The sequence below is a fragment of the Dendrobates tinctorius genome, unplaced genomic scaffold (genome assembly GCF_039654945.1).
Source record: "Dendrobates tinctorius isolate UK_male_01 unplaced genomic scaffold, ASM3965494v1 ptg000195l, whole genome shotgun sequence".
Lineage (NCBI taxonomy): Eukaryota > Metazoa > Chordata > Amphibia > Anura > Dendrobatidae > Dendrobates > Dendrobates tinctorius.
Window position 1 is genome coordinate 1,531,104 of NW_027361862.1, and position 144,179 is coordinate 1,675,282.

The 144,179-nt window shown below is 46.0% G+C and overlaps 1 protein-coding gene across 1 annotated transcript; it reads right to left on the bottom strand.

The window, feature by feature from the left end:
* Window positions 1-14,751: 14,751 nt before the first annotated feature.
* CACUL1 (CDK2 associated cullin domain 1) lies at window positions 14,752-115,894 on the bottom strand. Its single transcript, XM_073552721.1, has 9 exons — window positions 115,658-115,894; window positions 50,849-50,975; window positions 50,682-50,784; window positions 50,227-50,322; window positions 49,194-49,296; window positions 49,004-49,093; window positions 48,390-48,528; window positions 44,458-44,501; window positions 14,752-15,248 (listed from the first exon to the last, which is right to left on the bottom strand). The coding sequence occupies exons 1-9, from the start codon at window positions 115,803-115,805 to the stop codon at window positions 15,211-15,213; spliced, it is 888 nt and encodes a 295-aa protein (XP_073408822.1). The 5' UTR covers window positions 115,806-115,894; the 3' UTR covers window positions 14,752-15,210.
* Window positions 115,895-144,179: the final 28,285 nt, after the last annotated feature.

Here is a 144,179-nt window from a genome sequence, read left to right on the forward strand (position 1 = left end):
GTGCGTGGCCTCCACGTGCCTCTCGGTAGTGCGTGGCCTCCACGTGCTTCTCAGTAGTGTGTGGCCTCCACGTGCCTCTCGGTAGTGTGTGGCCTCCACGTGCCTCTCGGTAGTGTGGCCTCCACGTGCCTCTCGGTAGTGTGTGTGTGGCCTCCACGTACCTCTCAGTAGTGTGTGTGTGGCCTCCACGTACCTCTCAGTAGTGTGGGTGGCCTCCTCGTGCCTCTCGGTAGTGTGGGTGGCCTCCACGTGCCTCTCGGTAGCGTGGGTGGCCTCCACGTGCTTATCGGTAGTGTGTGTGTGGCCTCCACTTGCCTCTCGGTAGTGTGTGGCCTCCACTTGCCACTCGGTAGTGTGTGTGTGGCCTCCACGTGCCTCTCGGTCGTGTGTGTGGCCTCCACGTGCCTCTCGGTCGTGTGTGTGGCCTCCACGTGCCTCTTGGTAGGGTGTGTGCGGCCTCCACGTGCCTCGGTAGGGTGTGTCCGGCCTCCACGTGCCTCTCGGTAGTGTGTGGGTGGCCTCCACGTGCCTCTAGGAAGTGTGTGTGGCATCCACTTGCCTCTCGGTAGTGTGTAGGTGGCCTCCACGTGCCTCTCGGTAGTGTGGGTGGCCTCCACGTGCCTCTCGGTAGTGTGTGTGGCCTCCACGTGCCTCTCGGTAGTGTGTGTGTGTGGCCTCCACGTGCCTCTCAGTAGTGTGGGTGGCATCCACGTGCCTCTCGGTAGTGTGGGTGGCATCCACGTGCCTCTCGGTAGTGTGTGGGTGGCCTCCACGTGCCTCTCGGTAGTGTGGGTGGCATCCACGTGCCTCTCGGTAGTGTTTGGCCTCCACGTGCCTCTCAGTAGTGTGTGTGGCTTCCACGTGCCTCTCAGTAGTCTGGGTGGCATCCACGTGCCTCTCGGTAGTGTGTGTGTGGCCTCCACGTGCCTCTCGGTAGTGTGTGTGTGGCCTCCTCGTGCCTCTCGGTAGAGTGTGTATGGCCTCAACGTGCCTCTCGATGGTGTGGGTGGCATCCACGTGCTTCTCGGTAGTGTGTGGCCTCCACGTGCCTCTCGGTAGTGTGTGACCTCCACGTGCCTCTCGGTAGTGTGTGTGTGGCCTCCACGTGCCTCTCGGTAGTGTGTGGCCGCCACGTGCCTCTCGGTAATGTGTGTGGCCTCCACGTGTCTCTCGGTAGTGTGTGTGGCCTCCTCGTGCCTCTCGGTAGTGTGTGTGTGGCCTCCACGTGCCTCTCGATAGTGTGGGTGGCATCCACGTGCCTCTCGGTAGTGTGTGTGGCCTCCACGCGTCTCTCGGTAGTATGGCCTCCACGTGCCTCTCGGTAGTGTGTGTGACCTCCACGTGCCTCTCGGTAGTGTGTGTGGCCTCCACGTGCCTCTCGGTAGTGTGGGTGGCATCCACGTGCCTCTCGATAGTGTGGGTGGCATCCACGTGCCTCTCAGTAGTGTGTGGCCTCCACGTGCCTCTCGGTCGTGTGTGTGGCCTCCACGTGCCTCTCGGTCGTGTGTGTGGCCTCCACGTGCCTCTCGGTCGTGTGTGTGGCCTCCACGTGCCTCTCGGTCGTGTGTGTGCGGCCTCCACGTGCCTCTCGGTAGGGTGTGTGCGGCCTCCACGTGCCTCGGTAGGGTGTGTCCGATCTCCACGTGCCTCTCGGTAGTGTGTGGGTGGCCTCCACGTGCCTCTCGGTAGTGTGTGTGGCATCCACGTGCCTCTCGGTAGTGTGTGGGTGGCCTCCACGTGCCTCTCGTTAGTGTGTGTGGCCTCCACGTGCCTCTCGGTAGTGTGTGTGGCCTCCACGTGCCTCTCGGTAGTGTGTGTGTGTGGCCTCCACGTGCCTCTCAGTAGTGTGGGTGGCATCCATGTGCCTCTCGGTAGTGTGGGTGGCATCCACGTGCCTCTCGGTAGTGTGTGGGTGGCCTCCACGTGCCTCTCCGTAGTGTGGGTGGCATCCATGTGCCTCTCGGTAGTGTGTGGCCTCCACGTGCCTCTCAGTAGTGTGTGTGTGGCCTCCACGTGCCTCTCAGTAGTCTGGGTGGCATCCACGTGCCTCTCGGTAGTGTGTGTGTGGCCTCCACGTGCCTCTCGGTAGTGTGTGTGTGGCCTCCTCGTGCCTCTCGGTAGTGTGTGTGTGGCCTCCACGTGCCTCTCGATAGTGTGGGTGGCATCCACGTGCCTCTCGGTAGTGTGTGTGACCTCCACGTGCCTCTCGGTAGTGTGTGTGGCCTCCTCGTGCCTCTCGGTAGTGTGTGGCCGCCATGTGCCTCTCGGTAATGTGTGTGGCCTCCACGTGCCTCTCTGTAGTGTGTTTCCTCCTCGTGCCTCTCGGTAGTGTGTGTGTGGCCTCCACGTGCCTCTCGATAGTGTGGGTGGCATCCACGTGCCTCTCGGTAGTGTGTGTGGCCTCCACGTGCCTCTCGGTAGTGTGGCCTCCACGTGCCTCTCGGTAGTGTGTGTGACCTCCACGTGCCTCTCAGTAGTGTGTGTGGCCTGCACGTGCCTCTCGGTAGTGTGTGGCCTCCTCGTTCCTCTCGGTAGTGTGTGTGGCCTCCTCGTGCCTCTCGGTAGTGTGAGTGGCCTCCACGTGCCTCTTGGTAGTGTGTGCGTGGCCTCCACGTGCCTCTCGGTAGTGTGTGGCCTCCACGTGCCTCTCGGTAGTATGTGTGTGGCCTCCACGTGCCTCTCGGTAGTGTGTGTGGCCTCCACGTGCCTCTCGGTAGTGTGGCCTCCACGTGCCTCTCGGTAGTGTGTGTGGCCTCCACGTGCCTATCGGTAGTGTGTGTGGCCTCCACGTGCCTCTCTGTAGTGTGTGTGGCCTCCACGTGCCTCTCGGTAGTGTGTGCGTGGCCTCCACGTGCCTCTCGGTAGTGTGTGTGGCCTCCACGTGCCTCTCGGTAGTGTGTGTGGCCGCCACGTGCCTCTCAGTAGTGTGTGGCCTCCACGTGCCTCTCGGTAGTATGTGTGTGGCCTCCACGTGCCTCTCGGTAGTGTGTGTGGCCTCCACGTGCCTCTCGGTAGTGTGGCCTCCACGTGCCTCTCGGTAGTGTGTGTGGCCTCCACGTGCCTCTCGGTAGTGTGTGTGGCCTCCACGTGCCTCTCGGTAGTGTGGCCTCCACGTGCCTCTCGGTAGTGTGTGTGGCCTCCACGTGCCTCTCGGTAGTGTGTGTGGCCTCCACGTGCCTCTCGGTAGTGTGTGTGGCCTCCACGTGCCTCTCGGTAGTGTGTGGCATGGAGCGTGTACAGACTGGCCCTGGCGTCTTTATCCCCGTCTTCTGTCTTCGGGGTGAGCAGTAGGGGCAATCGTCGCCTCTGTTCACACCGTCCGTGGACTTACTGGCCACCATTATCCTGATGGCTGCCACTTTTCGTGTCCCCCATAGATTGTCGCTTGTGATCGGGGCCCTCGATTCCCTCTGGCTCCAGTGACTCCGATAATAACACCTCCTGGATCGGAACCAGTGAAATGTTCTCACTGAATACTTTGTTCTGCACAAAGGTTAAAGTGCTGACAACAAAATCACACGAAAACAAAAGCCAATGGCTGCCCGGACGTGGAGTCACCCACCAAATTATAGTGGAATGTAAGGTCCTTAAAACAAATCAGAAAGATGCTCAGTAGTGTGTGTGTGGCCTCCACGTGCCTCTCGGTCATGTGTGTGGCCTCCAAGTGCCTCTCGGTAGTGTGTGTGCGGCCTCCACGTGCCTCTCGGTAGTGTGTGTGCGGCCTCCACGTGCCTCTCGGTAGGGTGTCCGGCCTCCACGTGCCTCTCGGTAGTGTGGCCTCCACGTGCCTCTCTGTAGAGTGTGTGGCCTCCACGTGCCTCTCTGTAGTGTGTGTGTGGCCTCCACGTGCCTCTCGGTAGTGTGTGGCCTCCACGTGCCTCTCGGTAGTGTGTGTGGCCTCCACATGCCTCTCGGTAGTGTGTGGCCTCCACGTACCTCTCGGTAGTGTGTGGCCTCCACTTACCTCTCGGTAGTGTGGCCTCCACTTACCTCTCCGTAGTGTGTGTGTGGCCTCCACGTGCCTCTCGGTAGTGTGTGTGTGGCCTCCTCGTGCCTCTCGGTAGTGTGTGTGTGGCCTCAACGTGCCTCTCGATAGTGTGGGTGGCATCCACGTGCCTCTCGGTAGTGTGTGTGGCCTCCACGTGCCTCTCAGTAGTGTGTGACCTCCACGTGCCTCTCGGTAGTGTGTGTGTGGCCTCCACGTGCCTCTCGGTAGTGTGTGGCCGCCACGTGCCTCTCGGTAATGTGTGTGGCCTCCACGTGCCTCTCGGTAGTGTGTGTGGCCTCCTCGTGCCTCTCGGTAGTGTGTGTGTGGCCTCCACGTGCCTCTCGGTAGTGTGTGTGTGGCCTCCACGTGCCTCTCGATAGTGTGGGTGGCATCCACGTGCCTCGCGGTAGTGTGTGTGGCCTCCACGTTCCTCTCGGTAGTGTGGCCTCCACGTGCCTCTCGGTAGTGTGTGTGACCTCCACGTGCCTCTCGGTAGTGTGTGTTGCCTCCACGTGCCTCTCGGTAGTGTGGGTGGCATCCACGTGCCTCTCGATAGTGTGGGTGGCATCCCCGTGCCTCTCGGTAGTGTGTGGCCTCCACGTGCCTCTCAGTAGTGTGTGTGGCCTCCACGTGCCTCTCGGTCATGTGTGTGGCCTCCACGTGCCTCTCGGTAGTGTGTGCGGCCTCCATGTGCCTCTCGGTAGTGTGTGTGCGGCCTCCACGTGCCTCTCGGTAGGGTGTCCGGCCTCCACGTGCCTCTCGGTAGTGTGGCCTCCACGTGCCTCTCGGTAGTGTGTGTGGCCTCCACGTGCCTCTCGGTAGTGTGTGTGTGGCCTCCACGTGCCTCTCGGTAGTGTGTGGCCTCCACGTGCCTCTCGGTAGTGTGTGTGGCCTCCACATGCCTCTCGGTAGTGTGTGTGGCCTCCACATGCCTCTCGGTAGTGTGTGGCCTCCACGTACCTCTCGGTAGTGTGTGGCCTCCACTTACCTCTCGGTAGTGTGGCCTCCACGTGCCTCTCGGTAGTGTGTTTGGCCTCCACGTGCCTCTCGGTAGTGTGTGTGTGGCCTCCTCGTGCCTCTCGGTAGTGTGTGTGTGGCCTCAACGTGCCTCTCGATAGTGTGGGTGGCATCCACGTGCCTCTCGGTAGTGTGTGTGGCCTCCACGTGCCTCTCGGTAGTGTGTGACCTCCACGTGCCTCTCGGTAGTGTGTGTGGCCTCCACGTGCCTCTCGGTAGTGTGTGGCCGCCACGTGCCTCTCGGTAATGTGTGTGGCCTCCACGTGCCTCTCGGTAGTGTGTGTGGCCTCCTCGTGCCTCTCGGTAGTGTGTGTGGCCTCCACGTGCCTCTCGGTAGTGTGTGTGTGGCCTCCACGTGCCTCTCGATAGTGTGGGTGGCATCCACGTGCCTCTCGGTAGTGTGTGTGGCCTCTACGTGCCTCTCGGTAGTGTGGCCTCCACGTGCCTCTCGGTAGTGTGTGACCTCCACGTGCCTCGCGGTAGTGTGTGTTGCCTCCACGTGCCTCTCGGTAGTGTGGGTGGCATCCACGTGCCTCTCGATAGTGTGGGTGGCATCCCCGTGCCTCTCGGTAGTGTGTGGCCTCCACGTGCCTCTCAGTAGTGTGTGTGGCCTCCACGTGCCTCTCGGTCGTGTGTGTGGCCTCCACGTGCCTCTCGGTCGTGTGTGTTTTGCGGCCTCCACGTGCCTCTCGGTAGGGTGTGTGCGGCCTCCACGTGCCTCGGTAGGGTGTGTCCGGCCTCCACGTGCCTCTCGGTAGTGTGTGGGTGGCCTCCACGTGCCTCTCGGTTTTGTGTGAGTGGCCTCCACGTGCCTCTCGGTAGTGTGTGTGGCATCCACGTGCCTCTCGGTAGTGTGTGGGTGGCCTCCACGTGCCTCTCGGTAGTGTGGGTGGCCTCCACGTGCCTCTTGGTAGTGTGTGTGGCCTCCACGTGCCTCTCGGTAGTGTGTGTGTGTGGCCTCCACGTGCCTCTCAGTAGTGTGGGTGGCATCCATGTGCCTCTCGGTAGTATGGGTGGCATCCACGTGCCTCGGTAGTGTGTGGGTGGCCTCCACATGCCTCTCGGTAGTGTGGGTGGCATCCATGTTCCTCTCGGTAGTGTGTGGCCTCCACGTGCCTCTCAGTAGTGTGTGTGTGGCCTCCACGTGCCTCTCAGTAGTCTGGGTGGCATCCACGTGCCTCTCGGTAGGGTGTGTGGCCTCCACGTGCCTCTCGGTAGTGTGTGGCCTCCTCGTGCCTCTCGGTAGTGTGTGTGTGGCCTCCACGTGCCTCTCGATAGTGTGGGTGGCATCCACGTGCCTCTCGGTAGTGTGTGTGACCTCCACGTGCCTCTCGGTAGTGTGTGTGGCCTCCACGTGCCTCTCGGTAGTGTGTGTGGCCTCCACGTGCCTCTCGGTAGTGTGTGGCCGCCACCTGCCTCTCGGTAATGTGTGTGGCCTCCACGTGCCTCTCGGTAGTGTGTGTGGCCTCCACGTGCCTCTCGGTAGTGTGTGTGGCCTCCACGTGCCTCTCGGTAGTGTGTGTGGTCTCCTCGTGCCTCTCGGTAGTGTGTGTGTGGCCTCCACGTGCCTCTCGATAGTGTGGGTGGCATCCACGTGCCTCTCGGTAGTGTGTGTGGCCTCCACGTGCCTCTCGGTAGTGTGTGTGACCTCCACGTGCCTCTCGGTAGTGTGTGTGGCCTGCACGTGCCTCTCAGTAGTGTGTGTTGCCTCCTCGTGCCTCTCGGTAGTGTGTGTGGCCTCCTCGTGCCTCTCGGTAGTGTGCGTGGCCTCCACGTGCCTCTCGGTAGTGTGTGCGTGGCCTCCACGTGCCTCTTGGTAGTGCGTGGCCTCCACGTGCCTCTCGGTAGTGTGTGGCCTCCACGTGTCTCTCGGTAGTGTGTGTGGCCTCCACGTGCCTATCGGTAGTGTGTGTGGCCTCCACGTGCCTCTCTGTAGTGTGTGTGGCCTCCACGTGCCTCTCGGTAGTGTGTGCGTGGCCTCCACGTGCCTCTCTGTAGTGTGTGGCCTCCATGTGCCTCTCGGTAGTGTGGCCTCCACGTGCCTCTCGATAGTATGTGTGGCCTCCACGTGCCTCTCAGTAGTGTGTGTGGCCTCCACGTGCCTCTTGGTAGTGTGGCCTCCACGTGCCTCTCGGTAGTGTGTGTGGCCTCCACGTGCCTCTCGGTAGTGTGTGTGGCCTCCACATGCCTCTCGGTAGTGTGTGGCATGGAGCGTGTACAGACTGGCACTGGCGTCTTCATCCCCGTCTTCTGTCTTCGGGGTGAGCAGTAGGGGCAATCGTCGCCTCTGTTCACACCGTCCGTGGACTTACTGGCCACCATTATCCTGACGGCTGCCACTTTTCGTGTCCCCCATAGATTGTCGCTTGTGATCGTGGCCCTCGATTCCCTCTGGCTCCAGTGACTCCGATAATAACACCTCCTGGATCGGAACCAGTGAAATGTTCTCACTGAATACTTTGTTCTGCACAAAGGTGAAAGTGCTGACAACAAAATCACACGAAAACAAAAGCCAATGGCTGCCCGGACGTGGAGTCACCCACCAAATTATAGTGGAATGTAAGGTCCTTAAAACAAATCAGAAAGATGCTCAGTAGTGTGTGGCCTCCATGTGCCTCTCGGTCATGTGTGTGGCCTCCACGTGCCTCTCGGTAGTGTGTGCGGCCTCCACGTGCCTCTCGGTAGTGTGTGCGGCCTCCACGTGCCTCTCGGTAGTGTGTGCGGCCTCCACGTGCCTCTCGGTAGGGTGTCCGGCCTCCACGTGCCTCTCGGTAGTGTGGCCTCCACGTGCCTCTCGGTAGTGTGTGGCCTCCACGTGCCTCTCGGTAGTGTGTGTGGCCTCCACGTGCCTCTCGGTAGTGTGGCCTCCACGTGCCTCTCGGTAGTGTGTGTGGCCTCCACATGCCTCTCGGTAGTGTGTGGCCTCCACGTACCTCTCGGTAGTGTGTGGCCTCCACTTACCTCTCGGTAGTGTGGCCTCCACTTACATATCGGTAGTGTGGGTGGCCTCCACTTACCTCTCGGTAGTGTGTGGCCTCCACTTACCTCTCGGTAGTGTGGGTGGCCTCCACGTGCCTCGGTAGTGTGGGTGACCTCCACGTGCCTCTCGGTATTGTGTGGCCTCCACGTGCCTCTCGGTAGTGTTTGGCCTCCACGTGCCTCTCGGTAGTGTGTGTGGCCTCCACGTGCCTCTCGGTAGTGTGTGTGGCCTCCACGTGCCTCTCGGTAGTGTGTGTGGCCTCCACGTGCCTCTCGGTAGTGTGTGTGGCCTCCACGTGCCTCTCGGTAGTGTGGGTGGCCTCCTCGTGCCTCTCGGTAGTGTGGGTGGCCTCCACGTGCCTCTCGGTAGCGTGGGTGGCCTCCACGTGCTTATCGGTAGTGTGTGTGTGGCCTCCACTTGCCTCTCGGTAGTGTGGCCTCCACTTGCCACTCGGTAGTGTGGGTGGCCTCCACGTGCCTCTCCGTAGTGTGTGTGGCCTCCACGTGCCTCGCGGTAGTGTGTGTGTGGCCTCCACTTGCCTTTCGGTAGTGTGTGGCCTCCACGTGCCTCTCGGTAGTGTGGGTGGCCTCCACGTGCCTCTCGGTAGGGTGGGTGGCCTCCACGTGCCTCTCGGTAGTGTGGGTGGCCTCCACGTGCCTCTCGGTAGTGTGGGTGGCCTCCACGTGCCTCTCGGTAGTGTGTGGCCTCCACGTGCCTCTCGGTAGTGTGGCCTCCACGTGCCTCTCGGTAGTGTGTGTGTGGCCTCCACGTACCTCAGTAGTGTGTGTGTGGCCTCCACGTACCTCTCAGTAGTGTGGGTGGCCTCCTCGTGCCTCTCGGTAGTGTGGGTGGCCTCCACGTGCCTCTCGGTAGCGTGGGTGGCCTCCACGTGCTTATCGGTAGTGTGTGTGTGGCCTCCACTTGCCTTTCGGTAGTGTGTGGCCTCCACGTGCCTCTCGGTAGTGTGGGTGGCCTCCACGTGCCTCTCGGTAGTGTGGGTGGCCTCCACGTGCCTCTCGGTAGTGTGGGTGGCCTCCACGTGCCTCTCAGTAGTGTGGGTGGCCTCCACGTGCCTCTCGGTAGTTTGTGGCCTCCACGTGCCTCTCGGTAGTGTGGCCTCCACGTGCCTCTCGGTAGTATGGGTGGCCTCCACGTGCCTCTCGGTAGTGTATGTGGCCTCCACGTGCCTCTCAGTAGTGTGTGGGTGGCCTCCACGTGGCTCTCGGTAGTGTGGGTGGCATCCACGTGCCTCTCAGTAGTGTGGGTGGCATCCACGTGCCTCTCGGTAGTGTGTGTGTGTGGCCTCCACGTGCCTCTCGGTAGTGTGGCCTCCACGTGCCTCTCGGTAATGTGGGTGGCCTCCTCGTGCCTCTCGGTAGTGTGTGTGTGGCCTCCACGTGCCTCTCAATAGTGTGGGTGGCATCCACGTGCCTCTCGGTAGTGTGTGGCCTCCACGTGCCTCTTGGTAGTGTGTGTGGCCTCCACGTGCCTCTCTGTAGTGTGTGCGTGGCCTCCACGTGCCTCTCGGTAGTGTGCGTGGCCTCCACGTGCCTCTCGGTAGTGTGTGCGTGGCCTCCACGAGCCTCTCGGTAGTGTGGGTGGCCTCCACGAGCCTCTCGGTAGTGTGGGTGGCCTCCACGAGCCTCTCGGTAGTGTGTGTGGCCTCCACATGCCTCTCGGTAGTGTGTGGCCTCCACGTACCTCTCGGTAGTGTGTGGCCTCCACTTACCTCTCGGTAGTGTGGCCTCCACTTACCTCTCGGTAGTGTGGGTGGCCTCCACTTACCTCTCGGTAGTGTGTGGCCTCCACTTACCTCTCGGTAGTGTGGGTGGCCTCCACGTGCCTCTCGGTAGTGTGGGTGACCTCCACGTGCCTCTCGGTATTGTGTGGCCTCCACGTGCCTCTCGGTAGTGTTTGGCCTCCACGTGCCTCTCGGTAGTGTGTGTGGCCTCCACGTGCCTCTCGGTAGTGTGTGTGGCCTCCACGTGCCTCTCGGTAGTGTGTGTGGCCTCCACGTGCCTCTCGGTAGTGTGTGTGGCCTCCACGTGCCTCTCGGTAGTGTGGGTGGCCTCCTCGTGCCTCTCGGTAGTGTGGGTGGCCTCCACGTGCCTCTCGGTAGCGTGGGTGGCCTCCACGTGCTTATCGGTAGTGTGTGTGTGGCCTCCACTTCCCTCTCGGTAGTGTGTGGCCTCCACTTGCCACTCGGTAGTGTGGGTGGCCTCCACGTGCCTCTCCGTAGTGTGTGTGGCCTCCACGTGCCTCGCGGTAGTGTGTGTGTGGCCTCCACTTGCCTCTCGGTAGTGTGTGGCCTCCACGTGCCTCTCGGTAGTGTGGGTGGCCTCCACGTGCCTCTCGGTAGGGTGGGTGGCCTCCACGTGCCTCTCGGTAGTGTGGGTGGCCTCCACGTGCCTCTCGGTAGTGTGGGTGGCCTCCACGTGCCTCTCAGTAGTGTGTGGCCTCCACGTGCCTCTCGGTAGTGTGGCCTCCACGTGCCTCTCGGTAGTGTGTGTGTGGCCTCCACGTACCTCAGTAGTGTGTGTGTGGCCTCCACGTACCTCTCAGTAGTGTGGGTGGCCTCCTCGTGCCTCTCGGTAGTGTGGGTGGCCTCCACGTGCCTCTCGGTAGCGTGGGTGGCCTCCACGTGCTTATCGGTAGTGTGTGTGTGGCCTCCACTTGCCTCTCGGTAGTGTGTGGCCTCCACGTGCCTCTTGGTAGTGTGTGGGTGGCCTCCACGTGCCTCTCAGTAGTGTGGGTGGCCTCCTCGTGCCTCTCGGTAGTGTGTGTGTGGCCTCCACGTGCCTCTCAATAGTGTGGGTGGCATCCACGTGCCTCTCGGTAGTGTGTGGCCTCCACGTGCCTCTTGGTAGTGTGTGTGGCCTCCACGTGCCTCTCTGTAGTGTGCGTGGCCTCCACGTGCCTCTCGGTAGTGTGCGTGGCCTCCACGTGCCTCTCGGTAGTGTGTGCGTGGCCTCCACGAGCCTCTCGGTAGTGTGGGTGGCCTCCACGAGCCTCTCGGTAGTGTGGGTGGCCTCCACGAGCCTCTCGGTAGTGTGTGTGGCCTCCACGTGCTTCTCGGTAGTGTGGCCTCCACGTGCCTCGGTAGTGTGTGGCCTCTACGTGCCTCTCGGTAGTGTGGCCTCCACGTGCCTCTCGGTAGCGTGGCCTCCACGTGCCTCTCGGTAGTGTGTGTGGCCTCCACGTACCTCTCGGTAGTGTGTGGCCTCCACGTACCTCTCCGTAGTGTGGCCTCCACGTACCTCTCGGTAGTGTGTGTGTGGCCTCCACCTACCTTTCGGTAGTGTGTGTGTGGCCTCCACGTACCTCTCGGTAGTGTGTTTGGCCTCCACTTGCCTCTCGGTAGTGTTTGTGGCCGCCACGTGCCTCTCGGTAGTGTGGCCTCCACGTACCTCTCGGTAGTGTGTGTGGCCTCCACGTACCTCTCGGTAGTGTGTCTGGCCTCCACGTACCTCGGTAGTGTGTGTGGCCGCCACGTGCCTCTCGGTAGTGTGTGTGTGGCCTCCATGTGCCTCTCGGTAGTATGTGTGTAGCCTCCACGTGCCTCTCGGTAGTGTGTGTGGCCTCCACGTGCCTCTCGGTAGTGTGTATGTGGCCTCCACGTGCCTCTCGGTAGTGTGTGGCCTCCACGTGCCTCTCGGTAGTGTGTGTGTGGCCTCCACGTGCCTCTCGGTAGTGTGTGGGTGGCCTCCACGTGGCTCTCGGTAGTGTGGGTGGCATCCACGTGCCTCTCGGTAGTGTGTGGCCTCCACGTGCCTCTCAGTAGTGTGTGTGTGGCCTCCACGTGCCTCTCAGTAGTGTGGGTGGCATCCACGTGCCTCTCGGTAGTGTGTGTGTGTGGCCTCCACGTGCCTCTCGGTAGTGTGTGTGGCCTCCACGTGCCTCTCGGTAATGTGGGTGGCCTCCTCGTGCCTCTCGGTAGTGTGTGTGTGGCCTCCACGTGCCTCTCAATAGTGTGGGTGGCATCCACGTGCCTCTCGGTAGTGTGTGTGGCCTCCACGTGCCTCTTGGTAGTGTGTGTGGCCTCCACGTGCCTCTCTGTAGTGTGTGCGTGGCCTCCACGTGCCTCTCGGTAGTGTGCGTGGCCTCCACGTGCCTCTCGGTAGTGTGCGTGGCCTCCACGTGCCTCTTGGTAGTGTGTGTGGCCTCCACGTGCCTCTTGGTAGTGTGTGTGGCCTCCACGTGCCTCTCTGTAGTGTGTGCGTGGCCTCCACATGCCTCTCGGTAGTGTGCGTGGCCTCCACGTGCCTCTCGGTAGTGTGGGTGGCCTCCACGAGCCTCTCGGTAGTGTGTGTGGCCTCCACGTGCTTCTCGGTAGTGTGGCCTCCACGTGCCTCGGTAGTGTGTGGCCTCTACGTGCCTCTCGGTAGTGTGGCCTCCACGTGCCTCTCGGTAGCGTGGCCTCCACGTGCCTCTCGGTAGTGTGGCCTCCACGTACCTCTCGGTAGTGTGTGTGGCCTCCACGTACCTCTCCGTAGTGTGGCCTCCACGTACCTCTCGGTAGTGTGTGTGTGGCCTCCACCTACCTTTCGGTAGTGTGTGTGTGGCCTCCACGTACCTCTCGGTAGTGTGTTTGGCCTCCACTTGCCTCTCGGTAGTGTGTGTGGCCGCCACGTGCCTCTCGGTAGTGTGTGTGGCCTCCACGTACCTCTCGGTAGTGTGTGTGGCCTCCACGTACCTCTCGGTAGTGTGTGTGGCCTCCACGTACCTCTCGGTAGTGTGTGTATGGCCTCCACGTACCTCGGTAGTGTGTGTGGCTGCCACGTGCCTCTCGGTAGTGTGTGTGTGGCCTCCATGTGCCTCTCGGTAGTATGTGTGTAGCCTCCACGTGCCTCTCGGTAGTGTGTGGCCTTCACGTGCCTCTCGGTAGTGTGTGTGTGGCCTCCACGTGCCTCTCGGTAGTGTGTGTGTGGCCTCCACGTGCCTCTCGGTAGTGTGTGTGTGGCCTCCACGTGCCTCTCGGTAGTGTGTGGGTGGCCTCCACGTGGCTCTCGGTAGTGTGGGTGGCATCCACGTGCCTCTCGGTAGTGTGTGGCCTCCACGTGCCTCTCAGTAGTGTGTGTGTGGCCTCCACGTGCCTCTCAGTAGTGTGGGTGGCATCCACGTGCCTCTCGGTAGTGTGTGTGTGTGTGGCCTCCACGTGCCTCTCGGTAGTGTGGCCTCCACGTGCCTCTCGGTAAACCGTAGCAAATGCGGAATCTGGAGGAATGCAATCAATCCTGGGCGGTGCAGGGAACTTGGATTCCGGAAAATCTTGTAGGCACAATACTCTATTCTGTTTTTTAATCATTTTTTTGGAATAAAGTCTTTTGATTTTAACCATCCTTTGGTCAAAGATGCTGGAACACCTGAGTATTGTTCACTCCTTTATTGAGTATGTCTTGATATTTGCCAATAATTTCCATCTGCTGTCTATTCCATTTGCTCAACAGCATATGAAATTGATTGTCAGTCAGTGTTGCTTCCTAAGTGGACAGTTTGATTTCACAGAAGTTTGATTTACTTGGAGTTATATTCTGTTGTTTGTGTTCTCTTTATTTTTTTGAGCAGTGTATGTGTTTATTGTCCATACAAGTGCTCTCTAAAATGTACAGTGCTGACGAATATTGGCGCTACAGAAATAAAAATTATATTACTAATTGACACACAGCCGCCTTCTTCCTTGGTGCGAGTGCCGGGAGCTCCTCAGTCCTCGGTGTGGTAGTACAGGACACACAGCCGCTTTCTTAATCGGTCAGAGTGACGGGAGCTCCTCAGTCCTCGGTGTGGCAGTACAGGACACACAGCGGCCTTCTTCCTCGCTGTGAGTGACGCAAGCTCCTCAATCCTCGGTGTGACAGTACAGGACACACAGCCACCTTCTTCCTCGGTGTGAGTGACGCGAGCTCCTCAGTCCTTGGTGTGACAGTACAGGACACACAGCCGCCTTCTTCCTCGCTGTGACGGGAGCCCCTCAGTGCTCGGTGTGGCAGTACAGGACACACAGCCGCCTTCTTCCTCGGTGTGGCAGTACAGGACACACAGCTGCCTTCTTCCTCGCTGTGAGTGACGGGAGCTCCTCAGTCCTCGGTGTGGCAGTACAGGACACACAGCCACCTTCTTCCTCGGTGTGAGTGACGCGAGCTCCTCAATCCTCGGTGTGACAGTACAGGACACACAGCCACCTTCTTCCTCGGTGCGAGTGACGGGAGCTCCTCAGTCCTCGGTGTGACAGTACAGGACACAAAGCCGCCTTCTTCCTCGCTGTGAATGACGGGAGCTCCTCAGTGCTCGGTGTGGCAGTACAGGACACACAGCCGCCTTCTTCCTCGGTGAGAGTGACACATGCTCCTCCTTCCTCGGTGTGGCAGTACAGAACACACAGCTGCCTTCTTCCTCAGTGAGAGTGACACATGCTCATCCTTCCTCGGTGTGGCAGTACAGAACACACAGCTGCCTTCTTCCTCAGTGAGAGTGACACATGCTCATCCTTCCTCGGTGTGGCAGTACAGGACACACAGCCTCGGTAAGAGTGATGGGAGCTCCTCAGTCCTCGGTGTGGTAATACAGGACACACAGCCACCTTCTTCCTCAGTGAATGGTGCAAGCTCTTCCATCCTCGCTGTGAGTGTTGCAGCCTTCTTCTTCCAAGGTGTGGCGGGGCTGGACATATGCATCGCTCTGTTCGCGCTGTACGAGGTGGGTCTTACTCCATCCTTGGTGTGGTGTTGCGGGACATGCAGTCATCTGTCCGCAAGAAGTTGTACCTCCCCACGCTGAATAAGTCAGTTTAATTTTGGTCCACATAGAGAACAATGGTATAAATACAGAACCTGAACAAACGCAGCAAGAAACACATGAGAAAAGGAGATGGGAGGAAGGGACTGCTGTAGCCACAGGACAACAGACAATGGCTTGGGGGGGGGGGGGGGGGGCATTTTCATTTTTACAACTTTTATACAAATGAAAAAGCAGCTGAAATGAGCCAGCAACTAGGAGTGTGGAGAGCTGTGTCAGGGGTTCGCAGCTCAGTCCCTCACCCTTATGATAGCATCAAGAGTTCAAATCTTCTTTAAAACAAAAAAATATATATGTTCCTATGTATATACAGCCAAGAGAGGAGGCGCTTAGTAACAGTCCACACGGCTCCACAGCAGCCTCGGCACTCAGTCCACGAGGTACCACCACTGCAGAACCCGTTCTCGAGGTACCACCACTGCACAACCCGTCCTCATCTGTAACTCTGAGAACTGCTGCATGATGAGCCATCTGCAAAAAAAATAGAGACACGAGTGAGGAAACACCATGGCATGTATGGAACCGAGAGCAAGCGAGTAAATCCCACCAGCGCGATCGTCCAGTATGTCGCGCTATGATCTAGATCCTGCCTGCAATAGTTCTAACAAATGTGTTCATGTGGAGCGGTGATGCTCCGTCCGCAAGCCTGACTGCCGACAACCCTCCCACCCCAGCGGCCACTCCTGCCCTAGTCCTTACATCACCATCTCCCCACTGATTGCTCCTGATGTACTTTTCTCCTATGTTTTCGCCTAACACTGCACCGATGGGCGAGAGTTAGGAGATAGGCATTTTCCTGCTTCCTTGAGCTGTTCCAAATGTTTAAGAGAATTGTGGCTAATCAGCTGCAATGTGCTGATATAAAACGTCTGGTAGAAAAGGGCAGTGTCCACAAGCTGATGGTGCGCTCGGCTACTTGGAGCATTCGGTGAGTAAAGCCAGTGTGTTTGGGATGTTGAGCGCTAAGCCCCACTCCGAGGAGCCAGGATTTCCGTGTGTTGTCAGCAGCCAATCGGCCTACGATTCTTTTCTATCATTTGTTTTTCTTTCACTGATTTACATACGAAACTAATAAAACAGATTGCGGCCCGTAACATCAAAACCGCCTGGTGTGAACTGTGCCTTGTGGTGCCCGATACACCTGTCTGACCCAGTAGACAGCAATCCCATGAGCTGATCATCTTACCGGTCACATATGGCAGAGACCGCTCCAACCCATTAATCTAACAAGTTGTATGTCGCAGGTTGCCAATCAACAAGAGTCAAACTATTTGCTCACAGTGTCTCGTAGATGGCTGCCGGGGCAGATAAACCTCTAGTCCTGTGGCAGGACCTGCCTCTGCTCATCGAAGAGCACGAGAATCAGCACAGAAGAAAACACCCGAAGATACGGGTTTGTGTCCCTCATGATTTTTGATAGAGGATCGTCCAGAGTGCAGATACCGTGGCTCTGTTTCTCAGTGAGGAGTCACAGAAAGTGACTGACTCAAGAGTAAGACAGCATACAACACCCTAAGCTAAGGAGTGACGTTCTTGCTCGCTTGGAAGTTGCACCTGCCGTCAGAGCCCAGCGAGTTTACACACAGACACGTCTGCCGGACAAACTGGTGATATCGCAAATGTATTAATCGGGTTGCTGCCACTTTTTAGCAAGATGGAACAAAGAGCTATACTAGAGCCCAGGACATGGAAAGTAATCCTGAACTGACTTGTTTGAGTTTTACCAGGTCAGACACAATGCTGTGTGGGACCAGCGGACCTGAAGGAATATGGACGAATTAGTTGGCTTGCTGGAGTGATATGTGAAAATGGAGGCCCATCTACAGAGTTCTCTCTCCTACTCAGCCAAACCCAAAAGAAGCTGAAGACTTCTCAAGTGGGAAAGACCATTCATAATATAAAGGGGGTAAATGGCTCCACATGATGCTCCATGCAGTATAATGGCCCCACCTGATGCTCCATGCAGTATAATGGCCCCACCTGATGCTCCATACAGTATAATGGCTCCACCTGATGCTCCATACAGTATAATGGCTCCACCTGATGCTCCATGCAGTATAATGGCCCCACCTGATGCTCCATGCAGTATAATGGCTCCTGTTGTGAGTTCATTTTCTGGTCGACCAGTTGTGAGTTCTCCTGCCAGGGTCCCTCTGGTGGTAACAGGAGGTAGTGAGGCTGATTTAATCAGTAGAGATATGCCACCTGATAAGGAGGATGACGATTTGACCTCAGGAATCTCAGACTGGATTTAAGACAGCCGACTCCCTATTCTGGTGCTGGTGATTCCTTTTGGCTTGTCAGGTCTTGGTTTTCAGCTCTGTTCCAGTCATCTAAAGCTAAGTTTTTCTGCTAATGTTCACACTTGATTTTGTTGGTCTAATCAGTTTTTTGTGTGGTCAGCCAGCCCCGGCTGGGGCTGTGCTGAATTTCCACTCTTATTTATCTTTATTTGCCAATTTGCTTTTTGTCCCTTATTAGATTGGCCTCTTTTTGCTCTGTCTCAGAATATTGCAGAGTGCTGATAAAGGTTTAGAAATCTAGTGACTTCAGGGTTAATTTTGCTATCGGAAGTGTTGGACATTATTTTTGTAGGGTTTTTGGCAGATTGCAGACAGTGGCTTTCCTTTCCTGTCCTTTCTAGTTAGTTTGAGCCCCATCGTTTGCTCAGCCTATTTTCCTGCCTGTGTTTGTGCTTTCATCTTGTTTCACCGTCAATACAGGTGTGGGGGCTGTCTTTCCTTTGGGGGTCTGCTCTGGGGCAGTTAGTTTTCCCCTTTTCTTGCTTCAGGCTTACGTAGTTCTCCGGCTGTGACGAAGCATCTAGGATCATCGTAGGTACGCTCCACGGCTGCTGCTAGTTGTGTGGTTAGGATCAGGGATCTGCATAGTTACCAACCTATCTGGTTTCCTGTGACTTAGCTTGTTTTGTTTTTTTCTCCTTGGTGACCCATTCATAACAGGCTTTAGGGTACTCAAAAGCAGGAAAAAGTGTCAGAATTTTTTTTTTTTTACATTTTTTCCTCTTTTTCTCTGGGGCCATAGGAGGATTTTTTTTTCCTAATGGAGATTAAGCAATTGTCTGATCGTGTGGAGCAACTTGCTGCTGAAGTGAAGGGAATTTCCACCTACCTCATTCAGTCACATGCTGCTGAACCTAAGATCCCTACTACTGATGTGTTTTCTGGGGATCAGTCTAAATTTCTGAATTTTAAGAATAATTGTAAATTATTTCTTGCCTTGAAGCCTAACTCATCGGTGAGCTCAGCGCAGCAGGTTAAAATTGTCATCTCCTTGCTGCGTGGCGATCCCCAGGATTGGGCTTTTTCTCTGACACCTGAAAATCCTATTCTGACTAATGTGGATGCATTTTTTCAAGCCTTGGGGTTGTTGTATGATGAACCTAATGCCGTTGATCAAGCTGAGAGAACCCTGTTGGCATTAAACCAGGGTCAGGATTCTGCAGAATCCGGAATCAAAAATTCCGAAAGTGGGCGGTCCTTACTACATGGAATGATGGTGCATTGGCAGCTCTCTTTCGGAAAGGTTTATCAGAGACCGTAAAAGATGTTATGGTGGGATTGCCTGTTCCCTCTGGTCTGGATGATTCTATGTTATTAGCCATTCAAGTTGATCGGCGTTTACGTGAACGTTAAACCACATGGGAGGTGCTGCCACCTGTTGAACAAATGTCTGAACCAATGTGATGGGGTTTTGTCTAGGACGCAACGTCAGGAGTTTAGAAGGCGTAATAAGCTGTGTTTATTCTAAGGAGACGCCTCTCATACTATTTCTGTCTGCCCTAAACAAGAGAAATGTTTTGCACACACATTTGCTGTGGGTAGTGTACAACCTAAGTTCCTTTTGGCAATTACTCTGATCTGCTCCTTATCCACGTTTTCCACGAAGGCTTTTGTGGTTTCAGGAGCAGCGTTGAATCTGATGGATTTGGACTTTGGTAAACGTTGTGGTTTTTCCTATGACACCTCTGCGGACGCCCATTCTTTTGAGGGGTATTGATGCCACTCCTTTGGCGGAGAATAAACCTCAGTTTTGGACCCAGGTGATAATGCGAGTTGCCCCAGACCACCAAGCAAATTGTAAGTTTTTGGTGCTGCATAATTTGCATGATACTATTGTTCTGGGTTTTCCCTGGTTGCAAACTCATAATCCAGTTTTGGATTGGAAATCTGGGTCTGTGGTGAGTTGGGGTTGTCAGTGTGTTCTTAGGGACGCTCCTGTTTTCTCCACCTCCCCTCAGTCTCATGATATTCCTGATTATCTAGCCGATTTTTCTGATGTATTTAGTGAGAGCAAGACTGTGTCTTTGCCTCCTCATAGGAGTTATGACTGCAATTGAGTTGATGCCTGGGTGTAAATTTCCCAAGGGTCGGCTTTTCAACTTATCAGTACCCGAACATGATGCTATGCGATCCTATATTAAGGAGTCGTTGGAGAAGGGTCATATTAGACCATCGTCGTCACCTTTAGGTGCTGGGTTTTTTTTGTGTGGCCAAGAAAGATGGTTCATCAAGACCGTGTATTGATTATTGTTCCCTTAACAAGATGACGGTTAAATATCAGTACCCGTTAACTCTGGAGAATAAATCAGACATCAGAGGTAAGAGTGCCTGCTGGTTTACTAAGCTTGACCTCAGGGGGGCATATAATCTTATTCGCATCAAGCACGGGGATGAATGGAAGACGGCGTTTAATACTCCGGAGGGACATTTTGAGTACCTGGTGATGCCTTTTGGGCTCACTAATGCCCCTTCTGTCTTCCAGTCCTTTATGAATGATATTTTCCGTGACTTTGTGGATAAGTTTTTGATCATCTATCTGGATGATATTTTGATCTTTTTTAGTGATTGGGATTCTCATGTGGAACACGTCCGGATTTTGAGGGAGAATTCCCTGTTTGTTAAGGGATCGAAATGCCTCTTTGGCGTACAGAGGATTTCATTTTTAGGATTTATCTTGTCTCCATCGACTATTGAAATGGACCCGGCCAAGGTACAGGCCATTTATGATTGGGTTCAGCCTACTTCTTTGAAGGCCCTCCAGAAGTTTTTGGGTTTTGCTAATTTCTATCGTAAATTTATTAGGTAATTTTTCTGGCATTGCCAAACCACTGACTGACCTAACCAAAAAGGGCGCTGATGTGCTGAATTGGTCTCCTGAGGCTGTCTCAGCATTTCAGGAGCATAAGCAGAGATTTACTTCAGCTCCAGTTTTACGGCAACCTGATGTCTCACTTCCATTTCAGGTGGAGGTAGATGCTTCTGAGATTGGTGCAGGAGCTGTTTTGTCCCAAAAAGACCCTGTGACTTTTAAGATGAATCCCTGTGCCTTCTTTTCTCGAAAGTTCTCCCCTTCTGAACGCAACTATGACGTGGGGAATCGGGAATTGTTGGCCATGAAATGGGCATTTGAGGAATGGAGACATTGGTTGGAGGGAGCTAGACATCAAGTTGTGGTCCTCACCGATCACAAGAATTTGATTTATCTGGAGTCGGCCAAACGCTTGAATCCTAGACAGGCTAGATGGGCCTTGTTTTTCACGTGTTTTAATTTTGTGGTCTCTTTTCTTCCGGGCACTAAGAATGTAAAGGCAGACGCCCTTTCTAGGAGTTTCTTTGACGATTCCCTTAGTGTGACCGAGCCTACTACCATCCTAGGTGAGGGGGTAGTTCTTTCTGCCATTTCGCCCGATTTGAGACGCGCCCTGGAGGAATTTCAGGAGGATAAACCTGAGTGTTGCCCTATGGGAAAATTGTATGTTCCTGACCAGTGGAGAAAGAGTGAAGTCTGAAATTCATTGCTCCGCATTGGCTTGTCATCCAGGTATTTTTGGTACTAGAGATTTGGCGAGTCGGTCTTTTTGGTGGCCAGCCTTATCTTGTGACGTCAGGAATTTTGTACAGTCCTGGGGGACTTGTTCTCGGTCTAAACCCTGTTCTCGTTCCAGTGGGTTGCTGATGCCCCTGCCGATGCCCAAGAGGCCATGGACCCATATCTCAATGGATTTTATTTCTGATCTTCCTGTCTCTCAGAGGATGACTGTTATCTGGGTGATCTGTGATAGATTTTCGAAGATGGTCCATCTTGTACCACTCCCAAAGTTGCCATCTTCCGCTGAGTTGGTGCCCTTGTTTTTACAAAAGGTGGTTCGGTTACATGGGATTCCTGAGAACATTGTGTCCGACAGAGGAGTCCAGTTTGTTTCTGGAAAGCCTTTTGTTCCAATCTGGGAATTCAGTTGTCCTTCTCCTCCGCGTTTCATCCCCAGACCAATGTACAGACAGAACAAACCAGACCTTGGAGTCTTATTTGAGATGTTTTATATCTGCTGATCAGGATGATTGGATCTCATTTTTGCCCTTGGCCGAATTCGCACTGAACAATAGAGCTAGTTCTGCCACTTTGATGTCACCTTTTTCTGTAATTTTGGGTTTCATCCTTGATTCTCTTCAGGGCAAGTGGAATCTTCGTCCTGCCCAGGTGTGGACACTGTGGTTGAGAGAATGCAGCAGATATGGGACCAAGTGATGGATAAGTTGTCACTCTCTCAGGAAAAGGCCCAGCGTTTTTCCAACTGGCATAGGACCATTGGTCCCCGGTTTAAAGTGGGTGATATGGTTTGGTTGTCGTCTAAGAATATTCCTATGAAGGTTGCATCTAAAAAATTAAAGCCAAGATTTATTGGAACTTATAAGATTTTGGAGATTCTTAATCCTGTTTCTTTTCGATTGGCTCTTCCAGTTACGTTCAAGATCCATAACGTATTTCACAAATCTCTGTTGATGAGGTTTGTTGAGCCAGTGGTGCCTATGGCAGCACCTCCTGACCCTGTGTTGGTTGAAGGCAATGTGGAATAAGAGGTAGAGAAAATATTGGATTCTCGTTTGGTTAGACGGAGACTCCAGTATTTGGTCAAATGGAAGGGTTATGGCCAGGAGGATAATTCTTGAGTCTCTGCCTCTGATATTCATGCCAATAGATTGGTTCGTGCTTTTCACCGGGCCCATCCTGATCAGCCTGGTGGCGTGGGAGAGGGTTCGGTGACCCCTCCTCAAGGGGGGGGGTACTGTTGTGAGTTCATTTTCTGGTCCACCAGTTGTGAGTTCTCCTGCCAGGCTCCCTCTGGTGGTAACAGGAGGTAGTGAGGCTGATTTAATGAGTAGAGATATGCCACCTGATAATGAGGATGACGATTGAACCTCAGGAATCTCAGACTGGATTTAGGACAGCCGACTCCCTATTCTGGTGCTGGTGATTCCTTCTGGCTTGTCAGGTCTTGGTTTTCAGCTCTGTTCCAGTCATCTAAAGCTAAGTTTCTCTTTTAATGTTCACACTTGATTTTGTTGGTCTATTCAGTTTTTTGTGTGGTCAGCCAGCCCCGGCTGGGGCTGTGCTGAATTTCCACTCTTATTTACCTGTATTTGCGAATTTGCTTTTTGTCCCTTATTAGATTGGCCTCTTTTTCCTCTGTCTCAGAATATTTCAGAGTGCTGATATAGTGGGAGAAGTCTAACTTCAGGGTTAATTTTGCTATCAGAAGTGTTGGACATTTTTGTAGGGTTCTTTGCAGATTGCAGACAGTGTCTTTCCTTTCCTTTCTAGTTAGTTTGGGCCCCATCGTTTGCTCAGCCGGTTTTCCTGCCTGTGTTTGTGCTTTCATCTTGTTTCACCGTCAATACAGGTGTGGGGGCTGTCTTTCCTTTGGGGTCTGCTCTGGGGCAGTTAGTTTTCACCTTTTCTTGCTTCAAGCTTATGTAGTTCTCCAGCTGTGACGAAGCATCTAGGATCATCGTAGGTATACTACACGGCTGCTGCTAGTTGTGTGGTTAGGATCAGGGATCTGCATAGTTACCAACCTATCTGGTTTCCTGTGACTTAGCTTGTTTTGTTTTTTTCTCCTTGGTGACCCATTCATAACAGGCTCCACATGATGCTCCATACAGTATAATGGCCCCACATGATGCTCCATTCTGCATAATGGCTCCACATGATGCTCCATACTGTATAATGGCTCCACATGATGCTCCATACTGTATAATGGCTCCACATGATGCTCCATACAGTATAATGGCTCCACATGAAGCTCCATTCTGTATAATTACCTCAAATGATGCGCCATATTGTATAATGGCCACACATGATGCTGAATACTGTATAATGGCCTCACATTTAAAAAAAACTCACCTCTGCCCATTCCAGCGCTGATCTGGTCTCTTCATATATCAGTCCTACCTGTGGACACAATAGCATCGCCACTCTCCTCAGCCCGTGCGAGATACCCAACCTGAGCACGCGCGTAGACTGATGGAACGGCGAGCAGCCTGATGGGAGAGTTAGGAGCAGAGGGGAGTGGATGCGGCACTAGTGATGGGGGAAATTACGAGCAAGCTGAGGAGAGTGGAGGCAGCGCTAGTTTTGAGGAGATGGCGCGTGTGCCCTCCGGGAGGGCCATAGGTCCACCACCACTGCCCTATCGGATTTCTGACGACGTGCAGAACATCATGAGCCAGGAGATCGATGAGATGTTGCAGCTGGGGGAGAATCAACGGTCCAAGAGCACGTGGGTCTCACCTGTAGTCCTGGTGCCAAAAAAGGATTGGAACACCTGATTCTGTGTGGACTACAAGGGGCTCAACACTATTACAGCCTCTGACGCTCAGCCAATGCCACACAGCGAGGAACTGCTTGAGCGGTTAGGCCTGTTTCACACATCCGTTTTTTGGCATCCGCCATCAGTTTTTTGCATCCGTTTTTGTGTGAAAAACGGATCAGTTTCACCGCAAACGGATCCGTTTTGACGGACCAGGAGTAACTACTAATGGAAGTCTATGGGACCAAAAAGTGGATCCTCCAAAAAAATGGCGGATCCGTTTAACGGAAAATTACGGATTTGGACGGATTTTAAAAAACCGAAGTGTGATCCAGGCCTTAGCTGGCGCGCACTATCAATTATGAATTTGAGTCGGGGATATTGGCAGATTCCCGAGCCCCGAGGTGCAGGAGAAGTCCGCCTTTATCACCCCTTTCGGACTGTACAAGTCCACAGTCATGAGTTTCAGCATCAAGAATGCCCCTGCCACATTCCAGCGGATGGTCAACCACCCGCTTCAGGGACTGGAGTGGTGCGCAGTGGCGTACCTGGATGACATTGCAGTCTTCAGTTCCTCCTGGGAGGAACACCTTCAGCATCTCCAGAAGGTGCTCAGACGCATCCACCAAGCAGGCTTGACCATCAAGCCGGGAAAGAGCCAGTTGGGCATGAGAGAGGGCTCCATTCCCCGGGGTAAGCAGGGGTTCTATGAGGTCAGAGCCTGGGAACGTGGACGCAATCACATCCTGGTCCACCCCCAGGACCAGGAAGCAGGTGATATCCTTCCTGGGCCCAGGAGGGTACTATAGGCGCTTCATACAAAACCATAGTAGCCTTGCGAAGCCCTTGACGGACCTCACCAGGAAAAAGCTACCCCAGTCAACTGGACAGATGACTGTGAGGTGGCTTTTAGGGCTTTGGGCAGTCAACAGCATTCGGCCGTTCTTAGTATAGACCAACGCCAGCGAGTTTGGTCTCGGTGCTGTGCTTAGCCAGGTTGACTGCAGTCCAAAAAGGGGAGGTGTCATGAAAATATGAACCATTTTCCAGGAGTTCGAGTACACTTCCAGAACTTTACGCTGCATCTACTGGGACATACACGCTGCCCTCCCCATTAGGTTTCTACCGTACACACAAGCTGCAGCGTCCAATCCCTTCCTTCTCTCCCTGCCAACACTGTGGAAAATATGAACCATTTTCCCTTGGGGAAGGCGCCCCTCGCCCTCTCCCACATGGCGTGCCATTGACAGATATACAAGTGCCTTCTTTTAAGCCAAGTTATTTTGTAATTGCGCCACCTTTTGCTGCGATTACAGCTGCAAGTCGCTTGGGGTATGTCTCTATCAGTTTTGTACATCAAGAGACTGAAATTCTCGCCCAATCTTCCTTGGCAAACAGCTCGAGCTCAGTGAGGTTGGATGGAGATCGTTTGTGAACAGCAGTTTTCAGCTCTTTCCACAGATTCTCGATTGGATTCAGGTCTGGACTGTGACTTGACCATTCTAACACCCGGCTATGTTTATTTGTGATCCATTCCATTGTGGATTTTGCTTTATGATTAGGATCATTGTCTTGTTGGAAGACAAATCTCCAGCCCAGTCTCAGGTCTTTTGCAGACTCCAACAGGTTTTCTTCAAGAATGGTCCTGTATTTGGCTCCATCCATCTTCCCACCAATTTTAACCATCTTCCCTGTCCCTGCTGAAGAAAAGCAGGTACAAACAATGATGCTGCCACCAACATGTTTGACAGTGGGGATGGTGTGTTCAGGGTGATGAGTTGTGTTGCCTTTACGCCAAACATATCGTTTGGCATTGTTGCCAAAAAGTTCGATTTTGGTTTCATCTGACCGGAGCACCTTCTTCCACATGTTTGGTGTGTCTCCCAGGTGGCTTGTTGCAAACTTTAAACACTTTTTATAGATATCTTTAAGAAATGGCTTTCTTCTTGCCACTCTTCCATAAAGGCCAGATTTGTGCAGTGTACGACTGATTGTTGTCCTATGAACAGACTGTCACACCTCAGCTGTAGATCTCTGCAGTTCATCCAGAGTGATCATGGGCCTCTTGGCTGCATCTCTGATCAGTCTTCTCCTTATTTTAGATGAAAGTTCAGAGGGACAGCCGGGTCTTGGTAGATTTGCAGTGGTATGATACTCTTTCCATTTCAATATGATCGCTTACACAGTGCTCCTTGGGATGTTTCAAGTTTTGGAAATCATTTTGTACCCAAATCCGGCTTTATACTTCTCCAGAACAGTATCACGGACCTGCCTGATGGGTTCCTTGGCCTTCATGATGCTCTCTGTGCTTCAAACAGAACCCTGAGACTATCACAGAGCAGGTGCATTTATACGGAGACTTGATTACACAGGTGGATTATGTTTATCATCATTAGTCATTTAGGACAACATGGGATCATTCAGAGATCCATAATGAACTTCTGGAGGGAGTTTGCTGCACTGAAAAGTAAAGGGGATGAATAATATTGCACACCCCACTTTTCAGTTTTTGAATTTCCACAAAAATTTAAAATAACCAGTAAATTTTGTTCAACTTCACAATTGTGTCCCACTTGTTGATTCTTCACCAAAAATTTACATTTGGTATCTTTATGTTTGAAGCATGATATGTGGGAAAAGGTTGAAAAGTTCCAGGGGGCCAATTACTTTTGCAAGGCACTGTATCAAAGGTGTAGTTACCTGGCTGACCTGAAGGTAAGGGGGGGTGCCAGAAAGCTGCAAGTTCCTAAACTGGAACTGGAAAGTGGCATGTAATAAATCCCTGACGAACTGGGGGCAACTACACCCCCCGGTTCACGACACCTGAAGCATATACCCATGTTTGGGTGGGAAGGGGTGCTTGGGAATAGGCCAGAAAAACAAACACTGAATTTCAGTTTATGTTCCGCTGCGGTCATCTGGTGGTGTACAGAATCAGACCCAATCCAATTCTTCTAAACCAGTTTGTTCCACCAGTAGTGCAAATTACCCAGAAACAGAAAACACACTATGCACATGAAAATTAAAACACATATTTTATTAAGACAATTTAAAATAAACTGATGAAAACCTCTGTTGTCAGACACAAAACGCTGAACTCATCCAAATACATAAATATTAGAGAGTCAAGATAATGCTTTGAGAATAATTAAATGAGTGATATCAAGAATAAGGTAACCATCAAATAAGCCAAAACTATTTTTTATATATAGCCTGAAAAAAATCATGGCAAAAAAACAAAAAGAAAGGCTTCTCTTTAAACTATTACATGAATAGCTCTCACTCACTCTACAATTATCAGTGACCGCTGGGTAGTGATCATTGCAACCAAATTTGCGGTGAATGCCCTGACTAAATCCACGCCCCCTGAGGAAGAGGACGAAACGCGCGTCGGGGAGTGAGACACGTAGCTGCACACATCCATTTGAGTCATTAAAGTGATTTTTTGTTTGATCGCTGGTTTTCATGCTTATGGCACATATATGCTTTAATTAAGCAGTGCTTATAGACTATGGATTTAGTCAGGGCATTCACCGCAAATTTGGTTGCATTGATCACTACCCAGCGGTCACTGATAATTGTAGTGTGAGGGAGAGATATTCATGCAATAGTTTAAAGAGAAGCCTTTCTTTTTGTTTTTTTTTTTTGCCACGATTTTTTCAGGCTATATATAAAAAATAGTTTGGCTTATTTGATGGTTACCTTATGCTTGATATCACTCATTTAATTATTCTCAAAGCATTATCTTGACTCTCTAATATTGTTTATGTATTTGGATGAGTTCAACGTTTTGTGTCTGACAACAGAGGTTTTCATCAGTTTGTTATTTTAAATTGTCTTAATAAAATGTGTGTTTTAATTTTCATGTGCACAGTGCGTTTTCTGTTTCTGGGTAATTTGCACTACTGGTGGAACAGACGGGTTTAGATATATATTGTGGCACTAGAAATTATTAGTTGGATTTCATGTTGATTTACCAATCCAATTCTTGTTCAAGTTGATAAGAGTCAGACAGTCAGCATTTTCAGTTTACAGGCAGTTGAGACTTAATACCCCCCGGCATCACTAAACATCTGTAGCGCAGGCAACCAGCTCCTTTTCCTCCTCATTATCACTCAATCCGCGTTGAGAAGAAGAGATGAGGCTGTGTAGCATCACCTGGTATAGTTTCTTGCTCCGCCTGCAAATCCTTCTCTTTAATTGTGAACAGCGAGCATTCCAGTAGACAGAGAAGCGGAATGGTCATACCGATTATGGTGTCATCACTGATCACCATCTTGGTAGAGTCCTCAAACTTTTGGAGAACCGCACAGGTGTCAAACAACCATGCCCACTCATCAAGTCTTACGTGCGGAGGCTGACCGGAATACGGACGCGCATGGTGTAGCTGGTATTCAACTACTGCCATCTCCTGCTCACAAAGCCTTGCCAATATATGTAATGTGGAGTTCTAACGTATGGTGATATCACAGAGGAGTCGGTGATCTGGAAGTTGCAAACGCTGCTGAAGCACTGCCAGGATAGGGGCAGCTATATCAGACTTGTGGAAATGGGCACACATGCAGTGTACTTTCACAAGTACCACAGACAGATTTAGGTAGGTTTTGAAAAACCACTGAACCACTAAGTTGAGCACGTGGGCCAGGTATGGTACGTGTGCGAGGTTGCCAAGCTGCAGAGCCGCCACCTGGTTACAGCCATTGTTACACATGACCATGCTAAGTCGAGAGTGACCAGCACACCGCCGCTGGAGCGCAAGAGAGTGACCAGCACACCCCCGCTGGAGCGCACGATAGTGACCAGCACACCTCCGCTGGAGAGCACGATAGTGACCAGCACACCCCCGCTGGAGAGCACGATAGTGACCAGCACACCCCCGCTGGAGCGCAAGAGTGACCAGCACACCGCCGCTGGAGCGCAAGAGAGTGACCAGCACACCGCCGCTGGAGCGCAAGAGAGAGTGACCAGCACACCGCCGCTGGAGCGCACGAGAGTGACCAGCACACCCCCGCTGGAGCGCACGAGAGTGACCAGCACACCCCCGCTGGAGCGCAAGAGTGACCAGCACACCACCGCTGGAGCGCAAGAGAGTGACCAGCACACCACCGCTGGAGCGCCAGGGCTGTGGAGTCGGAGCTCATTTTGGTGAAGTCGGAATAAAATGGACAGACTCAGACTCCAAAAATATATAATTGGGTACAGTAGTTCAGGGCAGAATGTGCTGAATATTTTTTCATAGGAGTTTGGGAAAGTTATGAAATGTCCTATAAATGGCTGTTCTATTCCTCATCTAAGGCTACATTCACACACAGTGTTTTTCCTGCGTTTTTTAGTTGCAGATGAGCTTTTTAAAAAAAACTGCATCACCTGAAAGGTTTTTGAGCTCATAGATAATGTTTTCAATAGCAAAAGCAGATTAGAAATCTGCTCTATCTATATATCCATATCTGTCTATCCATATCATATCTGTACCAAAAAGAATGAAAGCCAGGTAGCACACAGACTAACACTCCTTTTTGTTTTTTTTAGCACCAGTCAGGTACAGCTCATAGCTACCCAAAAGGACGCCCAGGACAGGCATTGCTCGTCTTCAGTAACACATCAACATCAATTGATAGTTGCAATAAATAGACTGCATTCACCACATCTTCTTAAGGTGCAGGCTTTATTTTCAAGTGTAGGGGTGTGCAGTATGAGGTTCTGCAGCAGCTGAGGTGTGCAGTATGAAATTCTGCAGAACAGTATGTGGTTCTATGGGATGGCGGATATGTGTGATGGGTATATATGGGCACTGGACTATGGGATGGCGGATATGTATGACGGGTATATGGGCACGGGACTATGGGATGGAGGACATGTATGACGGGTATATGGGCACGGGACTATGGGATGGAGCTAGTTAATCATAGAATCATAGAATGGTAGAGTTGGAAGGGACCTCCTGGGCCATCTGGTCCAACCCCCTGCTCAAAGCAGGATTCGCTAAATCATCCCAGTCAGATGAGCGCCAGGCTCTTCAGTGTATATATATATATATATATATATATATATATATATATATATATATATATATATATATATACACACACACACACACACACACACACACACACACGGCAAAAAAAATCTTTACAAGTTCAATGAAACCACAAAATCTTAATATTCAAGTGGATTCAAGTGTTTTATTGTGGATAGTTTATTATAATTAGTATTTTGTCATGTCACCCTTACATTTTATCACCATCTGCAGTCGTTTAGGCATGGATTCAGCAAGGCTGGCTAAGTGTGTGGAGTCCATGCTTACCCACAGTGTCTTCAGCACCTCCTTTAGATTGTTGATGTTGCTGGGTCGTGTCTTTTGAACCTTGTTTTTCGTTAAATTCCAGGCATTTTCTATGGGGTTAAGGTCAGGGGAATTACCTGGCCACTCTAAAATGTTAATGTTGTGGTCACTGAGAATCTTTCTCACGGCCTTGACTTTGTGGACAGGGGCTCCATCATGCATAAAGTAATCACACTGATGTATGACCCAAAAAGTAAGCATGTGTTCTTCCAAAACAGTAATATAATTGCTTGCTTTCATAGTTACATTCTTGGGAAGTACAAACCTGCCCTGCCCATGCTTCCACTGCATGCACCCTGCACCATCACACTGTCAGGATGTTTAACAGTCTTCACTGTATATTTTGGGTCATACCGTGACACGGTGCTCGGACGACGCACAACCTCTGAGCCTCCCCTGACCAGCCTGAAAGTGCTCTCATCACTAAACATCACTTTCCTCCACTCTTCAGATGTGGAATCTTGATATTTCTTACACAAGGCCAGCCTTTCCTTCTTCATTGCTGCTGTGAGCAGGGGCTTCTTTGCGGCACGGCAACGTGGTAGACCCAGGTCCTTCTGCAGGCGGTGACGAATTGTCCTAGCTGCAATGTTCTGGAAGAGCATAGGGTACTTGTTTTTTAGGTCACCAGCAGTTATAGAAGGATGTGACATCACTTCACGCCTCAGAAGCTTATCAGTCCTTGGTGAAATCTTCTTGGGTGCGCCAGAGCCTGACTTCCTCTGCGGTACCATCCCAGGAGGCAATGATGCCGCCGACCGCTTCAGCTGATAAATTGCTTCTCTTCACACTCCCAGATCTCTAGCTACAGCAATCACCGAATCCCCCTTCTCGAGCCGAGTCAAGGCACGGGATTTCTCTTCCATTTTAAGCTTATTTCGACCCATTGTGGGAGATAATAAAAAACTGAGGGAGATAATAAAAGACTGCCTAATAGCAAAACCGGCTGAGCTGCACATAACAACCAGAGTGCAGAGAAGTGAAAACTGAGCCTTGATTGGTTGATATTTGCACCAAAGCCAGCTTTAATATTAGACAGTTTTTTATTATCTCCCCCATTGTGTACACTTTTAAAAAGTGAAATTATGATGTGGATTTTATATGTAAAGTTTTTTTTTGCTGCGCAAGTGTAAGGAATTTTTTTGCCGGCACTGTGTATGTATGTATATACATACACACACCGTATATATACACACCCTATATACATCTATATACACACAAACACACCGTATATACAGATATATATATACACACACAGTACAGACCAAAAGTTTGGACACCTTCTCAATCTAAGCGTTTTATTTTCATGTGGAATTACCGTATTTTTTGCTTTATAAGACGCACCCCAAATTTTGAGGAGAAAAATAGGAAAAAAAAAAATTTTTTTAATAAAATGGTGGTGCTTCTTATAATCCAGGCATCTTATTGCTTACCACTCTGTCCCCGGGGTGCTGTCGCCCGCTCTGTCCCCGGGGTGCTGTCGCCCGATTCCACTGCCACGCTGTGTCCCTGGGTGCTGCAGCGCTGGGTCCCCTGGTGCTTGCCGCCGCGGGCTCTGACGTTCCTTCCATGCCTGTGCGGGATTGCTTCCTGGAAAATGGCCGCCGCGTAAGCGCAGATGGAGATCTCGGCAATCTCATCTCCCAAGATTTCAATGCCGAGATCTCCATCTGCTTACGCGGCGGCCATTTTCCAGGAAGCAATCCACCGCACAGGCATGGAAGGAAGGTCAGAGCCCCCGACGCAGCAAGGGACAGAGCCCGGAGGCAGCGGCAAGCACCAGGGGACCCAGCGCGGCGGTGGCAGCACCCGGGGGACCCAGCTCGGCGGAGGCAGCACACGGGGGACCCAGCTCGGCGGCGGCAATTAACAGACACCCGCAGCACCAAAAAAGGTATGTTTGCATTGTAAGACGCACCCCTATTTTCCCCCCAAATTTGGGGGAAAAAAAGTGCGTCTTACAAAGCGAAAAATACGGTATATAATTAACAAAAAAGTGTGAAACAACTGAAAATATGTCTTATATTCTAGGTTCTTCAAAGTAGCCACCTTTTGATTTGATTTCTGCTTTGCACACTCTTGGCATTCTCTTGATGAGCTTCATGAGATAGTCACCAGAAATGGTTTTCACTTCACAGGTGTGCCCTGTCAGGTTTAATAAGCGGGATTTTTTGCCTTATAAATGGGGCTGGGACCATCAGTTGTGTTGTGCAGAAGTCTGGTGGATACACAGCTGATAGTCCTACTGAATAGACTGTTAGAATTTGTATTATGGCAAGAAAAAAGCAGCTAAGTAAAGAAAAACGAGTGGCCATCATTACTTTATGAAATGAAGGTCAGTCCGAAAAATTGGGAAAACTTTGAAAGTGTCCCCAAGTGCAGTGGCAAAAACCATCAAGCGCTACAAAGAAACTGGCTCACATGAGGACCGGCCCAGGAAAGGAAGACCAAGAGTCACCTCTGCTGCGGAGGATAAGTTTATCCGAGTCACCAGCCTCAGAAATCGCAGGTTAACAGCAGCTCAGATTAGAGACCAGGTCAATGCCACACAGAGTTCTAGCAGCAGACACATCTCTACAACAACTGTTAAGAGGAGACTTTGTGCAGCAGGCCTTCATGGTAAAATAGCTGCTAGGAAACCACTGCTAAGGACAGGCCACAAGCAGAAGAGACTTGTTTGGGCTAAAGAACACAAGGAATGGACATTAGACCAGTGGAAATCTGTGCTTTGGTCTGATGAGTCCACATTTGAGATCTTTGGTGCCAACCACCGTGTCTTTGTGCGATGCAGAAAAGGTGAACAGATGGACTCTACATGCCTGGTCCCCACCGTGAAGCATGGAGGAGGAGGTGTGATGGTGTGGGGGGCTTTGCTGGTGACACTGTTGGGGATTTATTCAAAACTGAAGGCATACTGAACCAGCATGGCTACCACAGCATCTTGCAGCATCATGCTATTCCATCCGGTTTGTGTTTAGTTGGACCATCATTTATTTTTCAACAGGACAATGACCCCAAACACACCTCCAGGCTGTGTAAGGGCTATTTGACCAAGAAGGAGAGTGATGGGGTGCTACGCCAGATGACCTGACCTCCACAGTCACCAGACCTGAACCCAATCTAGATGGTTTGGGGGGTGAGCTGGACCGCAGAGTGAAGGCAAAAGGGCCAACAAGTGTTAAGCATCTCTGGGAACTGCTTCAGGACTGTTGGAAGACCATTTCCAGTGACTACCTCTTGAAGCTCATCAAGAGAATGCCAAGAGTGTGCAAAGCCATAATCAAAGCAAAAGGTGGCTACTTTGAAGAACCTAGAATATAAGAGATACAGTAATTTAAGTTGGTTCACACTTTTTTGTTAATTCATAGTTTTGATGCCTTCAGAGTGAATCTACAATTTTCATAGTCATGAAAATAAAGAAAACGCTTTGAATGAGAAGGTGTGTCCAAACTTTTGGTCTGTACTGTATACATGTATACAGTGTATTACATATTTACAATTTATTACAGTTTTTTGTGTTCTACAGTTGTATTCCAATAAATAGATATTCTGTTATCTAAATATCTTGATTATTGGATAATAGAAATGATTAAATGTCTGATGTTCACATTGTACTACAATAAATTTTTCACTTAAATATAAGCAATATGTGTGGGAGTCGGAGTCGTGGAGTCTGAGTAAGGGAAATTGAGGAGTCGGAGTCGCAGGTTTGGCTTACTGACTCCACAGCCCTGGCTGGAGCGCACGAGAGCGACCAGCACACCGACGCCGGAGCGCGAGAGAGCGACCAGCACACCGACGCCGGAGCGCGAGAGAGCGACCAGCACACCGACGCCGGAGCGCGAGAGAGCGACCAGCACACAGACGCCGGAGCGCGAGAGAGTGACCAGCACGCCGGAGAGCGAGAGAGTAATGAGGACGCTGACTTATCACTATCATTTCTATATGAATTAAAAAGGTAATTCCTTGGGAATGCAGAAACACTGACTTATAGGGGGAAAATAAACTTGCAGACAGGTTCCCTTTAAAGGGAAGGCATCATAAAAATAAAAAAGGAAAACTGGAAGCATTTAACGTATTAATGATTACAATTTTTAAAAAGTACACCTTTATGTTATGCTATAAAGTATAAAGCGTTGTGACACAGACGTGGACAGTGTCACTGGAAACCATGGCCGTGCCATTTCTAGGTTTTCCACTAAGGCTAGTTTCACACTAGCGTTTATGAGCGCAGCGACGGCCTGCGCACGGCCACCGCTAAGCCCCGCACCCTGCCGCGCCTCCGCCGGTAGCTCCGCCCACCGGCGCATGACGCTGCATGCGCCCCCTATCTTTATCACTGGGGGCGCAGGCCGTGCGCAGTATGCGTTTGGCGGCGCATGCGTCCTTTTGACGGTGCGCCGACCTGCTCCAAACGCAACCTGCTGCAGTTTGGTTGCGTCGGCGCACCGTCAAAAAGGCGCATGCGCCGCCAAACGCATACTGCGCACGGCCTGCGCCCCCAGTGATAAAGATAGGGGACGCAGAGCGCATGCAGCGTCATGCGCCGGTGGCGCGGCAGGGGGCGGGGCTTAGCGGCGGCCGTGCACAGGCCGTCGCTGCGCTCATAAACGCTAGTGTGAAACTAGCCTAACTGAAGCTATAAGTGAACGGGCCGTTCCCTGCACTTCAATATAAACATGCAAAGACGGGGCCCCAGAGGCGAGGCTCGGATCACAGCAATAACCGGAGAGCACAGATCCGGGCACCAGGACTGCCGCACTGACTTCTCCCAGTGACCTACAGTGGTAACAGACAGGATTGCTCTGCTCACAATAAGTAGCGGCCACAGAGGGAATCTGCAGCTCAGTGCTGGGCTACAACAAAATGGCGCCCAACTACACCGACAGCAGTGACCAGCTCACAGCACAGGCGATAGGCCAGACACCGACCGCACACTCCTGTGCCCTGAAGCTGCCGGATTTGCAACCCTCAGAGGCAGAAAAAAAAAAAAAAGAAAATAGGCCAATTTTAATAGTTCTAAACCTGATTACAAAAAATGTCTACAAGCCCCTGGTAAAGTCCCAGGTTTTCGTCCTGTAGATTAATCATTTCAGACACTTTCAATTTTGATGCTGCCATAATGTGTACAAATCATTGAGGAAGAAACAGATCTTTTTAGGTGGAAAAAGAAAAGATGAAATAATAATGCAGTTGATAATCTGCACACCCTCACACTAATACTTCCCTGCAGTCCCCTGTGAATTTCTGGAAGCGTCCAGTCTTTTTGGGTCGGGGTCTATCTAGAACTGTTGATCTTTGCCAGCTCCTCATCTGTCAGATTGCGGGGCATCACCTGTGCACAGCGCCCTCTTCAGGTCACCACAGATTACCCCATGGGTTCTTGGCTTGGACTGGGCCGTTTCCTGGAGAAACCGTTCTTTTAGTGATTTGGAGGTCGCTCATGGTCGTCTGCCGACAAGTGAAATTCCTCCTTAGCTTTAGCTTTTAGCAGTGGCCAGAAGGTTCTGATGTAGAATTGTCTGATACTTGTTCTGTTCTTTAATCCCTGCCCCTTGGCTAAAGCCCCAGTGCACAATGCTGCCCCCACCATACCTCACTGTGGGGATGATGATCTTCTGATGATGACTGGTGACTAGGGATGAGCTTTCCGATATTGAAATATCGGAAATCGGCCCGATATTTGCGATATCGAAATTCCGATATTTTTTTCACATCGGAAATCCCATAATCCTTCAGCCTCTGAGCGCTCTGTGGAGCCAATCAGGAGCTGAAGAATTGCTTACAACATACAACAGGAAGCATTTAAGGAAACCAGGATGGATGAACACAGAACTTAAGCACATGCTAAAAAGGAAGAAAAAAATGTTTATAAAATGGAAAGAGGGAGGCGTATCTAAAGAAGAATATAATGCTGACTGCAGAACCTGCAGGGCACAAATCAGATTATCTAAAGCTGAAAATGAACTGAGGCTTGCAAGAGATGTCAAAAGCAATAATAAAGGATTTTGGGGATATGTCAAAAGTAAAAGTCAAAGATGCTATAGGATTTTTACAGGATGAAAATGATGAAATGGTAAGACAGGATGTTGAGAAGGCTGAACTTTTAAATTCCTATTTTGCATCTGTTTTCTCTCAGAAAGGAAATGCAACATCAACTGTTATTCACTGTCCTATTAAGGGAATAGAAGAATCCAGGATATCTATAAACAGAAAGATAGTGAGGAAACACTTAGCTAACCTAAATGAATTCAAGTCTCCAGGTCCAGATGAATTACACCCCAGAGTACTGAAGGAGATAGCAGAAGAAATTTTTGAACCCCTCTCCATAATCTTTGAAAATTCTTGGAGAACAGGAGAAGTGCCAGAAGACTGGAGAAGAGCAAATGTTGTTCCTATCTTCAAAAAGGGGAAGAAGGTGGACCCAGGCAACTATAGGCCGGTGAGTCTGACTTCTATACCAGGAAAGATCTTTGAACAAATTATTAAACAACATGTATGTCAATACCTGGATAAGAATGAAGTGATTAAACAGAGTCAGCATGGGTTTGTAACTAATAAGTCATGTCAGACTAACTTAATTTCCTTCTATGACGGTATCACTGATTGGGTGGATCAAGGAAATGCTGTAGATATAGTATATCTTGACTTCAGCAAAGCATTTGACAAAGTCTCTCATACAATCCTTATTGAAAAAATGACTAAGTATGGAATGGACAAGGCAACTGTTAGGTGGATTCATAACTGGCTTAGTGATCGGACCCAAAGAGTGGTCGTAAATGGCTGCACATCCAGTTGGAAGAATGTCTCAAGTGGGGTACCACAGGGCTCTGTCCTGGGCCCTGTATTGTTCAACATCTTTATCAACGATTTAGATGAAGGAATTGAGGGTAAACTGATTAAATTTGCTGATGACACAAAGCTAGGAGGGATAGCTAATACTAGAGAAGAGAGAGAGAGGATTCAAAAAGATTTAAATAAACTGGAGAAGTGGGCAGCAACTAACAGAATGGTTTTTAACAGGGAGAAATGCAAAGTACTACATCTGGGCAATAAAAATGAAAAAAGCATATATAGAATGGGAGGAATAGGGCTAAGTGACAGCACATGTGAAAAAGACTTGGGTATACTAATAGATCACAGACTGAATATGAGTCAACAGTGTGATGCAGCAGCAAAAAAGGCAAATGCAATTCTAGGATGTATTAACAGAAGCATACAGTCTAGATCACGTGAAGTCATTATTTCCCTCTACTCCTCTTTGGTCAGACCTCATCTGGAATATTGTGTCCAGTTTTGGGCACCACATTTTAAAAAAGACATCAACAAACTGGAGCAAGTTCAGAAAAGAGCGACCAGAATGGTGACCGGTCTGCAAACCCTGTCTTATGAGGAAAGGTTGCAGGATTTGGGAATGTTTAGTTTGCAAAAGAGAAGACTGAGAGGAGACTTAATAGCTGTCTACAAATATCTAAAGGGCTGTCACATTGTAGAAGGATCAACTTTATTCTCATTTGCACAAGGAAAGACTAGAAGCAATGGGATGAAACTGAATGGGAGGAGACACAGATTAGATATTAGAAAAAACTTTTTGACAGTTAGAGTGATCAATGAGTGGAACAGGCTGCCACGAGAAGTGGTGAGTTCTCATTCAATGGAAGTCTTCAAACAGAGGCTGGACAGACATCTGACTGGGATGATTTAGCGAATCCTGCTTTGAGCAGGGGGTTGGACCAGATGGCCCAGGAGGTCCCTTCCAACTCTACGATTCTATGATTCTAGGATTCCCCTAAGCTTGGTAGGAGGCGTCCAAACTTGCTAGCTAGGGGCTGCGCTGCGATTGGCTGGCTGGATGGTGTGATCAGGCAGTATAAAAGGCTGCACCTGCCATTTTAGCCTCACTCTACTGTGAAAGCAGATAGGGATAGGTTGCTGTTGGAGATCTAATAGCGATAGAAGTTGTTTTTCAGCGACTGTAGCAGCCCCCGTGTGTTACAGAAGCAGGGAGGGAGGGACCCAAACAACCTCTGTGGCTGGTGCCACACAGCACCTGGCCCAGTCCCGGAGAATCATTTTTTTTTGGTATCACAGCAGTGTCATTTACTGCGCTGTGACATCCGACCGTAACGTGCACACCAACACCACAAACACACGTCACTCATTGTGTAGGCCACACTAGATTCATATAAAGTGCAGCAGACACACCATCATCATACAGTGCCATTAGTGTTTCTTATACCTGTTTGTAGTCCTACAGCAATAAGCACACTAATCCCTAATAATTACTTTCTTGCCGTTCTGAATCCATCGATAGAGATGAAGAAGGCAGGGAGTAAGGGACGTCCCCGCGGCGGCCACGGAAGAGGTGCATCAGCAGCTAGACATGGTGCACATCCAGAGCAAGCAGCAGGCCCAAGTCACTCCGCACCTACTTTCACCCGGCAGCAGTCATTTATTCGCAGCTTGTTAGGAGCGCAGGGCCATAGGCTGATAAGAGAGGATCAAGTAGAAACCGTTGTTGGTTGGATGGCAGCTGAGGCATCCACCTCAATGAGCGCAGCATCCACCTCAATGAGCGCAGCATCCTCCCAGGACCTCTCCACCACATTGGATCAGGCCACTGAAGAGCAGCACCCCATCTGCTTCTTCACCGCCCACTAAATTGCCCAGACATTCAGAGGGCCAGGAGCCAACCTTAATCCTCTTCTCAGAATCTGTTGGCTTGGAATCTGTGTGCCAGCCAGACAGCATTCCTGCAGCTGAAGAAGAGGTAGTGTGCACAGATGCGGAACCACTGTGTCCGTCTGAGGAAGAAGTGGAGGGTGGGGCAGTGCCCAGACCCCAGGCAGCAGATGATGATGAAACTCAGCTGCCAGTTTCTGCTGATGAAAGTGTATTGGATGACGAGGTCCTTGACCCATCATGGCATGCTGAGGGGCAGCAAACAAGTGGGGATAGCTCAGAGGAAGTGCTTGCAGGTGTGGCGCAGCGTGGCTGTCCACGTGGGAGAGGAAGAGGGAAAAATTGGTTGTCAGCTCCCTCAACTTCAGCACCCGTTAGGAGCAGCGCTCCTTTTAAACAACACAAGGGGTGCGCCCAAGAGTTGTGGTGCATGGGCCTTTTTCGACCAAGTTGCAGATGACGTTACAGTAGTCAGATGCAAGCTTTGTCGACAAACTGTGCGGAGAGGGAAGAACGTCAGCAACCTTAATACCACCAATATGTTGATGCATGTCAGGAAGAGGCACCCTGTGGAGTGGCAGCATCACACCCAAGATGATTCGCCACCTGCAGCTGGTTACCCACCTTCCACCTCTTCAGCCACAGCGGCCACCTCTTACTCCAGCTCACAAACAGCTGCTCCCGCTTCCTCGCCAGAATGCCAGGGTGCATCTGCAGGCAGTGTTGTGCGGCGGCACACTGTCTGTACTTCGTCAGCATCCCAATCGCTGGCATCCTCACACTCCCAATCCAGTGTGCAGCCTTCTTTCATACAGGTGTGGGAGAAAAGGCGCCCGTACTCTGCAAGCCACCCACGAGCACAGGGCATGAATTCTCGCATTGCCAAACTGCTTGCAGTGGAAATGCTACCATTCTGGCTGGTGAGCAAGCCAGCCTTTATCGATATGTTAGGGTTTGCAATCCCACAATACAGTGTTCCCAGCCGCTTCTACTTCAGCAGGCAAGCCGTCCCCGCCCTGCAACAGCATGTGGAGTGTAAAATTAAGCATGCGCTACAAAATGCAGTTAGTAGCAAGGTCCACCTGACCACCGACGCGTGGACCAGTCAGCATGCCCAGGGACGCTACATTTCCATCACCGCCCATTGGGTAAATGTAGTTGAGCCTGGAACTGAAGACAGTGCAAGTGCGCGGGTCCTGCCAACTCCACGAATTGCAGGCCTCTCCTCCGTACAAACTGACTCCTCCTCATACTCCTCGTCAGACTCACCTGCACCCAGACGTACCACAACAACCGATTTCAGCACTGCATCGGCCAAACATCAACAGGCCGTGTTGAAATTGGTTTATCTGGGTGATGTTAGCCACACCGCAACCGAGCTGTGGAACACTCTCAAGGAGCAGAGCGACATGTGGCTTGCGCCGCTCAACCTCCAGCCAGGTATGGTGGTGTGTGACAACGGCCGAAACCTGGTCGCGGCTCTGGGCCTAGGTGGTCTGACTCACATTCCATGCCTTGCCCATGTCCTAAACTTGGTGGTGCAGATTTTCCTTAGGAACTATCCTGACCTTGAGGAGCTGCTGCACAAAGTCAGATACGAGTGCTCTCATTTGCGGCGTTCAAGCATGGCTGCATCGCGCCTTTCAGCCATGCAGCGCAGATTGGGCCTGCCCGAGCACCGCATCATTGTTGACCTCCCCACCAGGTGGAATTCGACTTTGCATATGCTGCGGAGGTTGTTTGAGCAGCAACCTGCAATTATGGAGTTGCAGCTGCAGCAGGCGCAAAGTAGACGACACACATCTCAGCCCTCCCACTTTACAACCACAGAGTGGGCATCCATGAAGGACATATGCACCATTTTGAAGTGCTTCGAGGACTCCACTCTGATGGTGAGCACGGATGCTGCCCTACTCAGCCTGATTATTCCCCTTATATGCCTTATAGAATCATCACTTAAAGGACTAAGGGATGAGGTTTCTCTGGAGGAGGAGTAGTATGATGAGACACTTGCACCAACCAGGCAATCTTCATCGGCCCGGTTGGTACAAAGCTCTGTGGGTGCCTCACAAAGGTCCAGGCAGGACACAGCAAGCGAGGAGGATGAGGAGGACTATGAGGATGAGCCAGAGGAGGAAAGTACACAGCGCTCTACTAGTAGTCACCAGATAGAGCGTGGATGGGGTGATGAAGAGCAGCCAGAGCACATTCCTCCAGCTGGTGACAGCGATGCATGGACAGTTGGCAGCCTTCAGCACGAGTGACTCCATGCTGCAGTGTCTGAGAAACGACCCATGCGTGGCTCGTATTCGCCACACAAATGACTACTGGGTGGCCACCCTCTTAGATCCACGTTACCGGGACAGCCTTCAAAGCCTAATTACACCGTTGAACCGGCGCGTAAAATGCAGGAGTACCAATATGCACTGGTTAATTCACTCATGTACTCTTTTCCACCGCATAACAGTGATGCGCATGCACTAGCAGGCACCTCAGTGCGTCCTGGGCCCAGCGGAATCCGTTCAGAAGCAGTACATCTGCTACTGACAGGTTCAGTATACCCAACCTGTTCCAACGGTTTCTGAACCCATAAACAGTTCGGGCACCATCAGCAGACAGTGCAACGCACTAGGAGGCAACGCAAGGCTAGTTTCACACTAGCGCTTTTGAGCGCAACGACGGCCTGCGCACGGCCGCCGCTAAGCCCCGCCCCCTGCCGCGCCTCCGCCGGTAGCTCCGCCTACCGGCACATGACGCTGCATGCGTCCCCTATCTTTATCACTGGGGGCGCAGGCCGTGCGCAATGCGTTTGGCGGCGCATGCGTCCTTTTGACGGTGCGCCGACCTGCGCCAAACGCAACCTGCTGCAGTTTGGTTGCGCTCGGCGCACCGTCAAAAAGGCACATGCGCCGCCAAACGCATATTGCGCACGGCCTGCGCCCCCAGTGATAAAGATAGGGGACGCAGGACGCATGCAGCGTCATGCGCCGGTAGGCGGAGCTACCGGCGGAGGCGCGGCAGGGGGCAGGGCTTAGCGGCGGCCGTGCGCAGGCCGTCGCTGCGCTGAAAAGCGCTAGTGTGAAACTAGCCTTACCGTGACATGGTGGCACAATACCTCTCCACCCGTCAGTGTGCTTCAGGCTGGATCTGCCCCCTTCAAGTTTTGGGTCTCCAAGTTGGATACATGGCCCGAGCTTAGCCAGTATGCCTTGGAGGTCCTGGCTTGTCCTGGTGCCAGTGTGACTTCTGAACGTGTCTTTAGTGCAGCTGGCAATGTACTAACAGACCAACGTACCAGACTATCCGCTGCAAATGTGGACCGGCTTACATTCCTAAAAATGAACCAGGCCTGGATTTCTGGTGACTTTTGCTGCCCTGGGCCAGAGTAGACAGGTTACATGCATGGTTGGTAGCAGTATGCATGCTCTGTCATGTGCCTATGTTGCACACAGCGTCATCTGTTATGCCAGTGCTCTGGCCTCTACTACCAACATCTAGCTCCTGGTTCTGTGACTGACTCTTTCACCTCATACTGTTTTCCCTGGGCTCTAGTACCGCCAGCTAGTGCCCATTTCCGTGACTGCTGATTTCACAGCATGCAGTGTTTCTGGGCTCTAGTGCCGCCAGCTAGTGCCCATTTCCGTGACTGCTGATTTCACAGCATGCAGTGTTTCTGGGCTCTAGTGCCGCCAGCTAGTGCCCATTTACGTGACTGCTGATTTCACAGCATGCTGTGTTTCTGGGCTCTAGTACCGCCAGCAAGTGCCCATTTCTGTGACTGCCACTTTCACAGCATGCCATGTTTTAGGGCAACAGTAACACCAACTGTACCTCGTTAGACCAAAGTGGGAAAAAAAAGGACGACAGATGCCAAACACCTATAGGCAGAAGCACAAGAGGCGGGATCCAGCCACGCCGGCTGTTTCCTGGCAGTGAAGTGCGGACACAGGTGCCTCCCCCGAGGGGTAAACCGAGTTCCAGCATCGCCAGCTGGTTCTCGGGAGTGCCCAAGGGCACGGGTACCTCCTGCTCCAAACCGTGTTTCGACAACGCTCGCCGTTACACGGTTGTGTCTGCCGCACTGTTCCACGCCCCCGCCGTACATCATTCCGGCTCAGTTTGCTGTTATCCGTGGTGTCGGCAGTGTAGGAGCCCCCTACGTGGACTCCGGGACCTGGCGCTCAAGGCTGGTCTCGACAGTGCCAGTAGGCCCTCCTCCTCCCCTGCTGCGACTGCGGAGTAGAGAAGACTGTGTCCGGGTTGCGGGGGCAAATGTGGCTCTTGCACCTTCTGCCGAGAAGCCATTACTCCGGTAGAAGACCCAAGACAGGAAGACAGATGCAGAAGACCCAAGACAGGAAGACAGATGCAGAAGACCAAAGACAAGAAGACAGATGGAGATGTCCCCGGACTCCTGTCTTTTTGCTCTTGAACTTGCATCTTTGTGGGGGTTTTTTGGGCTTCTCGGCAGTGCTTTTGGCTTATGTCACTACTACATTGTGGTATCCGGGCTACAGTAATGTCAGCTGTTGCCCAGTACAGCCACTGGCACTTTTACCTTCTGCTGCTCATCTGGGTTCCAGTAACGTCAGCTGGTTCTCAGTAGAGTCAATGGCTTAGGTCCCTCCTTTGTGGTATCCGAGTTCCAGTAACATCTGCTGGTCCTTGGTAGTGCATTCTGGCACAGGTTACCTCCTGCTTAGTTATCAGCCTCCGGTAACGTCAGCTGGTGCCCGTTAGTTCCATTGGCTCTTATGCTGATTTCTGCTGCCTATACGGGTTCCAGACTCACCAGCTGGTTCTCTCAAGTTCCTGTGCCTACTGTTACTTCTGCGTATTTCCTCTGGGTTTGGGACATTCTGCGACCAGCCAATAGCAGGATAGCCATAGACAGAGGTTTAGGAAGCAGTAGGAGCAGATGTACATGAACCAAAAGCAGAATATCAATATGCAGAATTACTGAATAACCGTAATATAAATCAGCAGAAGACTAAGCATGGTTTAAAGGGAGTGTATCCGTTCCTCCAAGTGGTGCTCCTGGAAACTCCCTGCAAAGCAAGGTGAGCTGAACGCGGACACATGTCAGTCAAAGGGCATATTGACACCACCACCGGCAGTTTTAATTTAATAATGTAAAATCACTAACCCTAACCCCACTAACCATAAACCCTAACCCTTACCCCAACTAATCCTAACCCAAAGAAAAAAACGCCGCTGTTAAGATGGCGACCAGTTTTCCTGCTGCAGCTGTCGCTCTGTGCATTTTTCTAGCGATTTTTTTGCTCCTTTGCCTCAGCAAACTCCTTCCCCAATATCCCGAGGTGTTTCCCCTCCATTTTATAGCACTGTAGTGGTCATTTTGTAATTCCGATTTTTTTCTCGCATTGACATCGGAATTCCGATACGATATCGGGCAATATCGCTCATCCTTACTGGTGACGACTTTGCACCTTCTGGCATTACGGCCACAAAGTTCTTCCTCAGTCTCATCAGACAGGATACATTACTGCTTCTGACCAATGTGGGGGAATTTCTGGCAGAACGTTGCCGGGTCCAGATGATTAGCTATGTAAGAAAAGACTCCATCTTCCCCCGACCCCACAGGCCAGAGATATGATGAATATGGGAGATTGTTGTCACATGCAGGTCACAAGCAGGACTGGTCAGAAGCTCCTCTAATGGTGGTGTCGGCCACTTGGAGCCTTAAGCGACATGTTCTTCTTACCAATATTATAGGGACAACTAGTTCCCGGTAATGTCACTGAGCAGAACCAAAGCCCCGATTATAGGAGGGTGCTCACACTTATGCAACCACATTATGCTGTTTTTTCACCTCAAAATTATTTCACTATATTTCTCAATAAATCTGCATCGATTATGACAACATTAAAGGGGATTAAAGATTTGAAATGAGTCTTCGCGTTAGGATTATTTACATGATAAAATCCTGAGACTTTCCTCCATTGTTTATACACACACTGTGAATACTTCCCTGTGTATATGCACACAGCCACACGCACTGCAGTGTAGACGGCCATACGTACTGTAGGACAGCTCCTCGCCTGCTCTCTTACGGGACTGGTCACCTCTGAAAAGAGAAAAAAGGGTTGATAAGTGGACAGAGCAGCATCTCCACACAGCGCCCCCCATCAGAGCACACCACGGCGCTGCCAGCGGCCCCCCATCAGAGCACACCACGGCGCTGCCAGCGGCCCCCCATCAGAGCACACCACGGCGCTGCCAGAGGCCCCCCATCAGAGCACACCACGGCGCTGCCAGAGACCCCAAACAGAACAGACCGCGGCGCTGCCAGAGACCCCCATAAGAGCACACCACGGCACTGCCAGAGACCCCAAACAGAACAGACCGCGGCGCTGCCAGAGACCCCCATAAGAGCACACCACGGCGCTGCCAGAGACCCCAAACAGAACAGACCGCGGCGCTGCCAGAGACCCCCATAAGAGCACACCACGGCACTGCCATCAGCCCCCCATCAGAGCACACCACGGCGCTGCCAGCGGCCCCCCATCAGAGCACACCACGGCGCTGCCAGCGGCCCCCCATCAGAGCACACCACGGCGCTGCCAGCGGCCCCAAACAGAACAGACCGCGGCGCTGCCAGAGACCCCCATAAGAGCAGACCACGGCACTGCCATCAGCCCCCATCAGAGCAAACCACGGCGCTGCCAGCGGACCCCCATCAGAGCAGACTACGGCGCTGCCAGAGACCCCAGATCAGAACAGACCACGGTGCTGCTAGCCAGGGCTGTGGAGTCGGAGTCGGAGCTCATTTTGGTGGAGTCGGTATAAAATGGACCGACTCCTAAAATATATAATTGGGTACAGTAGTTCAGGGCAGAATGTGCTGAATATTTTTTCATAGGAGTTTGGGAAAGTTATGAAATGTCCTATAAATGGCTGTTCTATTCCTGATCTAAGGCTACATTCACACACAGCGTTTTTCCTGCGTTTTTTGAGGATACGTTTTTCAGTTGCAAAAGCTGATCATCTTTTTAAAAAACCGCATCACCTGAAAGGTTTTTGCGCTCATAGATAATGTTTTCAATATCAAAAGCAGATTAGAAATCTGCTCTATCTATCCATATATCCATATCTGTCTATCCATATCATATCTGTACCAAAAAGAATGAAAGTCGGATAGCACACAGAGTAACACTCCTTTTTTTTATTTTTAGCACCAGTCAGGGACACCTCATAGCTGCCCAAAAGGACGCCCAGGACAGGCATTGCTCGTCTTCAGTAACATCAACATCAATTGATAGTTGGAATAAATAGACTGCATTCATCACCACCACATCTTAAGGTGCAGACTTTATTTTCAAGAGTAGGGGTGTACAGTATGAGGTTCTGCAGCAGCTGAGGTGTGCAGTATGAAATTCTGCAGAACAGTATGAGGTTCTCCCCCCCCACAGGTTTGATCCAGGCTACGCCCATAGTGTGAATGTAGCCTGAGGATCTAGGCTTTATCTTAGCCGAGATAAGGTGTGTGTGTGTGTGTGTGTATATATATGCGTATGTATGTATGTATGTATGTGTATATAATTATACACACACAGACATATATATACATATACAGTACAGACCAAAAGTTTGGACACGCCTCACGCTTTCTTTATTTTCATGACTATGAAAACTGTAGATTCACTCTGAAGGCATCAAAACAATGAATTAACACATGTGGAATTATATAATTAACAAAAAAGTGTGAAACAACTGAAAATACTGTATGTCTTATATTCTAGGTTCTTCAAAGTAGCCGCCTTTTGCTTTGATTTCTGCTTTGCACACTCTTGGCATTCTCTTGATGAGCTTCAAGAGGTAGTCACCAGAAATGGTTTTCACTTCACAGGTGTGCCCTGTCAGGTTTAATAAGTGGGATTTCGTGCCTTCTAAATGGGGTTGGGACCATCAGTTGTGTTGTGCAGAAGTCTGGTGGATACACAGCTGATAGTCCTACTGAATAGACTGTTAGAATTTGTATTATGGCAAGAAAAAAGCAGCTGAGTAAAGAAAAACGAGTGGCCATCATTACTTTATGAAATGAAGGTCAGTCCGAAAAATTGGGAAAACTTTGAAAGTGTCCAAGTGCATTGGCAAAAAACATCAAGCGCTACAAAGAAACTGGCTCACATGAGGACCGGCCCAGGAAAGGAAGACCAAGAGTCACCTCTGCTGCGGAGGATAAGTTCATCCGAGTCACCAGCCTCAGAAATCCCAGGTTAACAGCAGCTCAGATTAGAGACCAGGTCAATGCCACACAGAGTTCTAGCAGCAGACACATCTCTACAACAACTGTTAAGAGGAGACTTTGTGCAGCAGGCCTTCATGGTAAAATAGCTGCTAGGAAACCACTGCTAAGGACAGGCAACAAGCACAAGAGACTTGTTTGGGCTAAAGAACACAAGGAATGGACATTAGACCAGTGGAAATCTGTGCTTTGGTCTGATGAGTCCACATTTGAGATCTTTGGTTCCAACCACCGTGTCTTTGTGCGACGCAGAAAAGGTGAACAGATGGACTCTACATGCCTGGTTCCCACCGTGAAGCATGGAGGAGGAGGTGTGATAGTGTGGGGGGCTTTGCTGGTGTCACTGTTGGGGATTTATTCAAAATTGAAGGCATACTGAACCAGCATGGCTACCACAGCATCTTGCAGCGGCATGCTATTCCACCCGGTTTGTGTTTAGTTGGACCATCATTTATTTTTCAACAGGACAATGACCCCAAACACACCTCCAGGCTGCGTAAGGGCTATTTGACCAAGAAGGAGAGTGATGGGTTGCTACGCCAGATGACCTGGCCTCCACAGTCACCAGACCTGAACCCAATCAAGATGGTTTGGGGTGAGCTGGACCGCAGAGTGAAGGCAAAAGGGCCAACAAGTGCTAAGCATCTCTGGGAAAGCCTTCAAGACTGTTGGAAGACCATTTCCGGTGACTACCTCTTGAAGCTCATCAAGAGAATGCCAAGAGTGTGCAAAGCAGTAATCAAAGCAAAAGGTGGCTACTTGGAAGAACCTAGAATATAAGACATACAGTATTTTCAGTTGTTTCACACTTTTTTGTTAATTATGTAATTCCACATGTGGTAATTCATAGTTTTGATGCCTTCAGAGTGAATCTACAAGTTTCATAGTCATGAAAATAAAGAAAACTCTTTGAATGAGAAGGTGTGCCCAAACTTTGGTCTGTACCATATGTATGTAATCGATATTACATAGTGTATTACATAATTTACAATTTACTACAGTTTTTTTGTGTTCTAAAGTTGTATTCCAATAAATAGATATTGTCTATCTAAATATCTTGATTTTTGGATAATAGAAATGATTAAACGTCTGATGTTCACATTGGACTACAATAAATTTTTCACTTAAATATAAGCAATATGTGTGGGAGTCGGAGTTGGTGGAAGGGAAATTGAGGAGTCAGCTTACCGACTCCACAGCCCTGCTGCCAGCGACCCCCATCAGAGCAGACCACGATGCTGCCAGCGACCCCCATCAGAGCACACCACGATGCTGCCTGCGACCCCCATCAGAGCAGACCACGATGCTGCCAGCGACCCCCATCAGAGCAGACCACGGCGCTGCCAGCGACCCCCATCAGAGCAGACCACGGCGCTGCCAGCGACCCCCATCAGAACGGCTCCAGTACTTGCCCACAGCTCTATCCCAGCCTGCAGCTCCAGCCCCCAGCCAGGATCACCACCAGCTCCAAAACTAGTCACATCCCCACTGGATCCTCAGATCACGGTGATCTTATGGGTTTTCTTGACTTTTCTCTACTCTGGGATAAAGTTTCCCAAATCCTGCACAATATAACAAAGGGTCTGACCCCCAGAGACACTAGGGGGCAGTAGAGAGTAGACCTGCAGCTCATGCGTCCAAAGGATGAGATAATGTAACACGATGTGATGACTGCACTCTCAGACCCCACCCCCTGCACTCTCAGACCTGTTGAATCCGTTCTGCAGAAGATCTCGCTGAAGCTTCCGGTCCTGCGTGGCGTAATCCTGCAGCTCCGACTCCACGGCCGGTGGCAGAATATTGGGGATGAACTTGGAGAAGAGTGCCGGAGAGAGCTGCACCCAGTCTGTAAGAGCAAATAATGACCGGAAGTAGTCAGCCCCCAATATACACCCAGGACACCAGATACCACCCCACACCTAGAAAAACGGGTTAGAGAGTCACTACACACAGGAGACCCCCTCCCCCCGATCTCGTAATATGGGGGTGCACTACACAAAGGAGACCCCCCCCCCGATCAGGTAATACAGGGGTGTACTACACACAAGAGACCCCCTGATATGATAATACGGGGGTGCACTACACACAGGAGATCCCCCCCCGATCTGGTAATACAGGGGTGCACTATACACAGGAGACCCCCCCCCCCTCGATCTGGTAATACAGGGGTGCACTACACATAGGAAACCCCCCCCCCCCCCCGGATCTGGTTCTGGTAACACAGGGTACACTACACAGGAGCCCCCCTGATCTGGTAATATGGGGGTACACTACACACAGGAGACCCCCCCGATGTGGTAATGTGGGAGCAGCGCAGTTACCTGGCCTCAGTGTGTACAGACCCTTCACGATGGCCGCCATGGTGGAGGGGGTGACCTGGAACGGTGTGGACTGTGCTTCCAACAATAGAGCTGAAAAGAAGGAACAGAGGGGAGAGGATCCCGTGATCGTGTGCAGGGTGTAATAATGAAGAGGGGTAGGTGGGTGACGGGGGCCGGCACGGACACTCACGCATCAGGCTGTAGATGTGCTTCTCAGCGACGTGCTCGGTGAAGAGTAGGATCAGCTCGTCCCTCAGGTCTCGGTTCAGCTTAGTTTCTATATAAAACTTGTTCTAGAGAAAAAAAATTTTTATGGGATTGAGGGAAATGTGGAAGTCCCAGTCAGGCCATCCCACCAGGGTAATCACCGCCATTACTGACCACACCTAAGGGCCATGAAAAACATTCACAGATTAATTTTTGCCATGCTCTAATGGAAGATCACAGTAGACGCCTGGAGAGGCCCAGGGCCTTCCAGAGAGACCCGCCAGGAGAGGCCCAGGGCCTTCCAGAGAGACCCGCCAGGAGAGGCCCAGGGCCTTCCAGAGAGACCCGCCAGGAGAGGCCCAGGGCCTTCCAGAGAGACCCGCCAGGAGAGGCCCAGGGCCTTCCAGAGAGACCCGCCAGGAGAGGCCCAGGGCCTTCCAGAGAGACCCGCCAGGAGAGGCCCAGGGCCTTCCAGAGAGACCCGCCAGGAGAGGCCCAGGGCCTTCCAGAGAGACCCGCCAGGAGAGGCCCAGGGCCTTCCAGAGAGACCCGCCAGGAGAGGCCCAGGGCCTTCCAGAGAGACCCGCCAGGAGAGGCCCAGGGCCTTCCAGAGAGACCCGCCAGGAGAGGCCCAGGGCCTTCCAGAGAGACCCGCCAGGAGAGGCCCAGGGCCTTCCAGAGAGACCCGCCAGGAGAGGCCCAGGGCCTTCCAGAGAGACCCCGGGGGGGGAGGGGGGGGGGGCCCAAGGGACTTCCAGAAACACCAGCCGGGAGAGGAACTTCCAGAGAGACCAGACAGGAGGGGCCAAGGGACTTCCAGAGAGACCCACCAGGAGGGGCCAAGGGTCTTCCAGAGAGACCTGCCGGGAGGAGCCAAGGGCCTCATGAAGAAAGGTGGAGGCTGTCCCCTCTCCCTCACATTAGTGCCACCAGTTGCACAGATTGCCCCAGTCTCGCCTCTCTGGTCGAGCCCCTGGTAGCTGTGCACAGGGTGGGCTGCTGCATGTAGAACTTACCATATAGATGAAAAGGGGGACGATGCTGTGCAGAGCCCCCATATACTGGCTCAGGGCCAGGTTGAACTTCTCTATATACTGCTCCGGAGAGGCCGTCTGTAACACAGGAAGGAAAATGCACGATATGAGCACCGGCCCAGTCCCACTAAAGCCAGCACCCGAGAATCGGGATCCCAACCCCCTCCAGTAGTAGAGGCACCCCCAGAGGAGGCAGCCAGCGTAAGGCAGACACAACAGCCCATTCCTCTGTGCGACAAAGTCTGGAAACTGCGCTGCTACCCGCCGGCTGCAAAGAATATGCCTCCTGGGCAGAGTCAGCTCCCCCATCCCGCTGACCCCGAGCTGGGTCTTCACATCGGTGTTATTCCTCTAGATCATGCACAGGATGTATGTGCCCCTCTCCACACGTACACACCCAGGAACAACCCCACATCACCAGGGTGGCACCAACCTACCTGCAGCTCCAGGGACACTTTCTCCAGGTGACAGGTGATCTTACACATCAGGTCGCTGTACATCTGCTCCGAGTGCTGCTGACAAACGCACTTGTACACACAGCTGAAAGAGAGGCTCAGATGAGGATGCCGCGTGTGCCAGAGGGGGCACCTGCACAGGACTTTACCTGTAGATCTGCTCGTAGGAGATGGGGATGTAGTCACCGGGGCTCTGGGTCAACAGCTGTTCAATGGCGCTCTCCAGCTTCGGCCAATACGTGTTCTTATAATCATCGACGGTGATCACATTCATCACTGGAAGAGAGGAGCAGCGAGATCAGAGGACTCCGGCCGCAGACCTCCCCCGTATATACCAGCACAAACCTACACGATGGTGAGATCAGAGGACGCCGGCCGCAGACCTCCCCCCGTATATACCAGCACAAACCTACACGATGGTGAGATCAGAGGACGCCGGCCGCAGACCTCCCCCCGTATATACCAGCACAAACCTACACGATGGTGAGATCAGAGGACGCCGGCCGCAGTCCTCCCCCCCCCCGTATATACCAGCACAAAACATACACGATGGTGAGATCAGGGGGAGCCAGCCGCAGACCTCCCCCCGTATATACCAGCACAAACATACACGATGGTGAGATCAGGGGGAGCCAGCCGCAGTCCTCCCCCCGTATACACCAGTACAAACATACACGATGGTGAGATCAGGGGGAGCCAGCCGCAGTCATCCCCCCCCCGTATATACCAGCACAAAACATACACGATGGTGAGATCAGGGGGAGCCAGCCGCAGACCTCCCCCCGTATATACCAGTACAAACATACACGATGGTGAGATCAGGGGGAGCCAGCCGCAGTCATCCCCCCCCCCGTATATACCAGCACAAAACATACACGATGGTGAGATCAGGGGGAGCCAGCCGCAGACCTCCCCCCGTATATAACAGCACAAACATACACGATGATGAGATCAGAGGGAGCCAGCCGCAGTCATCCCCCCCCCCCGTATATAACAGCACAAACATACACGATGATGAGATCAGAGGGAGCCGGCCGCAGTACTCCCCCCATATATACCAGCACAAACATACACGATGGTGAGATCAGGGGGAGCCAGCCGCAGACCTCCCCCCGTATATAACAGCACAAACATACACGATGGTGAGATCAGAGGACGCCGGCTGCGGACCACCCCCCGTATATACCAGCACAAACATACGATGGTGAGATCAGGGGGAGCCGGCCGCAGTCCTCCCCCCGTATATACCAGCACAAACATACACGATGGTGAGATCAGAGGACGCCGGCCGCGGACCTCCCCCCGTATATACCAGCACAAACATACACGATGGTGAGATCAGAGGACACCGGCTGCGGACCTCACCCCATATATACCAGCACAAACATACACGATGGTGAGATCAGGGGGAGCCAGCCGCAGACCTCCCCCCGTATATACCAGCACAAACATACACAATGGTGAGATCAGGGGGAGCCAGCCGCAGACCTCCCCCCGTATATACCAGCAAAAACATACACGATGGTGAGATCAGGGGGAGCCAGCCGCAGACCTCCCCCCGTATATACCTGCACAAACATACACGATGAGGAGATCAGAGGACGCCGGCTGCGGACCTCCCCCCGTATATACCAGCAAAAACATACACGATGGTGAGATCAGAGGACGCCGGCTGCGGACCTCCCCCCGTATATACCAGCACAAACATACACGATGGTGAGATCAGGGGGAGCCAGCCGCAGTCCTCCCCCCGTATATACCAGCACAAACATACATGATGGTGAGATCAGGGGATGCTGGCTGCGGACCTCTCCCCCGTATATACCAGCACAAACAGACGATGGTGAAATCAGGGGACGCCAGACGCAGACCTCCCCCCGTATAAACCAGCACAAACATACACGATGGTGAGATCAGGGGATGCGGACCTCCCCCCAGGGTGGATAAAAATCAATGGTTTTTTTTTTTTTTTGTTTTTTTTTTTTAAATAAAAAAAAAATCGGATTTTTTTGATTTAAAATCGATTTTTATTTAAATCGGATTTCTTTGATTTAAATCGGATTTTTTTCAATAAACTGCTTTTTGAGGAAAATATTTTACCATCCAAAGGTTCTTCCATCATGAGATAAAGCTGAGTTGTTTAACTCAGAATAAAGGCTGTATATGTGTAACATTCACAATGCCATGCTCTTCCAGAGGTTTCTGTAGGATTAGTGGGCAGTTTCTCTCCTATATTATCACAGACGCTCGCTTTACTTACGCAGTTCTCAAAACTGAATTTGACTCCGCAGAGGTCCCAGCCTCTTCTTCACGGCAAAAATGTTACAACATGAACAGAGTTGAGAAAAAGACCTTAATCCTATTGTTCTACAAACATATGAATACAGAATCAACCCCTTCAGTGCCAGGTCCAAGAAGTTAGACAATATGATTCTGATTGTTTGGAGTGGAATAGATCTGCACAACACAAGAAGAATGTGAATCTAAGTGTGAGGAGGAGGAAGGTCAAGCAGACAAGAAAATGAAAGTGAAACTTTGAGCACAATACTGCAGCATAGCCACAGACAGACAAGTCTGGATCTGTTTGTGTGTACGATCTGAGGTTTATTACATTCTTACATTATAATGGCAGCAGGCCGTAAAAGAGACCCAGTTTGGGAATTTTTTAATGAAGCTCCTTCGCCTATCGGTAAGGCAGGCATGCGTGCAAAATGCAAACGATGCAACAAAGAGATGCAAGGCCGGGTGGCGCGAATGAGGCAACATCATGAGAAGTGCGGTGATGAAGATAACCAAAGAAACACTTCTGAACAGGCAGGATCTTCAGGTTGGTAAACATTTTTATTGAATCCCATTTCTAAAGACTGAACTGTCATGTGTGAGAAAAATTATATTTCTTATTATTACTGCATGTTACTGTCATTTGGAACAGTTATGAAGAAAAACAAATATTCCTTTTGGGGCAGGGGCAGTGATGTGTTGTGTACAATAAGCAGAAATTGTTTAAACAATAAAATAACAGCATTGACTTTTTTTGTTTAGGGGAATTCATGGATTCTGGAAACTATCCACCTCCAAGATCACCATCATCCTGTTCTACAGTTTCAGAGTTATCCATCCAGGATAGTGCTTCATTAGCAGCAGCAGCAGCATCATCATCAGACACCCACAGCCACATATCACCATCACCCAAAAGGAAGAAAAAACCTTTACCTCCTGGAACCACCATAGATAGGTTTGTGATAAGAACTAGCAGATTAGAAAAAGAGTTGATTGATGAAAAAATTGTCCAGTTTATTTATGCAACGAACTCTTCTTTCCGTCTGACTGAGAACCCACATTTCATTAATATGGTTCAGTCACTGAGACCAGGATACAGTCCACCCAGCAGAGCTGATGTTACAGGGAAACTGCTGGATCAAGTGTATGACAGAGAAATGGAGCAATGTGCAACAGCTCTGGAGGGTAAAATTGTTAACCTAAGTATTGATGGGTGGAGTAATGTCCACAATGATCCTATTGTATGTGCTTGTATAACAACAGAAGAAAGTAAAGTCTTCCTTGCACAAACAACGGATACGTCAGGAAATGCACACACAGCAGAATACTTACAAGAAGTGGCAGTAAAAGCTATAACGACATGTGAACAAAAATTCAAAAGTCTAGTACGCAGTTTGGTCACTGACAATGCTGCAAACGTATCCAAGATGAGAAGAGATTTAGAAGAGCAGGGAGGGAATACAAAGCTGCTAATAACATATGGTTGCAGTGCTCATTTTCTGCACCTCTTAGCCAAAGACTTAAGTGTTCCAGAAATAAAGGCTAATGTTGTTGAAATTGCTAAATACTTCCGTAATAATCATTTTGCTGCAGCAGCTCTGAAAAGGATGGGTGGAACCAAGCGAACGCTCCCACAAGATGTTAGATGGAACTCTGCGGTGGACTGTTTTGAGCAGTATATCAAAAACTGGCCTATTCTGATGACACTTTGTGAAGAAAATCGAGATAAAATAGATGGCACTGTCACGGCCAAAATCCTCAACATTGGGCTTAAGAGAAATGTTGAACATATGCTGAGCTACCTGAAACCCATCTCTCAAGCTTTAAACAAAATACAGAAAAATAGCTGTTTTATTGCGGATGCTGTTGAAATTTGGGAGGAACTGAGTGAACACTTAAAAACAGAACTACACATGGACAGAATTAAATTACAAGCAGTAAACAAACGAATGGGACAAGCACTGACTCCAGCTAATTTTTTGGCAAATATTGTCAATATCCAATATCAGGGTCAAAACCTAAGTGCTGAGGAAGAGGAGTTAGCTATGACATGGGTATCCAGCAATCATCCATCTTTAATGCCAACTATAATAAACTTCAGAGCTAAGGGGGAACCATTCAAGAAATATATGTTTGCTGAAGATATTTTAAGGAAGGTCACACCAGTAAACTGGTGGAAGTCACTTAAGCGCTTGGATTTAGAGACTGTTCAAGTAATGATTTCACTTTTAACAGCAGTAGCTTCTTCTGCAGGCGTTGAAAGAATATTCTCTTCCTTTGGACTCATTCATTCTAAATTGAGAAATCGGTTGGGACCCAATAAAGCAGGAAAGCTTGTTTTTCTTTTCCAGATTATGAATAGGAGCAAAGAAGAAGAAGATGAAGAGGACGACAAGTGAGCTACAGAGGACAGCAGGGACAGTAGTATTTAAGTTTTTCATGTGTCGGCTGGGCTGACAGTCTAAGTTTCTTAAAATATATATTTTGTTTAGCCAAATTAGTTAACAAACATGGATGTTTGTTTAAGCAAATAACTTATGCTGTAATGTTATTGTTTCAGTTGAATAAATCTATTTAAATTGTTATTAAGGTCAGGATTATTTTTCTCCTTCCTAAGTACAACAGAACAGTGGTGTCCAAATATGAATGATTAACCCATTAAACTGGGGAGAAAAAAGTAATATAAAAAGTGATTCTAAAAATCATCATCTACTTGCATGTTAAAGTAGCAAGAACTAGTTTAGGTAGAAACTTTGATTTAAATCACTGATTTAAATCAAGCCTTACTGACTAGTGATTTAAATCAAATCCACCCTGCCTCCCCCCGTATAAACCAGCACAAAACATACACAATGGTGAGATCAGAGGACGCCAGCCGCGGACCTCCCCCCATATATACTGTCCACACTATATATAATTACACACACAGATGTCACACACTGTCCACACTATATATAATTACACACAGATATCACACACTGTCCACACTATATATAATTACACACAGATATCACACACTGTCCACACTATATATAATTACACAGATGTCACACACTGTCCACACTATATATAATTACACACAGATGTCACACACTGTCCACACTATATATAATTACACAGATGTCACACACTGTCCACACTATATATAATTACACACAGATATCACACACTGTCCACACTATATATAATTACACAGATGTCACACACTGTCCACACTATATATAATTACACACAGATATCACACACTGTCCACACTATATATAATTACACACAGATATCACACACTGTCCACACTATATATAATTACACACAGATGTCACACACTGTCCACACTATATATAATTACACACAGATGTCACACACTGTCCACACTATATATAATTACACACAGATATCACACACTGTCCACACTATATATAATTACACACAGATATCACACACTGTCCACACTATATATAATTACACACAGATATCACACACTGTCCACACTATATATAATTACACACAGATGTCACACACTGTCAACACTATATATAATTACACACAGATGTCACACACTGTCCACACTATATATAATTACACACAGATATCACACACTGTCCACACTATATATAATTACACACAGATATCACACACTGTCCACACTATATATAATTACACACAGATGTCACACGCTGTCCCCACTATATATAATTACACACAGATGTCACACGCTGTCCACACTATATATAATTACACACAGATGTCACACGCTGTCCACACTATATATAATTACACACAGATGTCACACACTGTCCACACTATATATAATTACACACAGATGTCACACACTGTCCACACTATATATAATTACACACAGATGTCACACACTGTCCACACTATATATAATTACACACAGATATCACACACTGTCCACACTATATATAATTACACACAGATGTCACACACTGTCCACACTATATATAATTACACACAGATGTCACACACTGTCCACACTATATATAATTACACACAGATATCACACACTGTCCACACTATATATAATTACACAGAGATGTCACACACTGTCCACACTATATATAATTACACACAGATGTCACACTCTGTCCACACTATATATAATTACACACAGATGTCACACACTGTCCACACTATATATAATTACACACAGATATCACACACTGTCCACACTATATATAATTACACACAGATGTCACACTCTGTCCACACTATATATAATTACACACAGATGTCACACACTGTCCACACTATATATAATTACACACAGATATCACACACTGTCCACACTATATATAATTACACAGAGATGTCACACACTGTCCACACTATATATAATTACACACAGATATCACACACTGTCCACACTATATATAATTACACACAGATGTCACACACTGTCCACACTATATATAATTACACACAGATATCACACACTGTCCACACTATATATAATTACACACAGATATCACACACTGTCCACACTATATATAATTACACACAGATGTCACACACTGTCCACACTATATATAATTACACACAGATGTCACACACTGTCCACACTATATATAATTACACACAGATGTCACACACTGTCCACACTATATATAATTACACACAGATGTCACACACTGTCCACACTATATATAATTACACACAGATGTCACACACTGTCCCCACTATATATAATTACACACAGATGTCACACACTGTCCACACTATATATAATTACACACAGATGTCACACACTGTCCACACTATATATAATTACACACAGATGTCACACACTGTCCACACTATATATAATTACACACAGATGTCACACACTGTCCACACTATATATAATTACACACAGATGTCACACACTGTCCACACTATATATATTTACACACAGATGTCACACGCTGTCCACACTATATATAATTACACACAGATGTCACACGCTGTCCACACTATATATAATTACACACAGATGTCACACGCTGTCCACACTATATATAATTACACACAGATGTCACACACTGTCCACACTATATATAATTACACACAGATGTCACACACTGTCCACACTATATATAATTACACACAGATGTCACACACTGTCCACACTATATATAATTACACACAGATGTCACACACTGTTCACACTATATATAATTACACACAGATGTCACACACTGTCCACACTATATATAATTACACACAGAGGTCACACACTGTCCACACTATATATAATTACACACAGATGTCACACACTGTCCACACTATATATAATTACACACAGAGGTCACACACTGTCCACACTATATATAATTACACAGAGATGTCACACACTGTCCACACTATATATAATTACACAGAGATGTCACACACTGTCCACACTATATATAATTACACACAGATGTCACACACTGACCACACTATATATAATTACACAGATGTCACACACTGTCCACACTATATATAATTACACAGATGTCACACACTGTCCACACTATATATAATTACACACAGATGTCACACACTGTCCACACTAAATATAATTACACACAGATGTCACACACTGACCACACTATATATAATTACACAGATGTCACACACTGTCCACACTATATATAATTACACACAGATGTCACACACTGTCCACACTAAATATAATTACACACAGATGTCACACACTGACCACACTATATATAATTACACACAGATGTCACACACTGTCCACACTATATATAATTACACAGAGATATCACACACTGTCCACACTATATATATTTACACACAGATGTCACACGCTGTCCACACTATATATAATTACACAGATGTCACACGCTGTCCACACTATATATAATTACACACAGATATCACACACTGTCCACACTATATATAATTACACAGAGATATCACACACTGTCCACACTATATATAATTACACAGAGATATCACACACTGTCCACACTATATATAATTACACACAGATATCAAACACTGTCCACACTATATATATTTACACACAGATGTCACACACTGTCCACACTATATGTAATTACACACAGATGTCACACGCTGTCCACACTATATATAATTACACACAGATATCACACACTGTCCACACTATATATAATTACACACAGATATCACACACTGTCCACACTATATATAATTACACACAGATGTCACACACTGTCCACACTATATATAATTACACACAGATATCAAACACTGTCCACACTATATATATTTACACACAGATGTCACACACTGTCCACACTATATGTAATTACACACAGATGTCACACGCTGTCCACACTATATATAATTACACACAGATATCACACACTATATATATTTACACACAGATGTCACACACTGTCCACACTATATATAATTACACACAGATGTCACACGCTGTCCACACTATATATAATTACACACAGATATCACACACTGTCCACACTATATATAATTACACACAGATATCACACACTGTCCACACTATATATAATTACACACAGATGTCACACACTATATATAATTACACACAGATGTCACACACTGTCCACACTATATGTAATTACACACAGATGTCACACACTATATATAATTACACACAGATGTCACACACTGTCCACACTATATGTAATTACACACAGATGTCACACACTATATATAATTACACACAGATGTCACACACTGTCCACACTATATGTAATTACACACAGATGTCACACACTATATATAATTACACACAGATGTCACACGCTGTCCACACTATATATAATTACACACAGATATCACACACTGTCCACACTATATATAATTACACACAGATATCACACACTGTCCACACTATATATAATTACACACAGATGTCACACACTATATATAATTACACACAGATGTCACACACTGTCCACACTATATGTAATTACACACAGATGTCACACACTGTCCACACTATATATAATTACACACAGATGTCACACACTGTCCACACTATATATAATTACACACAGATGTCACACACTGTCCACACTATATATAATTACACACAGATGTCACACACTGTCCACACTATATATAATTACACACAGATATCACACACTGTCCACACTATATATAATTACACACAGATGTCACACACTGTCCACACTATATATAATTACACACAGATGTCACACACTGTCCACACTATATATAATTACACAGAGATATCACACACTGTCCACACTATATATAATTACACACAGATGTCACACACTGTCCACACTATATATAATTACACACATGTCACACGCTGTCCACACTATATATAATTACACACAGATGTCACACGCTGTCCACACTATATATAATTACACACAGATATCACACACTGTCCACACTATATATAATTACACACAGATATCACACACTGTCCACACTATATATAATTACACACAGATATCACACACTGTCCACACTATATATAATTACACACACAGATGTCACACACTGTCCACACTATATATAATTACACACAGATGTCACACGCTGTCCACACTATATATAATTACACACAGATATCACACACTGTCCACACTATATATAATTACACAGATATCACACACTGTCCACACTATATATAATTACACACACAGATGTCACACACTGTCCACACTATATATAATTACACACAGATGTCACACACTGTCCACACTATATATAATTACACACAGATGTCACACGCTGTCCACACTATATATAATTACACACAGATGTCACACGCTGTCCACACTATATATAATTACACACAGATATCACACACTGTCCACACTATATATAATTACACACAGATGTCACACACTGTCCACACTATATATAATTACACACAGATGTCACACGCTGTCCACACTATATATAATTACACACAGATGTCACACACTGTCCACACTATATATAATTACACACAGATGTCACACACTGTCCACACTATATATAATTACACACAGATGTCACACGCTGTCCACACTATATATAATTACACACAGATGTCACACGCTGTCCACACTATATATAATTACACACAGATATCACACGCTGTCCACACTATATATAATTATACACAGATGTCACACACTGTCCACACTATATATAATTACACACAGATGTCACACACTGTCCACACTATATATAATTACACACAGATGTCACACACTGTCCACACTATATATAATTACACACAGATGTCACACGCTGTCCACACTATATATAATTACACACAGATGTCACACGCTGTCCACACTATATATAATTACACACAGATATCACACACTGTCCACACTATATATAATTACACAGATATCACACACTGTCCACACTATATATAATTACACACAGATGTCACACACTGTCCACACTATATATAATTACACACAGATGTCACACGCTGTCCACACTATATATAATTACACACAGATGTCACACACTGTCCACACTATATATAATTACACACAGATGTCACACACTGTCCACACTATATATAATTACACACAGATGTCACACACTGTCCACACTATTTATAATTACACACAGATATCACACACTGTCCACACTATATATAATTACACACAGATATCACACACTGTCCACACTATTTATAATTACACACAGATATCACACACTGTCCACACTATATATAATTACACACAGATGTCACACACTGTCCACACTATATATAATTACACAGAGATATCACACACTGTCCACACTATATATAATTACACAGAGATGTCACACACTGTCCACACTATATATAATTACACACAGATATCACACACTGTCCACACTATATATAATTACACAGAGATATCACACACTGTCCACACTATATATAATTACACAGAGATGTCACACACTGTCCACACTATATATAATTACACACAGATATCACACACTGTCCACACTATATATAATTACACACAGATATCACACACTGTCCACACTATATATAATTACACACAGATGTCACACGCTGTCCACACTATATATAATTACACACAGATATCACACACTGTCCACACTATATATAATTACACACAGATGTCACACACTGTCCACACTATATATAATTACACAGAGATATCACACACTGTCCACACTATATATAATTACACACAGATATCACACACTGTCCACACTATATATAATTACACACAGATATCACACACTGTCCACACTATATATAATTACACACAGATGTCACACACTGTCCACACTATATATAATTACACACAGATGTCACACACTGTCCACACTATATATAATTACACACAGATGTCACACGCTGTCCACACTATATATAATTACACACAGATGTCACACGCTGTCCACACTATATATAATTACACACAGATGTCACACGCTGTCCACACTATATATAATTACACACAGATGTCACACGCTGTCCACACTATATATAATTACACACAGATGTCACACACTGTCCACACTATATATAATTACACACAGATGTCACACGCTGTCCACACTATATATAATTACACACAGATGTCACACGCTGTCCACACTATATATAATTACACACAGATGTCACACACTGTCCACACTATATATAATTACACACAGATGTCACACACTGTCCACACTATATATAATTACACACAGATGTCACACGCTGTCCACACTATATATAATTACACACAGATGTCACACGCTGTCCACACTATATATAATTACACACAGATGTCACACGCTGTCCACACTATATATAATTACACAGATGTCACACGCTGTCCACACTATATATAATTACACACAGATGTCACACACTGTCCACACTATATATAATTACACACAGATGTCACACACTGTCCACACTATATATAATTACACACAGATGTCACACACTGTCCACACTATATATAATTACACACAGATGTCACACACTGTCCACACTATATATAATTACACACACAGATGTCACACACTGACCACACTATATATAATTACACACAGATGTCACACACTGTCCACACTATATATAATTACACACAGATGTCACACACTGTGCACACTATATATAATTACACACAAATATCACACACTGTCCACACTATATATAATTACACACACAGATGTCACACGCTGTCCACACTATATATAATTACACAGATGTCACACGCTGTCCACACTATATATAATTACACAGATGTCACACGCTGTCCACACTATATATAATTACACACAGATGTCACACACTGTCCACACTATATATAATTACACACAGATGTCACACACTGTCCACACTATATATAATTACACACAGATGTCACACACTGTCCACACTATATATAATTACACACAGATGTCACACACTGTCCACACTATATATAATTACACACACAGATGTCACACACTGACCACACTATATATAATTACACACAGATGTCACACACTGTCCACACTATATATAATTACACACAGATGTCACACACTGTGCACACTATATATAATTACACACAAATATCACACACTGTCCACACTATATATAATTACACACACAGATGTCACACGCTGTCCACACTACATATAATTACACACACAGATGTCACACACTGTCCACACTATATATAATTACACACACAGATGTCACACACTGTCCACACTATATATAATTACACACAGATGTCACACACTGTCCACACTATATATAATTACACACAGATGTCACACACTGTCCACACTATATATAATTACACACAGATGTCACACACTGTCCACACTATATATAATTACACACAGATGTCACACACTGTCCACACTATATATAATTACACACAGATGTCACACTGTCCACACTATATATAATTACACACAGATATCACACACTGTCCACACTATAAATAATTACAAAGATGTCACACTGTCCACACTATATATAATTACACACAGATATCACACTGTCCACACTATATATAATTACACACAGATATCACACACTGTCCACACTAATTACACACAGATGTCACACACTGTCCACACTATATATAATTACACACAGATGTCACACACTGTCCACACTATATATAATTACACACAGATGTCACACACTGTCCACACTATATATAATTACACACAGATGTCACACACTGTCCACACTATATATAATTACACACACAGATGTCACACACTGTCCACACTATATATAATTACACACAGATGTCACACACTGTCCACACTATAAATAATTACAAAGATGTCACACTGTCCACACTATATATAATTACACACAGATATCACACTGTCCACACTATATATAATTACACACAGATATCACACACTGTCCACACTAATTACACACAGATGTCACACACTATATATAATTACACACAGATGTCACACACTGTCCCCACTACATATAATTACACACAGATGTCACACACTGTCCACACTACATATAATTACACACAGATGTCACACACTGTCCACACTATATATAATTACACAGATGTCACACACTGTCCACACTATATATAATTACACACAGATGTCACACACTGTCCACACTATATATAATTACACACAGATGTCACACACTGTCCACACTATATATAATTACACAGATGTCACACACTGTCCACACTATATATAATTACACACAGATGTCACACGCTGTCCACACTATATATTACACACAGATGTCACACACTGTCCACACTATATATAATTACACACAGATGTCACACACTGTCCCCACTATATATAATTACACACAGATATCACACACTGTCCACACTATATATAATTACACACAGATGTCACACACTGTCCACACTATATATAATTACACACAGATGTCACACACTGTCCACACTATATATAATTACACACAGATGTCACACACTGTCCACACTATATATAATTACACAGATGTCACACACTGTCCACACTATATATAATTACACACAGATGTCACACGCTGTCCACACTATATATAATTACACACAGATGTCACACGCTGTCCACACTATATATAATTACACACAGATGTCACACACTGTCCCCACTATATATAATTACACACAGATATCACACACTGTCCACACTATATATAATTACACAGATGTCACACATTGACCACACTATATATAATTACACACAGATGTCACACACTGTCCACACTATATATAATTACACACAGATGTCACACGCTGTCCACACTATATATAATTACACACAGATATCACACACTGTCCACACTATATATAATTACACAGATGTCACACATTGACCACACTATATATAATTACACACAGATGTCACACGCTGTCCACACTATATATAATTACACACAGATATCACACACTGTCCACACTATATATAATTACACAGATGTCACACGCTGTCCACACTATATATAATTACACACAGATGTCACACGCTGTCCACACTATATATAATTACACACAGATATCACACACTGTCCACACTATATATAATTACACACAGATGTCACACACTGTCCACACTATATATAATTACACACGTCACACACTGTCCACACTATATATAATTACACAAGTCACACACTGTCCACACTATATATAATTACACACAGATATCACACACAGATGTCACACACTATATATAATTACACACAGATGTCACACACTGTCCACACTATATATAATTACACACAGATGTCACACGCTGTCCACACTATATATAATTACACACAGATGTCACACGCTGTCCACACTATATATAATTACACACAGATATCACACACTGTCCACACTATAATTACACACAGATGTCACACACTGTCCACACTATATATAATTACACACAGATGTCACACACTGTCCACACTATATATAATTACACACAGATGTCACACACTGTCCACACTATATATAATTACACACAGATATCACACACTGTCCACACTATATATAATTACACAGATGTCACACACTGTCCACACTATAATTACACACAGATGTCACACACTGTCCACACTATATATAATTACACACAGATGTCACACACTGTCCACACTATATATAATTACACACAGATGTCACACACTGTCCACACTATATATAATTACACACAGATGTCACACACTGTCCCCACTATATATAATTACACACAGATATCACACACTGTCCACACTATATATAATTACACACAGATGTCACACACTGTCCACACTATATACAATTACACACAGATGTCACACACTGTCCACACTACATATAATTACAAAGATGTCACACTGTCCACACTATATATAATTACACAGATGTCACACACTGTCCACACTATATATATATATATATAATTACACACAGATGTCACACTCTGTCGACACTATAATTACACACAGATGTCACACACTGTCCACACTATATATAATTACACACAGATATCACACGCTGTCCACACTATATATAATTACACACAGATGTCACACACTGTCCACACTATATATAATTACACACAGATGTCACACACTGTCCACACTAATTACACACAGATGTCACACACTGTCCACACTATATATAATTACACACAGATATCACACACTGTCCACACTAATTACACACAGATGTCACACACTGTCCACACTATATATAATTACACACAGATGTCACACACTGTCCACACTATATATAATTACACACAGATGTCACACACTGTCCACACTATATATAATTACACACAGATGTCACACACTGTCCACACTATATATAATTACACACAGATGTCACACGCTGTCCACACTATATATAATTACACACAGATGTCACACGCTGTCCACACTATATATAATTACACACAGATGTCACACACTGTCCACACTATATATAATTACACACAGATGTCACACGCTGTCCACACTATATATAATTACACACAGATGTCACACGCTGTCCACACTATATATAATTACACACAGATGTCACACACTGTCCACACTATATATAATTACACACAGATGTCACACGCTGTCCACACTATATATAATTACACACAGATGTCACACGCTGTCCACACTATATATAATTACACACAGATGTCACACGCTGTCCACACTATATATAATTACACAGATGTCACACGCTGTCCACACTATATATAATTACACACAGATGTCACACACTGTCCACACTATATATAATTACACACAGATGTCACACACTGACCACACTATATATAATTACACACAGATGTCACACACTGTCCACACTATATATAATTACACACAGATGTCACACACTGACCACACTATATATAATTACACACAGATGTCACACACTGACCACACTATATATAATTACACACAAATATCACACACTGTCCACACTATATATAATTAAACACACAGATGTCACACGCTGTCCACACTACATATAATTACACACACAGATGTCACACACTGTCCACACTATATATAATTACACACACAGATGTCACACACTGTCCACACTATATATAATTACACAGATGTCACACACTGTCCACACTATATATAATTACACACAGATATCACACACTGTCCACACTATACACTATATATAATTACACACAGATGTCACACTGTCCACACTATATATAATTACACACAGATATCACACTGTCCACACTATATATAATTACACACAGATATCACACACTGTCCACACTATACACTATATATAATTACACACAGATGTCACACACTGTCCACACTATATATAATTACACAGATGTCACACACTGTCCACACTATATATAATTACACAGATGTCACACACTGTCCACACTACATATAATTACAAAGATGTCACACTGTCCACACTATATATAATTACACACTGATGTCACACACTGTCCACACTATATATAATTACACACAGATGTCACACGCTGTCCACACTATATATAATTACACACAGATGTCACACACTGTCCACACTATATATAATTACACAGATGTCACACACTGTCCACACTATATATAATTACACACTGATGTCACACTGTCCACACTATATATAATTACACACACAGATGTCACACACTGTCCACACTATATATAATTACACACTGATGTCACACTGTCCACACTATATATAATTACACACACAGATGTCACACACTGTCCACACTATATATAATTACACACAGATATCACACACAGATGTCACACACTATATATAATTACACACAGATATCACACACTGTCCACACTATATATAATTACACACACAGATGTCACACGCTGTCCACACTACATATAATTACACACACAGATGTCACACACTGTCCACACTATATATAATTACACACACAGATGTCACACACTGTCCACACTATATATAATTACACACAGATGTCACACACTGTCCACACTATATATAATTACACACAGATGTCACACACTGTCCACACTATATATAATTACACACAGATGTCACACACTGTCCACACTATATATAATTACACACAGATGTCACACACTGTCCACACTATATATAATTACACACAGATGTCACACACTGTCCACACTATATATAATTACACACAGATATCACACACTGTCCACACTATAAATAATTACAAAGATGTCACACTGTCCACACTATATATAATTACACACAGATATCACACTGTCCACACTATATATAATTACACACAGATATCACACACTGTCCACACTAATTACACACAGATGTCACACACTGTCCACACTATATATAATTACACACAGATGTCACACACTGTCCACACTATATATAATTACACACAGATGTCACACACTGTCCACACTATATATAATTACACACAGATGTCACACACTGTCCACACTATATATAATTACACACACAGATGTCACACACTGTCCACACTATATATAATTACACACAGATGTCACACACTGTCCACACTATAAATAATTACAAAGATGTCACACTGTCCACACTATATATAATTACACACAGATATCACACTGTCCACACTATATATAATTACACACAGATATCACACACTGTCCACACTAATTACACACAGATGTCACACACTGTCCACACTATATATAATTACACACAGATGTCACACACTGTCCCCACTACATATAATTACACACAGATGTCACACACTGTCCACACTACATATAATTACACACAGATGTCACACACTGTCCACACTATATATAATTACACAGATGTCACACACTGTCCACACTATATATAATTACACACAGATGTCACACACTGTCCACACTATATATAATTACACACAGATGTCACACACTGTCCACACTATATATAATTACACAGATGTCACACACTGTCCACACTATATATAATTACACACAGATGTCACACGCTGTCCACACTATATATAATTACACACAGATGTCACACACTGTCCACACTATATATAATTACACAGATGTCACACACTGTCCACACTATATATAATTACACACAGATGTCACACACTGTCCACACTATATATAATTACACACAGATGTCACACACTGTCCCCACTATATATAATTACACACAGATATCACACACTGTCCACACTATATATAATTACACACAGATGTCACACACTGTCCACACTATATATAATTACACACAGATGTCACACACTGTCCCCACTATATATAATTACACACAGATATCACACACTGTCCACACTATATATAATTACACAGATGTCACACATTGACCACACTATATATAATTACACACAGATGTCACACACTGTCCACACTATATATAATTACACACAGATGTCACACGCTGTCCACACTATATATAATTACACACAGATATCACACACTGTCCACACTATATATAATTACACAGATGTCACACATTGACCACACTATATATAATTACACACAGATGTCACACACTGTCCACACTATATATAATTACACACAGATGTCACACGCTGTCCACACTATATATAATTACACACAGATATCACACACTGTCCACACTATATATAATTACACACAGATGTCACACACTGTCCACACTATATATAATTACACACGTCACACACTGTCCACACTATATATAATTACACAAGTCACACACTGTCCACACTATATATAATTACACACAGATATCACACACAGATGTCACACACTATATATAATTACACACAGATGTCACACACTGTCCACACTATATATAATTACACACAGATGTCACACGCTGTCCACACTATATATAATTACACACAGATGTCACACGCTGTCCACACTATATATAATTACACACAGATATCACACACTGTCCACACTATAATTACACACAGATGTCACACACTGTCCACACTATATATAATTACACACAGATGTCACACACTGTCCACACTATATATAATTACACACAGATATCACACACTGTCCACACTATATATAATTACACACAGATGTCACACACTGTCCACACTATAATTACACACAGATGTCACACACTGTCCACACTATATATAATTACACACAGATGTCACACACTGTCCACACTATATATAATTACACACAGATGTCACACACTGTCCACACTATAATTACACACAGATGTCACACACTGTCCACACTATATATAATTACACACAGATGTCACACACTGTCCACACTATATATAATTACACACAGATGTCACACACTGTCCACACTATATATAATTACACACAGATGTCACACACTGTCCCCACTATATATAATTACACACAGATATCACACACTGTCCACACTATATATAATTACACACAGATGTCACACACTGTCCACACTATATACAATTACACACAGATGTCACACACTGTCCACACTACATATAATTACAAAGATGTCACACTGTCCACACTATATATAATTACACAGATGTCACACACTGTCCACACTATATATATATATATAATTACACACAGATGTCACACTCTGTCCACACTATATATAATTACACACAGATATCACACACTGTCCACACTATATATAATTACACACAGATATCACACGCTGTCCACACTATATATAATTACACACAGATGTCACACACTGTCCACACTATATATAATTACACACAGATGTCACACACTGTCCACACTATATATAATTACACACAGATGTCACACACTGTCCACACTATATATAATTACACACAGATGTCACACACTGACCACACTATATATAATTACACACAGATGTCACACACTGTCCACACTATATATAATTACACACAGATGTCACACACTGTCCACACTATATATAATTACACACAGATGTCACACACTGTCCACACTATATATAATTACACACAGATGTCACACACTGTCCACACTATATATAATTACACACAGATGTCACACACTGTCCACACTATATATAATTACACACAGATGTCACACACTGTCCACACTATATATAATTACACACAGATGTCACACACTGTCCACACTATATATAATTACACACAGATGTCACACACTGACCACACTATATATAATTACACACAGATGTCACACGCTGTCCACACTATATATAATTACACACAGATGTCACACACTGACCACACTATATATAATTACACACAGATGTCACACACTGTCCACACTATATATAATTACACACAGATGTCACACACTGTCCACACTATATATAATTACACACAGATGTCACACACTGTCCACACTATATATAATTACACACAGATGTCACACACTGTCCACACTATATATAATTACACACAGATGTCACACACTGTCCACACTATATATAATTACACACAGATGTCACACACTGTCCACACTATATATAATTACACACAGATGTCACACGCTGTCCACACTATATATAATTACACACAGATGTCACACACTGTCCACACTATATATAATTACACAGATGTCACACACTGTCCACACTATATATAATTACACACAGATGTCACACACTGTCCACACTATATATAATTACACACAGATGTCACACACTGTCCACACTATATATAATTACACACAGATGTCACACACTGTCCACACTATATATAATTACACACAGATGTCACACACTGTCCACACTATATATAATTACACACAGATGTCACACGCTGTCCACACTATATATAATTACACAGATATCACACACTGTCCACACTATATATAAATTACACACAGATGTCACACACTGTCCACACTATATATAATTACACACACACACAGATGTCACACACTGTCCACACTACATATAATTACACACTGATGTCACACACTATATATAATTACACACACAGATGTCACACACTGTCCACACTATATATAATTACACACAGATATCACACACTGTCCACACTATATATAATTACACACAGATGTCACACACTGTCCACACTATATATAATTACACAGATGTCACACACTGTCCACACTATATATAAATTACACACAGATGTCACACACTGTCCACACTATATATAATTACACACACACACAGATGTCACACACTGTCCACACTACATATAATTACACACTGATGTCACACACTATATATAATTACACACACAGATGTCACACACTGTCCACACTATATATAATTACACACAGATGTCACACACTGTCCACACTATATATAATTACACACAGATGTCACACACTGTCCACACTATATATAATTACACACAGATGTCACACACTGTCCACACAATATATAATTACACACAGATGTCACACACTGTCCACACTATATATAATTACACACACACACAGATGTCACACACTGTCCACACTACATATAATTACACACTGATGTCACACACTATATATAATTACACACAGATGTCACACACTGTCCACACTATATATAATTACACACAGATGTCACACACTGTCCACACAATATATAATTACACACAGATGTCACACACTGTCCACACTATATATAAATTACACACAGATGTCACACACTGTCCACACTATATATAATTACACACTGATGTCACACACTATATATAATTACACACAGATGTCACACGCTGTCCACACTATATATAATTACACACAGATGTCACACGCTGTCCACACTATATATAATTACACACAGATGTCACACACTGTCCACACTATATATAATTACACACAGATGTCACACACTGTCCACACTATATATAATTACACACAGATATCACACGCTGTCCACACTATATATAATTACACACAGATGTCACACGCTGTCCACACTATATATAATTACACACACAGATGTCACACGCTGTCCACACTATATATAATTACACACAGATATCACACGCTGTCCACACTATATATATATATAATTACACACAGATGTCACACGCTGTCCACACTATATATAATTACACACAGATATCACACACTGACCACACTATAATTACACACAGATGTCACACACTGTCCACACTATATATAATTACACACAGATGTCACACGCTGTCCACACTATATATAATTACACACAGATGTCACACACTGTCCACACTATATATAATTACACACAGATGTCACACACTGTCCACACTATATATAATTACACACAGATATCACACATTGACCACACTATATATAATTACACACAGATGTCACACGCTGTCCACACTATATATTATTACACACAGATGTCACACGCTGTCCACACTATATATAATTACACACAGATATCACACACTGACCACACTATATATAATTACACACAGATGTCACACACTGTCCACACTATATATAATTACACACAGATGTCACACACTGTCCACACTATATATAATTACACACAGATGTCACACACTATATATAATTACACACAGATATCACACACTGTCCACACTATATATAATTACACAGATGTCACACACTGTCCACACTATATATAATTACACACAGATATCACACACTGTCCACACTATATATAATTACACACAGATGTCACACACTGTCCACACTATATATAATTACACACAGATGTCACACACTGTCCACACTATATATAATTACACACAGATATCACACGCTGTCCACACTATATATAATTACACACAGATGTCACACGCTGTCCACACTATATATAATTACACACACAGATGTCACACGCTGTCCACACTATATATAATTACACACAGATATCACACGCTGTCCACACTATATATATATATAATTACACACAGATGTCACACGCTGTCCACACTATATATAATTACACACAGATATCACACACTGACCACACTATATATAATTACACACAGATGTCACACACTGTCCACACTATATATAATTACACACAGATGTCACACGCTGTCCACACTATATATAATTACACACAGATGTCACACACTGTCCACACTATATATAATTACACACAGATGTCACACACTGTCCACACTATATATAATTACACACAGATATCACACATTGACCACACTATATATAATTACACACAGATGTCACACGCTGTCCACACTATATATTATTACACACAGATGTCACACGCTGTCCACACTATATATAATTACACACAGATATCACACACTGACCACACTATATATAATTACACACAGATGTCACACACTGTCCACACTATATATAATTACACACAGATGTCACACACTGTCCACACTATATATAATTACACACAGATGTCACACACTATATATAATTACACACAGATATCACACACTGTCCACACTATATATAATTACACAGATGTCACACACTGTCCACACTATATATAATTACACACAGATATCACACACTGTCCACACTATATATAATTACACACAGATGTCACACACTGACCACACTATATAGAGTGCCTACAAGTAGTATTCAACCCCCTGCAGATTTAGCAGGTTTACACATTCGGAATTAACTTGGCATTGTGACATTTGGACTGTAGATCAGCCTGGAAGTGTGAAATGCACTGCAGCAAAAAAGAATGTTATTTCTTTGTTTAATTTTTTTTTAAATTGTGAAAAGTTTATTCAGAGAGTCATTTATTATTCAACCCCTCAAACCACCAGAATTCTGTTTGGGTCCCCTAAAGTATTAAGAAGTATTTCAGGCACAAAGAACAATGAGCTTCACATGTTTGGATTAAATATCTCTTTTTCCAGCCTTTTCTGACTATTTAAGACCCTCCCCAAACTTGTGAACAGCACTCATACATGGTCAACATGGGAAAGACAAAGGAGCATTCCAAGGCCATCAGAGACAAGATCGTGGAGGGTCACAAGGCTGGCAAGGGGTACAAAACCCTTTCCAAGGAGTTGGGCCTACCTGTCTCCACTGTTGGGAGCATCATCCGGAAGTGGAAGGCTTATGGAACTACTGTTAGCCTTCCACGGCCTGGACAGCCTTTGAAAGTTTCCTCCCATGCCGAGGCCAGGCTTGTCCGAAGAGTCAAGGCTAACCCAAGGACAACAAGGAAGGAGCTCCGGGAAGATCTCATGGCAGTGGGGACATTGGTTTCAGTCAATACCATAAGTAACGTACTCCACCGCAATGGTCTCCGTTCCAGACGAGCCCGTAAGGTACCTTTACTTTCAAAGCGTCATGTCAAGGCTCGTCTACAGTTTGCTCATGATCACTTGGAGGACTCTGAGACAGACTGGTTCAAGGTTCTCTGGTCTGATGAGACCAAGATCGAGATCTTTGGTGCCAACCACACACGTGACGTTTGGAGACTGGATGGCACTGCATACGACCCCAAGAATACCATCCCTACAGTCAAGCATGGTGGTGGCAGCATCATGCTGTGGGGCTGTTTCTCAGCCAAGGGGCCTGGCCATCTGGTCTGCATCCATGGGAAGATGGATAGCACGGCCTACCTGGAGATTTTGGCCAAGAACCTCCGCTCCTCCATCAAGGATCTTAAGATGGGTCGTCATTTCATCTTCCAACAAGACAACGACCCAAAGCACACAGCCAAGAAAACCAAGGCCTGGTTCAAGAGGGAAAAAATCAAGGTGTTGGAGTGGCCTAGTCAGTCTCCTGACCTTAACCCAATTGAAAACTTGTGGAAGGAGCTCAAGATTAAAGTCCACATGAGACACCCAAAGAACCTAGATAACTTGGAGAAGATCTGCATGGAGGAGTGGGCCAAGATAACTCCAGAGACCTGTGCCGGCCTGATCAGGTCTTATAAAAGACGATTATTAGCTGTAATTGCAAACAAGGGTTATTCCACAAAATATTAAACCTAGGGGTTGAATAATAATTGACCCACACTTTTATGTTTAAAATTTATTAAAATTTAACTGAGCAACATAACTTTTTGGTTTGTAAGATTTATGCATCTGTTAATAAATCCTGCTCTTGTGTGAAGTTTGAAGGCTCTAACTTATTTGCATCTTATCAAACCTGCTAAATCTGCAGGGGGTTGAATACTACTTGTAGGCACTGTATAATTACACACAGATGTCACACACTATATATAATTACACACAGATGTCACACGCTGTCCACACTATATATAATTACACACATATGTCACACGCTGTCCACACTATATATAATTACACACAGATGTCACACACTGTCCACACTATATATAATTACACACAGATGTCCCACACTGTCCACACTATATATAATTACACACAGATGTCACACACTGTCCACACTATATATAATTACACACAGATGTCACACACTGTCCACACTATATATAATTACACACAGATATCACACACTGTCCACACTATATATAATTACACACAGATGAAACACTGTCCACACTATATATAATTATACACAGATGTCACACACTGTCCACACTATATATAATTACACACAGATGTCACACACTGTCCACACTATATATAATTACACACAGATGTCACACACTGTCCACACTATATATAATTACACACAGATGTCACACACTGTCCACACTATATATAATTACACACAGATATCACACACTGTCCACACTATATATAATTACACACAGATGTCACACACTGTCCACACTATATATAATTACACACAGATGTCACACACTGTCCACACTATATATAATTACACACAGATGTCCCACACTGTCCACACTATATATAATTACACACAGATATCACACACTGTCCACACTATATATAATTACACACAGATGTCACACACTGTCCACACTATATATAATTACACACAGATATCACACACTGTCCACACTATATATAATTACACACAGATGAAACTGTCCACACTATATATAATTATACACAGATGTCACACACTGTCCACACTATATATAATTACACACAGATGTCACACACTGTCCACACTATATATAATTACACACAGATGTCACACACTGTCCACACTATATATAATTACACACAGATGTCACACACTGTCCACACTATATATAATTACACACAGATATCACACACTGTCCACACTATATATAATTACACACAGATGTCACACACTGTCCACACTATATATAATTACACACAGATGTCACACACTGTCCACACTATATATAATTACACACAGATGTCCCACACTGTCCACACTATATATAATTACACACAGATATCACACACTGTCCACACTATATATAATTACACACAGATGTCACACACTGTCCACACTATATATAATTACACACAGATATCACACACTGTCCACACTATATATAATTACACACAGATGAAACTGTCCACACTATATATAATTATACACAGATGTCACACACTGTCCACACTATATATAATTACACACAGATGTCACACACTGTCCACACTATATATAATTACACACAGATGTCACACACTGTCCACACTATATATAATTACACACAGATGTCACACACTGTCCACACTATATATAATTACACACAGATATCACACACTGTCCACACTATATATAATTACACACAGATGTCACACACTGTCCACACTATATATAATTACACACAGATGTCACACACTGTCCACACTATATATAATTACACACAGATGTCCCACACTGTCCACACTATATATAATTACACACAGATATCACACACTGTCCACACTATATATAATTACACACAGATGTCACACACTGTCCACACTATATATAATTACACACAGATATCACAAACTGTCCACACAATATATAATTACACACAGATGTCACACACTGACCACACTATATATAATTACACACAGATGTCACACACTGTCCACACTATATATAATTACACACAGATGTCACACTCTGTCCACACTATATATAATTACACACAGATGTCACACTGTCCACACTATATATAATTACACACAGATGTCACACTGACCACACTATATATAATTACACACAGATGTCACACACTGTCCACACTATATTACACACAGATGTCACAACAATATATTACACACAGATGTCACACACTGTCCACACTATATAATTACACACACAGATGTCACACACTGTCCACACTATATATAATTACTCAGATGTCACACACTGTCCATACTATATATAATTACACACACAGATGTCACACTGTCCACACTATATATTACACACAGATATCACACACTGTCCACACTATATATAATTACACAGATGTCACACGCTGTCCACACTATATATAATTACACACAGATGTCACACGCTGTCCACACTATATATAATTACACACAGATGTCACACTGTCCACACTATATATAATTACACACAGATGTCACACTGTCCACACTATATATTACACACAGATGTCACACTGTCCACACTATATATTACACACAGATGTCACACGCTGTCCACACTATATATAATTACACACAGATGTCACACGCTGTCCACACTATATATAATTACACACAGATGTCACACGCTGTCCACACTATATATAATTACACAGATGTCACACGCTGTCCAAACTATATATAATTACACACAGATGTCACACACTGTCCACACTATATATAATTACACACAGATGTCACACGCTGTCCACACTATAATTACACACAGATGTCACACACTGTCCACACTATAATTACACACAGATGTCACACACTGTCCACACTATATATAATTACACACAGATGTCACACGCTGTCCACACTATATATAATTACACACAGATGTCACACACTGTCCACACTATATATAATTACACACAGATGTCACACGCTGTCCACACTATATATAATTACACACAGATGTCACACACTGTCCACACTATATATAATTACACACAGATGTCACACGCTGTCCACACTATATATAATTACACAGATGTCACACGCTGTCCACACTATATATAATTACACACAGATGTCACACTGTCCACACTATATATAATTACACACAGATATCACACACTGTCCACACTATATATAATTACACACAGATGTCACACACTGTCCACACTATATATAATTACACACAGATGTCACACGCTGTCCACACTATATATAATTACACACAGATGTCACACGCTGTCCACACTATATATAATTACACACAGATGTCACACACTGTCCACACTATATATAATTACACACAGATGTCACACACTATATATAATTACACACAGATGTCACACATTGTCCACACTATATATAATTACACACAGATGTCACACGCTGTCCACACTATATATAATTACACACAGATGTCACACACTATATATAATTACACACAGATGTCACACATTGTCCACACTATATATAATTACACACAGATGTCACACGCTGTCCACACTATAATTACACACAGATATCACACTGTCCACACTATATATAATTACACACAGATGTCACACGCTGTCCACACTATATATAATTACACACAGATGTCACACACTGTCCACACTATATATAATTACACACAGATGTCACACGCTGTCCACACTATATATAATTACACACAGATGTCACACATTGTCCACACTATATATAATTACACACAGATGTCACACACTGACCACACTATATATAATTACACACAGATGTCACACACTGACCACACTATATATAATTACACACAGATGTCACACACTGTCCACACTATATATAATTACACACAGATGTCACACACTGTCCACACTACATATAATTACACACTGATGTCACACACTGTCCACACTATATATAATTACACACAGATGTCACACTATATATAATTACACACAGATGTCACACACTGTCCACACTATATATAATTACACACAGATGTCACACGCTGTCCACACTATATATAATTACACACAGATGTCACACGCTGTCCACACTATATATAATTACACACAGATGTCACACACTGACCACACTATATATAATTACACACAGATGTCACACACTGACCACACTATATATAATTACACACAGATGTCACACACTGTCCACACTATATATAATTACACACAGATGTCACACACTGTCCACACTATATATAATTACACACAGATGTCACACACTGTCCACACTATATATAATTACACACAGATGTCACACACTGTCCACACTATATATAATTACACACAGATGTCACACACTGTCCACACTATATATAATTACACACAGATGTCACAACAATATATTACACACAGATGTCACACACTATATATAATTACACAGATGTCACACACTGTCCACACTATATAATTACACACACAGATGTCACACACTGTCCACACTATATATAATTACACACAGATGTCACACGCTGTCCACACTATATATAATTACACAGATGTCACACACTGTCCACACTATATTACACACAGATGTCACACACTGTCCACACTATATATAATTACACACAGATATCACACGCTGTCCACACTATATATAATTACACAGATGTCACACACTGTCCACACTATATTACACACAGATGTCACACACTGTCCACACTATATATAATTACACACAGATATCACACATTGACCACACTATATATAATTACACACAGATGTCACACACTGTCCACACTATATATAATTACACACAGATGTCACACACTGTCCACACTATATATAATTACACACAGATATCACACATTGACCACACTATATATAATTACACACAGATGTCACACACTGTCCACACTATATATAATTACACACAGATGTCACACACTGTCCACACTATATATAATTACACACAGATGTCACACGCTGTCCACACTATATATAATTACACACAGATATCACACACTGACCACACTATATATAATTACACACAGATGTCACACACTGTCCACACTATATATAATTACACACACAGATGTCACACACTGTCCACACTATATATAATTACACACACAGATGTCACACACTGTCCACACTATATGTAATTACACACAGATGTCACACACTGACCACACTATATATAATTACACACAGATATCACACACTGTCCACACTATATATAATTACACACAGATGTCACACACTGTCCACACTATATATAATTACACACAGATGTCACACACTGACCACACTAAATAATTACACACAGATGTCACACACTGTCCACACTATATATAATTACACACAGATATCACACACTGTCCACACTATATATAATTACACACAGATGTCACACACTGTCCACACTATATATAATTACACACAGATGTCACACACTGTCCACACTATATATAATTACACACAGATATCACACATTGACCACACTATATATAATTACACACAGATGTCACACACTGTCCACACTATATATAATTACACACAGATGTCACACACTGTCCACACTATATATAATTACACACAGATGTCACACGCTGTCCACACTATATATAATTACACACAGATATCACACACTGACCACACTATATATAATTACACACAGATGTCACACACTGTCCACACTATATATAATTACACACACAGATGTCACACACTGTCCACACTATATATAATTACACACACAGATGTCACACACTGTCCACACTATATGTAATTACACACAGATGTCACACACTGACCACACTATATATAATTACACACAGATATCACACACTGTCCACACTATATATAATTACACACAGATGTCACACACTGTCCACACTATATATAATTACACACAGATGTCACACACTGACCACACTAAATAATTACACACAGATGTCACACACTGTCCACACTATATATAATTACACACAGATATCACACACTGTCCACACTATATATAATTACACACAGATGTCACACATTGTCCACACTATATATAATTACACACAGATATCACACACTGTCCACACTATATATAATTACACACAGATGTCACACACTGTCCACACTATATATAATTACACACAGATGTCACACACTGACCACACTATATAATTACACACAGATGTCACACACTGACCACACTATATATAATTACACACAGAAGTCACACACTGTCCACACTATATATAATTACAAACAGATGTCACACACTGTCCACACTATATATAATTACACACAGATGTCACACGCTGTCCACACTATATATAATTACACACAGATGTCACACGCTGTCCACACTATATATAATTACACACAGATGTCACACACTGTCCACACTATATATAATTACACACAGATGTCACACACTGACCACACTATATAATTACACACAGATGTCACACACTGTCCACACTATATATAATTACACACAGATGTCACACGCTGTCCACACTATATATAATTACACACAGATGTCACACACTGTCCACACTATATATAATTACACACAGATGTCACACACTGTCCACACTATATATAATTACACACAGATGTCACACACTGTCCACACTATATATAATTACACACAGATGTCACACACTGTCCACACTATATATAATTACACACAGATGTCACACGCTGTCCACACTATATATAATTACACACAGATGTCACACGCTGTCCACACTATATATAATTACACACAGATGTCACACGCTGTCCACACTATATATAATTACACACAGATGTCACACACTGTCCCCACTATATATAATTACACACAGATGTCACACGCTGTCCACACTATATATAATTACACACTGATGTCACACACTGTCCACACTATATATAATTACACACAGATGTCACACTGTCCACACTATATATAATTACACGCAGATATCACACACTGTCCACACTATATATAATTACACACAGATGTCACACTGTCCACACTATATATAATTACACACAGATGTCACACACTGTCCACACTATATATAATTACACACAGATGTCACACACTGTCCACACTATATATAATTACACACAGATGTCACACACTGTCCACACTATATATAATTACACACACAGATGTGACACTGTCCACACTATATATAATTACACACAGATGTCACACACTGACCACACTATATATAATTACACACAGATGTCACACACTGTCCACACTATATATAATTACACACACAGATGTGACACTGTCCACACTATATATAATTACACACAGATGTCACACACTGACCACACTATATATAATTACACACAGATGTCACACACTGTCCACACTATATATAATTACACACACAGATGTGACACTGTCCACACTATATATAATTACACACAGATGTCACACGCTGTCCACACTATATATAATTACACCACACTATATATAATTACACACAGATGTCACACGCTGTCCACACTATATATAATTACACACTGATGTCACACACTGTCCACACTATATATAATTACACACAGATGTCACACACTGACCACACTATATATAATTACACACAGAAGTCACACACTGTCCACACTATATATAATTACACACTGATGTCACACACTGTCCACACTATATATAATTACACACAGATGTCACACGCTGTCCACACTATATATAATTACACACAGATGTCACACACTGTCCACACTATATATAATTACACAAAGATGTCACACACTGTCCACACTATATTACACACAGATGTCACAACAATATATTACACACAGATGTCACACACTGTCCACACTATATAATTACACACAATGTCACACACTGTCCACACTATATATAATTACACACAGATGTCACACTGTCCACACTATATATTACACACAGATATCACACACTGTCCACACTACATATAATTAAACACAGATGTCACACACTGTCCACACTATATATAATTACAGACAGATGTCACACACTGTCCACACTATATATAATTACACACTGATGTCACACACTGTCCACACTATATATAATTACACAGATGTCACACACTGTCCACACTATATATAATTACACACACAGATGTCACACGCTGTCCACACTATATATAAATACACACAGATATCACACATTGTCCACACTATATATAATTACACACAGATGTCACACGCTGTCCACACTATATATAATTACACAGATGTCACACGCTGTCCACACTATATATAATTACACACAGATGTCACACGCTGTCCACACTATATATAATTACACAGATGTCACACGCTGTCCACACTATATATAATTACACAGATGTCACACGCTGTCCACACTATATATAATTACACACAGATGTCACACGCTGTCCACACTATATATAAATACACACAGATATCACACATTGTCCACACTATATATAATTACACACAGATGTCACACGCTGTCCACACTATATATAATTACACAGATGTCACACGCTGTCCACACTATATATAATTACACACAGATATCACACACTGTCCACACTATATATAATTACACACAGATGTCACACTGTCCACACTATATATAATTACACACAGATGTCACACACTGTCCACACTATATATAATTACACACTGATGTCACACACTGTCCACACTATATATAATTACACACAGATATCACACACTGTCCACACTATATATAATTACACACAGATGTCACACATTGTCCACACTATATATAATTACACACAGATATCACACATTGTCCACACTATATATAATTACACACAGATGTCACACTGTCCACACTATATATAATTACACACAGATGTCACACTGTCCACACTATATATAATTACACACAGATGTCACACATTGTCCACACTATATATAATTACACACAGATGTCACACGCTGTCCACACTATATATAATTACACACAGATGTCACACACTGTCCACACTATAATTACACACAAAAGTCACACTGTCCACACTATATATAATTACACACAGATGTCACACACTGTCCACACTATATATAATTAAACACAGATGTCACACACTGTCCACACTATAATTACACACAAAAGTCACACTGTCCACACTATATATAATTACACACAGATGTCACACACTGTCCACACTATATATAATTACACACAGATGTCACACACTGTCCACACTATAATTACACACAAAAGTCACACTGTCCACACTATATATAATTACACACAGATGTCACACACTGTCCACACTATATATAATTAAACACAGATGTCACAACAATATATAATTACACACAGATGTCACACACTGTCCACACTATATAATTACACACAGATGTCACACACTGTCCACACTATATATAATTACACACAGATGTCACACGCTGTCCACACTATATATAATTACACACAGATGTCACACACTGTCCACACTATATATAATTACACACAGATGTCACACACTGTCCACACTATATATAATTACACACAGATGTCACACGCTGTCCACACTATAATTACACACAGATGTCACACACTGTCCACACTATAATTACACACAGATGTCACACACTGTCCACACTATATATAATTACACACAGATGTCACACGCTGTCCACACTATATATAATTACACACAGATGTCACACGCTGTCCACACTATATATAATTACACACAGATGTCACACACTGTCCACACTATATATAATTACACACAGATGTCACACGCTGTCCACACTATATATAATTACACACAGATGTCACACACTGTCCACACTATATATAATTACACACAGATGTCACACACTGTCCACACTATATATAATTACACACAGATGTCACACGCTGTCCACACTATAATTACACACAGATGTCACACACTGTCCACACTATAATTACACACAGATGTCACACGCTGTCCACACTATATATAATTACACACAGATGTCACACGCTGTCCACACTATATATAATTACACACAGATGTCACACGCTGTCCACACTATATATAATTACACACAGATGTCACACACTGTCCACACTATATATAATTACACACAGATGTCACACACTGTCCACACTATATATAATTACACACAGATGTCACACGCTGTCCACACTATATATAAATACACAGATATCACACATTGTCCACACTATATATAATTACACAGATGTCACACACTGTCCACACTATATATAATTACACAGATGTCACACGCTGTCCACACTATAATTACACAGATGTCACACACTGTCCACACTATATATAAATTACACACATATGTCACACTGTCCACACTATATATAATTACACACAGATGTCACACTGTCCACACTATATATAATTACACACAGATGTCACACTGTCCACACTATATATAATTACACACAGATGTCACACTGTCCACACTATATATAATTACACACAGATGTCACACGCTGTCCACACTATATATAATTACACACAGATGTCACACGCTGTCCACACTATATATAAATACACACAGATATCACACATTGTCCACACTATATATAATTACACACAGATGTCACACACTGTCCACACTATATATAATTACACACAGATGTCACACACTGTCCACACTATATATAATTACACACAGATGTCACACATTGTCCACACTATATATAATTACACACAGATGTCACACGCTGTCCACACTATATATAATTACACACAGATGTCACACGCTGTCCACACTATATATAAATACACACAGATATCACACATTGTCCACACTATATATAATTACACACAGATGTCACACACTGTCCACACTATATATAAATACACACAGATATCACACACTGTCCACACTATATATAATTACACGCAGATGTCACACACTGTCCACACTATATATAATTACACAGATGTCACACGCTGTCCACACTATATATAATTACACACAGATGTCACACACTGTCCACACTATATATAATTACACACAGATATCACACACTGTCCACACTATATATAATTACACACAGATATCACACATTGTCCACACTATATATAATTACACACAGATGTCACACACTGTCCACACTATATATAATTACACACAGATGTCACACGCTGTCCACACTACATATAATTACACACAGATGTCACACACTGACCACACTATATATAATTACACACAGATGTCACACACTGTCCACACTACATATAATTACACACAGATGTCACACACTGACCACACTATATATAATTACACACAGATGTCACACACTGTCCACACTATATATAATTACACACAGATGTCACACACTGACCACACTATATATAATTACACACAGATGTCACAACAATATATTACACACAGATGTCACACACTGTCCACACTATATATAATTACACACAGATGTCACACACTGTCCACACTATATATAATTACACACAGATGTCACACACTGTCCACACTATATATAATTACACACAGATGTCACACGCTGTCCACACTATATATAATTACACACAGATATAATTACACACAGATGTCACACGCTGTCCACACTATATATAATTACACACAGATGTCACACGCTGTCCACACTATATATAATTACACACAGATGTCACTGTCCACACTATATATAATTACACACAGATGTCACACACTATATATAATTACACACAGAAGTCACACACTGTCCACACTATATATAATTACACACACAGATGTCACACTGTCCACACTATATATAATTACACACAGATGTCACACATTGTCCACACTATATATAATTACACACAGATGTCACACACTGTCCACACTATATATAATTACACACAGATGTCACACATTGTCCACACTATATATAATTACACACAGATATCACACATTGTCCACACTATATATAATTACACACAGATGTCACACACTGTCCACACTATATATAATTACACACAGATGTCACACATTGTCCACACTATATATAATTACACACAGATATCACACATTGTCCACACTATATATAATTACACACAGATGTCACACACTGTCCACACTATATATAATTACACACAGATGTCACACGCTGTCCACACTATATATAATTACACAGATGTCACACGCTGTCCACACTATATATAATTACACAGATATCACACACTGTCCACACTATATATAATTACACACATATGTCACACTGTCCACACTATATATAATTACACACAGATGTCACACTGTCCACACTATATATAATTACACACAGATATCACACATTGTCCACACTATATATAATTACACACAGATGTCACACTGTCCACACTATATATAATTACACACAGATGTCACACGCTGTCCACACTATATATAATTACACACAGATGTCACACGCTGTCCACACTATATATAATTACACACAGATGTCACACACTGTCCACACTATATATAATTACACACAGATGTCACACGCTGTCCACACTATATATAAATACACACAGATATCACACATTGTCCACACTATATATAATTACACACAGATGTCACACACTGTCCACACTATATATAATTACACACAGATGTCACACGCTGTCCACACTATATATAATTACACAGATGTCACACGCTGTCCACACTATATATAATTACACACAGATATCACACACTGTCCACACTATATATAATTACACACATATGTCACACTGTCCACACTAGATATAATTACACACAGATGTCACACACTGTCCACACTATATATAATTACACAGATATCACACACTGTCCACACTATATATAATTACACAGATATCACACACTGTCCACACTATATATAATTACACACAGATGTCACACACTGTCCACACTATATATAATTACACAGATATCACACACTGTCCACACTATATATAATTACACAGATATCACACATTGTCCACACTATATATAATTACACACAGATATCACACATTGTCCACACTATATATAATTACACACATATGTCACACTGTCCACACTAGATATAATTACACACAGATGTCTCACACTGTCCACACTATATATAATTACACAGATATCACACACTGTCCACACTATATATAATTACACACAGATGTCACACACTGTCCACACTATATATAATTACACACAGATGTCACACGCTGTCCACACTACATATAATTACACACAGATGTCACACACTGACCACACTATATATAATTACACACAGATGTCACACACTGTCCACACTACATATAATTACACACAGATGTCACACACTGACCACACTATATATAATTACACACAGATGTCACACACTGTCCACACTACATATAATTACACACAGATGTCACACACTGACCACACTATATATAATTACACACAGATGTCACACACTGACCACACTATATATAATTACACACAGATGTCACACACTGTCCACACTATATATAATTACACACAGATGTCACACGCTGTCCACACTACATATAATTACACACAGATGTCACACACTGACCACACTATATATAATTACACACAGATGTCACACACTGTCCACACTATATATAATTACACACAGATGTCACACGCTGTCCACACTACATATAATTACACACAGATGTCACACACTGACCACACTATATATAATTACACACAGATGTCACACACTATATATAATTACACACAGATGTCACACATTGTCCACACTATATATAATTACACACAGATGTCACACACTGTCCACACTATATATAATTACACACAGATGTCACACACTGTCCACACTATATATAATTACACACAGATGTCACACGCTGTCCACACTATATATAATTACACACAGATGTCACACACTGACCACACTATATATAATTACACACAGATGTCACACACTGTCCACACTATATATAATTACACACTGATGTCACACACTGACCACACTATATATAATTACACACGGATGTCACAACAATATATTACACACAGATGTCACACACTGACCACACTATATATAATTACACACAGATGTCACACACTGTCCACACTATATATAATTACACACAGATGTCACACACTGACCACACTATATATAATTACACACAGATGTCACAACAATATATTACACACAGATGTCACACACTGTCCACACTATATATAATTACACACAGATGTCACACACTGTCCACACTATATATAATTACACACAGATGTCACACACTGTCCACACTATATATAATTACACACAGATGTCACACGCTGTCCACACTATATATAATTACACACAGATATAATTACACACAGATGTCACACGCTGTCCACACTATATATAATTACACACAGATGTCACACGCTGTCCACACTATATATAATTACACACAGATGTCACTGTCCACACTATATATAATTACACACAGATGTCACACACTATATATAATTACACACAGAAGTCACACACTGTCCACACTATATATAATTACACACACAGATGTCACACTGTCCACACTATATATAATTACACACAGATGTCACACATTGTCCACACTATATATAATTACACACAGATGTCACACACTGTCCACACTATATATAATTACACACAGATGTCACACATTGTCCACACTATATATAATTACACACAGATATCACACATTGTCCACACTATATATAATTACACACAGATGTCACACACTGTCCACACTATATATAATTACACACAGATGTCACACATTGTCCACACTATATATAATTACACACAGATATCACACATTGTCCACACTATATATAATTACACACAGATGTCACACACTGTCCACACTATATATAATTACACACAGATGTCACACGCTGTCCACACTATATATAATTACACAGATGTCACACGCTGTCCACACTATATATAATTACACAGATATCACACACTGTCCACACTATATATAATTACACACATATGTCACACTGTCCACACTATATATAATTACACACAGATGTCACACTGTCCACACTATATATAATTACACACAGATATCACACATTGTCCACACTATATATAATTACACACAGATGTCACACTGTCCACACTATATATAATTACACACAGATGTCACACGCTGTCCACACTATATATAATTACACACAGATGTCACACGCTGTCCACACTATATATAATTACACACAGATGTCACACACTGTCCACACTATATATAATTACACACAGATGTCACACGCTGTCCACACTATATATAAATACACACAGATATCACACATTGTCCACACTATATATAATTACACACAGATGTCACACACTGTCCACACTATATATAATTACACACAGATGTCACACGCTGTCCACACTATATATAATTACACAGATGTCACACGCTGTCCACACTATATATAATTACACACAGATATCACACACTGTCCACACTATATATAATTACACACATATGTCACACTGTCCACACTAGATATAATTACACACAGATGTCACACACTGTCCACACTATATATAATTACACAGATATCACACACTGTCCACACTATATATAATTACACAGATATCACACACTGTCCACACTATATATAATTACACACAGATGTCACACACTGTCCACACTATATATAATTACACAGATATCACACACTGTCCACACTATATATAATTACACAGATATCACACATTGTCCACACTATATATAATTACACACAGATATCACACATTGTCCACACTATATATAATTACACACATATGTCACACTGTCCACACTAGATATAATTACACACAGATGTCTCACACTGTCCACACTATATATAATTACACAGATATCACACACTGTCCACACTATATATAATTACACAGATATCACACACTGTCCACACTATATATAATTACACACAGATATCACACATTGTCCACACTATATATAATTACACACAGATGTCACACTGTCCACACTATATATAATTACACACAGATGTCACACATTGTCCACACTATATATAATTACACACAGATGTCACACGCTGTCCACACTACATATAATTACACACAGATGTCACACACTGACCACACTATATATAATTACACACAGATGTCACACACTGACCACACTATATATAATTACACACAGATGTCACACGCTGTCCACACTACATATAATTACACACAGATGTCACACACTGTCCACACTATATATAATTACACACAGATGTCACACATTGTCCACACTATATATAATTACACACAGATGTCACACACTGTCCACACTATATACAATTACACACAGATGTCACACGCTGTCCACACTATATATAATTACACACAGATGTCACACACTGTCCACACTATATATAATTACACACAGATGTCACACACTGTCCACACTATATATAATTACACACAGATGTCACACACTGTCCACACTATATATAATTACACACAGATGTCACACACTGTCCACACTATATATAATTACACACTGATGTCACACACTGTCCACACTATATATAATTACACACTGATGTCACACACTGTCCACACTATATATATTTACACACAGATGTCACACACTGTCCACACTATATATAATTACACACAGATGTCACACACTGTCCACACTATATATAATTACACAGATGTCACACTGTCCACACTATATATAATTACACACTGTCCACACTATATATAATTACCACAGAAGTCACACTGTCCACACTATATATAATTACACACAGATGTCACACACTGTCCACACTATATATAAATTACACACAGATGTCACACACTGTCCCCACTATATATAATTACACACAGATGTCACACACTGTCCACACTATATATAATTACACAGATGTCACACTGTCCACACTATATATAATTACACACTGTCCACACTATATATAATTACCACAGAAGTCACACTGTCCACACTATATATAATTACACACAGATGTCACACACTGTCCACACTATATATAATTACACACAGATGTCACACACTGTCCCCACTATATATAATTACACACAGATGTCACACACTGTCCACACTATATATAATTACACAGATGTCACACTGTCCACACTATATATAATTACACACTGTCCACACTATATATAATTACCACAGAAGTCACACTGTCCACACTATATATAATTACACACAGATGTCACACACTGTCCACACTATATATAATTACACACAGATGTCACACACTGTCCACACTATATATAATTACACACAGATGTCACACACTGTCCACACTATATATAATTACACACAAATATCACACACTGTCCACACTATATATAATTACACACAGATGTCACACTGTCCACACTATATATAATTACACACAGAAGTCACACTGTCCACACTATATATTATTACACACAGATGTCACACTGTCCACACTATATACAATTACACACAGATATCACACACTGTCCACACTATATATAATTACACACAGATGTCACACGCTGTCCACACTATATATAATTACACACAGAAGTCACACTGTCCACACTATATATAATTACACACAGATGTCACACTGTCCACACTATATATAATTACACACAGAAGTCACACTGTCCACACTATATATTATTACACACAGATGTCACACTGTCCACACTATATACAATTACACACAGATATCACACACTGTCCACACTATATATAATTACACACAGATGTCACACGCTGTCCACACTATATATAATTACACACAGAAGTCACACTGTCCACACTATATATAATTACACACAGATGTCACACTGTCCACACTATATACAATTACACACAGATATCACACACTGTCCACACTATATATAATTACACACAGATGTCACACGCTGTCCACACTATATATAATTATACACAGATGTCACACACTGTCCACACTATATATAATTACACACAGAAGTCACACTGTCCACACTATATATAATTACACACAGATGTCACACTGTCCACACTATATATAATTACACACAGAAGTCACACACTGTCCACACTATATATAATTACACACAGATGTCACACACTGTCCACACTATATATAATTACACACAGATGTCACACACTGACCACACTATATATAATTACACACAGATGTCACACTGTCCACACTATATATAATTACACACAGATGTCACAACAATATATAATTACACACAGATGTCACACACTGTCCACACTATATAATTACACACACAGATGTCACACACTGTCCACACTATATATAATTACACACAGATGTCACACTGTCCACACTATATATAATTACACACAGATGTCACACTGTCCACACTATATATAATTACACCCAGATGTCACACACTGTCCACACTATATATAATTACACAGATGTCACACGCTGTCCACACTATAATTACACACAGATGTCACACTGTCCACACTATATATAATTACACACATGTCACACGCTGTCCACACTATATATTACACACAGATATCACACTGTCCACACTATATATAATTACACAGATGTCACACTGTCCACACTATATATAATTACACACAGATACCACACTGTCCACACTATATATAATTACACACAGATGTCACACACTGTCCACACTATATATTACACACAGATATCACACTGTCCACACTATATATAATTACACACAGATGTCTCACACTGTCCACACTATATATAATTACACACAGATGTCACACACTATATATAATTACACAGATGTCACACACTGTCCACACTATATATAATTACACACAGATGTCACACACTGTCCACACTATATATAATCACACAGATGTCACACACTGTCCACACTATATATAATTACACACAGATGTCACACACTGTCCACACTATATATAATTACACACAGATATCACACACTGTCCACACTATATATAATTACACACAGATGTCACACACTGTCCACACTATATATAATTACACACAGATGTCACACGCTGTCCACACTACATATAATTACACACTGATGTCACACTGTCCACACTATATATAATTACACACTGATGTCACACTGTCCACACTATATATATTTACACACAGATGTCACACACTGTCCACACTATATATAATTACACACAGATATCACACACTGTCCACACTATATTTAATTACACACACAGATGTCACACACTGTCCACACTATATATAATTACACACAGATGTCACACACTGTCCACACTATATATAATTACACACAGATATCACACACTGTCCACACTATATATAATTACACACTGATGTCACACACTGTCCACACTATATATAATTACACACACAGATGTCACACACTGTCCACACTATATATAATTACACACAGATGTCACACACTGTCCACACTATATATAATTACACACAGATGTCACACATTGTCCACACTATATATAATTACACACAGATATCACACACTGTCCACACTATATATAATTACACACACAGATGTCACACACTGTCCACACTATATATAATTACACACAGATGTCACACACTGTCCACACTATATATAATTACACACAGATATCACACACTGTCCACACTATATATAATTACACACTGATGTCACACACTGTCCACACTATATATAATTACACACACAGATGTCACACACTGTCCACACTATATATAATTACACACAGATGTCACACACTGTCCACACTATATATAATTACACACAGATGTCACACACTGTCCACACTATATATAATTACACACAGATGTCACACACTGTCCACACTATATATAATTACACACAGATGTCACACACTGTCCCCACTATATATAATTACACACAGATGTCACACACTGTCCACACTATATATAATTACACACACAGATGTCACACACTGTCCACACTATAATTACACACAGATGTCACACACTGTCCACACTATATATAATTACACACAGATGTCACACTATATATAATTACACACAGATGTCACACACTATATATAATTACACACAGATGTCACACACTGTCCACACTATATATAATTACACACAGATGTCACACTGTCCACACTATATATAATTACACACAGATATCACACACTGTCCACACTATATATAATTACACACAGATATCACACACTGTCCACACTATATATAATTACACACAGAAGTCACACTGTCCACACTATATATAATTACACACAGATGTCACACTGTCCACACTATATATAATTACACACAGATGTCACACGCTATCCACACTATATATAATTACACACAGATGTCACACACTGTCCACACTATATATAATTACACACAGATATCACACACTGTCCACACTATATATAATTACACACAGATGTCACACACTGTCCACACAGATATCACACACTGTCCATGTGATGTACAATATCTGCAAGATATGTTTTCTGTTGCAATGTGCTAACAAATCCTCCATCCTAGGACATTGTAAACTGTCAGTAGTAGGAATTCCTTCCCCCCAGGTTTTACCAACCCTGCCACTTCCTCTGGAAGAGCAGGAATGTTAATTAGCTAGACCATCTTCCTCACACCATTTGGCTTCTCTCAGCTGAAAGAAAAATGCGGGAAAAGGTCTTTGTTTGAAATAAAACTTTAAGAGCCTGCCCTGCGAAAGCCGTACCAAGTAGAGATATGAAAATCATCTTTTTGTAACCTGAGCGGTCCCAGCTTCGAGACCGCGTATGTTTCGAAGTTCTACCCTGTCCAGAACATGAGATAGGATTTGCGCCCAAATGGATGGTCATATCGCATAGATGTTTGATGTTTTCTTGATAGGCTCATTACGCTGGGAAACATGATACCACTGATGAGTCCATACCAGCTTCTCCCATAAAGTTATAGCTAATCTAAGTTTTGTAGCCAAAACATAACTCGGATGAGAGAGGAGGGATCAACCCAGAATGCATCTCTCCGTGATGTCACAAAGCAAAGCCTATAAGGCATTCCCTGGGCAAACCAGCTCAGAACAGCTGCAGAGTCCGTGCTGACAAGAACTCAGATGAGCGGAGAAGTGCAGCTCCGCCTCCACCCACCTTAGCCGCATGGTCTGCCTAAGGAACAATATGGAACTGTGAGTGTAATCTCTTTGTTTACTCCACTTTTATTTTATACCTGTACTGTACATATTTTATGTCTCAATTTTATAGCAACTTTTATCTGTAATCACTGTCCTCTTTCGGAAAATAAATGAAATAATTGTTTAGATCTGTCTCTATGCTCTAAGACTCGAACTATATGCCTTTGATAGATAATCGCTACTAATTCAAGGAGTTTGCCACGGACCCTCTTAATTTAACACTGTGAATTAAGTAACCGTGACTGGTGGCAGCGCGTTGTGTACGGCTATTACGGCTTGCTGGCAGTCTAGAAGGGTCTTATATTGCTGAGTAAGGGGCTTCAGCCACAGCATTGATAATTCCCTTACTGCAGAAGCCTAATTGCCGGTTCACAACAGGCAGCCCGTCCGGCGACCAATTATCCTAGGTGCAGTTCCCTGACTGACCTGAGGGTAAGGGGGGGCGCCGGAGAGCTGCGAGTTCCAAGGTGGAACTGAGAAAGTGGGATATACATAAATCCCCGCAGTACTTGGAAGATTGATAGCAGTGGTGGGGCATCCAAATTAAACTCCCCCTGCGGCAAATTGTAGAGCGAGATTAGCTTGCTGGATATTTTTGTCACATGGTGCCGGGGGTGGGATAACTAAGATAAGCCCCAACGGTGCCTGTGATAGCCGTGTGCCGGCATTGTGTCTCGTCCCTCCGTCCGCTGATACACCCGGGTCAGTGGTGGGATTGTGACATAGTGGTGACACAGGGTCCGCTGTCCGTCGCGTTTTGGTGGCAGCGGGACCCCCGTTAGTGTCGCCCGTAAGTAGACGAACGGCGGTGGGCTGTTCGTCACATATTGGTGGCAGAGCGGTGGGATAATCCTAGAGCATTAGTGATTTGGTTTGAGCAATCATTCCCCTCACTAAAAACCTGCACGGTTCCTGCGGGAATCCTGCATCATAGGTTTTGGAGAACAGACTCAGTGGTTACTAGTCCTGAGACATTAGTGTGTACTTGCAAGTATCCCCCTCCCGTTTCTTCGTTTTTCTTTTTCTATCTTTTATTTGGCAACCATGGCGGCAAAAGGAGAACCTTGGTACAACCGGCAGACAAAGGAAGTTCTTGCTGTGTTATGCACGTACCAAGGCCTTGACGCCACAAACAAAAACAGAGCTCAAATGATCGCGGCTCTAGTGCAGCTGGACAACGACCAGAATCCAGTGAGCGCAGAAGTTGGCCCAAGTTGCAATGGGGCTGCAGCAGAGGCTCCACTCCTGAGCGCTGGCCCCACATTCAACCAGAACGGGGTGGACCCCTATCTGCAAATGGCCTTGGACGAACTCCCCGCCGAAGACAGGGATGGGCGGGTGAGGCTGATCCAGCAATATCGGCAGGAGGCCCAAGCCGAACGTGAGCGCCAAGCTGAGGCTGAGAGAGCAGAGCAGCGAGCCGAGAGGGAGGCGCAGAGGGCCCATGAACTGGAGGTGCTCCAGCGGGGTGGGAATGCCCCCACAGCCCGAAGCAGTGAGCCCAGCAGTGTCCAGACTCCTAAACCCCGGCCAGAGCATTTTCCCGTGATGGAAAAGGATGGGGACTTGGACACATTTCTGCGAGCCTTTGAGAAAGCCTGCAGACATTACCAGCTGCCTAGAGACCAATGGGCAAGGTACTTGACCCCAGGGCTAAAAGGCAAAGCCCTGGAGGCATTTGCTTCTCTTCCGCCAGAAGCCGATGCCGACTATGACGCCATAAAGCAGGCGCTGATCGCCAAATACCGGCTGACACCTGAGGTATACCGAAAGAAGTTCCGACACCTCCAACGTGGCCCACACGATAGCTACAGTGATGTGGTGCAAGGACTCAGGACCCACTTTGACCAGTGGATCCATGGACTGTCCGTTGAAACCTTTGAGCAGCTACGGGACCTGATGATCAAAGACCAGTTCCTGCATCTCTGCCCAGCTGAGGTCCGACAGTTCATCCTGGACCGCGAACCAACGAACGCGAACAAAGCGGCGCAGATCGCCGACAACCACGAGGCCAACCGGAAGCCCGAGACGCGGAGGCCAGTCGCCACCAGCTGGAAAGGGGGTAAGCCAGCAACCAACCCCAATTCCCCAGCTAGCCGTCCCTCCGGAGGCCCTGTCCCTGTTGCCAACAACAGGCCGGCTACTGACAGTCGCCTGTGTCACCACTGCCAGCGGCCTGGTCACTTCTTTTACACCTGTCCGAATAGGCCGAAGCACCCCCCAGCCAAGGCCCCCGGGCCCAACGCCTCTGTTCTTTTGGTGGGAGGTGTGGTTGGGAGGGCTGATGACAACGTTCAACCTGTTCAGGTGGGGGCCCGTCTTGCTACAGGCCTCAAGGACACCGGGGCTGAACGAACCCTCATCCGTCCTGGACTGGCGGCCCCTGAAGAGTTTGTTGAGGGGAAAACCCTGACTGTCACCGGGATTGGAGGCACCCGTTGTCCCTTGCCAGTGGCACGAGTTTTTCTTGACTGGGGTGCCGGTAGCGGGTTGAGGGAGGTGGGAGTGTCTGAAAATTTGCCCACTGATGTTTTATTGGGGACTGACTTGGGGAGGATGGTTGCCTACTATGTCCCTGACACCCTTCCCCAAACTGATAATAAGGGTAACGTTAACCCTGATGATGATGATGATGACGGGAAACTGAATGTGTTACCTGCTAATGCCTTGATGAGTAATGATGCAACTAACAACCATTCTTTCCCCAGGTACGATGCTGATGCTGATGTGAATGTACCAAAGCAAACTGATAACCATTCTTCTCCTAGGAAGGATGATGATGTTGATGTATCTGTGCCGACTGAACCCGTTAACCCTTTCTTTGAAACGGTAGATGTGTCCACAGGTACCGAAGTGCTCAGCCCCATCACTCTGCGGAGTGAGACGGCTGAGGAAACCCTGGCAGGAGTAAGCAACGGTGCTCAAGGAAATGGGGAGGTGCATGGGGACCATGAGGAAGGTAATGCCATGCAGCTGACCAGTGCCACCGAGGAAGGTAACTGGCCCATAAGTAGCACTGCTCCTGAAGTGTTGGGGGTGGATGGGGAGGTAGAGCCCAGGGCAGCACCAGCTGGTGGGTCTGAAGAAATCCCCAGGGAGACAGCATACATAGCAGCTGTCACACGCAGTCAGAGTGCCCAGATCGCAGGTAACGCACTGTCTTCTGGACCCTCTGCTGCTACAGGAGAGACTGAACCAGAGGTGAACCCAGAGCCGGTTCCAGAGGGTCCCAGTAAAGGAGGTACCCTGACGTCACTTCTGGCAGCCTCCAGCATGGAGTTCCAGGCTGCTCTGCACTCAGATGCCAGCCTGGAGAAATTGAGAGGTCTCGCCGAGACGCCCACCTCCAAGCCTGATAAGGAGAAGGTGTTCTGGGAACGAGGAAGGTTGTACCGGGAGACAGTACCCGGAGATCCTAAAAAGGAGTGGTTGAGGGAAAGACAGCTGGTCGTCCCCTATCAGTTCAGAACTGAGTTGTTGCGGATTGCCCATGAGATTCCACTCGCTGGACACTTGGGGATCAGCAAAACAAAGGCACGGCTGTCTCAACACTTCTATTGGCCCAAGATGGGGACAGATGTAACACACTACTGCCGCTCCTGTGCCACCTGTCAAAAAGTGGGTAAGGCGGGGCCTGCTCTTAAGGCTCCCCTTATTCCTTTGCCGGTGATAGAGGAGCCTTTCCAGAGAATCGCGGTGGACATTGTAGGACCGCTGTCCGTCCCCAGCAGCTCCGGAAAGCGATACATTCTCACCGTGGTAGACTACGCTACCCGGTACCCAGAGGCAGTAGCTCTGTCTTCAACCAGGGCAGATAAGGTGGCTGACGCACTGGTGACCATCTTTTCAAGAGTAGGATTTCCCAGGGAGATGCTTACCGATCAAGGGCCCCAATTCATGTCTCGCCTAATGGAGGCTCTCTGTGAGAAAATGCAGGTGACGCAGCTGGTATCGAGTCCGTATCACCCACAGACTAATGGTTTGTGTGAACGTTTCAACGGTACCCTCAAACAGATGCTCCGCATACTGGTTGAGACCCAAGGGCGCGACTGGGAGCGGTACCTCCCACACCTGCTGTTCGCTTACAGAGAAGTTCCGCAGGCCTCGACCGGGTTCTCCCCCTTCGAGCTCCTGTATGGCAGGCGAGTTCGGGGACCCCTTGGGTTGATAAGAGAATCCTGGGAAGATGAGCCAAACCCCACAGAAGTGTCCATCGTGGATTATGTCATGCGCTTCCGTGACAAGATGCAGACCTTGACGCAGTTGGTGCATGACAACATGACGCAGGCTCAGGCTGACCAGAAGCGCTGGTACGACCAGAACGCCCGGGAGCGGACCTACCAGGTGGGTCAAAAGGTGTGGGCGCTGGTCCCTGTACCAACGGATAAGCTTCAGGCAGCCTGGGAAGGCCCGTACGTCGTCCACCAACAGCTCAACCCGGTCACCTACGTGGTCACGCTTGACCATGCTCGGGGTAGGCGCAAGGCCTTTCACGTCAACATGCTGAAGGCGCACTACGAACGTGAAGCTTGCATCCTACCGGTCTGCAATCTGCCAGAGGATGGGGAGGAAGATTCCCTCCTGGACATGCTGGCCCAGGCCAAGGCCAATGGGTCCATTGAGGACATGGAGATAAGTGGTTCGCTCACCGTGTCCCAGCGGTTGCAGTTGATGGCCACCCTGGAACTCTTCCGGCCCGTGTTCACCAACCGTCCTGGGAGGACGGAGTTAGCGGTTCATGAGGTGGACACTGGGAATGATGCCCCATTACGGCGAACACCTTATCGGATCTCTGAAACGGTGCAACAAGTCATGCGCCAAGAGGTCGATGAGATGTTAAGGCTGGGAGTGATTCGACGGTCAAAAGGTGCGTGGGCTTCACCTGTAGTCCTCGTGCCTAAAAAGGATCGAACCACCCGGTTCTGCGTGGACTACAGGGGGCTCAACGCCATCACAACCTCTGATGCCCACCCGATGCCGCGCATCGAGGATCTGCTCGAGCGGTTGACAAACGCCAACTACATATCCATCATGGATTTGAGTCGGGGATACTGGCAGATTCCCCTGAGCCCTGAGGCGCAGGAGAAATCCGCCTTTATAACCCCCTTTGGACTGTACGAGTCCACGGTCATGCCCTTCGGCATGAAGAATGCCCCTGCCACTTTCCAGCGGATGGTCAACCACCTGCTTCGGGGACTGGAGGAGTACGCGGTGGCGTACTTAGACGATATTGCCGTCTTCAGTTCCACCTGGGAGGAACACCTTCAGCACCTCCAGGAGGTGCTCAAGCGTCTTCACCAGGCAGGCCTGACCATCAAGCCGGGGAAGTGCCAGATAGGCATGCGCAAGGTCCACTACCTGGGGCACCGGGTAGGCGGGGGTTCCATGAGTCCGGAGCCAGGAAAAGTGGACGCAATCATGTCCTGGCCCACCCCCAGGACCAAGAAACAGGTGAAGTCCTTCTTGGGCACTGCAGGGTACTATAGGCGGTTCGTACAGGACTATAGCGCCCTTGCCAAACCCTTGACTGACCTCACCAAGCAGAGGCTACCCCAAACAGTCAACTGGACAGATGACTGTGAGGCGGCTTTCCAAGCTTTGAAAGCAGCCCTGTGCAACTCTCCAGTGTTGAGAGCAGTCGACAGCAGTCGCCCGTTTCTGGTACAGACCGACGCCAGCGAGTTTGGCCTCGGTGCTGTGCTTAGCCAGGTCGACTCGGGGGACCAAGAGCACCCCGTGTTGTACCTGAGCCGGAAACTTTTGCCGAGGGAAGTGGCATACTCGACCATCGAGAAGGAGTGTCTGGCCATGGTGTGGGCACTGCAGCGTTTGCAGCCCTACCTGTACGGGCGCGCCTTCACGGTGGTAACCGACCACAACCCTCTGAGCTGGTTGCACACAGTGTCCGGAACCAATGGAAGATTGCTCCGCTGGAGCCTTGCCCTTCAACAGTACGATTTTACTGTAAAACACAGGAAGGGCAGTGAAAACGGCAATGCCGATGGGTTGTCCCGCCGGGGCGAACCCGCTGAGGTGCGCATGGCAGATTACCGAGAGGTAATGCCTCCTTAGCGCCCTCTTAAGGGGGGAGGTGTGATGTACAATATCTGCAAGATATGTTTTCTGTTGCAATGTGCTAACAAATCCTCCATCCTAGGACATTGTAAACTGTCAGTAGTAGGAATTCCTTCCCCCCAGGTTTTACCAACCCTGCCACTTCCTCTGGAAGAGCAGGAATGTTAATTAGCTAGACCATCTTCCTCACACCATTTGGCTTCTCTCAGCTGAAAGAAAAATGCGGGAAAAGGTCTTTGTTTGAAATAAAACTTTAAGAGCCTGCCCTGCGAAAACCGTACCAAGTAGAGATATGAAAATCATCTTTTTGTAACCTGAGCGGTCCCAGCTTCGAGACCGCGTATGTTTCGAAGTTCTACCCTGTCCAGAACATGAGATAGGATTTGCGCCCAAATGGACGGTCATATCGCATAGATGTTTGATGTTTTCTTGATGGGCTCATTACGCTGGGAAACATGATACCACTGATGAGTCCATACCAGCTTCTCCCATAAAGTTATAGCTAATCTAAGTTTTGTAGCCAAAACATAACTCGGATGAGAGAGGAGGGATCAACCCAGAATGCATCTCTCCGTGATGTCACAAAGCAAAGCCTATAAGGCATTCCCTGGGCAAACCAGCTCAGAACAGCTGCAGAGTCCGTGCTGACAAGAACTCAGATGAGCGGAGAAGTGCAGCTCCGCCTCCACTCACCTTAGCCGCATGGTCTGCCTAAGGAACAATATGGAACTGTGAGTGTAATCTCTTTGTTTTCTCCACTTTTATTTTATACCTGTACTGTACATATTTTATGTCTCAATTTTATAGCAACTTTTATCTGTAATCACTGTCCTCTTTCGGAAAATAAATGAAATAATTATTTAGATCTGTCTCTATGCTCTAAGACTCGAACTATACGCCTTTGATAGATAATCGCTACTAATTCAAGGAGTTTGCCACGGACCCTCTTAATTTAACACTGTGAATTAAGTAACCGTGACTGGTGGCAGCGCGTTGTGTACGGCTATTACGGCTTGCTGGCAGTCTAGAAGGGTCTTATATTGCTGAGTAAGGGGCTTCAGCCACAGCATTGATAATTCCCTTACTGCAGAAGCCTAATTGCCGGTTCACAACAGGCAGCCCGTCCGGCGACCAATTATCCTAGGTGCAGTTCCCTGACTGACCTGAGGGTAAGGGGGGGCGCCGGAGAGCTGCGAGTTCCAAGGTGGAACTGAGAAAGTGGGATATACATAAATCCCCGCAGTACTTGGAAGATTGATAGCAGAGGTGGGGCATCCAAATTAAACTCCCCCTGCGGCAAATTGTAGAGCGAGATTAGCTTGCTGGATATTTTTGTCACATGGTGCCGGGGGTGGGATAACTAAGATAAGCCCCAACGGTGCCTGTGACAGCCGTGTGCCGGCATTGTGTCTCGTCCCTCCGTCCGCTGATACACCCGGGTCAGTGGTGGGATTGTGACATAGTGGTGACACAGGGTCCGCTGTCCGTCGCGTTTTGGTGGCAGCGGGATCCCCGTTAGTGTCGCCCGTAAGTAGACGAACGGCGGTGGGCTGTTCGTCACAGTCCACACTATATATAATTACACACAGATGTCACACGCTATCCACACTATATATAATTACACACAGATGTCACACAATGTCCACACTACATATAATTACACACAGATGTCACACACTGTCCACACTATATATAATTACACATAGATATCACACACTGTCCCCACTATATATAATTACACACAGTTGTCACACTGTCCACACTATATATAATTACACACAGATGTCACACACTGTCCACACTATATATAATTACACAGATGTCACACACTGACCACACTATATATAATTACACACAGATGTCACACACTGTCCACACTATATATAATTACACACAGATGTCACACACTGTCCACACTATATATAATTACACATAGATATCACACTGTCCACACTACATATAATTACACACAGATGTCACACACTGTCCACACTATATATAATTACACACAGATGTCACACACTGTCCCCACTATATATAATTACACACAGATGTCACACACTGTCCACACTACATATAATTACACACAGTTGTCACACACTGTCCACACTACATATAATTACACACAGATGTCACACACTGTCCACACTACATATAATTACACACAGATGTCACACACTGTCCACACTACATATAATTACACACAGATGTCACACACTGTCCACACTATATATAATTACACACAGATGTCACACACTGTCCACACTATATGTAATTACACACAGATGTCACACACTGTCCACACTATATATAATTACACACAGATGTCACACACTGTCCACACTATATATAATTACACACAGATGTCACACACTGTCCACACTATATATAATTACACACAGATGTCACACACTGTCCACACTACATATAATTACACACAGATGTCACACACTGTCCACACTATATATAATTACACACAGATGTCACACACTGTCCACACTACATATAATTACACACAGATGTCACACACTGTCCACACTATATATAATTACACACAGATGTCACACACTGTCCACACTATATATAATTACACACAGATGTCACACACTGTCCACACTATATATAATTACACACAGATGTCACACTCTGTCCACACTATATATAATTACACACAGATGTCACACACTGTCCACACTATATATAATTACACACAGATGTCACACACTGTCCACACTACATATAATTACACACAGATGTCACACACTGTCCACACTATATATAATTACACACAGATGTCACACACTGTCCACACTATATATAATTACACACAGATGTCACACTCTGTCCACACTATATATAATTACACACAGATGTCACACACTGTCCACACTATATATAATTACACACAGATGTCACACACTGTCCACACTATATATAACTACACACAGATGTCACACACTGTCCACACTATATATAATTACACATAGATATCACACTCTGTCCACACTATATGTAATTACACACAGATGTCACACACTGTCCACACTATATATAACTACACACAGATGTCACACACTGTCCACACTATATATAATTACACACAGATGTCACACACTGTCCACACTATATATAATTACACACAGATGTCACACTGTCCACACTATATATAATTACACACAGATGTCACTCTGTCCACACTATATATAATTACACACAGATGTCACACACTGTCCACACTATATATAATTACACACAGATGTCACACTGTCCACACTATATATAATTACACACAGATGTCACACACTGTCCACACTACATATAATTACACACAGATGTCACACACTATATATAATTACACACAGATGTCACACACTGTCCACACTATATATAATTACACACAGATGTCACACACTGTCCACACTACATATAATTACACACAGATGTCACACACTGTCCACACTATATATAATTACACACAGATGTCACACACTATATATAATTACACACAGATGTCACACACTGTCCACACTACATATAATTACACACAGATGTCACACACTATATATAATTACACACAGATGTCACACACTGTCCACACTATATATAATTACACACAGATGTCACACACTGTCCACACTATATATAATTACACACAGATGTCACACACTGTCCACACTATATATAATTACACACAGATGTCACACACTGTCCACACTATATATAATTACACACAGATGTCACACACTGTCCACACTATATATAATTACACACAGATGTCACACACTGTCCACACTATATATAATTACACACAGATGTCACACACTGTCCACACTATATATAATTACACACAGATGTCACACACTGTCCACACTATATATAATTACACACAGATGTCACACACTGTCCACACTATATATAATTACACACAGATGTCACACACTGTCCACACTATATATAATTACACACAGATGTCACACACTGTCCACACTATATATAATTACACACAGATGTCACACACTGTCCACACTATATATAATTACACACAGATGTCACACACTGTCCACACTATATATAATTACACACAGATGTCACACACTGTCCACACTATATATAATTACACACAGATGTCACACACTGTCCACACTATATATAATTACACACAGATGTCACACACTGTCCACACTATATATAATTACACACAGATGTCACACACTGTCCACACTACATATAATTACACACAGATGTCACACTCTGTCGACACTATATATAATTACACACAGATGTCACACGCTGTCCACACTATATATAATTACACACAGATGTCACACACTGTCCACACTATATATAATTACACAGATGTCACACACTGTCCACACTATATATAATTACACATAGATATCACACTCTGTCCACACTATATATAATTACACACACAGTTGTCACACACTATATATAATTACACACAGTTGTCACACACTGTCCACACTATATATAATTACACACAGATGTCACACGCTGTCCACACTATATATAATTACACATAGATATCACACTCTGTCCACACTATATATAATTACACACAGATGTCACACACTGTCCACACTATATATAATTACACACAGATGTCACACACTGTCCACACTATATATAATTACACACAGATGTCACACACTGTCCACACTATATATAATTACACACAGATGTCACACACTATATATAATTACACACAGATGTCACACACTGTCCACACTATATATAATTACACACAGATGTCACACACTGTCCACACTATATATAATTACACACAGTTGTCACACGCTGTCCACACTATATATAATTACACGCAGATGTCACACGCTGTCCACACTATATATAATTACACGCAGATGTCACACACTGTCCACACTATATATAATTACACACAGATGTCACACACTGTCCACACTATATATAATTACACACAGATGTCACACACTGTCCACACTATATATAATTACACACAGATGTCACACACTGTCCACACTATATATAATTACACACAGATGTCACACACTGTCCACACTATATATAATTACACACAGATGTCACACACTGTCCACACTATATATAATTACACACAGATGTCACACGCTGTCCACACTATATATAATTACACGCAGATGTCACACGCTGTCCACACTATATATAATTACACGCAGATGTCACACGCTGTCCACACTATATATAATTACACGCAGATGTCACACGCTGTCCACACTATATATAATTACACACAGATGTCACACACTGTCCACACTATATATAATTACACACAGATGTCACACACTGTCCACACTATATATAATTACACACAGATGTCACACACTGTCCACACTATATATAATTACACACAGATGTCACACACTGTCCACACTATATATAATTACACACAGATGTCACACACTGTCCACACTATATATAATTACACACAGATGTCACACACTGTCCACACTATATATAATTACACACAGATGTCACACACTGTCCACACTATATATAATTACACACAGATGTCACACACTGTCCACACTATATATAATTACACACAGATGTCACACACTGTCCACACTATATATAATTACACACAGATGTCACACACTGTCCACACTATATATAATTACACACAGATGTCACACACTGTCCACACTATATATAATTACACACAGATGTCACACACTGACCACACTATATATAATTACACACAGATGTCACACACTGTCCACACTATACAGTGGGGAAAAAAAGTATTTAGTCAGTCAGCAATAGTGCAAGTTCCACCACTTAAAAAGATGAGAGGCGTCTGTAATTTACATCATAGGTAGACCTCAACTATGGGAGACAAACTGAGAAAAAAAAATCCAGAAAATCACATTGTCTGTTTTTTTTTCATTTTATTTGCATATTATGGTGGAAAATAAGTATTTGGTCAGAAACAAGCAATCAAGATTTCTGGCTCTCACAGACCTGTAACTTCTTGAGTCTCCTCTTTCCTCCACTCATTACCTGTAGTAATGGCACCTGTTTAAACTTGTTCTCAGTATAAAAAGACACCTGTGCACACCCTCAAACAGTCTGACTCCAAACTCCACTATGGTGAAGACCAAAGAGCTGTCAAAGGACACCAGAAACAAAATTGTAGCCCTGCACCAGGCTGGGAAGACTGAATCTGCAATAGCCAACCAGCTTGGAGTGAAGAAATCAACTGTGGGAGCAATAATTAGAAAATGGAAGACATACAAGACCACTGATAATCTCCCTCGATCTGGTGCTCCATGCAAAATCCCACCCCGTGGGGTCAGAATGATCACAAGACCGGTGAGCAAAAATCCCAGAACCACGCGGGGGGACCTAGTGAATGAACTGCAGAGAGCTGGGACCAATGTAACAAGGCCTACCATAAGTAACACACTACGCCACCATGGACTTAGATCCTGCAGTGCCAGACGTGTCCCACTGCTTAAGCCTGTACATGTCCGGGCCCGTCTGAAGTTTGCTAGAGAGCATTTGGATGATCCAGAGGAGTTTTGGGAGAATGTCCTATGGTGTGATGAAACCAAACTGGAACTGTTTGGTAGAAACACAACTTGTCGTGTTTGGAGGAAAAAGAATACTGAGTTGCATCCATCAAACACCATACCTATTGTAAAGCATGGTGGTGGAAACATCATGCTTTGGGGCTGTTTCTCTGCAAAGGGGCCAGGACGACTGATCCGGGTACATGAAAGAATGAATGGGGCCATGTATCGTGAGATTTTGAGTGCAAACCTCCTTCCATCAGCAAGGGCATTGAAGATGAAACGTGGCTGGGTCTTTCAACATGACAATGATCCAAAGCACACCGCCAGGGCAACGAAGGAGTGGCTTCATAAGAAGCATTTCAAGGTCCTGGAGTGGCCTAGCCAGTCTCCAGATCTCAACCCTATAGAAAACCTTTGGAGGGAGTTGAAAGTCCGTGTTGCCAAGCGAAAAGCCAAAAACATCACTGCTCTAGAGGAGATCTGCATGGAGGAATGGGCCAACATACCAACAACAGTGTGTGGCAACCTTGTGAAGACTTACAGAAAACGTTTGACCTCTGTCATTGCCAACAAAGGATATATCACAAAGTATTGAGATGAAATTTTGTTTCTGACCAAATACTTATTTTCCACCATAATATGCAAATAAAATGAAAAAAAAAAACAGACAATGTGATGTTCTGGATTTTTTTTTCTCAGTTTGTCTCCCATAGTTGAGGTCTACCTATGATGTAAATTACAGACGCCTCTCATCTTTTTAAGTGGTGGAACTTGCACTATTGCTGACTGACTAAATACTTTTTTTCCCCACTGTATATAATTACACACAGATATCACACACTGTCCACACTATATATAATTACACACAGATGTCACACACTGTCCACACTATATATAATTACACACAGATGTCACACACTGTCCACACTATATATAATTACACACAGATGTCACACACTGTCCACACTATATATAATTACACACAGATGTCACACACTGTCCACACTATATATAATTACACACAGATGTCACACACTGTCCACACTATATATAATTACACGCAGATGTCACACACTGTCCACACTATATATAATTACACGCAGATGTCACACGCTGTCCACACTATATATAATTACACACAGATGTCACACACTGTCCACACTATATATAATTACACACAGATGTCACACACTGTCCACACTATATATAATTACACACAGATGTCACACACTGTCCACACTATATATAATTACACGCAGATGTCACACACTGTCCACACTATATATAATTACACGCAGATGTCACACGCTGTCCACACTATATATAATTACACACAGATGTCACACGCTGTCCACACTATATATAATTACACACAGATGTCACACACTGTCCACACTATATATTACACACAGATGTCACACGCTGTCCACACTATATATAATTACACACAGATGTCACACGCTGTCCACACTATATATAATTACACACAGATGTCACACACTGTCCACACTATATATAATTACACACAGATGTCACACACTGTCCACACTATATATAATTACACACAGATGTCACACGCTGTCCACACTATATATAATTACACACAGATGTCACACACTATATATAATTACACACAGATGTCACACACTGTCCACACTATATATAATTACACGCAGATGTCACACACTGTCCACACTATATATAATTACACGCAGATGTCACACGCTGTCCACACTATATATAATTACACACAGATGTCACACGCTGTCCACACTATATATAATTACACACAGATGTCACACACTGTCCACACTATATATTACACACAGATGTCACACACTATATATAATTACACACAGATGTCACACGCTGTCCACACTATATATAATTACACACAGATGTCACACACTGTCCACACTATATATAATTACACACAGATGTCACACACTGTCCACACTATATATAATTACACACAGATGTCACACGCTGTCCACACTATATATAATTACACACAGATGTCACACACTATATATAATTACACACAGATGTCACACACTGTCCACACTATATATAATTACACACAGATATCACACACTGACCACACTATATATAATTACACACAGATATCACACACTGTCCACACTATATATAATTACACACAGATGTCACACACTGTCCACACTATATATAATTACACACAGATGTCACACACTGTCCACACTATATATAATTACACACAGATGTCACACACTGTCCCCACTATATATAATTACACACAGATGTCACACACTGTCCACACTATATATAATTACACACAGATATCACACACTGACCACACTATATATAATTACACACATATATCACACACTGTCCACACTATATATAATTACACACATATCACACACTGTCCACACTATATATAATTACACACAGATGTCACACACTGTCCCCACTATATATAATTACACACAGATGTCACACACTGTCCACACTATATATAATTACACACACAGATGTCACACTCTGTCCACACTATATATAATTACACACAGATGTCACACACTGTCCACACTATATATAATTACACACAGATATCACACTGTCCACACTATATATAATTACACAGATGTCACACGCTGTCCACACTATATATAATTACACACAGATGTCACACACTGTCCACACTATATATAATTACACACAGATGTCACACGCTGTCCACACTATATATAATTACACACAGATGTCACACGCTGTCCACACTATATATAATTACACACAGATGTCACACACTGTCCACACTATATATAATTACACACAGATGTCACACGCTGTCCACACTATATATAATTACACACAGATGTCACACGCTGTCCACACTATATATAATTACACACAGATGTCACACGCTGTCCACACTATATATAATTACACACAGATGTCACACGCTGTCCACACTATATCTAATTACACACAGATGTCACACGCTGTCCACACTATATATAATTACACACAGATGTCACACACTGTCCACACTATATATAATTACACACAGATATCACACACTGTCCACACTATATATAATTACACACAGATGTCACACACTGTCCACACTATATATAATTACAAAGATGTCACACACTGTCCACACTATATATAATTACACACAGATGTCACACACTGTCCACACTATATATAATTACACACAGATGTCACACGCTGTCCACACTATATATAATTACAAAGATGTCACACACTGTCCACACTATATATAATTACACACAGATGTCACACACTGTCCACACTATATATAATTACACACAGATGTCACACGCTGTCCACACTATATATAATTACACACAGATGTCACACACTGTCCACACTATATATAATTACACACAGATGTCACACGCTGTCCACACTATATATAATTACACACAGATGTCACACGCTGTCCACACTATATATAATTACACACAGATGTCACACACTGTCCACACTATATATAATTACACACAGATATCACACACTGTCCACACTATATATAATTACACACAGATGTCACACACTGTCCACACTATATATAATTACACACAGATGTCACACACTGTCCACACTATATATAATTACAAAGATGTCACACACTGTCCACACTATATATAATTACACACAGATGTCACACGCTGTCCACACTATATATAATTACACACAGATGTCACACACTGTCCACACTATATATAATTACACACAGATATCACACACTGTCCACACTATATATAATTACACACAGATATCACACACTGTCCACACTATATATAATTACACACAGATGTCACACACTGTCCACACTATATATAATTACACACAGATGTCACACACTGTCCACACTATATATAATTACAAAGATGTCACACACTGTCCACACTATATATAATTACACACAGATGTCACACGCTGTCCACACTATATATAATTACACACAGATGTCACACACTGTCCACACTATATATAATTACACACACAGATGTCACACACTGTCCACACTATATATAATTACACACAGATATCACACACTGTCCACACTATATATAATTACACACAGATATCACACACTGTCCACACTATATATAATTACACACAGATGTCACACACTGTCCACACTATATATAATTACACACAGATGTCACACACTGTCCACACTATATATAATTACACACAGATATCACACACTGTCCACACTATATATAATTACAAAGATGTCACACACTGTCCACACTATATATAATTACACACAGATGTCACACGCTGTCCACACTATATATAATTACACACAGATGTCACACTGTCCACACTATATATAATTACACACAGATGTCACACACTGTCCACACTATATATAATTACACACAGATGTCACACGCTGTCCACACTATATATAATTACACACAGATGTCACACACTGTCCACACTATATATAATTACACACAGATATCACACACTGTCCACACTATATATAATTACACACAGATATCACACGCTGTCCACACTATATATAATTACACACAGATGTCACACTGTCCACACTATATATAATTACACACAGATGTCACACACTGTCCACACTATATATAATTACACACAGATGTCACACGCTGTCCACACTATATATAATTACACACAGATGTCACACGCTGTCCACACTATATATAATTACACACAGATGTCACACACTGTCCACACTATATATAATTACACACAGATGTCACACGCTGTCCACACTATATATAATTACACAGAGATGTCACACACTGTCCACACTATATATAATTACACACAGATGTCACACACTGTCCACACTATATATAATTACACACAGATGTCACACGCTGTCCACACTATATATAATTACACAGAGATGTCACACACTGTCCACACTATATATAATTACACACAGATGTCACACGCTGTCCACACTATAATTACACACAGATATCACACACTGTCCACACTATATATAATTACACACAGATGTCACACACTGTCCACACTATATATAATTACACACAGATGTCACACACTATATATAATTACACACAGATGTCACACACTGTCCACACTATATATAATTACACACAGATGTCACACTGTCCACACTATATATAATTACACACAGATGTCACACACTGTCCACACTATATATAATTACACACAGATGTCACACACTGTCCACACTATATATAATTACACACAGATGTCACACACTGTCCACACTATAATTACACACAGATGTCACACTGTCCACACTATATATAATTACACACAGATGTCACACACTGTCCACACTATATATAATTACACACAGATGTCACACACTGTCCACACTATATATAGTTACACACAGATGTCACACACTGTCCACACTATATATAATTACACACAGATGTCACACACTGTCCACACTATATATAATTACACACAGATGTCACACACTGTCCACACTATATATAGTTACACACAGATGTCACACACTGTCCACACTATATATAATTACACACAGATGTCACACACTGTCCACACTATATATAATTACACACAGATGTCACACACTGTCCACACTATATATAATTACACACAGATGTCACACACTGTCCACACTATATATAATTACACACAGATGTCACACACTGTCCACACTATATATAGTTACACGCGGTACATTATATATTATCACATTTCTCGCACTTTCTGCACTCACAGAACTTGGAGGCGCTGTTGCTGATCCCGGGCAGGCCGCCTCCTCCGCTCCTCCCGCCGTCCCGTCCTCTCCTGCACAGCTCGGGGCCGGGGGCGCAGTCGGGCCGCAGCCGCCAGTGGTTGTGGTTCGGATCCTCCTCCTCCTCCATGTATCCTGCTCTGTTCGACCATCATCGGCCCGACACCGGGCACTTCCGCTTCCACCGCGCAGTACGCCGGGAGCTGTAGTCACAGGATCAGCTGATATTCAGCAACCAATCAGCAGCCGTCCAACCGGAAGTCTTCCTGTCACATGACAGCCCCCTGTATACAACGACCGGACCACAGCCTCCTATATACAGCGACCGGACCACAGCCCCCTATATACAGCGACCGGACCACAGCCTCCTATATACAGCGACCGGACCACAGCCCCCTATATACAGCGACCGGACCACAGCCTCCTATATACAGCGACCGGACCACAGCCCCTATATACAGCGACCGGAGCACAGCCTCCTATATACAGCGACCGGACCACAGCCCCCTATATACAACGACCGGACCACAGCCTCCTATATACAGCGACCGGACCACAGCCCCCTATATACAACGACCGGACCACAGCCCCCTATATACAACGACCGGACCACAGCCTCCTATATACAGCGACCGGACCACAGCCCCCTATATACAACGACCGGACCACAGCCTCCTATATACAGCGACCGGACCACAGCCCCCTATATACAGCGACCGGACCACAGCCCCTATACACAGCGACCGGACCACAGCCCCTATATACAGCGACCGGAGCACAGCCTCCTATATACAGCGACCGGAGCACAGCCCCTATATACAACGACCGGACCACAGCCCCCTATATACAGCGACCGGACCACAGCCCCCTATATACAGCGACCGGACCACAGCCCCCTATATACAGCGACCGGACCACAGCCCCTATATACAGCGACCGGACCACAGCCCCTATATACAGCGACCGGAGCACAGCCTCCTATATACAGCGACCGGACCACAGCCTCCTATATACAACGACCGGACCACAGCCTCCTATATACAGCGACCGGACCACAGCCTCCTATATACAACGACCGGACCACAGCCTCCTATATACAACGACCGGACCACAGCCTCCTATATACAGTGACCGGACCACAGCCCCTATATACAGCGACCGGAGCACAGCCTCCTATATACAACGACCGGACCACAGCCTCCTATATACAACGACCGGACCACAGCCTCCTATATACAGCGACCGGACCACAGCCTCCTATATACAACGACCGGACCACAGCCTCCTATATACAGCGACCGGACCACAGCCCCCTATATACAGCGACCGGACCACAGCCTCCTATATACAGCGACCGGACCACAGCCTCCTATATACAGCGACCGGACCACAGCCCCCTATATACAGCGACCGGACCACAGCCTCCTATATACAGCGACCGGACCACAGCCTCCTATATACAGCGACCGGACCACAGCCCCCTATATACAGCGACCGGACCACAGCCCCTATATACAGCGACCGGACCACAGCCCCCTATATACAGCGACCGGACCACAGCCCCCTATATACAGCGACCGGACCACAGCCTCCTATATACAGCGACCGGACCACAGCCTCCTATATACAACGACCGGACCACAGCCTCCTATATACAACGACCGGACCACAGCCCCTATATACAGCGACCGGACCACAGCCTCCTATATACAGCGACCGGACCACAGCCCCCTATATACAGCGACCGGACCACAGCCTCCTATATACAGCGACCGGACCACAGCCTCCTATATACAACGACCGGACCACAGCCTCCTATATACAGCGACCGGACCACAGCGACCTATATACAGTGACCGGACCACAGCCTCCTATATACAGCGACCGGACCACAGCCTCCTATATACAACGACCGGACCACAGCCTCCTATATACAGCGACCGGACCACAGCGACCTATATACAGTGACCGGACCACAGCCTCCTATATACAGCGACCGGACCATAGCGCTCTATATACAGCGACCGGACCACAGCCCCCTATACACAGCGACCGGACCACAGCCTCCTATATACAGCGACCGGACCCTAGCGCCCTATATACAGCGACCGGACCACAGCCTCCTATATACAGCGACCGGAGCACAGCCTCCTATATACAGCGACCGGACCACAGCCTCCTATATACAGCGACCGGACCACAGCGCCCTATATACAGCGACCGGACCACAGCCTCCTATATACAGCGACCGCACCACAGCCTCCTATATACAGTGACCACACCACAGCCTCCTATATACAGCGACCGGACCACAGCCTCCTATATACAGTGACCGGACCACAGCCTCCTATATACAGTGACCGGACCACAGCCTCCTATATACAGCGACCGGACCACAGCCCCCTATACACAGCAACCACACCACAGCGTCCTATATACAGCGACCGGACCACAGCGTCCTATATACAGCAACCACACCACAGCGTCCTATATACAGCGACCGGACCACAGCCCCCTATATACAGCAACCACACCACAGCGTCCTATATACAGTGACCGGACCACAGCCCCCTATATACAGCAACCACACCACAGCCTCCTATATACAGCGACCGGACCACAGCCTCCTATATACAGCGACCGGACCACAGCCCCCTATACACAGCAACCACACCACAGCCTCCTATATACAGCGACCGGACCACAGCCCCTATATACAGCGACCGGACCACAGCCCCCTATATACAGCGACCGGACCACAGCCTCCTATATACAGCGACCGGACCACAGCCCCCTATATACAGCGACCGGACCACAGCCCCCTATACACAGCAACCACACCACAGCGTCCTATATACAGCGACCGGACCACAGCCCCCTATACACAGCAACCACACCACAGCCCCCTATATACAGTGACCACACCACAGCCTCCTATATACAGCGACCGGACCACAGCCCCTATATACAGCGACCGGACCACAGCCCCCTATATACAGCGACCGGACCACAGCCTCCTATATACAGCGACCGGACCACAGCCCCCTATATACAGCGACCGGACCACAGCCCCCTATACACAGCAACCACACCACAGCGTCCTATATACAGCGACCGGACCACAGCCTCCTATATACAGCGACCGGACCACAGCCCCTATACACAGCAACCACACCACAGCGTCCTATATACAGCGACCGGACCACAGCCCCCTATATACAGTGACCGGACCACAGCCTCCTATATACAGCGACCGGACCACAGCCCCCTATATACAGCGACCTCACCACAGCCTCCTATATACAGCGACCGGACCACAGCGACCTATATACAGTGACCGGACCACAGCCTCCTATATACAGCGACCGGACCACAGCCTCCTATATACAGCGACCGGACCACAGCCCCTATATACAGCGACCGGAGCACAGCCTCCTATATACAGTGACCGGACCACAGCCTCCTATATACAGCGACCGGACCACAGCCTCCTATATACAGCGACCGGACCACAGCCCCCTATATACAGTGACCGGACCACAGCCTCCTATATACAGCGACCGGACCACAGCCTCCTATATACAGCGACCGGACCACAGCCCCTATATACAGCGACCGGAGCACAGCCTCCTATATACAGTGACCGGACCACAGCCTCCTATATACAGCGACCGGACCACAGCCTCCTATATACAGTGACCGGACCACAGCCTCCTATATACAGCGACCGGACCACAGCCCCCTATATACAGCGACCGCACCACAGCCCCCTATATACAGCGACCTCACCACAGCCCCCTATATACAGCGACCGGACCACAGTGCCCTATATACAGCGACCTCACCACAGCCTCCTATATACAGCGACCGGACCACAGCCCCCTATATACAGTGACCGGACCACAGCGACCTATATACAGCGACCGGACCACAGCGACCTATATACAGCGACCGGACCACAGCGACCTATATACAGCGACCGGACCACAGCCCCCTATATACAGCGACCGGACCACAGCCCCCTATATACAGCGACCGCACCACAGCCCCCTATATACAGCGACCTCACCACAGCCCCCTATATACAGCGACCGGACCACAGCCTCCTATATACAGCGACCGGACCACAGCCTCCTATATACAGCGACCGGACCACAGCCCCCTATATACAGCGGCCGGACCACAGCCTCCTATATACAGCGACCAGACCACAGCCCCCTATATACAGCGGACCACAACCTCCTATATACAGCGACCAGACCACAGCCCCCTGTATACAGCGACCGGACCACAGCCCCCTATATACAGCGACCGGACCACAGCCCCCTATATACAGCGACCGGACCACAGCCCCCTATATACAGCGACCGGACCACAGCCCCCTATATACAGCGACCGGACCACAGCCCCCTATATACAGCGACCGGACCACAGCGCCCTATATACAGCGACCGGACCACAGTCCCCTATATACAGCGACCGGACCACAGCCTCCTATATACAGCGACCGGACCACAGCCCCCTATATACAGCGACCGGACCACAGCCCCCTATATACAGCGACCGGACCACAGCCCCCTATATACAGCGACCGGACCACAGCCTCCTATATACAGCGACCGGACCACAGCCCCCTATATACAGCGACCGGTCCACAGCCTCCTATATACAGCGACCGGACCACAGCCTCCTATATACAGCGACCGGACCACAGCCTCCTATATACAGCGACCAGACCACAGCCTCCTATATACAGCGACCGGACCACAGCCCCCTATACACAGCGACCGGACCAAAGCGCCCTATATTCAGCGACCGGACTACAGCGACCTATATACAGCGACCGCACCACAGCGCCCTATATACAGCGACCGGACTACAGCCCCCTATATACAGCGACCGGACCACATCGCCCTATATACAGCGACCGGACCACAGTGCCCTATATACAGCGACCGGACCACAGCGCCCTATATACAGCGACCGGACCATAGCGCTCTATATACAGCGACCGGACCACAGCCTCCTATATACAGCGACCGGACCACAGCCCCTATATACAGCGACCGGACCACATCGCCCTATATACAGCGACCGGACCACAGTGCCCTATATACAGCGACCGGACCACAGCGCCCTATATACAGCGACCGGACCATAGCGCTCTATATACAGCGACCGGACCACAGCCTCCTATATACAGCGACCGGACCACAGCCCCTATATACAGTGACCGGACCATAGCGCTCTATATACAGCGACCGGACCATAGCGCTCTATATACAGAGACCGGACCACAGCCCCCTATATACAGCGACCGGACCCCAGCGCCCTATATACAGTGACCGGACCATAGCGCTCTATATACAGCGACCGGACCATAGCGCTCTATATACAGAGACCGGACCACAGCCCCCTATATACAGCGACCGGACCCCAGCGCCCTATATACAGCGACCGGACCATAGCGCTCTATATACAGAGACCGGACCACAGCCCCTATATACAGCGACCGGACCACAGTGCCCTATATTCAGCGACCGGACCCCAGCGCCCTATATACAGCGACCGGACCATAGCGCTCTATATACAGAGACCGGACCACAGCCTCCTATATACAGCGACCGGACCACAGTGCCCTATATACAGCGACCGGACCCCAGCGCCCTATATACAGCGACCGGACCATAGCGCTCTATATACAGAGACCGGACCACAGCCCCTATATACAGCGACCGGACCACAGCCCCCTATATACAGCGACCGGACCCCAGCGCCCTATATACAGCGACCGGACCATAGCGCTCTATATACAGAGACCGGACCACATCGCCCTATATACAGCGACCGGACCACAGTGCCCTATATTCAGCGACCGGACCACAGCGCCCTATATACAGCGACCGGACCATAGCGCGCTATATACAGCGACCGGACCACAGCCTCCTATATACAGCGACCGGACCACAGCCCCTATATACAGTGACCGGACCATAGCGCTCTATATACAGCGACCGGACCATAGCGCTCTATATACAGAGACCGGACCACAGCCCCCTATATACAGCGACCGGACCCCAGCGCCCTATATACAGTGACCGGACCATAGCGCTCTATATACAGCGACCGGACCATAGCGCTCTATATACAGAGACCGGACCACAGCCCCCTATATACAGCGACCGGACCCCAGCGCCCTATATACAGCGACCGGACCATAGCGCTCTATATACAGCGACCGGAAAACAGCCTCCTATATACGGCGACAGGACCACAGCCCCTATATACAGCGACCGGACCACAGCCTCCTATATACGGCGACAGGACCACAGCCCCTGTTATGAATGAGTCACCGTAGGAGGCAAAAGCAGAAATACAAGCTAAGGCTAGTTTCACCCTTGCTTTTTTTTGCAGCGCGTTTTTCCCACAAAAAAACGCATTAAAAAAACGCATACAAATGCATACAAACGCTGCGTTTTTTTCAAGCATTTTTATGCGCATGCAGGAAAAAAACGCAGCGTTTTTGTGCGTTTGTATGCGTTTTTTGTGCGTTTGCGTTTTTTTACAGATTTTGGAAAAACCCCACAAAAAAGAAAAAACAACCATTCAACAACACACAAGACCAATGGGACTTCATTGTGGGTGTGGTATGTTAATATATAGACCCTGTCTACAGTATTCTTCACATTTGCTTGATTCTTCTCGTGACCATGGATCTACGCTGGAAGAGTTTTCACTTCAACTTGGATTTGGACATCGCGATGGCTCAGGCGTATGCAGTTGCTTGCCATGAACAAAGGAAGAGAGAGAGGCAGCGAAGACGGCGGCGTATGTGGATACATCCGATTGTTGAACTCCGGGAGAGCCGTGGGGCATACCACACCCTCTACAGCGAGCTCCAGTCAAACCCGGAGAAATTTACAGATTATATCCGGATGTCCCACGAAAGTTTCATGGATTTGCTTGCTCGTGTCCAACAATCCATCCGGAGACAGGACACACAGCTCCGTCGTGCAATTCCTCCTGAGGAACGTCTACTGGTTATATTACGGTATGTTTTAAAAACCAAGGGGTGCGGTCTGATGGGTTTTTTTTAAATTTAGTATTCAAAACCTTGGGTAATTAGTTTTCGTGAATGTACTAATATTTTATTTTATAGTTTTTTAAAATAATATACATAAATATTAATTTTACTTCTTTGTCTGTTCACAGATTCCTGGCGACTGGAGAAACCCTATCTTCACTACACTTCCAGTACCGTATTGGAATCTCTACCTTGTCTGGAATTGTTGCTGACACCTGCCGGGCTCTCTGGAATGTTCTTTGCCCAGAATTTATGCCCCTGCCCACCGCTGAAAAGTGGATGGAAATTGCTGACAAATTCTGGACAGTATGCAATTTTCCCAACTGTTTGGGAGCTGTTGATGGTAAACACATACGGATCATCAAACCCCAAAGAACGGGATCTGAGTACTATAATTACAAAAAGTACTTTTCAATAGTACTCATGGCCATTGCGGATGCCGGATGTATGTTTGTAGCAGTGGACATTGGAGCATTTGGCCGTGGTAATGACTCACAGGCTTTTAAAAACTCAGACATGGGCCGGAGGTTGTATGGCAACCAATTTAATTTCCCTATGCCACGGCCTCTTCCTCACACCGAAGCTCCGCCACTGCCCTTTGTAATGGTTGGCGATGAGGCTTTTCAAATGTGCGGAAACTTACTGAAACCCTACTCCAGCCGGGACTTGGACCACACCAAAAAAATATTTAATTACAGGCTGACCAGGGCCAGAAGAACTGTCGAGTGTGCTTTTGGGATTCTTGTCTCCAGATGGCGAATTCTGGGCACGGCCATTAATCTTAAACTTGAAACAGTCGATGAGGTGGTGAAGGCCTGTGTGGTTCTACATAACTTTGTGATGGCTAAAGAGCACCCGACCTTTGAACTGGACGATGATGCTCCTAACCCATTGCCTGAATTCACTCAGCACACTCTCAGGTCATCCGTTGAAGTTGGCCAAATGAGGGACCAATTTGCGGCCTACTTTATTTCTGATGTAGGACGGGTGCACTGGCAAGATGAAATGGTGTAATGTTTTTGTTTGTTTATGGTAATAAAAAACCTTATTTGATACCATTACTTAGTGCACTATATTTTTTAAACTCCAATTAAATAAAAAACTTCCCATGTATAACTGAATTTTTTGATGTTCACACACCTGGGCAGGTAAATACACATATGAGTTAAAATGCAGAATTGCTAGTCTGCGTGAAATATATTGGAACGAGCAAAGCTGCAGGCCATGAATCAGGAAACCAATTTTTTTCAAGAGAAAATTGTCCAACTAGTTGAAACCCAACCCCAATGAAAGTCCATGGGGAATACAAGTCAGCATTGAGTGGATGAATGTAATCTGCTCAATTCCAACTTACAAGTTATTACACTAGGCCTTGGAATGACTATACTAGGCCGTGGTATTTCAAATATGAGTATAGTAGGCCTTGGGCCTACTAGTATAGTCATATGTGAAATACCACGGCCTAGTATAGTCATACCAAGGCCTACTCGATTTTTACCAACTAGGATCTTGTTTCACGAAAAACAAACTGGTGAAACTAGACAAGTTTCAACAGTTTGTTTTTCATGAAACCAGATTCTAGTTGGTAAAACTAGAGTTATTACACTAGGCCTTGGAATGACTACACTAGGCCGTGGTATTTCAAATATGAGTATAGTAGGCCTTGGGGCTAGTAGTATAGTCATATGTGAAATACCACGGCCTAGTATAGTCATACCAAGGCCTTCGATTTTTACCAACTAGGATCTTGTTTCACGAAAAACAAACTGGTGAAACTTGACAAGTTTCAACAGTTTGTTTTTCATGAAACCAGATCCAAGTTGGTAAAACTCGAGTTATTACACTAGGCCTTGGTATGACTATACTAGTCCGTGTTATTTCACATATGACTATACTAGGCCTTGGGTTGGTTTTTAACATGTATTTACCCATCAGTGTGTGTGAGCAGCGCAAACAACATTAATGAAACTTTGTAATGGTGAACCACAAATGTAAATTTATTTTTAATCACAAAAATAAACCAAAAAATTATTTTTTCCGGCGTTTGGGGGCAGATGGTTTCAATTTGGGGGTGTGCAGGGAATATGCAACACTTGCAGTTGAAGACGGTGTTTGAGGGGAAGGGGCAACAAAACTTGTGGGGGAAGGTAGTCCAGTTAAGGGAATTAAACAAGGAACACTTGGAGGAGAGGAAATCTGTTCAGGTACATTAGTTGTAATGGCATGTCGCCGTAGGCTTGTGTGCCTGGACCGACTTTGGCCCAATGCCCGCCTTGATAGATTTCGCCTTTAACTAGGGGCAAATATTGAGTGTAGGTCCCCCGTCTGCTGGTGTGGCTGCTGCTGCTGCTGAGGTGGCTGCTGCTGCTGCTGAGGTGGCGGCTGCTGCTGCTGCTGAGGTGGCTGCTGCTGCTGCTGAGGTGGTTGCTGCTGCTGAGGTGGCTGCTGCTGCTGCTGAGGTGGCTGCTGCTGCTGCTGAGGTGGCTGCTGCTGAGGTGGCTGCTGCTGAGGTGGCTGCTGCTCTTCGTTGGCAGTGCTCGTCCTTGCAGGAGGACTGGTGGCGGCAGTGATGGTCCAGGTTTGCGGAGTGGTGGTGGCAGGGCTGTGACGAACAGCCCACGGCCGTTCGTCCACTTACGGGCGACGGCTAACGGGGGTGCCGCTGCCACCAAAACGAGACGGACAGCGGACCCTGTGTCACCAATATGTCACAATCCCACCACTGACACCGGTGTATCAGCGGACGGAGGGACGTGACACAATGCCGGCACACGGCTATCACAGGCACAGTGGGGCTTATCTTAGTTATCCCACCACTGGCACCATGTGACAAAAATATCCAGCAAGCTAATCTCGCTCTACAATTTGCCGCAGGGGGAGTTTAATTTGGATGCCCCACCACTGCTATCAATCTTCCAAGTACTGCGGGGATTTGTGTATATCCCACTTTCTCAGTTCCACCTTGGAACTCGCAGCTCTCCGGCGCCCCCCTTACCCTCAGGTCAGTCAGGGAACTGCACCTAGGATAATTGGTCGCCGGACGGGCTGCCTGTTGTGAACCGGCAATTAGGCTTCTGCAGTAAGGGAATTATCAATGCTGTGGCCGCAGACCCTTATTCAGCAATATAAGACCCTTCTGTACTGCCAGCAAGCCGTAATAGCCGTACACAACGCGCTGTCACCAGTCACGGTTACTTAATTCACAGTGTTAAATTAAGAGGGTCCGTGGCAAACCCCTTGAATTAGTAGCGATTATCTATCAAAGGCGTATAGTTCGAGTCTTAGAGCATAGAGACAGATCTAAATAATTATTTCATTTATTTTCCGAAAGAGGACAGTGATTACAGATAAAAGTTGCTATAAAATTGAGACATAAAATATGTACAGTACAGGTATAAAATAAAAGTGGAGAAAACAAAGAGATTACACTCACAGTTCCATATTGTTCCTTAGGCAGACCATGCGGCTAAGGTGGGTGGAGGCGGAGCTGCACTTCTCCGCTCATCTGAGTTCTTGTCAGCACGGACTCTGCAGCTGTTCTCAGCTGGTTTGCCCAGGAAATGCCTTATAGACTTTCCTATGTGACATCACAGAGAGGTGCATTCTGGGTTGATCCCACCTCTCTTATCCAAGTTATGTTTTGGCTTAGATTAGCTATAACTTTATGGGAGAAGCTGGTATGGACTCATCAGTGGTATCATGTTTCCCAGCGTAATGAGCCCATCAAGAAAACATCAAACATCTATGCGATATGACCGTCCATTTGGGCGCAAATCCTATCTCATGTTCTGGACAGGGTAGAACTTCGAAACATACGCGGTCTCGAAGCTGGGACCGCTCAGGTTACAAAAATATGATTTTCATATCTCTACTTGGTACGGTTTTCGCAGGGCAGGCTCTTAAAGGTTTACTTCTAACTCCTGATTTCAAACAAAGAGTTTTTTTTTTTTTCCCCGCACTTTTTTTTCTCTTTCAGCTGAGGCTGAGAGAAGCCAAATGGTGTGACAGGAAATGTCCTAGCTAATTAACATTCCTGCTCTGCCAGAGGAAGTGGCAGGGTTGATAACACTTGGGGGGAAGGAATTCCTACTACTGACAGATTACAATGTCCTAGGATGGAGGATTTCTAGCACAGTCCAACAGAAAACATATTTTGCAGACATTGTATATCACACCTCCCCCCTTAAGAGGGCGCTAAGGAGGCATTACCTCTCGGTAATCGGCCATGCACACCTCAGCGGGTTCGCCCCGGCGGGACAACCCATCGGCATTGCCGTTTTCACTGCCCTTCCTGTGTTTTACAGTAAAGTCGTACTGCTGAAGGGCAAGGCTCCAGCGGAGCAATCTACCATTGGTTCCCGACACTGTGTGCAACCAGCTCAGAGGGTTGTGGTCGGTTTCCACCGTGAAGGCGCGCCCGTACAGGTAGGGCTGCAAACGTTGCAGTGCCCACACCATGGCCAGACACTCCTTCTCGATGGACGAGTATGCCACTTCCCTCGGCAAAAGTTTCCGGCTCAGGTACAACATGGGGTGCTCTTGGTCCCCCGAGTCGACCTGGCTAAGCACAGCACCGAGGCCAAACTCGCTGGCGTCGGTCTGTACCAAAAACGGGCGACTGCTGTCGACTGCTCTCAACACTGGAGAGTTGCACAGGGCTGCTTTCAAAGCTTGGAAAGCCGCCTCACAGTCATCTGTCCAGTTGACTGTTTGGGGTAGCCTCTGCTTAGTGAGGTCAGTCAAGGGTTTGGCAAGGGCGCTATAGTCCTGTACGAACCGCCTATAGTACCCTGCAGTGCCCAAGAAGGACTTCACCTGTTTCTTGGTCCTGGGGGTGGGCCAGGACACGATTGCGTCCACTTTTTGTGGCTCCGGACTCATGAAACCCCCGCCTACCCGGTGCCCCAGGTAGTGGACCACGCTCATGCCCATCTGGCACTTCCCCGGCTTGATGGTCAGGCCTGCCTGGTGAAGACGCTTGAGCACCTCCTGGAGGTGCTGAAGGTGTTCCTCCCAGGTGGAACTGAAGACAGCAATATCGTCTAAGTACGCTACCGCGTACTCCTCCAGTCCCCGAAGCAGGTGGTTGACCATCCGCTGGAAAGTGGCAGGGGCATTTTTCATGCCGAAGGGCATGACCGTGGACTCATACAGTCCAAAGGGGGTGATAAAGGCGGATTTCTCCTGCGCCTCAGGGCTCAGGGGAATCTGCCAGTATCCCCGACTCAAATCCATGATGGATATGTAGTTGGTGTTTGCCAACCGCTCGAGCAGATCCTCGATGCGCGGCATCGGGTGAGCATCAGAGGTTGTGATGGCGTTGAGCCCCCTGTAGTCCACGCAGAACCGGGTGGTCCGATCCTTTTTAGGCACGAGGACTACAGGTGAAGCCCACGCGCTTTTTGACCGTCGAATCACCCCCAGCCTTAACATCTCATCGATCTCTTGGCGCATGACTTGTTGCACTGTTTCAGAGATCCGATAACGTGTTCGCCGTAATGGGGCGTGATTCCCGGTGTCCACCTCATGAACCGCTAACTCCGTCCTCCCCGGTTGGTTGGTGAACACGGGCCGGAAGAGTTCCAGGGTGGCCATCAACTGCAACCGCTGGGACACGGTGAGCGAACCACTTATCTCCATGTCCTCAATGGACCCATTGGCCTTGGCCTGGGCCAGCATGTCCAGGAGGGGATCTTCCTCCCCATCCTCTGGCAGATTGCAGACCGGTAGGACGCAAGCCTCACGTTCGTAGTGCGCCTTCAGCATGTTGACGTGAAAGGCCTTGCGCCTACCCCGAGCATGGTCAAGCGTGACCACGTAGGTGACCGGGTTGAGCTGTTGGTGGACGACGTACGGGCCTTCCCAGGCTGCCTGAAGCTTATCCGTTGGTACAGGGACCAGCGCCCACACCTTTTGACCCACCTGGTAGGTCCGCTCCCGGGCATTCTGGTCGTACCAGTGCTTCTGGTCAGCCTGAGCCTGCGTCATGTTGTCATGTACCAACTGCGTCAAGGTCTGCATCTTGTCACGGAAGCGCATGACATAATCCACGATGGACACTTCTGTGGGGTTTGGCTCATCTTCCCAGGAAGGGGTCCCCGGACTCGCCTGCCATACAGGAGCTCGAAGGGGGAGAACCCGGTCGAGGCCTGCGGAACTTCTCTGTAAGCGAACAGCAGGTGTGGGAGGTACCGCTCCCAGTCGCGCCCTTGGGTCTCAACCAGTATGCGGAGCATCTGTTTGAGGGTACTGTTGAAGCGTTCACACAAACCATTAGTCTGTGGGTGATACGCACTCGAAACCAGGTGCGTCACCTGCATTTTCTCACAGAGAGCCTCCATTAGGCGAGACATGAATTGGGGCCCTTGATCGGTAAGCATCTCCCTGGGAAATCCTACTCTTGAAAAGATGGTCACCAGTGCGTCAGCCACCTTATCTGCCCTGGTTGAAGACAGAGCTACTGCCTCTGGGTACCGGGTAGCGTAGTCTACCACGGTGAGAATGTATCGCTTTCCGGAGCTGCTGGGGACGGACAGCGGTCCTACAATGTCCACCGCGATTCTCTGGAAAGGCTCCTCTATCACCGGCAAAGGAATAAGGGGAGCCTTAAGAGCAGGCCCCGCCTTACCCACTTTTTGACAGGTGGCGCAGGAGCGGCAGTAGTGTGTTACATCTGTCCCCATCTTGGGCCAATAGAAGTGTTGAGACAGCCGTGCCTTTGTTTTGCTGATCCCCAAGTGTCCAGCGAGTGGAATCTCATGGGCAATCCGCAACAACTCAGTTCTGAACTGATAGGGGACGACCAGCTGTCTTTCCCTCAACCACTCCTTTTTAGGATCTCCGGGTACTGTCTCCCGGTACAACCTTCCTCGTTCCCAGAACACCTTCTCCTTATCAGACTCGGAGGTGGGCGTCTTGGCGAGACCTCTCAATTTCTCCAGGCTGGCATCTGAGTGCAGAGCAGCCTGGAACTCCATGCTGGAAGCTGCCAGAAGTGACGTCAGGTCCCCTCTTTACTGGGACCCTCTGGAACCGGCTCTGGGTTCACCTCTGGTTCAGTCTCTCCTGTAGCAGCAGAGGGTCCAGAAGACAGTGCGTTACCTGCGATCTGGGCACTCTGACTGCGTGTGACAGCTGCTATGTATGCTGTCTCCCTGGGGATTTCTACAGACCCACCAGCCGGTGCTGCCCTGGGCTCTACCTCCCCATCCACCCCCAACACTTCAGGAGCAGTGCTACTTATGGGCCAGTTACCTTCCTCGGTGGCACTGGTCAGCTGCATGGCATTACCTTCCTCATGGTCCCCATGCACCTCCCCATTTCCTTGAGCACCGTTGCTTGCTCCTGCCAGGGGTTCCTCAGCCGTCTCACTCTGCAGAGTGACGGGGCTGAGCACTTCGGTACCTGTGGACACATCTACCGTTTCAAAGAAAGGGTTAACGGGTTCAGTCGGCACAGATACATCAACATCATCATCATCCTTCCTAGGAGAAGAATGGTTATCAGTTTGCTTTGGTACATTCACATCAGCATCAGCATCATACCTGGGGAAAGAATGGTTGTTAGTTGCATCATTACTCATCAAGGCATTAGCAGGTAACACATTCAGTTTTCCATCATCATCATCATCATCAGGGTTAACGTTACCCTTATTATCAGTTTGGGGGGGGTGTCAGGGACATAGTATGCAACCATCCTCCCCAAGTCAGTCCCCAATAAAACATCAGTGGGCAAATTTTCAGACACTCCCACCTCCCTCAACCCGCTCCCAGCACCCCAATCAAGATAAACCCGGGCCACTGGCAAGGGACAACGGTTGCCTCCAATCCCGGTGACAGTCAGGGTTTTCCCCTCGACAAACTCTTCAGGGGCCGCCAGTCCAGGACGGATGAGGGTTCGTTCAGCCCCGGTGTCCTTGAGGCCTGTAGCAAGACGGGCCCCCACCTGAACAGGTTGAACGTTGTCGTTAGCCCTCCCAACCACACCTCCCACCAAAAGAACAGAGGCGTTGGGCCCAGAGGCCTTGGCTGGGGGACTCTTCGGCTTTTCCGGACAGGTGTACGAGAAGTGACCAGGCCGCTTGCAGAGGTGACACAAGCGACTGTCAGTAGCCGGCCTGCTGTTGGCAACAGGGACAGGGCCTCCGGAGGGACGGTTAGCTGGGGCATTGGGGTTGGGTGCAGGCTTACCCCCTCTCCAGCTGGTGGTGACTGGTCTCCGCGTCTCTGGCTTCCGATTGGCCTCGTAGTTGTCGGCGATCTGCGCCGCCTTGTCCGCGTTTGTTGGTTCGCGGTCCAGGATGAACTGTCGGACCTCAGCTGGGCAGAGATGCAGGAACTGGTCTTTGATCATCAGGTCCCGTAGCTGCTCAAAGGATTCAACGGACAGTCCATGGATCCACTGGTCAAAGTGGGTCCTGAGTCCTTGCACCACATCACTGTAGCTATCGTGTGGGCCACGTTGGAGGTGTCGGAACTTCTTTCGGTATACCTCAGGTGTCAGCCGATATTTGGCGATCAGCGCCTCCTTTATGGCGCGATAGTCATCATCATGCGCTTGCGGAAGAGAAGCAAACGCCTCCAGAGCTTTGCCTTTTAGCCCTGGGGTCAAGTACCTGGCCCATTGGTCTTCAGGCAGTCGGTACTGTCTGCAGGCTTTCTCAAAGGCTCGCAGAAACGTGTCCAAGTCCCCATCCTTTTCCATCATGGGAAAATGCTCTAGCCGGGGTTTAGGAGTCTGGACGCTGCTGATCTCACCGCTTCGGGCTGTGAGGGCATTCCCACCCCGCTGGAGCACCTCCAGTTCATGGGCCCTCTGCGCCTGGCGCTCGGCTCTCTCAGCCTCTGCTCGGCGCTCACGTTCGGCTCTCTCAGCCTCAGCTTGGCGCTCGGGTCTCTCCGCCTCCCGCTCGGCTCGCTGCTCTGCTCTCTCTCGAGCTTGCTGGATCAGCTGCAGACGTCCGTCACGGTCTTCGGCAGGGAGTGCGTCCAAGGCCGCTTGCAGGTAGGGGTCCAGCGTGCTCTGATTGAATGTGGGGCCAGCGCTCATGAGTGGAGCCTCTGCTGCAGCCCCATTGTTACTTGGGCCAACGTCTGCGCCCGCTGGATTCTGGTCGTTGTCCAGCTGCACTAGAGCCGCGATCATTTGATCTTTGGTTCCGCCTGCGGCGTCTATGCCTCGGTACGTGCATAACCCAGCAAGGGTGTCCTTTTTCTGCTGCTGATACCACTCCACTCTCATCGCCGCCATGGTTGCCAAATAAAAGATAGAAAAAGAAAAACAAAGAAACGGGAGGGGGATACTTGCAAGTACACACTAATGTCTCAGGACTAGTAACCACTGAGTCTGTTCTCCAAAACCTATGATACAGGATTCTCGCAGGAACCGTGCAGATTTTTAGTAAGAGGAATGATTGCTCAAACCAAATCACTAATGCTCTAGGATTATCCCACCGCTCTGCCACCAATATCTGACGAACGGCCCATCGCCGTTCGTCCAAATACGGAGGCGACTAACGGGGGTCCCGCTGCCACCAAAACGCAACGGACAGCGGACCCTGTGTCACCACTATGTCACAGTCCCACCACTGACACGGGTGTATCAGCAGATGGGGGGACGAGACACAATGCCGGCACACGGCTATCACAGGCACAGTTGGGGCTTATCTTAGTTATCCCACCACTGGCACCATGTGACAACAATATCCAGCAAGCTAATCTCGCTCTACAATTTGCCGCAGGGGGAGTTTAATTTGGATGCCCCACCACTGCTATCAATCTTCCAAGTACTGCGGGAATTTATGTATATCCCACTTTCTCAGTTCCACTTTGGAACTCGCAGCTCTCCGGCGCCCCCCTTACCCTCAGGTCAGTCAGGGAACTGCACCTAGGATAATTAGTCGCCGGACGGACTGCCTGTTGTGAACCGGCAATTAGGCTTCTGCAGTAAGGGAATTATCAATGCTGTGGCCGCAGCCCCTTATTCAGCAATATAAGACCCTTCTGTACTGCCAGCAAGCCGCAATAGCCGTACACAACGCGCTGCCACCAGTCACGGTTACTTAATTCACAGTGTTAAATTAAGAGGGTCCGTGGCAAACCCCTTGAATTAGTAGCGATTATCTATCAAAGGCGTATAGTTCGATTCTTAGAGCATGGAGACAGGCTAAATATTAAATCATTTATTTTCCGAAAGAGGACAGTGATTACAGATAAAAGTTGCTATAAAATTGAGACATAAAATATGTACAGTACAGATATAAAATAAAGGGATTAAAAACAGAGGTACACTCACGGTTGTTCATGACTCTTTAGGCAAACCCATGCGGCGGAGAAAGAAGGCGGAGCCACACATCTCCACTCATCTGGAGTTCTGGTCAGCACGAGGATTCGAGCTCTTCTGAGCTGGTTTTGCCAAGGGAATGCCTTATAGGCTTAGCTTTGTGACATCACGGAGAGATGCATTCTGGGTTGGTCCCACCTCTCTCATCCAAGTTATGTTTTGGCTACAAAACTTAGATTAGCTATAACTTTATGGGAGAAGCGGGTATGGACTCATCAGTGGTATCATGTTTCCCAGCGTAATGAGCCCATCAAGAAAACATCAAACATCTATGCGATATGACCGTCCATTTGTGAGCAAATCATGTCTCAGGTTCTGGACAGGTTAGAACTTCGAAAGATACGCGGTATCGAAGCTGGGACTGCTCAGGTTACAAAAATATGATTTTCATATCTCTACTTGGTACGGTTTTCGCAGGGCAGGCTCTTAAAGGTTTACTTCTAACTCCTGATTTCAAACAAAGAGTTTTTTGTTTTTTTTCCCGCACTTTTTTTTCTCTTTCAGCTGAGGCTGAGAGAAGCCAAATGGTGTGACAGGAAATGTCCTAGCTAATTAACATTCCTGCTCTGCCAGAGGAAGTGGCAGGGTTGATAACACTTGGGGGGAAGGAATTCCTACTACTGACAGTTTACAATGTCCTAGGATGGAGGATTTCTAGCACAGTCCAACAGAAAACATATTTTGCAGACATTGTATATCACACCCTCAACTACGCCACCAGGGCGATCAGGGTGAGCCCTATGAAAGGCACGTACCAATCTTTTGGCATGAATATCAGAGGCAGAGACCCAGGAATTATCCTCCTGACCATAACCCTTCCACTTAACCAAATACTGGAGTCTCCGTCTAGCCAGACGGGAATCCAGTACTTTCTCTACCTCATATTCCATGTTACCTCCAACCAATACAGGGTCTGGAGGTGCCACCCCCAGAACAACAGGTTCAACAAACCTCTTCAACAAAGATTTATGGAACACATTATGGATTTTAAATGTGACAGGAAGAGCCAAACGAAAAGAGACCGGATTAATAATCTCCACAATCTTGTAAGGTCCAATAAATCTAGGCTTAAACTTAGGAGAAGCCACGTTCATAGCAAAATTTTTTGATGATAACCACACCATATCACCAACCTTAAACTGGGGACCAATGGTCCTATGTCGGTTGGAAAACCGCTGGGCCTTTTCCTGGGAGAGAGATAACTTATCCACCACTTGGTCCCAGATCTGGTGCATTCTCTCCACCAGTGTCAACACCTGGGCAGGCAGAGGGCTCCACCTGCCCTGAAGAAAATCGAGGATGAAACCCAAAGTTACATAAAAAAGGTGACATCAAAGTGGCAGAACTAGCTCTATTATTTAAAGCAAATTCGGCCAAAGGCAAAAATGAAACCCAATCATCCTGATCAGCAGAAATAAAACATCTCAAATATGACTCCAAGGTCTGGTTTGTTCTCTCTGTCTGCCCATTGGTCTGAGGGTGAAAAGCAGAGGAGAAGGACAACTGAATTCCCAGTCTGGAACAGAAAGTTCTCCAAAATCTAGACACAAACTGGACTCCTCTGTCAGATACAATGTTCTCAGGAATCCCGTGCAAACGAACCACCTGTTGTAAAAACAGGGGCACCAACTCAGAGGAAGACGGCAACTTAGGGAGTGGTACAAGATGAACCATCTTAGAGAACCTATCACAAATCACCCAAATAACAGTCATCCTTTGAGAGACAGGCATATCAGAGATGAAATCCATTGAAATATGAGTCCATGGCCTCTTGGGGACAGGCAAAGGCATCAACAACCCACTAGAGCGAGAACACGATTTAGACCGGGAGCACGTCCCACAGGACTGCACAAAATTCCTGACATCACGAGACAAGGTGGGCCACCAAAAAGAGCGACTCACCAGATCTCTAGTACCAAAAATACCTGGATGACCAGCCAATGCAGAGCAATGAACTTCAGACATCACTCTCTTCTTCCACTGGTCAGGAACATACAACTTTCCACTGGGACAACGCTCAGGTTTGTCCTCCTGGAACTCTTCCAGAGCACGTCTCAAATCGGGCGAGATGGCAGAAAGAACTACCCCTTCGCCTAAGATGGTAGCAGGCTTGGTCACCACAGGAGAATCATCAAAGAAGCTCCTAGAGAGAGCGTCTGCCTTGACATTCTTCGTTCCAGGAAGAAAAGAAACCACAAAATCAAAACGTGTAAAAAACAAGGCCCACCTAGCCTGTCTAGGGTTCAAGCGCTTAGCCGACTCTAGGTAAATCAAATTCTTGTGGTCAGTGAGGAACACGACTTGATGCTTAGCTCCCTCCAACCAATGTCTCCACTCCTCAAATGCCAATTTCATGGCCAACAGTTCCCTATTCCCCACATCATAGTTACGTTCAGATGGAGAGAACTTTCGGGAAAAGAAAGCACAGGAATTCATTTTAGATGTTACAGGATCCTTTTGGGACAAAACAGCTCCTGCACCAATCTCAGAAGCATCCACCTCTACCTGGAATGTAAGTGAGACATCAGGTTGCCGCAAAACCGGGGCGGAGGTGAATCTTCGCTTCAGCTCCTGAAAGGAAGAAACAGCCTCCGGAGACCAATTTAACACATCAGCACCCTTCTTAGTCAAATCAGTCAATGGCTTGGAAATACTAGAAAATTTTGCTATAAATTTCCGATAAAAATTAGCAAAACCCAAAAACTTCTGGAGGGCCTTCAAAGAAGTGGGCTGAACCCAATCGTAAATGGCCTGTACCTTGGCCGGGTCCATTTCAATAGTTGACGGGGACAAAATAAATCCCAAAAAAGAAATCCTCTGTACTCCAAAAAGGCATTTAGATCCTTTGACATACAGGGAATTCTCCCTCAAGATCCGGAACACAGTCCGAATATGTTCCACATGAGAATCCCAATCCTTGGAGAAGATCAAAATATCATCCAGATAGATAATCAAAAATTTATCGACAAAATCTCGGAAAATATCGTTTATGAAGCACTGGAAGACAGAAGGGGCATTAGTGAGCCCAAAAAGGCATCACCAGGTACTCAAAATGTCCCTCCGGAGTATTAAACGCCGTCTTCCATTCGTCCCCATGCTTAATGCAAATAAGATTATACGCCCCCCTGAGGTCAAGCTTGGTAAACCAGCAAGCACCTTTAACTCTGGAGAATAGATCAGAAATCAGGGGTAACAGATACTGATATTTAAGAGTAATTTTGTTGAGGGCACGATAATCAATACAAGGTCTTAATGATCCATCCTTTTTGGCTACAAAAAAAAACCCGGCACCTAAGGGTGACGAGGATGGTCTAATATGACCCTTCTCCAACGCCTCCTTAATATAGGATCGCATAGCCTCGTGCTCGGGTACAGATAAATTGAAGAGCCGACCCTTGGGAAATATACACCCCGGGCTCAGTTCAATTGCACAGTCATAACTCCTATGAGGAGGCAAGGACGCAGACTCATTCTCACTAAATACATCATAAAAGTCCACCAAATAATCAGGAACATCATGCGACTGAGGAGAGGTGGAAAACACCGGAGCCTCACTAAAGGCACACCGACAACCCCAACTCACCACAGACACAGATTTCCAATCCAAAACTGGATTATGAATTTGTAACCAGGGAAACCTCAGAACAATAGTATCATGCAGATTATGCAACACCAAAAATCTGCAATTTTCTTGATGGTCTGGGGCGACCCGCATTACCACCTGGGTCCAAAACTGAGGTTTATTTTTAGCCAAAGGAGTAGCATCAATCCCCCTCAAAGGGATAGGCGTCTGCAGAGGTGTCATCTGAAATCCACAACGTTTAGCAAAATCCAAGTCCATTAGGTTTAGGGCTGCTCCCGAATCCACAAAAGCCTTGGCGGAAAATGTGGACAGGGAGCAGATCAGAGTAATAGCCAGAAGAAACTTAGGTTGAACACCCCCAACAGAAAACGTGTGTGCAAAGCGTTTCTCTCGTTTAGGACAGACAGAAATAATATGCGAGGCATCTCCACAGAAAAAACACAACTTATTACGCCTTCTGAACTCCTGACGCTGCTCTCTGGAAAAAACCCTATCACATTGCATAGGTTCAGACATTTGATCAACAGGTGGCAACACCTCTCGTGCAGCCTTGCGTTCGCGCAAACGCCGATCAACCTGAATGGCTAATGACATAGAATCGTCAAGACCAGAGGGAACAGGAAATCCCACCATAGTATCTTTTACGGCTTCTGACAACCCCTTCCGAAAGAGAGCAGCCAAGGCATTATCATTCCAGGTAGTAAGTACGTCCCACTTTTGGAATTTTTGACAGTACAATTCTGCAGAATCACGACCCTGGTTCAATGCCAGCAGGGTCTTTTCAGCCTGATCAATGGCATTAGGTTCATCATACAACAACCCCAAGGCCTGAAAAAATGCGTTCACATTAGTCAGAATAGGATCATCTGGTTTCAAAGAAAACGCCCGCCACGCAGCAAAGAGATGACAATTTTAACCTGCTGCGCGGAGTTCCCCGACGAGTTAGGCTTCAAGGCAAAAAATAATTTACAATTATTTTTGAAATTCAAAAATTTAGACCGATCCCCAAAAAATACATCAGGTGTAGGAATCTTTGGTTCAGCAGCATGTGAATGAGCAAGGTAGGCGGAAATTCCCCGCACTTCCGCAGCGAGCTGCTCCACACGATCAGACAATTGCTTTATCTCCATTGAGAGAAAAAAAAATTCCCCCTACGGCCTCAGAGATATAGAGGAAAAAATATACACACTTTTTTTTTTTTTTTTTTTTTTTTTTACAATTCTTTCCTGCTATTGAGTACCCTAGGATCTGCGGTATGGCGGGTGATTCTGTTATGAATGAGTCACCGTAGGAGGCAAAAGAAGAAATACAAGCTAAGTCCAGAAAACCAGAGAACTTGGCAACTATCAGATTGCAGACCCCTGAACCTATCAACACAACTAGCAGTAGCCGTGGGGGGTTCCTACGATGCCCTAGACCCCTCGATCACAGCCGGAGAATTACCTAGGCCTAAAGAAAGAAAGGGGAAATCTAAACTGCCCCAGAGCAGACCCCAAAGCAATAGACAGCCCCCAACATATAATGACGGTGAAGCAAGATGAAAACACTAACAGACAGAAAGATAGACTGAGCAAAGACGGGGCCCAAAACTACCTAGATAGGAAAGGACAGGAAGGCTGCTGTCTGCAATCTGCCAAAACCCTATCAAAGACATAAGCCAACAAGCTGATATGAAAAAGGCCCTGAAGCAGCTAGGCTTCAAAAACTAAATCAACACTCAGGTATTTTCAGAAGACAGAGCTAAAGGAATTCAGCACACCCCAGCAGGGAATGGCAGAAATCCAGAAAAACAAAGCAAAACAAAGTCAAAGCACCAATGCAAAAGGCCGAGCAGCAAACTTAGCTTTAGAGGAGCAGGAATTCAGACTGGTCTCCAAGAATCCCACAGAGAAATCACCCGCAGGGCAGAAGGGCGTCGGCAGCCTTATATCCAGTCAGTAACTCCACTCAGCCAGTCATCATCATCAGCCTCAGGTGTTTGATAATCATGCTCACTACCTTTACCAGAAGAGGGAGTTCCTCGGGCCTCAGTAATGAAGGGGAAAATGAACTCACAACAAGCCCCTATATATGGCGACAGGACCACATCCCCTATATACAGCGACTGGACCACAGCCCCCTATATACAGCGAATGGAGCACAGCGCCCTATATACAGCGACCGGACCACAGCGTCCTATATACAGCGAGCGGACCACAGCCTCCTATATACAGCGACTGGACCACAGCGTCCTATATACAGCGAGAGGACCACAGCCTCCTATATACAGCGACCGGAGCACAAAAAAAAAGTGTGGTTCCCAAATATGGATCACTTGGTGGAAGAAAAGATTAGACGCTGTTCTACTTGTCAATTAATCACTCCATCATCAAACTTAGAGCCATTACAAATGTCTCCGTTACCCACTGCTGTCTGGGAGGAAGTGGCAGTCGATATATATGGACCATTGCCAAATGGCCAATACATTCTCGTAACAATTGATGAATATTCTCGATACCCTGTCATTTCATTTATCTCTTCAACATCTGCTAATAATGTCATACCAGAGCTGGACGACATTTTCTCGGCATATGGTATTCCAAGAGTGGTCAAAACAGACAATGGATCTCCATTCAATGGACATGTGTTTACACAATTTTCTGAATACTTGGGATTCAATCACAGGAAAATCACACCTTGCTGGCCGCAAGCCAATGGAATTGTGGAAGGTTTTATGCGCACTCTGGGGAAACGTATCAAGGCAGCGAGTCTGGAGCACATCCCACTGAAACAGTCATTATACAAATTCATGCGTAATTACCGCAATACGCCACACTCCACTACTAATGCTGCTCCAGCTCATTTAATGTTCAGCAGAACCCTGCGTATACGTCTCCCTGATGTGACCAGCCATCCCCGACCGAGTGACTCCTCAGTGAGATCCACAGATTTCTCCAACAAACAAGCCATGAAACGTTATGCAGACAGAAGGCGAAGGACACAGTCAAGTGCCATCGAAAGAGGGGATGTCGTGGTGGTACGTCAAAGACCAACCAACAAGACCTCACCTGTATATGGTCCTGCAAAATATTATGTTACCAAAAGGAAAGGCAGCATGATCACAGCTGAACGAGATGGACACGCCATAACGCGAAATTCTTCATATTTTAAAGTCATACCGCAGAATGTTGACAATGAACTCTCTTTGGTGGAAGATTTGGTATCCGATGGTGGAGAGGACCAACAAGAGGTAGCTGGTCCATCAACAATGAACTCTCTCAATGAGCCCAGACGTTATCCTACACGAGAGAGAAGAGCTCCATCGAGGCTTATTGAAGAAGTGTAATTACAGTTTTGTTTTGTTTTGGTTTTTTTTGTTCTTTGTTTCTCTGGTTTTTAGAATTGAACAAATAAGACAAAACGGACATATGATTTCTTTGGACATTCTCATGTTGTTGCATTTATCAGTAATATGGGTTATTTAAAAAAAAAAAAAAAAAAAAGGGGATGATGTAATGTATAATAATTAGATCTGTCTCTTTAAGCAAGCCAGACTTATGGGACTTGGGGGGGTGGAGACAAGAGGGATGAGAAGGGAAGTTTCACTTTCACTTAGTTCTGGTAGCATGGGGAATGCAAGTGTTATGCTGTGTGCTGGAGGACGAAGAATAAAACATATCTAAAGTTTAATACCTTGAATTCTTCATAACGTGTGGATATTACAGCGACCACACCACAGCCTCCTATATACAGCGACCGGACCACAGCCTCCTATATACAGCGACCGCACCACAGCCCCCTATACACAGCGACCAGACCACAGCCCCCTATACACAGCGACCAGACCACAGCCCCCTATACACAGCGACCAGACCACAGCGTCCTATATACAGCGACCGGACCACAGCCTCCTATATACAGCGACCGGACCACAGCCCCCTATACACAGCGACCAGACCACAGCCCCCTATATACAGCGACCGGACCACAGCCCCCTATACACAGCGACCAGACCACAACGCCCTATATACAGCGACCGGACCACAACGCCCTATATACAGCGACCGGACCACAGCGCCCTATATACAGCGACCGGACCACAGCCTCCTATATACAGCGACCGGACCACAGCCTCCTATATACAGCGACCGCACCACAGCCCCCTATACACAGCGACCAGACCACAGCCCCCTATACACAGCGACCAGACCACAGCCCCCTATACACAGCGACCAGACCACAGCGTCCTATATACAGCGACCGGACCACAGCCTCCTATATACAGCGACCGGACCACAGCCCCCTATACACAGCGACCAGACCACAGCCCCCTATATACAGCGACCGGACCACAGCCCCCTATACACAGCGACCAGACCACAACGCCCTATATACAGCGACCGGACCACAACGCCCTATATACAGCGACCGGACCACAGCGCCCTATATACAGCGACCGGACCACAGCCCCCTATATACAGCGACCGGACCACAGCGCCCTATATACAGCGACCGGACCACAGCGTCCTATATACAGCGACCGGACCACAGCCTCCTATATACAGCGACCGGACCACAGCCCCTATATACAGCGACCAGACCACAACGCCCTATATACAGCGACCAGACCACAACGCCCTATATACAGCGACCGGACCACAGCGCCCTATATACAGCGACCGGACCACAGCGTCCTATATACAGCCACCGGACCACAGCCCCCTATATACAGCGACCGGACCACAGCGCCCTATATACAGCGACCGGACCACAGCGTCCTATATACAGCGACCGGACCACAGCCTCCTATATACAGCGACCGGACCACAGCCCCTATATACAGCGACCGGACCACAGCCTCCTATATACAGCGACCACACCACAGCGCCCTATATACAGCGACCGGACCACAGCCCCCTATACACAGCGACCGGACCACAGCCCCCTATACACAGCGACCGGACCACAGCCTCCTATATACAGCGACCGGACCACAGCCCCCTATATACAGCGACCGGACCACAGCCCCCTATACACAGCGACCGGACCACAGCCTCCTATATACAGCGACCGGACCACAGCCTCCTATATACAGTGACCGGACCACAGCCTCCTATACACAGCGACCAGACCACAGCCCCCTATACACAGCGACCAGACCACAACGCCCTATATACAGCGACCAGACCACAACGCCCTATATACAGCGACCGGACCACAGCGCCCTATATACAGCGACCGGACCACAGCGTCCTATATACAGCGACCGGACCACAGCCCCCTATATACAGCGACCGGACCACAGCGCCCTATATACAGCGACCGGACCACAGCTTCCTATATACAGCGACCGGACCACAGCCTCCTATATACAGCGACCGGACCACAGCCCCTATATACAGCGACCGGACCACAGCCTCCTATATACAGCGACCACACCACAGCGCCCTATATACAGCGACCGGACCACAGCCCCCTATACACAGCGACCGGACCACAGCCTCCTATATACAGCGACCGGACCACAGCCCCTATACACAGCGACCAGACCACAGCGCCCTATATACAGCGACCGGACCACAGCCCCCTATATACAGCGACCGGACCACAGCCCCTATATACAGCGACCGGACCACAGCCTCCTATATACAGCGACCACACCACAGCCTCCTATATACAGCGACCGGACCACAGCCTCCTATATACAGCGACCGGACCACAGCCCCTATATACAGCGACCGGACCACAGCCTCCTATATACAGCGACCACACCACAGCCTCCTATATACAGCGACCGGACCACAGCCTCCTATATACAGCGACCGGACCACAGCCCCCTATATACAGCGACCGGACCACAGCCTCCTATATACAGCGACCGGACCACAGCCCCCTATATACAGCGACCGGACCACAGCCTCCTATATACAGCGACCGGACCACAGCCTCCTATATACAGCGACCACACCACAGCCTCCTATATACAGCGACCGGACCACAGCCTCCTATATACAGCGACCGGACCACAGCCCCCTATATACAGCGACCGGACCACAGCCCCTATATACAGCGACCGGACCACAGCCTCCTATATACAGCGACCACACCACAGCCTCCTATATACAGCGACCGGACCACAGCCTCCTATATACAGCGACCGGACCACAGCCCCCTATATACAGTGACCGGACCACAGCCTCCTATATACAGCGACCGGACCACAGCCCCCTATATACAGCGACCGGACCACAGCCCCCTATATACAGCGACCGGACCACAGCCTCCTATATACAGCGACCACACCACAGCCTCCTATATACAGCGACCGGACCACAGCGCCCTATATACAGCGACCGCACCACAGCGTCCTATATACAGCGACCGGACCACAGCCTCCTATATACAGCGACCACACCACAGCCTCCTATATACAGCGACCGGACCACAGCCTCCTATATACAGCGACCGGACCACAGCCCCCTATATACAGCGACCGGACCACAGCCTCCTATATACAGCGACCGGACCACAGCCCCCTATATACAGCGACCGGACCACAGCCCCTATACACAGCAACCACACCACAGCCTCCTATATACAGCGACCGCACCACAGCGTCCTATATACAGCGACCGGACCACAGCCTCCTATATACAGCGACCGGACCACAGCCTCCTATATACAGCGACCGGACCACAGCCTCCTATATACAGCGACCGGACCACAGCCTCCTATATACAGCGACCGGACCACAGCCCCCTATATACAGCGACCGGACCACAGCCTCCTATATACAGCGACCGGACCACAGCCTCCTATATACAGCGACCGGACCACAGCCCCCTATATACAGCAACCACACCACAGCCTCCTATATACAGCGACCGGACCACAGCGTCCTATATACAGCGACCGGACCACAGCCTCCTATATACAGCGACCGGACCACAGCCCCCTATATACAGTGACCGGACCACAGCCTCCTATATACAGCGACCGGACCACAGCCCCCTATATACAGCAACCACACCACAGCCTCCTATATACAGCGACCGGACCACAGCGTCCTATATACAGCGACCGGACCACAGCCCCCTATATACAGCAACCGGACCACAGCCTCCTATATACAGCGACCGGACCACAGCCTCCTATATACAGCGACCGGACCACAGCCCCCTATATACAGCAACCACACCACAGCCTCCTATATACAGCGACCGGACCACAGCGTCCTATATACAGCGACCGGACCACAGCCCCCTATATACAGCGACCGGACCACAGCCTCCTATATACAGCGACCGGACCACAGCCTCCTATATACAGCGACCGGACCACAGCCCCCTATATACAGCAACCACACCACAGCCTCCTATATACAGCGACCGGACCACAGCGTCCTATATACAGCGACCGGACCACAGCCTCCTATATACAGCGACCGGACCACAGCCCCCTATATACAGCGACCGTACCACAGCCCCCTATATACAGCGACCGGACCACAGCGCCCT

Coding starts and splice junctions, on each gene's coding strand:
- CACUL1 (XM_073552721.1), bottom strand. CDS start 115,805: ATGGAGGAGGAGGAGGATCCGAACCACAACCACTGGCGGCTGCGGCCC. Junction 50,976..115,657: donor CAACAGCGCCTCCAAGTTCT/GTGAGTGCAGAA, acceptor CCTCTCTTCCAG/TGATGAATGTGATCACCGTC. Junction 49,297..50,226: donor TCCCCCTTTTCATCTATATG/GTAAGTTCTACA, acceptor TTTTTTCTCTAG/AACAAGTTTTATATAGAAAC.